Genomic DNA, 144,179 nt, shown 5'->3' on the forward strand with positions numbered 1-144,179 from the left:
GAGAACCTTGGAGAAACATACCAGTTTGTACAGCAATGTTTGATAAGAACAACCAAGTCAAATGTTCCGTTAAGATAGCAATACGCGCGACCGTTTGAACTGTTCAACTGGAAAGGGAATCCGTCATTACTTCCGGGCAACCTAATATGTTCAATCGAAAGATCAGCTACACAAAAGAAACCGATTAGGATATCGTTATGCATTCACCAACAATGAAATTTTCACTTATATATTATCTTACACATTGTACATCGCAACGCTAGATCTCAGTCGTATTGTCCCATATTATTACAACGAATAATCTAAATGCGATCGGGACACGAAGATCATGGTAACGCGATTACATCGGGCAAGCGTTATGGATAATACTTCGAAGCATGATTAACGATGATTTCTACCAAATCTTACGCCGTTTTGTTAGCGCGGTAGGCTGCGTTCGTAACTTATCACGAAGGATGTTAGTAAAAATTAGGCGGAGATGAATGGTATACGCGAGTTCGAATTAGAAGACGCTCGTCTACCGTAAATAGGGCACGTGTGTCTTCACGACGCATAGTCCACGATCGAAAAGATATCCGAGGTTTGGGCTTGAAAACGAAATCTTCGAGATTGCATTGGAAAGGAAATATTTAACAAACTAATTTGAAAGTTTGTAGAAAAAACTGTACATAACTTATCATATAAAATAGAGAAATACAATACCTTTCCCCATTACGCTAAAATATTGTTCCTACTTTCAAGTTGTTCATCTTCTTCAAATCTTCATTGAGTGTTACGGTTCTTATAAAAAGACTACTCCCACATAGCACATGACGCCCAATGACCCTTTGAAGACAGCTTAAAGGCGTCGTAGACCTAAAATAGCCGTAAAATGGGCGTTTTCAAGGCGTCATGTATTATCTGGGCTATATCTGAAAAATATCGGTTTTCCAATCAAGTCAGTTTTCAGACCATTAAATGTAAAAAATTCCATAATACGTCTACGAGGATGTCTAATTCCAAGTCCGAGGACAGAGATCTTTTCAAACTTTTGGACCGCGTCAGGATTATTAATTATTTACATCGATAGTAATGTCACCCGTTACAAAACAGTAACTTCAGTAACTCGTTCCTCAGGCTTACAAAATGGGGCCACTGTCCCGCGATCAACTGTTCGTTGAAAATCCACCATTTCTCCTCCACCCTTAGGCCTGTACCAGGGCGCGACCGCCGTTCCCGGTCTCCTAATACAGATTCTTTCCCCCCTGCCCCTGTGAGTCCCAGTTTCACACGCCAGGGGAAATCGTCATCCCCGTGACGAAACAAGGAACCCGCGATACGGTGTGATCGAAGCTCGTTAAAATAAATATATATATATCTCGTCGCTTAATCTCTACTAGCGGATCAGAGGGGCTGACCTCTAAAGTCGTGAACGGTAAGTCAGCCACCGATCGAACGTGTCCCTGTCTCTCTGATGTTCGATCGAATTCAAACCAGCGGTTCCTCCCCCCGTTTCCTTGCATATCTCTCTCTCTTTCTCTCTTAAAATTCTGTTCTATTGTACAACGATTCCCTGGGGGATACTTCGCAGCAATTCACGCGCAGGCCGATTCAAACGAACGAAGCGTGTGGTTTCACCCCCATGTAACACCGCCACGGCCGCCGTTGGCCGAGAACGCGCACAATTCTGGTCCTATTTCTCGGCGTACACGCCGCCGTGGGCTCGTTTCCATGTGTGTGACCCCAAATCATCGGCTGAGGGGGGCCACGGGACGAACAAAACCCTCCCCCACGGTCCACTTCCCCCCCAACTGCCTCGTCGGAAACATTCCTGCCGGGTCGATCGTTCACGATCCATCCGTGGCACCAGAACGCCTTTACTCGAGGGTCGCCGCGAAGGACACGTTCCCGCCGGAAGCTGCGGCCGCCGCGGCCAACAGCAACGTCGCCGGCAACGGCGGAAGCGGCGACGTCTGTTCCGCCGGCGTCGAGGCGGTCGTCGGACAATCGTTCGCGACACCGTAGACCTTCGCATGATTCACCTCGAGAGCCACGGTCAGGTCGGCCAGTCCGGGATCGCACAGCACCGGATTATCTGGAAGTATATCACATCGATACATGTTTCGACCTCGCATTGAACGTGTTAAGAAGGTTAGAATCGATAAAAGTTGCTTGGGAACAACAGTGGTGGCATTAGATTTATCTCTGAAGAATGAACGAAAGCACAGAACATTACGAATGTTTTCTTTTTCTTATTTTCATTTAGACTTTTAGAATGTTTGTTTTCGAGGAGTTGATATGAGAGAAAGGAATTCATTTTTTTTTAAAGAATCTAGTAATATTTTTCGGTATTTTTACGTGATTCAATCACACATACTCTTGCATCCCATTCAAAAGATGGGGAACACGCGGTACCATTCTTTTCTCCATCTTTTCTGCTATCGTTAACGTGACAGGGAGCTATCACCCATCTGGGTCGTGTGATTCATCCTGTGTACAAGTAACTGCAAGCAATTACTGGCACTTATCGGCGTTGTGTATATCGTAATTTGCAATGTATTTAGTCAGCAAAACGACTGTCGAGCGCGGAGAGACACGCCGATGCTCCCGTATAAAGATCATTCAGTCTTAGCGGAGTTTTATTACTCGCAAGTAGATTCGTTCCCCTTACTAGCGGGTAACATTTCCCGATTTTTAATTCTTCGTTCGTGACGGCAACACGTAATAACAACCTACATTTACTAAAAATACAAGCTTTCATACAACAGACATATGTATACAGCTGCAGAAATTATCCACGTGGTACCGGTAATAACCGCGAGGGAATAATTAAATTCCAAATTAACCAATTGAATATATATATATAACAAAATAACCCGATTTACAAGCCAGCATTTATTCACGTGATACGCACGCAAGTACACGTGCCGATGCTGTACCCCTTTTTAACTTTTTATTTATAAAACTCACCAGACATCTAATATGGCCGTCTGGCAGAACTGAGAACCAATCCGTGATCACGTGTCTATCATATTTATTCTTCGTGATTTGCAATGTATAAATAAATGTCCTGAAACAATATCGTCTTCTTTCCGACTTGTTCCCTTCGTCATTCAGCTCTCCGAAAAGAAACTCGATTAACGGCGGACAGAGATTACGGAACGGGGTGATCGTGTCTATGGCCGAGGGACCGTTATGTCGCCGGTTGTTTGCGATCGCGTCGCTAATGCGTCGTAAACACATTGATCGTACGGATGCAATAACAACATCGCGGAGCCAGGGACGATCGTCTGCAAATCAACAAGATTCGGGAACACGAGGACCCCTGGTATGATGCCAGGTGAACCAAGAGGTGCGCCGTAGGAGGAACAACGAAGTCGGCCCAGCCTGATAACTAAAAGACGGGGTGGGGGGGGGGAGGCTTTCGACGCGATAAACGACGCCACGAAAAACCATTGCATTAACAATAACAACACCCGGGGGACCGGTCGATGTGGTCGTCCATGCGATATATATATTATATAGAATAAATAATGCGAGATGGCGCCAGGACCGGGGTTATCGCGTGAATTGTAACTCCCCGTGACAAAATAATGCACGGCCCCGGAGGCGAACGGGGAGCCAGGCCGTGATTATCAGCCAGTAATTTATTTTCCGCCGCCGCCACCGCTGACCACTCTCTCATATCCCGTTCTCCGTTTTCCCATCTCGTTCCATCGCGTTGGAGCCGTCCAAGCCTGTCGTCGTTCCTCCTCGCGACACTTAACGACGTGTTTATTAATTACGAGCTGGCGCCCATTCAACGCGTCTCCGTCGGCCGGGCGTCGTTATCCTTGCGAGGGTGGAAAGCGAAATAGCGCGGCACACAGGGCCCCGTGGTATCGCTACACGACCGATTCCGCGAGTTTACGACCGACCCAGACCACACGATCACGCGGTTTCGTGCGTGATTTCCTTTCCCCTTCCACCCCTTCGTCATCGTTCGAGGACAGCGCGGGAATCTCTGTCGCGATCTTGAGGGGATTTTACGCGGACGGGTACCGGAAGTCATGTCTAGCATGGATTTGTCGATCAGTGAAGAATGGTAATTATAGGGTGAACGAACCAATGAATGGACAGTTCAGGGATTTTGTAACTATTAAAGTCGAATTTTAACACTAGTCGATTTTTGTACTGCGTGAACCTTTCCGATTCGCACGAAACATTGTTCCTCGTAATGCTCTCCAAACAATCGGAAGTAAAAACATTGGAAACAATCGGGTCGTTTCGCGTTAATCTTTCTTTACCCGAGGTATTATCACGCGGAATGATTCAATTCCCCTCCGTGTAAGCGTAAAACACGGGGAAATCAAGCGTGACCGTGATCGAATCATCGACATTTCATTCTGCCAGTCAAACCACACACCTGTGTTTGGCCGGTATTGTTTTTTCATTTGCGCAACGCCAAAGACACGCCTGGTCGTTATCGGGACGTCTGTTTGTCTTTCATTAGAAACTGTTGCCAGCGTTCCCTCGGAATTGCCCCACTCCCCTTTCCTCGTGCAAAAGACCCTTATCGAATCGCAAACACCATCCGCCGCGCACAGAAACGGGAACGATCACGAAGGTTGCTCGTTATCGACGATGGATCAGGCTTACCTTGAAGATATATGCGCAGTACGTCCTGGACTCCGTGAACGGTGCAACGAGTGTTCATCACCAGTTCCGGCATTAGAGTGCGTATCCGATTCGCGCTCACGTCCGCCCAGCAGAGAACCGGAAACCCACGGAAGTCCCTCTCGGACAGCGTCACCAGCCGATTGTGCGAGGCATTCAGCTCCTCCAGGGACGGTAACCACGTCTATGATAGAGTACGATCATCGTGTCACAATGGTTGTTTCGTTGATTTAAAATCGAGTCGTTCCAAGAAACGAACAGAGTCTTACGACTATGATTCACGGTCACTTTAGTCTTGTAAATCAGTTGCCATATTTTGCTATTGGGTAAATGTCCTAATTACTGCCAGTGTCCCTAATACGTTTACTTTATTTGTTTTACTTAATAAAAACGTAAGGTATAAAGAATTGTGGACTGTAATTTATATAAAAATTACGAAATACGTGTACCTGTATGTACCTGGTGTTTAATAATTAATGTTGGAAAATGAAAGTGCAATTTGAGCGTCAGAAACATGATTACGCACGTAGGAAATGATAACGAAATCATATTCAAGAAAGAGTCATAATTTTATATACTTTATATTGTACAAAATGAGCTGTTATAATATATCAGAATTACCTTAATTTTTGAGATGACAGCTACAGGGACACTGGAATTATTCGCAGATTTTAATTATGTATCAATTAACTCTTCATATTTAATGTATTAAATGAAGTTAAGCTACTATCTTAAAGTGGAAGTAATTGAGACATCTACACCAATTTGTGAAATTACATTTAATATTTCAATGCTACAACCAACAAGGTTTTAGAACCAATTAGTTCGTTGTAGCATACCCCACTGTATTCTATATTAGCGAATTGTTATTAGTATTCCAGAAGGATGCAGGGTAGAATTACAGTAGTCGATAAACCAACGGTAAGTGTAGCCGTGGTCCACTTGGTATGCAATTAATTGAATTAGTCTCGTAAGTATGTACCTCTGACGTGTCCTCAAGAGTGGTGAGCTCGTTGTGAGAAAGATCGAGGACCTTGAGGCCGTCAAGACCCCGTAAATCGCGGGGCCCGATCGTCGGTCCCAGCGCGTTGTGGCTGAGATTCAACCTCTGCAGTTCCTTCATTCCCAAGAACAACGAGCCGTCCAAGCTACGTAACTCATTGTGCTGAAGACGCATGTCCTGTATATTGCCGCCCGCCGTTTCCTCCCCTTCTTCTTCCACTAAATTCTGAACATACGAATGAAACGGATAGAGCACATCTAGTCTCTAAATGGGATCTTAAATCCGAGAAATAATCAAGATAAAGCCTGGTAACTTAATATTGAGTTTGGTAAAGAGGTGAATTACACATTGGCGCGTCCAATAATTCACCCATTGCGTAATACGACATTTGTAAGACCCTGTTCCAGTTTTGTCTGATAATGTACCATCAACAAAAATTCCATTGATTATAATTGTTTTTTTTTTTTATTTTACAGGATTATTTTGGGTGAGTACCTCAGACGGTGTCCGTCCCCGATGAAGTTGCGCGATTCTGTTGTTCGATAGATCGAGCAATCTTAGCTCCCGCAGACCACGAAGCGACGCGAAGGAGAATTCGCGAAGCTCGTTGTGCGTCAAGTTTAAGCTCTTCAGCGACCTGAGAGGGTAAAGGACACTGTTGCCCCCGTTTCCGTCCCCGTTTCCGCCGACCGTGCCGCCCAACGATTTCAGAGAGTTGTGACCAAGTTCGAGGTCTTCCAGCATCTCCGCCTCTATGAAATCCTCCTCTGTCAACTGACGGAATATATTTCTTTTGCACTCTCATTTGATGAATGGACAAACGATATATATATATATATATATTCTCGAGAAGTTACTATTCTCAACATGAAACTTCATTCTAGAACATAAGTTCCCAAAGTGGACGCTGAGGAGATCTGAGGGGTCGTTTTAGTTATTTTATTTTCTTATTTTTAATTTAATTTTTTAAAATTAAAAAATTACACGTACGAGTGAGCCAGAAAAGATTGGGAAACTATGTTCTAGAAGTACATACCATTTGAACGTTGTCTCAGATATTACTACAACTAGATCCGTGATATTGTATAACGTTCTTCTTTCTTATTTCGCGGGAATCGATAGATTTCCTGGAAACTAGAACACTTGTCTCGATAACTCCGTAGAGAGAATGTTAATTGAAGTTTTCTAGAATTCAGTAGCTTTCTTTTCTCGCTCAGAGGAATTACGCTCTTGGCGGTGTGATGCGCTAACGAAGAAACCTTTGAAACCGATCGTTCCAGAGAAGTCAGCCCGAACGGATTACGGGCAAAGCACCGGCGCATACCCGTCCGTTTCAATAAAAATTTAATCCGCAGGACGGAAGCGCACGACATAATAATTACATTAGGATGTAGTAATTGACTTAATGCACGGAACACTGAACGAACGCCTCCGCGCGTTATCATGCACCGCGATCGTGCGCTTGCACTTTACGCGTGTGTACGGCATCTTTTATGAGGTTATTAGTATCGAATGTCAGATTGCTGATAATCGACGGTAAATTGAAAATTGTTTTGCTGATCGACGCGCAACGAATGATTCCAAAAATGCACCGTTGTGCGCCTGCATCCAGTAAACTCAAAAAACCGAAGTTATTCTCATAATTTTATCTATTTCGTTGTTACATGGAGACTTTATTCGTTTCTTATTTATTAAATAATTAGATAACCACCATAAAATTTTCAATCGTTATGTATCGTGGTAAAAATAAAAACGAACCACTTTTTTGGGGGGAAATATAATCTATCCTTTTCTGGAGAAACATTATTTCTCAACACAATTTCAGACATGGCATATACTTGGTTCGTTTTTATTTTTACCAGAATACATAAGATTGAAAATTTTAGGGCTGTTTTGTAGTTATGCCACGCAGTATATCATCGATACGTAATAATATGCAATAATAATTATTAACACATATATGTGAAAGAAGACGAACATCATCAGAACCATGCATATAAAAAATCAAGTCATGCATGCCCGATCACATTGTTGCAAAAACGACTGTATACCTCTTGCAAGTCGTTGTACGAAAGCTCGAGGAATTTCAGTCGTCGGGCCTTCTGCAACGTGCCGTCCAAGCTCCGGATCTTATTGTGCTGGAGGAACAATGTCTCCAAACGATGCAGGTAACGAAATTCCGCGGGCAAATGTGTCAGTTGATTGTCGACCGCGTAGAGCATCTTCAAGTTGTGACCGGAGGATGGTAGTTCACCGTCCAAGGATGTCAGCTCGTTCGCGTTAATTAACAGCCACTCCAGCTGATTCAAATCTCTGGAACAAAGTTGCGACACGTGGATCTGCGGGCCCTTCATTTTTGAGGGAAGTCCAACCGGTAGTCCGATTAAAGATATATTGTAACCGATCCTTGACCAACCCTTAATCCGTAATCATTCGATGAAAAATAAAATATTGGCAATACAGTTTTAAATTCAATATACCTTCCCGCCTTTTAACTCGATCAAGATAGGGTACGATTGTTGGAGAACAGCGAGAAACATTATTACGGACCATCTGTTCCTGATTTTCTTGCGAATGAATATTGACTTCGATAGCAAATGCTTGTAGAAAAACAAGACGAATTTTTATCGACTAGTAATAAACAATAAATATATGATGGCCAATAGGTTAAGACAAACAAATATTAAATTATCCGTCGTAAATGCTTCTTTCGAGCGGCTCGAACGCATAACTTTCAGCATCGGACACGTGACCAGATCGTTTAATTGTTCTATCCTCCGGATATAATCTGCGTGCGCGCCCTCCCTCGCTTACGATCACTCGGTCATCTTAAGAACGGCCGGTTGCATCAACGGTGAATAGAGCCAATTAAATAAGAGCCACCGACAGAACGATAAACAGGCATGGGCGTAGCCAGGTTATCGGTCGGGGGGAGGGGGAATTTATCATAAGGTAAATTTCATAATATAAAATTCATAAAGGGGTGACACAATTCTTTCTTCTCTAGGATAAGAAAAGGCACCTTTTTTCCTTCCAGGCGGGGGGAATAAGTGCTCCCCCTGCCCTCTCTGGCTACGCCCATGTAAATAGGATGTTCGATTCGGTTTCGGATAGATCACGTACCGAACACGAACTGTCAGTAATCGAGAAACCGTCGTACCTTAGAGTCCGATTCAGACTTTGCAGGTGGTTCCGACCGACATGGAGGTGTTTCACCAATGGCGGCAACGAGCCCGGTACCATTTCCGAAATCGCGTTCCCGGCCATAGACAGGTGCTGCAGCGTCGGATTGTACTGCAAATCGAACATCAAATTTTCACATTTATCATTAATTATTCAAGATACATAGTTCACTTTTGGAGAAATACACTGCTCAAGGTAGGTGTAACACTCTGGACACATCTGTGATACTCTTTCAAGATGGCGGAGAGGACGACGATCGAAACCTTTGGATTCACAAACCATCAATGTTCGCAAAGTTGTGGTCGTAAAACGTGTTTTATTTTTTAAATTCAAGTTCCTTTGACCATTTTACTTATCCTAAACTTTGAAACGAGGTTGACAGACATTCTGATAGAATTTTGAACATCGAAAACGCTTCGACCGCTCGGCTGTCCGCCATCTTGGAACAGCTATTATTTCGTACGATCAATATTCAATCTCCCTTCAACGGGTGAATTCGCTGTTTGGTTGTTAAAAGATAATTGATAAGTAATAAACAATTACGTATACCGTGGTTTTAAAAACCTTTGGATGTTTTCAGCAAACAAAATTTATGGTTATTATGTACATAATATGTCGAGAAGAAATATAAAGACGATAGCGGATTCGTGAAGATCGTGTTTAGCAGCGTCGACAGACGCGATTAATACCGAGGCCGCGCGCAACATTTAATCGGGAATAGTGGCAGCACGACATGCAAGTGTGAATATCGAAGCGGCGAGTGTGTGTTTCAAGTGCATAGAAGAGATTCGAGCCGCCGCTGCTGCATACGCCACCCGACAGAAACCGATCGACCGATTCGAATCAACAGTTCTCGAGCTGTTTACTGTCGCGTGATGAACAGCCGTCTTTTTTCGCGATAGTTCGCCGATGCAGGCATCATTATTACATCACTGTTATCGGCACGTTTCTTTTTACCGTATACAAATACGCGTAATTTCCTGCGAAATCCATGAACAAGTGATTCGCAAATTATGTATTAGCTCCCACAATTTTATGCCACATACAAGTACAAAACTAACGTATAATGTATGTAATAATGATGTTATGGTTGATAAATAGTGACCATTAATTATCTACATGAATTTAATCCAATAAATGTGGCTAAATATCATACGCTATTTTATACTGCCCATAAAGATAGTTCATTCTTGTACACGAATAGTGTTACAAAGATTACATGTAAAATTAATTTGATTGATTTCTGTTTGTCTAAAAATTTCATAATCATAAGAAGAATTTTGATTATTATTCTTACTAGCCAAAATTTTACATATAATAAACGATCTGCGGCCACCCAGGTATGAGGGCTCCTTTTGCACCTCCGGCAGGAACGGCCCTGATTGGGTCCTTAACCAGAGAACATGAGTTAATTTATCATTTGCACTGGACTATACCTACCAGTGATTTACCATTTTTCTAATTAGTTCCCTTAAAGATTCTCATGTTCAATCCCATCGTAACACCTGTGTACTCATCTCTTGCATTGCGATCGAGAAACAACGCCGGCGAGGAGGAATCGGATATTACATGAATTACGTCGATTACGAGAAACACGGATAAAAGACATTTTTCTTTTGCGTTCCTACGGTCTCTTTATGTCTCGTTGTGGCTAAAACGTGCGATAAACAGCACGAGGCATCCGTGGATAAAAAATCACACAAGTGGCACGTATCGTCTGGAAAACGATTGGCGGACTATTCTCTGCACGTGGCCGGTCACGTGCGCGCCAAGCGCCAGGGAAACCCCACCAGGCCTTCTAGTTGCTGTGCTCCTCTCCTCGAGATGAATTGTTCGTTCATACTCCAGCCATAAATATGTATGTAACCACTACAAAGTCACGCGTAACGCGCGAAATGTGCTCCGCGGGAAAACATCTCGTTTTTTAACCCTTTTTTTTCTCTTTCCTTATACAAGGCGTTCGAAGTCGCTACTACGATTTGTATTTACATTATTCTTAGTAGGGAAAAAGGGGTCAAGGGAAGAATTGATTCCTTTGAGACTGTCATCAAATGACAGAAATATGTTAAAATATGAAAAAATACGTCTGCGTAATTAAAATTCGTCACTTGTGAACTAGCTTTCAGAATTGCATTCCAAGATTCCAATGTACGAAGACATTCGTTACAGGGAATAGAGACATTACGAGCAAGGGGGACATTTCATGCATTCCAGGAGTTAGCCCGAATGAGATTAGATTCAATCAGTTCGATAAATGCATAATTCGAAAGGCGACAGCGCTACTACGGTCAGCAAAGGTTACATCGAACGTTTGTAATTGGTATTCATTAATGTCGAGTAGATATTCTTCCTGTCAATAAGGTGCTCCCCATCTACATATGTCACGATTACCAGTTACTGTTATTATTGCTCCAGATGCATTTTTTTCCTACGTTAAAACACGTTAAGCCTTACCTATGTAAAAAAAAAAGTAAGGTCATAATTTCTCGATTACACTCAATCTCCAAAATATGTACTTGCTGGTGATTGGGACCGATTTCAATTAAACGTAAGAACAGAAATGGAGCATAGAGCTTGTTGACGGGCTTACGGGCAGCTTTAAATTTCTAAATGAAATTTAAACGACGCCTAAAGCTTTCAAACGTCAGCATAACATTTACCCAAGGAGATGCCAGCAGTGTTGACCAGTGTTTTCTTTTTCTCTAAATCATAGGTGTTACATTTAATACCTTGAAGTCATCGGGGTCTATGCGGCTTATCCGATTTCTGCTGAGATCTAGGGTCCTCAGCAGAGATAGATGCGTCAGAATGTGCCTCGGTATAGACGGCACTTCGTTATCCGCAAGACTAAGGTACTGTGTTCTTCCCAAACCCGCGAAAACGCCGCCGTCCACGTACCTACAAAACAATAACTCGCTCTTTATTTTCTGTTATTCAGCATGTGTAACGTGCAAAAGTTGACGAGAAGTCACCTTTGAATTATAAACGTTAAGCAATATAAAATCAATTTTATACAATCGATCGGTATTGTACGAAGTATGACGAACGCAACGTTCGCTATCTTTAAGAGAAACTACTTTTATTTCTCCCAGCACCGTGGATAGTAATTTCTGGGAAAGTAATTTCCTGGAAACCTTTGCACGCCTCTATATAACTAAATGTAATTGAATACAGTATCATTATTATTAGTCACAGTACTCCTTTGTAATTAAAAGACCACATGACTTTCATCCTTAATAACGTATTTAGGATTATTAAGCTTCCAATCAGTAGAATAACGTAACTGTTTCGAGGACCATTGATCGTCGATCGATCATTTTATCGTGTCGTGCATACGTTATTTATTCAGTTCTCGTCTATGAAAAACACTTTTCCCCGGGAACGATAAAGATCACGGTGGATGACTGTACCGATCATCGCGAGATAATTCCAAAAGTACGAGAAGCACGAAGCATCTCATGTCGAAAAATTTCGAATGGCATCTCTCGATAACGGCGTTATCGTTGACCGCGCGGAGCGATCACACACCGAACAACGTGTGACCGTTGTAAACACATGGCCGGCGAGGCGATACGCAATCAATTCCGAATTTATCAGCGGCGAAACGAAGTTATCGCTCATTGTCCTAGTCACGGACCAAAGGAGGAAACACAAATTCCTTTCTGTTCGTCCACAAAGTCGGAAAGGATTGAACCGTATCTACAGACGACGTTGAGTTCTTAAAAAATTTACCGAATAAAATATATCATTTTCCAGAAAATGACAAGAAAAAAAAATCACCCGAATGAATGCACCAGTGAATTAATTGACCGATAAACACATATATATCGTGCGTTAATTCTTGCAAATTCTTCAGTTACATTTATGAGCGATAGCGACTATAAGATCGTTGGCAATTATCAACATTTAATTTTATTTGTGAAATTGCAACGTATATCTCGATGGGGCCAAATCTTTATCAAGATATCAGGAGAGGAACAATGGTAACGTGTCCAAAATCGCGGCCGGCCACGGTCATTATCGTTCGATTATTCACATAATGTTGGCTCACAGCATTTCGTTATTTAATTATTCCGAAACGATAAGCGCGCAGGGCCCGTCGATAACACGCTCGAAGAGGTCAGGCACGATTAAGATTTCATTCTCGCGACTTCTTTTCCCCCGTCCTTTTCTGCCGTACGCGGCAAAGACGCTGTTTCCGTTCCGTCGTTCCGCTCCCTCAAGGACTTTCGTTTTCTCTCATCTGCCGGCGAGGTGCGTGGCCTATCAGGATAATCAAGGAAGACCAGTGTGCCGCGTGTCCTTTGCGCCCGTTCACGGCGAAACGTACGATAATTTTATCTAGAAAACGAGGAAATCTCTCTCTCTCTCTCTCTCTCTCTCTCTCTCTCTCTCTCCCATGAATTAACTTCGACAATAATTGAGGATTTCATTGTCGGTATCCCTTTTCTTTTCATCGAGATCAATTACATTTATATGGACAGGGAAATTATTTCTAACTGCAGGCACAGACTTTAGAATGAATTCGCGTCTAACAGTGCCCGCCTGTTAGAATTCTACAAGGACATTTATTTTATTAAATCGACGAAACGTAACAATCTTTCAGATTCGCAAAATTTGGAACACTCGCCTCATTATCTTCGTATTATTTAATACATTATCATTAGCCGTATAAAAATATAAAGAAATAAAAAGTGTCTTGCGATGATAAACGAGGACGAAGATTATAGTAATTGCTTCAGATAGTAGTTCGTACAATTTTGTGCTAGATCGAGGATATTGCAAATTACCCGCGGTTTTCGAAAATCGTTTGCGCGCGCGCGTTTCGTTCGAAATGATTTCCGACCGTGTCGTGCCGATTCGCGAAATAATTACGCTAATTGGTGCCGAGGCTTTGTTATATAGAAAACATCTTTGCTCAATGCTTGCAACATCAGACGATGACCTTTCGCGAAGATATTGTCACTGTTATCAATGCATAATATGTGTGAAGCTTACTCGCGTGCTTTTCTATGAGTCTTCGTTATGAAGCGTTTCCTCGGAAATACCTGGCATAATTGTTTTTTAAAAAAAAAGAAGGGAAAGAAACACTACGTTGCCTTATTTAATCTTCGACATTTTGTCAAATTCAACTCTCATTTCTGAAGAAATCGAAAGCCCTTCGACAATGTATTTGACCGACGAGCAGATGTCTGGAATTTAAACCATGGTACCGGTTTGGTAAAGAAAAGGACATAACGGATTATTTATCGGTACCCTTAATATTTTTCAATTCCTAAAAACTGCGCGCACTAGATTCCCAAGTGATTAAGGAATTTTATAGTCGTATCAACGAAATGTGCGATCAACACGGTAATTCGAGTAGCAAAAAGTCCTCGGAAATGATATCCCCGTATCTGCATGTATTCCGATAGGTTAACACCGATTAGGTCGTGCGGATTTTATGCGCTTTTAGCGGAAGCTGAATCGCCGAAGGCGACAAAACAATCGTCCTGATAAAAAAAAATACAACAGACTTACGATTTCGTTTCTCGAATTTTTCCATTTGTTTCTAGCGTAATGTACGAAGTACGGTACATATACAAGGACAGAGAAAAGAGAAGCTGGAATTTGCGTGGAGATCGGTCTTCTAGGTTACGACGCTCGAAGGAATGTTCACGTGACACCGGGGAACCTCCACCGCGCACCAGAGAGATAAGTGTGGTAAAACGAAAAAAGAAGAGAGAAAGAGAGAGGGAGAGAGAAAAAAAAGAAAAGGAAACAAAAAAAGTGGAGCGAAGAAAGAGTTTACCAGCTTCTAGAAACGGCGATACCCTGTTTCGTCGGCTGAATGGTGCGCGCGTGGTTCGAGGCAAAGCGTGTGGCCTGATATCACTTATCCACGCACTTCGCTATCGTGGTCTACACGATTTTCTTCGACGGCCCGAAGAATTTCCTCGGCCCTGGCCCCCTCGGCCCTGCCCACCCGCGGCCGAGTCTTCCACGAAATGATCGAGGAAGATTCCTTGAAGCCCGCGAGGTCGGTCTCTGTCGCGAGGCGAAAGTATTCATTCCGCAACATCGGCTTGACCGCTTTGTCTCGAGGCGGACCGCGCGGGCCCGTACCTTCCCCCCTCCCCCCTCCCTCCATCATGCCCCGATAACAAACCTTTGTGTTCCCAGTCAGAAGATATTGGAATAAAGAAAAACGAGAGAGAGAAAAAGAGAGTTGGGAGACAGAGAGAGAGAGAGAGAGAGAGAGAGAGAGAGAGAGAGAGATACATTCCAACGACTTTCAAATTACCGCGGGCGACGTAAGTAAGTACAAGAACCAGATGGGACAGGGGCGAAGAAGAAAAAAGAAGAAATAAAAAAGGCTTGTGCCGCACACGGTGGCTTGGGCGTAGCGTGTTTAACAAACAGAAAAAAGAATCGGCGATACACAGAGACATCACACAACAAGTTCGGGCAGATATATCTATGTACGTATATACATGCGCATGTGGTGTATGTATACCGTTTTGTCGCGAGAAAACAGAAACTAATCTGAACGCTCCCGGAGCTGAAAACTCTGAACGGGCGTGTACAGAGTCCGACGCTATAGGGATAGGATACTTGTAAACGAATGTATGTTGTTGTGAATTGAAATGTCTTTCGGTCGTTGAGATGGTCGAGAGGAAGAATTTTACGAAGAAGGGGTTGAAATTTACGTTGGGAGGTCGTCGAAATAGTCACGTTTTGAATTACTGTTTGGGAAATAGAATAGCTGGTAGTTTAGTTGATTGGAGACATCTTGTACAACATATGTATGAGTTCATAGATCACCTCTTGATCGTCATCCGAAGTCTCTGTTTATCGTCATTTCGTTTTATGGACGACTTCGTATTGCTATATCCTATGCTTGAATGTGATTAAAATTTTATTCGATTAATGGATAATAAATAGAAACACTCTATAGTGGTTTCAGTTCAATCTGATATGCTGTTCGATTTTTTGGTAAAACAATGTTTTATTTAAAAGAAACGAACACATATGTAAATAAATATTTAATCCCACAAATATCTGAATGTAAGCCTCTGCAGGTTCGTTCTATCCCACGTCTGTTATTCAAATAAAAGTATGCCCACCTTTGAGTGACATGAAATTTGGCATTCAATGCTATTGCCTTATTGGTAAAATGATCTTTAAAGATACGGAAAATGATTTAGTCGTCAAGCGATAGTCATTCAATTAGCAATATTCATACAACGTAATCTAATGTTTTATTTCTACGAATAAATAATTTATACACTGCTTCTATTCACCATCCATCAGAATGTCCCTGGAAATATTACGTATCTCTGCTCATCTGCCATTCCCACTCCTTTTACAAATCGGAGAAACAGAATTGTCGACAAAACGATGACAGGTGGATCATGAATCAAAATACATTTCGACGATTACTTCTTTCCTAACCGCCAAATCCATAAATTCCCCCGACAATCCTTAAATATCAATAAACTCGCGTCGATGCAGATACTATATTGCGAAGAAAACAGAGGATTTATCTTCGCCACGAGCGAACACTGTTTACAAGCAGAAGGGTTAACAGACTAAAGTATCCGTATACGCAATATTCTCCGGAAGATTCGAATAATATATAAGATAAACGCACCAATAAACAAACATTAAGAGGTTTTCTAACTATTAAAGTCGAATTTTAAATGGTAATAATATTAATAAATATTTGGCACATGAAAATTAGATTCTTTAATATCTACACACTTTCATAATTTATAGATTTTAATATTCCAAAGATTGGAGAAATGTAATTGATTAAATGAAAAAGAAAAAGTGTTCATCAGTGAATGAACAACATTAACCCCTTGCCTTACAACATCAAGTCAGACACGTGATAACGCTTTTGAACTGAATTTAGTAAACATGTATATTATCAGTTTTCTTTGAGTCGACGTGAAATACCGTTTAGCTGGTATTAGCATTCAAGGTTTCGAATAAATCTAACACTTGCCATAAGAATAGAATTCCTTTAGTGCCTCGGTAATTCTTAAGAGTGAAGCCGTAAAAGAAATCGTACGACAAGGGGTTAAGTATATGAACATTTCGAATACCAATGTCACGAATATTGTTTGAGTATGAAACAAGGAATTGAAGAAAAAAAATCAATATTCAATCATTTGCCTATGTTAATAACTTAATTTACTCGTTTTTATATACAATGTTCATTCACTGGTACGGTGTTCATTTACCCGGTGCATCTACCCTACACGTTTCTCTGGGTCTCGCCGAAGCGGTTCACTCACCCCAGATGATCGTGGTTCAGCTCGAGCCTCGTGATGGACATACGCAGCTCTTTGAAATCATGCCGCGATATGTCCCTGAGATTCGAATGCGACACCCTCAGCGTGATCTGTTGCTCCGCGGTGAATTTACCCCTTAACGCGCCCGCAACCTGCTCGAATGAGTCCATGCGCTCGCACACCACCTCGATCCGTTCCCCGTGTCCGTGATGGCCGGCATTGTTCGCGGTATTGGCCGCAGCGGCGGCGGCGGCCGCCGCGGCCGGGTTGATAACGGGACTGGAGAACTCCTCCTGTCGGCAGGTGCACGGGCTTATCTCGCGTCTAACGGCGCAATGGAGGCTCGTGCTGGCCGCGAGCCCCAGAAGTGTGTAAAGCAGCCCGGACATGGTCGCGTTCGGTAACGTCAAAACGGAACCACCACCACTACCGCCGCGACGGCGATCAGCATCCAAAATCCAACGGCAACAGTAGCAGCAGAACAAGAAGGTACACACGGCGCCTTGGTCAACTGGCCGGATCCTCGCTACAGGTCACACGGACCATGCGCACCCCCTCGATTCCCAACCGTCTCTTCAGGTGATCGCGGATGGCTCTTCTGATATCACTGACACTTCGCCACCTTTCGTGTGATTTCTCTGTCGCGTGACCACACGATACCTTTTCGAGGCGTTTTAAAACTCACTCCGATAATCCGGAACCGTTCTGTCCTTTTATCCTTGTTGTATCTTTTGGTTTTCCGCGAGCACTGGTAACAAACAATTATCCCGTTAATTTGTTGTGTACGGAGAAAAAGAATATAGAATCGATTCCTCTAGTGAACTCCACCGGTTACGAATGTCAACTGCGTGTCGGAATATTTACAGAATACATCTGGTAATATCGTAAACGGAAGGGACAAGGGAGCGTGTATATCAGTGAGACGGGTAGATAAGGGGGTTGAAACTCCGATCGGTGAATAGACACACTACTCCGACTATACTGTTCACCGCCACTAAACTCGAGACTGACACTGGGGCCGGACACGGCTGACAGCTACGTATTATCTACACTGTCGCGATCCACACCCCGCACGGGGTATACGTCTCTGTATATATATATGTATATGAAATATATGTACATATATATACATATGTGTTCACTGCTGAAACGCGGGTGAAAGCTGGCCTGCTGGCGTGTCTATCTCCGTTTTTCTCTCTTTCGTTTACTCGTTCCTGTGCCGGACACGAAGGAGGCTTATCGTCGCCAATGGGGCCCTCCTCTTGGCGCCACGAACGCGGCAACGGCATTAAACCGCGGCGCGCCGCGCGAGACTTACTTATAGTCGCAACGTCGTCGGGTGCCGTGGCGCGCGACGCGGCGCCGTGCCTCCGGGAGGGACTCTCCAGCTCCTCCTCAGGACACCACCGTACATTATGTGCTTACCGAGGGTCTCTCCCTCTCTCTCTCTCTCTCTTTCACACTCTTATTACGGCTCTTTTCTTTTATTCATCAAGTGATCTGTTTATCTCATCGTCGGATACAGCCCGAGCCGGAAGCACTAGCACGCGAAACGAACACTTGGCGCCGCCCTCGGGGAAAGATTTCGATGTGTTGGATCCTTACCGGGTGGTAGCTACGAGATGGATCCTGACAGCTTGCGAAAACCAGCGGGCCCGTTGACACCGGAGGCGACACCGGGATATCCCATCCGGGAACATCCACGTAGAATTGACGAGAGAAGAGGAACGGAGACGATTTCCGCGGCGCAGCAGTTCGCAGAGTTTTTCCGTTGGTTAATCGGACAGGCAGCGCGGACCCGAGTTTTCACGCAAGACGACGACCAGCCGGAACGAGTCCGTGAATCCGCTCGTTCCCAGCGCACTGCATACGCAAAGGCGGTGTTTGCACCGATAACGAGAGCATTGCTCAACTTTTGACCTTTGCTTAGCAGCTCCGCGGGTCCGGCGGGGCTGAAAAGAAAATACCAGATAATTCGCTCGTTCGGCCGTTCTCTCTCTCTCTCCCTCTTCTTTTCTCACTTTTTCTCTGACTCCTTCTCCCATCAGGCCTCGCCGACAGTCGTTCATCTCTGTCCAACTACGAGCGTCCCGTCTTTCTTCCTCCGGCGCGGCGGTAGCTATTAGACGCGCGTTTTACGGAACGACGAGAACTCCGGGGACCTCGTGAAACGGCAGATACCTTGAAAGCAAAAATGCATCGCCATGTATCTCGATGATTATTTAACAATCGAAGGTGGGAAATATGTATATACATCGTTCACTTTGTTTGGTATACATATACGCAGAATTTTTCTCGTTAATCCCCGATTACACTCGACTCGCATGCGACCGATGTTATATCCAGGGCACTTACGGATGTTAATGCAACTTCTCTCGCATCGTAGCGTGTGTTTATTAATATTTATATATTGTATGCACGTTCAGCATGTTTTAATTGCGACGCAATTAACGTGACGATTTAACGTGATTACACGTCACTCTTTTATTACCCGTCGGACGTCACTCCTCGTCTTGCCCTTCGTGCCCATACGGCGGAGATCGTCGTCACCTTCCACCATCGGATGCCACTTTAGGGCGAGGCAGTGTCACATAAGTATGTATCCGGAAGGGGGGGGGGGGAGAGACGATGGACTTCGAGGTGGACGAACCATCAGGAACGCTCTTGGAATCCCGATGATACATCTTCCTTCTCGTTAATAATAACATTGTCATTGCCGTCATTGCCGTCATTGCTGTCCACTTATGCTTAATTATCGTCCTCGTCGCCGCTGAATAAACTGAAACTCAATAGTGTTGTTCAGTGAAGTTGTTAAAACTACTTTATGCCAGATTCTGTTAGCTCATTCTTACGACTGATATCAGTTCTGTTGCACAAAATGGCAAGTTCCGGTAGCATTAGTAAATATTTCCTTTTTCCCTTATCGTTGCTGATCGCTGGAATTCTTATGGCCACCGCTGACATTTTTATTATTGTTCTTGTTGTCGCCGTCAGCGTCGTTACCATTCTTATTGCCATCGTTGCCACTGCAAGGCTACCGGTCTTTACAGATATTGAACATGCAACCGGGGAACGGATGCGACCATTAAGAGCTGGAGATTTAGGTAGGTGTTAAAGCTGGCGCGTACTCGACACACGACTTTTACAGGATGTTTGACACGAGACGCGAGAGACCCTGAAACAATCCAATTATATCAGGTTGTTGAACGTGGAACGTTGGTTTTTGCGAAGTTTGCTGTTCGACGTCGTGAAAACGCGAGTCGAATAACATTCGTATGTAAACTTCTTTCGATAAATTTAAGTTTATCATTTAACTATTACACCCACGTTTGAACTTTCAATTCACATTTCCAGAATTTATCAAACATTGGCGAAGACACTGTAAAAAATGGCGTCGAAAGAACTTCTGGTTTTAAAGGTTTACAAATCTATATCTGAATTCGTCGTAAAAAATAACAATGTTCATATGAAATCCTAAAAAATCAAATCGAAACTTTCATATTCAGACTCGTTAACTTCGTAGTCGATATTAATTAGGGGATCATCGTGATCGTGAGTGCCCTCTCAACGCTCCCTTTCGCTCATCGTCATACAGATACCGTTTAATTGCCGACCTCGCCAGCGCGGACATTCGTTTCTTGGTTCATTGAAGCGAAAGCAAATAATTCACGATCGCGCGCGTCGCATTTTCGCTCGTCCGTCGCGGTTGGCCCCTATGAATTCCAAGCGGCGTGTATCGTGTATCATCCCGCGTCCCAGCCAGCGACAGACGGAGACGAGAACTCGAGAGAGTACTTTATGCTCGGCTCATATCATTAATGTTCCGCGGATGCCGTGGCCAAGCGTCGTCTCCCGTTCTATCAGCCGAAGACATTAAATGGATCTCGCCTTGACCACAAAGACGAACGCGAACGCTTCGAGGAGTCGTGTACAATGGAGGACGAAACGATGTAGAACAAAAAAATAGGGTGGGGGGAACGGGCAAGAAGGAGACCAAGTCAATTCATAATTGATAATTAATATCTCTAACGCGTTTCGTGTGAAATTTCACGTTACCAATGGTATTTCAAGAACTGCTCAGAAGATTCCATGGCATTGATATTAAATCCTAAATGTATATTAATAAGAAGTTACTTTCGCGACATTGTTTTTACAGTCCCTGATACGCCTGGATCAAACTACGTTTGCATCGAGCTTGTAAGTCATGAATAACTTCGATCCGTGTATGACCGTTGAAAATCCCATTGTAGCTTCGTGGTACCCGACACTTTTCTATATTAATTAACAAATGCAGAGATCAATTTCATACAAACCTAACCTCTCGACATAATCTACATACATGTATGTACATATCCTTCATTTTCAGCGACCAGTCTTTCTCGAGGCTTCCAATATTTTCCAGAATTGCATTTCCCTCCGGAATAAACTGTAGAAGCGATTCCGAGAGGTTTTTGGCCAATGGCTCACGTGTCAAACCGTCCTTTAGGGGTTCCATCTTCATCACGAGCATCGAACAGGTTCGCAACGTATAGTCGCAGCGGCCATTATCGGACTCGGTGAACGGAAATTGTATCATCGTCGATAACGAAGACAATGCGTATCGATTCGGGGTACGATCAGCGGTACGATACCTAAACTCTTCACGAGAACCGCTTTGCCCCGAAAGACGATTGGCGACCGATGCGCACCGGTGGAAACCGGTCATCTTAAACGCGTACCGGTGTGCCGTGTAAACGGGACGAGGACAAATCGATGTCCGCGCCCTCTCCACGGATGGCAAATTTGGGATCCGTGACCGCTCTTAATATCGCGGGGTGGTACGATGGTGGCTCTATAGGGGGCAGGGGAGCGGCGTCAGCCAGGGGAAGGAGGTACGAGCTGCGGTGAGGGAGCACTAACTCGATGTGTTAGTTAACGAATGCGAGAATGCGGCCTGGCGCCAACGCACACGCACGCGGGTTCGACGTGTCACGCAGTCTTCCTCGCTACCGGCCTCGGTATATTGGTTTATCCCTTCTCCCCAGCTTCCCTGGATCTCCCTGTTGCATAGCTTCAAGGCACGCACGCGAACTCCTCGTTTTCTTGTCGAGAAAAAGGGACGACCAGCCAGGAAGAAAGAGGACGGGAAAGATGGCAGAGCAGCCAGTAGCAGTTTAGAGTATGCAGAGGCATTAAGGTGGCCGATAGGGATAGTCAAAGAGCTCCCGTTTGTCGTTTCGAATTCTTCCATAGGCACTCGGCTCCAGTCCCTGTATTATAACTATTATCGTTCGTCCTCATTAAGCAGTTTATCGATAAACGTGGAATAAAATACAATTTTATGAATGAAAATATCCTCTACCTTTCATGTGTAGTCGAAGATTGGAGAATTTACTTTTTTCTTGGTTTTATTTATAAAAATTGCTGTGCTGAAACGTAACAGATTAATCAGACTGATTGTTCGAGATTGTTCATCTCGAATTTTATCGAAGTGATCCGCTGACCGGAGCAGCTCTCGACTAGCGAGGTGTAGGAGAGGTAAATCGAGTGGCGATTACTTCGAGTGTCGATCGTAACACGTGTTCCCATTCCGAGTATTAGTCACGATAAACTCGTCGATACATTCACGAGAATGAATTACGTTTTCTGTCCTTCGTTTTCTCTACCTTTTTCACGCGGCGTTCAACGTTCGTTTCATTCCATTTTTCGACAGTTTGTCGTTATTGTTGAGCAACGACTGCAGGACTGGGCGAGCAATGCTATGCGACGACTGGCGAAACACGGGGTACTAAAATAATTTAAGTATCTACTAACTGACAAGACTTCAAGGCATGCTAAATCGAGATAGCTACATCATTACGAAGCTGCAACTCTGACTGGCGCCTCTCTATTTCTTGTCCCAATGGGACCGAAGGATTTAAATCGATGGGGGGACGCGCAGGCCAAGCAATTGATCCTCCTCCGGCAATCCATTAATTAGGGTAATTAATATTAAGTTATCTATACTCTCGTTCTCAGCCGACTCTATTCGGACCAACAACGTCTTAGACGATTAACATATCCTTGTAGATGATGTGCTTATTCCACCTGTGATCACCGATATCCAACGTGACGTCGTAATGCATTGTTGATATTCCTATCATACATGTTCATTACAAAATTTCTAACTCCACATTATTATTCGGTCCTCTGTGTTACTAAAAATTGAAAGAATATTCAGAACTATGGCAATACGTATCCGGTCATTGGTAACTACCACCACTGAAGATACTAACAATAAAAGAATCATGGCGGTCAACGTGTCAAGATGAGAATCACAAAAAACATGATCACTCCATAGACAATTAATGATTCCCACAGTATTTGTATGTATTCACTTTTAACAATACTTATTCCTGCCAACTAACAGAAGGGATCGCGAGACAAGCTAACAAAATACCAGCGTGGATTCTATATTTTTCAAGGAATGTTGAGAGCCCCTGGCTCTGTGTGTTTATGATGGGATTTAAAGAAGCATCTCTCTTATCTTCCTCCGACACGGCCACGGGTGAATCTCTTGGTTTTTCAGTTCTATCGGTCTTATTGGGGCCTTTTTCTGCTCGGACGCCGGGGCGCCGGGGCCCGCTACGGTATGAGACGGGAACGCGCCGTCACTTCCTGCATACAAAACTGAAGCACCATTAACATTCTTCGACGGTGCACGATCGGCCGTATTATCTTCTACCGATATAAGTATATGTACGCGTGCATACGCATACAAAGGAACGCGTGTACTCCTCGGCATACCCGCGTGGTTCAGTCGATGCCCTAATCTGAATAATGCGATCGGCCTGCCATGGAATCTTCTCCGCTTCTCTTTTTCATCTTCGCGTGGATCACGCGATGCCCAGTGGCAGCCCTCGATCCCCTGGATTGCGATCCGTTCGACGGTAGCGCTTTCGAATTCATCCGCGCTTCGTCCTCCACCCGAAAATCCCTGTTCCTTCACGATCGCGCGATCGACGAGTGCATCGTCGTCTCTCGACACCGTCCCTCTGGTGAAAAAATGAGATCACGAGAATTTGGCGAAACGACGCATGATTCCATTTTTATTTTTTATTTTTTTCGCCCACTTTAACGTTTATACATACAGGTACCTTTCGAAACAACGACTAACAAGGAAATTACCCCAACTGTACCACTTCGATTTTACCATCCTTTTGTAGGATGATAAAATATATACTTCTAATGATATGTATGAAATATTAGCTGTAGTTACTTGATAGTTTTGAAGGTATTGTTGATTAAAGTTTCATACCTAGTTGTATATGTACTATGAATATAGGTGTCTGTGAAATCTGCGATGGGGAAATGACGACTTAATATTTGGACACGTAGGGAAATCTGATTAAAAGCTTTTTAGTGTCATAATTACGAACGTAGAACCGAATGTTTCATTTACTTAAAGAAAATCGGCAATATCGATCGATTTAGTCACAAATTAGCAAAGAAAATCTGTTTTCGTTTGATTTAAAAATTGCGCGCGATTTCTAAAATTCACGTTATCGATTCACCGACTCGACGGGTTTGTTTTAGTACCGCCATCTAAACTACATCGAAATAACTTGAACACTGTCGATACGACAGAATTACGACGATTCTAATCAATTCTGAAGCACGTTTGCATCTAGGGAATAATTTCGCTGGTGTATTGGCGACAACCGTAGTGTCGCTGATAAAGCGAATTCTGGGTAAAATAACGTCTGTCGTGTCGACTGTCGCTGTAAAATTTCATCGGTGGGTTCATTAAAAAAACGATAAAAATCGACGCGATAGAGTTTTATTACGTAATTTCTTCGTCACGTCGGATCGATTCGAATAAAAAAAAATTTTCCCCGTAGTTCGAGCATTGTATATTTCGTCTTATTAGCTTGTTAAGTTACTGAGTGTCGTTTTGCAGACCCCCATACTTGCGTGTGCTTTGCGTGAGTGTAACAAGAGAATTCTGTCCTACACATTGCCATCGTCCTAATAATGTTGTTCATCTTCTGAAATTTTAGCTTTGCCGTGTGAATTAAGGCCGATCTACGATGATTGACCTTACGGTGAAGACTTTAGATTCACAAAATCATGCTTTCTCGTTGGAAGACGACGTAAGTACATTTTTTTCTCTGCACATCTTGAGGCAACCAATTCTTTTGCCCTGCATATTTATGATTTAATGATGTTATACACTATAAATGTCCTCAGTAATTAACATTACTAGTTTTAAGTATATCAGTCACAAATTTAGAAGGTGTTACCATGCAGATAAATGACGTTTGCTTGTTATGTACATGTTTCGTAGTATTGAATAATTTGTTGTCCTGTAACGTAAACGTTAGCTTCAACAACTAACCTTTTGTATTTTATTTATATCTAGTTGTTTTTTAAGCATTCCATTCGGCATTTAATAATATTCATGTAATTATTATATTATACAGCAATAGAAAGCTTTTTGGGTCCCATATCATTTTTACTTTGTATATCGGATACAAATGACTGATATGTTAGTACATGATGTAATAATGTAATAAATGTATATAGCGCAATGTAAAACATAGTCTTGTCAATTTGACATAACTGCAGAATAAAAAGTATACAATTTATGTTTGTTATTTATTAATGATCTTGTTGCTATTTGCATCTATTGAGCTGGAGTTTAATTTCTGACAAAATATTCAGGTATTCAAAGCATCCGACATGATTGGATGTATATGTCTATTATTTGCATATTATATTGAAATCTGCTGAAGTAAAAAATTTAATTATTAACATGTAACCAATGTGATATAGAACAGTATATCTAGTTATAAATAAATTTATAAATCTATAACACATGAGGAAACATTTGTATTGATTTCTTTTAAAGCAAATAACGGTACGAGGCTTCAAAGAATACATTGCAGAAGCAGTGTCAGTACCAGCAGACTCACAAAGACTTATTTATTGTGGTAGAGTGCTTCAAGATGACAAAAAGTTAAATGATTATGGTAAGGAATTTTGCATTGCATTATAGACATCAAAATACATATAATTAAAAGCTACATAGTCCATATTCATTCAAATATTCGTAATACAGATATTAATGGAAAAGTCATTCATTTGGTGCAACGCGCACCACCTCAACCTGGTCAGAGAGGAAATGACAGTGGCCAAAGTCAGGGTCAAAATCATGGAGGACAAGGCTGGCAAAATCCACAAAGAACACATTATAGACTTACTCGAGCCCAAATGCATGGGAATACTATGTTTTTGGGTGCAATGTCTGTACCGGCAGAAATTGTTGAAGAACATGGTATTGCAATAGTTTTCTTACATAGCAGAATCTGTAGTTTGACAGTATTGTCTCTCTATATAGTACTTATTCCATTCAATAGTATTACCAGTACCTCAGTTGAGCAACAGTTTATCTAACAGCCGTTTACTCTTGGCAAGACGAATGCTTCAACGTGCAAATGAACTGGTAGAAAGGCTGGCAGATCCAAATTATCCTCTTAACCCTCCTTCATCTGAAAGTAACCAACCACCTCTGACTCAGGTAGTGCAAGTACACAGTCAGCAATTAGAAACAGAGCATTAGTGAGTATAAAGAGGATCTTACTAGTTATGGTAAACCGTAGTGAAATAAATTAATAAACAACTTCAGTATTTTTAGCAATAATGAAGGCAGATCGAATGGTGGTACCAGACTAACAGAAGCTGCTGCAGCTGCATTTGCGGCTGCCTTCTCTGCAGCTGGAGCAAATGTCAGATTATATAGAGGTATGTACAAACAAAAACTGTATATAATAATGTAAATAATGATACGATATATGAAAGCAGGAAATAGCGAAGACAGTGTTGAGACAGCATCACCGAATGATACTAACGAGGAAAATCAGTCAGATGCACAACAGTCGCAACAATCGCAACAATCGCAACCATCGCCACCATCGCAACCATCGCAACCATCGCAATCTGAACAGCAAGGATCTACGTCGACTAGTGAAGGACAATCAAATAGGCGACCTACAACACAGTAACGATCTCTTATTATATATCTTATAGTTTGTAAGGTGATATACAGTATAATGCATCTAATATTTTTAGGTTTCCACGACCTCCACAGATGGCAGAATTGTTGGAACAGTTAATGAATACTCAAGACAGTTTACGACCCTTCCTTGAGCGTTATCGTGCTCTCATGCTTGCTGACCGAGCATTACCCCAAGGAGTAAGTAGATTGCGTTCTTCAGTATGTCATGCAAATATTACTTCGTCTTTAGACACTATTTCGAATGAAAAGTCGTGAATATTTGTAGAGCGGGCCTGGAAGCGTTGAAGAAAGTCAGAGAATAGTAGACGGTGTCAGTGAAAGCTTACACTATCTGTCTCATGCTTGTCACGCTTTAAGTGATATTATTGTTGACATGGGTCAACAACCACCCAGAAATTTGAGGTGCAGACCCATTATTATTCAACAATCGGCTATTATGCACTCCGACGGTCCAATTCGGGTAGAGGTGAGGATAATTGATACAAGTACTTAAATTGCGTTCTATTTGTAATGAAATTATTCTCTAATGAATTTCTGGCAGGCACATATTAGTGTACATGGTCGGAATGGAAATAACAACAACGCCAGTGAAGAAAACAGTGACACTGCCAGCACGGCTGCGCAATCAGAATCAAATGATGCTAATACAGAAGAAAGTAATCAACAACCAGAACCTGAAACTGGACCTGCTCAACAGCAAGCAGAGCAACAGCAAGATCAAGAACCGACACAATCACCGTTTGGTATGTGTTGTGATTTTGTGATAGATATAACTATAGAGCATTTTGAGAAGCAAGTGAAAATTATTTTCCAGGTACAGTCTTTAATTTGCCAAACAATGTGGAAGTATTAATGGAAGTTAGTCCTGAAGGTAATATCGATACTGCATCGGGAAGTGAACAGTCTCAGTCTGGTGAAAATAACAACAATAATAATAACAATAATGGTGGTAAGTTCTAAACAAAAGGAAAATATTCTCCTATGATTTTAACTGATTCATCATATATAGCGGTTTCGTTTATTTAATATTATTATACCGTCTTTATAGGAAGAATAGGTGGCGTTGCTGGCGCATTCCCCTGGGGTTCAGCTCCTCCATCTGATTTTATACGAAATATAATGCAGGCTGTAGCGGGTCATATGGTGCAAGGTGGTATTACTACCACCACAATTACATCCCAAAATCCGCCAGCAGCTGGACAACAAACAGTTTCATCGCTCGATGGAAATACAAATGCTGGACAAAGTACCCAAGCACGGTACGTTTATCATATTATATGTATATTTAAATAGCATAATTGTTACAGATTTTGTCAGTCTTTGATATTTATACCTGCCATTACGCATTTACTTTACATTCTATTATTATTAATTACAGAAGTAACGTAGGTACTCACCCTACTACAGCAACACATACTAGAAGCACATCGCGCCCACACGTATTTCATCAACAGGCACATCCTCTGGGTGTTGGAATGAGTATAGGTCAAGGACTTGATTTCGATCCTTTACTTCCTTGTCATTCGCATCACGTTCAACGTCGAATGGCAAATACAGCTTCCAGGACTGTTACTTCAACATCACAGGGAACTCGGACGAATCAGGCATCCACAACAGAAACTCAGACTCCGGCACAAACAGGTATATAACTCAAGTGAATGTGAAATAACAATTGTCGTACAATGTAAATTAAACTATTATATTCTCAGCAACAACTTCATCAACCACGACCAGTAACACGAGCTCCACAAACACCACTGGCAACATTAACATCAACAGTAACAGTAAGTAATTATAAAATACGTTAGCTTTTGACTTCACAACTTATACCTATTTGTTGTATTACAGGTCCTGATTTAGCCGAAACACTCGACCTTGCAATGCGGTTGCTTTTAGTTAGTAATCCGAATTTAAACATAGGGATGGTAGTAGATAGGTTTGTTTATTACTTACATGATACACGATTTTTATTTATTACGTAGAATGTGGCACTATTAACATTATTTCGTATATTAGGAGCCTGGGTTTCAGTCAAGCCCGGCCTAATGGTCCAACTGTGGCAGACGCTTTGCATCCCTTCACGTCGCTTTTCGATTTACAAAATCCCGGGAATGAAGGAAATTTCCTTGTGAACTTAACTGTATTAGTGGTAATGACAACAAATATTTGTTAAGAAATGTTTATACTTTGACATAGTATAATAACACAGAATCATTTTTGTATTAAAAACAAAAATAGTTACAAAATATGACACTAGAAGATATGATGAGATTCCGGAGCGGCCAGTGGGAACCAATGTCTCGCCAAAGGAGACCATTGCAAGAATTTTTCCAAAACAACTTTCCAAATACTACACCGGAAGAAATGCAAGAACAGGCTGCGCAACAGCTTTTATCACAATTGAGACCACATCTGCAAAGTCTGTTAGCGACGGAAGAGGATTCCAGTGGTAGAAGTGGTTCGCGTGTTATAGATATTTGTGCAACTGTAGAAGCTTTACTTCAGCGTCATATCACAAATATTCTACAATTACTGTTCAATAGTGGTTCGTATTTGTAGATCGTAATTTATTGTAACGTATTCTGTTTTCAATACCATAACTCAATTCTTCTTCAAGATATTAGCGACAGTACGTTCGGGCAAGAAATTTTCACTACTCTATGTCATTTGGAAAGACAATTATGTGCAGTATTGCGATATTCCATTCGTGGTGGTCAAGCAGGTTTGGAAGCTATTGTGACGCGTTTTATGGTGAGCTACATAGTCAACATAGTTACTGAATTCCTAATTCACATACATTAATAATTGAGTCATACTTTAAATAGACTGAAAGGTTCGAAGACAGTCACCCCTGTTTACGGTTGTTTGTGGAGGACGTTTTCATACCCCCTTACCGTAACGTGACGCAACCTCCTGATTCAGAAATTCTTCCACTTTTAATATACAAGAATGTACCCTCCTCTCAACCGTCTGTTGTGCCTTCGGATTCGGCACATCAACCTTCACAAGCACAAACCGAGGCGGAGGTAAGTTATACGTCAAGATGTTATAAAATAAAAATAGCATTGATACAAATCTAATAAATCATTGCCATTATAGCCTGTAGAGGCTGAAGTTGTAGAAGAAATAACACCTGTAGAAGTAACTCCAGCAGATGATGGTGAGGAAGTTCCAGAGACTTTCCCAGGTCATGAAGCATTACCTTCAGTAAGTCCATATCTACAGGCTTGTAGAAACTTAAAATATAAATAGTGATGATATAGAAGAAATTGTGCATTGTAGGACTGGGTACCAATAATTGCTCGAGACGGCGTAAGGCAACGTCGTCAACTACAAACACAAGGAATGACAAATGGTGGTGTAGCAACATTCAGCGATGCCTACTTAGGCACATTGCCCACTAAACGTCGTAAATTAATTGAACAACAGAAACCACGATTATTAGTCAGTCCTACACCAAATCACTCAGCAATAACAGCGTCCATGGAACGCTTAGTTAGAGAAGGTGTGAATCGAGCGGGTGTAGAGGAAGTTGATGGCGCTGCCGTCGCTGTCGCTGTAGATCCTGGTGTCAGACGTGCATTCGGTCAAGCAATCAGAGACTGCTTGAATCCACGCAGATACGGAACACCAGATTTTCCAGATCCCTTACGTTTCCCTAACGCCACTAAATATTTTTCGGATCAAGATAGACCACCCAAATAATAATTCTAATCAGGAAGCAATTTATAATGGCTTAGAGTAATCATAAAGGAGACACCAGGTAGCTTTAAAAAAAAAATTGAAAAATTGCAGTGACCAAGGAAAATATATAATATATTCATAACTTGTAACCACGAATATTATTAGTAATTGTAACTGTATACGCGAGTTTAATGGAACACCTCTAATGATTTTGATAAATCTAGGATATATTCTAACGATATCACACAGTGGAATATTACATAAATAATTAATTTTGTGTAATTGGTGTAGTTTATAATCTTGTGAGATACATTTGATTTTTAAATATATAAATATGTTACATAATTAATATTGTACTCGTACACTATTAGAAATTCCAATATGATTGGCTACCTTTGCTCTCCATTGTACTCTAAGCATAAATTGACCTTAATACAAAACTATATTAACACTTATTTCGTATTAAAGCGCGATTTCTGTAGAATTATTATTCAACAAATGAAGTGTGTTATTCTTAATCAAACGACACCTGTGTAGGTATTATGCAGATGATAATACGTATTAGTAATTAACATGTAACTTATGCGTATTGTATGCTATTTAAGTGTCGTCGATATTAATAAGATCTTTTTAATATTGATTCTATTCGTTTAATACCGATGACACTGATGAATGTCAACTGTAATGACATGTAGTCCAATATCCAATTTAAAAGATGCAGAAGAAATATGCGAATTCATCAGCGGTATTTAAAAGTTATTAGTTGCGATTTAATACGTCCCATTGTAATCACTAATTATCTAAGACGATAGTTTGTACTACATAAGCTTTGTTGTATAATGCGTTATAAACTGTACCCAAATGACACGTCCTTGTAATTTATGTAGATAATTTTTTTGAATTACGTAGCGTCACAAGATCATTTTGACACGGACTTTTTATACAAAACAAAACACTGGTATCAATATAGTTTTATGGAAAATCTTAATAGAGTGTACCAAAAATAAGTTTAACCGTCTTAAAACTTTCAAATGGCAGTCATCTAATTTTAATATGAAAAACGATCGAATAGCCTAATACGATGTAGACGATATCAAATCGTATTCGTATCAATATCAACACCGAGTATAAATATCATTTGATAGACCGTATGTAATGTTAATAAAGTATCTGAGACAAATTACAGGGGAATAATTTTATAAAGTACCACACAGTTACATACTGTGTTTGTGTAGGTAACCCACTTGTGAAATTATTGGTGGTTAAGATATAATCTCGTACTTATCAACAATAAGTCATACTTTAGTTAATGATTTCTACTACAGATGACGTAACTGAGACATCTTGTAAAGCGATTTACACTTATATAATTTATACCACCTCAAGTACTCTTTTTAAAGATCAAATGGTGATCTATAGCTTTCTGTTTACATCTTACGTTAATTTTTTACTTCACTACAACTTCTTCCCAGTTGGATAATTTCGTTTCATCAGTTACATAAAACTTCCATTTGGTTAGAAAAGAGTTCAACATAGTTTTGGATGATTTTTTTTTATTTTTGAAGTTCTCGACACAAAATGTTTCAGCGATCTGAATGGTCACCTGACAGATGATGAATTGGGCAATACCTGTTAAAATGTAGATGCTGCAAACTATTCCAGTCGATGCAGTGTAATGTCTTCAACAAGATATGACAGAATATTACGGTGTCACGAAAATGCACTGACTGCTCGCTCTTATTTTTCCGTTGGTATTTGTCGCAGTAACAAAAACTCGGCAAGTGACATGTATTGATTTTTAATAAATTTATTTCCATTTTATTGAAGTTTCAACGGAGACTTCAACCCCCCTTGACATCCTAAAATAGCATCCATAAAATTCCTAGTTTTCTAGGTTTCTTTCTCTTTTTCAATTTGAATTTCGTCAGGTCCCATAAAACTGGTTGACTATTTCTCTCCTTTTGTAGCTGTCGCCATCTATAGATTTCGTTGTCATTCTTTCTCGCCGTTTTGAAATGCCCGCTTTATATCCTCGTTTACCGGACATATGTTTCCACGCTACTTTCGCGCGTTCACGTTTCGTTGAATATTTACGGCACGATTCGTCAGTGACTTAATAATTTACAAGGTATGTAGCTATGAACGTTCAAGCTTTCGTTTCATGCAACCTGAACCGTCGATGTACTTTTCTGTTTAGCGCAAAAGGAACGTGAAAAAGCTGGGTACATTATACAGTGATTGAAATGTTCGCGATGGTCGGTGGAAAAATACCCTTCGGAAATGAAGAAAACATTAAACGGACGATTACAGATTTATGAGACACTTAATATTCCAAGTACGTAATTTTCCCATATTATCCTTCTATTGGTACATACATAACCATCTTGCAAACGTACATCAAAATCAACAGCAAAGAGGTTAAGGACTTTTCTTCTATGTGTTACTGTCTATAACATCCGGTACAATTTTAGTCGGTTCAAGACGCGCGATAACGTTAACATTGTGCTCCAATGATTCTCACTTCTTGTAGCTCGGTGGCGTACAGTTGAAACGGTAAGAATCGTTGGAGCACTGTGTGTACATATTGTGTACACGCCAAACATTCGACGACAGTGCCGCGTTATTGCCGGAGTGCGTGGAGTATTTGCGTAGAATTTATGTAAAACTCCGCGGAGAGCATCTTTCAAATAAACGTTCCCAAAACACGACGCCGCGAATCTCTGTAGGTGTCGCCGGTTAAGTTGCGAGGGGCGTATAAAAATTCGAAATTCATCGAGCCAGCCCAGGGACACATTCCGTGCCCGTTCAGGTGCTATTTTCGACTCCATCGAGGATTAAGCAGCTTTATCGTCGTAACAACACACTCGATTGTTTGCCAATGCCAATCCTTTGTCCGTGATATCGGTGTGTAGACATTCGACGCGAAGATCCGATAAATCAGTTATCATGCTATTATCGGAATAAATGTAGATAAACAAGTTGACGCTTCCACGGCGTGTTACGAAATCGAGCCGGCCATCTGGAATCACACACGAACGACTGACACATTTTCTTTTTTTTTTTTTTAAATGAGCCTCATAGGATGCTAAATCGCGGTATATACCAGGTGTATTGTTGCACGTCGAAGACACGAGCTCCCTCTCCCTCTTTTTCTCGGCGGCGATAACAACGACGCGTTGCGTTTGGAATGTTTGTTCAGGCACGTAGTGATCGCGTTCTGTTTGATATTTGGTGTTCAAAACAGAATAACGGATATACAGTAAATCATCGATGAGTGTTCGAATGTTCCTCGCCACTGTGTGTTCAGACGTCATCCCCACCACTGCGGAGGGTGGAGGGTTTCGGTGGAGCCAGTCAAGCGTCCAGTAGTGGGGATGACGCCTGAACACACAGTGCGGAGGAACCTTCGAACACACATTGACGATGTATTGTATATCCTTCTTCAACCCCATGCCCTTTTTTTCTCATTTTTTTACATGTTTTAAATTGCGTTAAATTACTCTCAGCTGCCACGAGCGAATGTTTTTCCTAACGCTTGGTATTTTCGTTCCAATTACACGGTATCTCCGGAAACAAGCGTAGCTGTTGTTTAATTAAACATCGCCGATGCGACTGTAAAGTGCAATATTCATGTGCCATTGCATTTTATATGTATATCTACTTATTGTTAGTAAACTCGAACGGCAAGATATTGAACGCTTCCGAATACGTAGGGGGAGGTCCTTCTATCACTTAATCTCGGAAGTTACCGAAATTTATGTCAAATTAACTAGCGGAAGCCGAGTTTGCACGTCAGTGTGCATTCTTATCCAGAAAAGTGTGCATCAAATCTCGTCGATTGATAACTACTAAAGGAAAAAAAAAATCGGTTTCAAATGTTCAACCCAAGGGTCATCCACGTCCACGGAAACTGCTCCATACAACCATCGACGCGACCGTAGTTCGTTCGTCGCGCGATAACATTCGAACTCGCGCGCACGCACCGCGTAGGAACGAATTAAAAACGGTCTCGTAAAAAGGAGAGAAGAAAAGTGGGGTGGATGATTTAATGGCAGAGTGGGCGGGAGATTCGCGCCAACCCTTCTTGTATTTAGAAAAAAAAAAAAAAAAAAAAAAAGAACGAACCGAACGAAAGAAAGCAAAACGGATTTCCCTTCCTCTGCCAGTTGCCACTCGCTAATAGGCGCTCGTTAATATTGCGAGTGCCACTCTTGAATATCGAGGAGAGGTTTCCTACCTTTCCACCCCCATTTTTTTTTCCAGCGTATTCGCCATTCTCCTCCCACCGTTGCTCGCCCCGTCACGCTTCCTCCGCCTGGGGTCGCCCGCGGCCTGTATCTCGTTTTCTCGCTCGCGTCGCGCGGGTCGTTGTGCGTTCTCTCTTTTTCGTCCCCGTCGCCGCCGCAACGCGAGCGTTCGTCGGATTAAGGCATAATGAAATTACGAGGGTCGCGTCATTTTATAAAACGATCGTTAAGCGTTAAGAGTGTTCGCTTGCCGTGGGCTCTCGTCGAAATGACACCGCATTGAAAACGATCGATCGAAAAATCTCTGGCCAAAGAGCCCCAGCGCGTTGTGTCGCGCGTCGACGAAGGGGACCGAATTTCCGTATAGGGCCGAAGGGGCGGGTGGGGGGAGGTGGAAAAGTACGACGGCCAGAGGGGAGGAGCGAATCGAGTGAACTCGTGAAAAAGAGAGACGGTGAAGTAGAATTTTATGTACAACACCGGGACGCTAATAAATCGGCGCACCCCTACCCTTCGGCTCGTCGGTTGTAAAATCGATTATTAATTTAATCCGGACGTTTTGACGGAATATATATTGGAATTCCCGAAAATCTCCGCACGAAAATGATGCGCATTGACATAGGTTGTTATGAACGCTGCCACCCCATCCCTCTCCCCCAATCCCCTACTCCTTGCCGTTATACACGCGCGCGCGCAAGGAATTTTATGAACACCCGTGCACCTCTGTTAACATTCCATGTGCCGAAATTCATTATAATTTATTGATACGTCAAATATATATCCGGTCGTTGGTATTTATTTCAAAACGGTATACCTATGTAATATGTACCAACGTTACCGCGCGCGCAAAACCGGCTCACGGGGGTGCAATGTTGTCTAAAACGGTGGTCAGAATCTCGATTATTGATTCTGTGCATGTATACGTGTATTGTCGGAAACTTTTAATATTGGAATTTTTGTTAAACGGATGAATATATAACACAGGGTTCGCACGAGGGTAGTTTTTTCGTTCGTTGCCTTTCGATGGTCAGAAGTTCATCCCTAATGATGCAAAATTTCAACTTTGGTTCTTCTAACCGTTTCTTGTATCAGTGACATATACACTTCTCCGTACAACTTGTACACTATTTGCATACCGCAACATGTTCTAATAACGAAGGAATATACACATAATATCATCGTACATTAAGTTTCGGTCCCATGATTTATGCTTGTCTGTGTCGAGACGTCAGTTTCGTGCCTTACATTTGAACAGCATTTATATTAAATAACACACTAAGACACAGCAGACGCATAGGCAAGCAGAATCAGATACCATTGCTTTGTGTACATTTTACATGGCCTTGCGTTTCTTGACTTTAGGGATCATTCTTGGATCAGCTTGGGTAGTCGAAGTGTTGAAGTCTTAAAGAATAACCTTTTTAGCGACTAACTGGACTCTGCAGGCCGTAGCTCAAACCCTAGACGTCCCTATACAGTAAATTCTCGATGAGTGTTCGAAAGTATCTCGACACTGAACATGAAATATTTCATAAACTAGTGGCCATAGGCGACTGAAACAAATATTATTGGCTTCCAAATTCCAAGCTCCATCACTGTGTTAAACCTCATTAAAAAGTCAACGTTACACCTGGGTGTCTTTCCTTGTCAATGCCGAAGTGTCTTCGAACACTCATCGAGGATTTACTATACATGGTATACCGCACCCTCAATTTTTCACGATTTCGTCAATGAAACCAGGCTCGCGCAGAATTGGGTCGCCCGCATTCGTAAATAGACTCGCAACGATATAATTGGTCGCGTCGGCGTATATTCGTTAGACCCGGCGCCGACGTGTCGCAATTGTCCCCGAGCCTTATTAATGTTGTTCCCTTTTTTTCTCTTCGACGCGATTAAAAAAACGAAAGCGTGGATGTGGAATCGTCCGAGTGGTTGCGGAACGCAAGCCGATCGCTACGAATCATGTCTGTAATCGGACCGATAGCCGGGATCGATTTGAATAGCTTAACGGAATTGAGCACGAGTAATTTCATTTGCAAGTACATAACTGGATTCTCCCTTCTCCTCATCTCTCTGTCTCTTGTCTTCCCCTTTACACTCAACTCGGAGCCTAGACCACTTCTATTGAAGCTCTTTCCACTTGAGAAAAATGACAGGTGTGTAACGTCTCTTTGCGATGGAATAAGGACACATCGACAACGGGGGGATGCTACTCCACCTGCGGGCGAGAACAAACTACACGGTGTTTCTAGTGTTGTTCGATTCCGATTCGATTCTTCAGAGGAACGATTCGTTTGGTTTAAAGATCGACCTTCGGTTAAAAACTATCGCGCGAATGTTGTAAACGTTTGCTGGATCCACATCCATCAGACAGTAGATTGAATAGGGCGCTCCAATTTGGATGTCACCAAAATAGACAGAAAGGAATATAATTAATCTTGATCTTCGGTTATTACCTTTACGACTGGTTACCAGTGTACATCAATAAATAATAACCATTTGCCGAGTCGAGTCATCGTTCTTTCGTTATATCACAGTCACGGAACTTATCAGACGTATTGTGTGCAGAGCGTGTAGAAAGGAACGAACGGTCCTCCCTCTCTATCTGGATCTCGCTGTACATTGTACGTACACAGAGTCCGCGGCAACCCGGTCCGATTCGACGAAACTTTTTCACGGTGAGAGGATAACACCTTCGTTGCACTTGTCAACGAAACGGTTGGGCTACCAGGAACGATATCGTCGAATGGACCCCGCGGCTGCTCGTTGTCGCGGCTAGGAACAAGAGGATTTTTCGGAGCCTGGGAACGAAAGGCGTTGGTATTAATTGGCTGGACCAGTCCGTGTGGAGTGGCCTGGAGAACGCGAACGCCACCACTTACACAGCATTCGGTATACACACATACACATCTATCCACCGTTGCTGCCGCCGTCACTACTACCAGAAACGTTATTCTCCAGTTCGAACGTTTTTCGTGGTCCGTGCTACGGAAATGTTCGTTCATTTGGTGACCGTGCTGCCTCCTCTTTCTTCTTTCTTCCGCGACCCCCGGGGTCGTACCCTCTTCCTTCTGCGAGCCCCTCCCGCTGCACGGCTTGAAACTCGATGGGAGAGAGAGAGAGAGAGCAAGACTCAGCAGGAGTATAGGCCGCGCGCATAGTTGTGTGTAGCCGTGTCTCTATACACACATATACCGGGTGTGCACGTAGAAAGGCATAATAAAGGTCGGCGGAGAGCAGTCCGCGCGGACTGAACGACCGGCTGTCAGCTGCCGTCTAGCCGCGTGGAAGCCAGTTGGTCGGTGTGACTGCGGTCTTACAGCAGGATTGGCCTTTTTCGTTCGCGATTACGCCTCTTTATTCGCCCACTGGGCGTCGCCCAGGATTTTTCCGTGCGCAGGTTGGCTGCCGTCGCGATTCCCGCTCGTTTATAGGCCCGTGTACAGTCGGTTTTTCCCCGATACTGGGGGGAACACCATCGGGCGCCACGAAATCCGCGCGGACTAGCCGCGGACGAGGCCGAGGTTAAGACGCCTTGGCAATCAAGTAGAACCTCGGGCAAGCAGGGGCGGTTATGGGTGGTTATCGGAACCAGGGGTGCACCGCTCGGTGGATGTATGTGCTCCTCGGTGTAGAGGAAGAAGAGGATGTACGAAGGCGGCCATATTTAGAGAAGGAAATCAGTGAAGAGCATTTCGCGCCGTGTACCGTGTTCTCGCAGACCCGTCTATCCTCGTCTTGCACTCGATACCGACTCGATCCCCCCTACTCCTCCCTCTTTCCACGTCGCGTCCTTGTCCTACTATCGGGTTGGGGACGCCTCTTGTTCCACCTCTACTGCTGGAGCGTGTATACACGACCGACCCGTTCTGTGTCTCTACACTGCCGGTTGAATTTTGACGGATGAAAAGTAACCGAGGTCGTCAGAAGCGAGGGCCCGTGGTTTCTGCTCGCCCCGATGGGGAATTATGGTTTTGCGGCGGGGCGAACGCGTATCGACGATCATCGGGGGGCCACGGCTAAAAGACGAATCGAAACGTTGTCCCCTCACTCCAACGTCGGAACTCAACTTTCTATCCGCCGTCGTCGTCGTCTCTCTTTTCCCCGTCCTTTCAACACGCGCGTTTATCCGTGGTACTTTACGCACTCCAAAGAACTCGTCGTTTCGCGTCTCTACCCTACGTCTCGACGATCTGTTTTTATGGGAGGGGAAGGGGGTTGGAGGATGAATTCGCGGTGTTTGTCATTAACCGTGTATAGGGGAGAAGACCAACGGAGCGCAGCAGCCGGAACTTTACGGCTTAGTCGTAAATAGATACGGCAGCATCGGGAAACTATTGTCGGTCTGTTTGATTCGTTTCACGATGAGACAGAAGCGTGCTTCATGATTTTCCATTGGGCCGCACACGCGGGTGGTTTTCTGTAACGTTCGTCGCGTGTTCACAAGCCTTCCAGTGGAACCACCCCCTTTGCTGGCCAGTCTCCGTGGGCGCGTATGTAGGTGTGTCATATATATACACAGGATCGTGTGTGTGTGTATAGTGTATGTATAGTCGTTGCGAATATCCAATGGCGCAGAAAAGTTTGGGATAGGCGTTTCGTGGAATTTAAATCATGGAATCGTTTAATCCTGCTCTACCCAGACTGAACCCTTTAAGTGTTTTATTTCCATTTCGAAAACGTGCATTGTGTCCATCATTATTTTTAATCCATTACGAGTATACTCGACAAAAGTATGTAAATGCATTTGCTGTAAAACTGAGATAAATTCACTTGCAATTTGAGCACCAACTATTGTCAAAAAAGTCACTGAAAGGTTAATAATCCTTGGCAGAAAATCGACCAACTTGGAATAGTAAATAAATTCACAACGTTTAATACTAATTTAATACGATGCGTCAAAACCGTCATTCTTGTTATCGAAAGAAGGAGGCTAAAATCACTGGAAACATCGTTGCGTCTCTTCAGACCGCCGCCATTTTGCTCAGCACAGTGATCCTGTTCGGATGGTTCGCCAATAACTCGAACAGAAAATTACAATGAGAATATTATCCGTAACAAATATTTCACGTGGTTCTTGTCGAGGATCGAACATCCGACTGTTTCCAGATCATCGAATTAAACAACCAACTTCGACGCCGTTGTTTCGCGTCTCCCTCGAGGCTGTAGGATGGGGAGTGGAAGCACTTCTGAGCGCGTAAACGTTCCCGCACACGTCAATGGGTACGCGTATAATCGGCGCACCTCGAATCCAGCGCGGCGATCATTCGAGGCTAGGTAGCGGCGGGAGCTTTTCAAGCGGTTTTTTGCAGTCGTCGTCGTTGGCTGTCGTCAACGGGCGCGAAGCGTTGCTCGAAGCTTTTTCTGCATCGCGCCTTCACGGTATGTAATGTCATTTCTCCTCGCCTCGGTGCTGTGACGAAAACACTCCTCCCGATTTCTCCTATCGTCGTTCCTTTCCCCTACCTCCTTTTTTTTTTTTATTATCGTGCTCGTATACGGTACCAACCCCTCTCACGTTCTGTCTTCTTCTCCACACCTCTCTATCTCTCTCCATCTATCCGACTTTCTTTTTTATTTTGCACTTACCGCAATGTCAGAGTGCTCCGTTAAAGGGTTACCCCCTACGGAAGAACGTAGTTTTTCTGATCACACCGGTACACGCGGGTATACGTATACGTACATCTGGCCGCGTGTGAGCCGCGGGCAGATCGCATTTATCGTTGGGTACCCCCGTCGTTGACGTGGCCTGACAAAGGGAAACGATTCGAGCGCAATAAAAAGCGACAATATATATTAAAAAGTAATAGTCTGCTTCTTCTTCTGGAAGCTAGCGTGCTTTTTCTCTCTTTGCTTCTCCGCCGAATGGTCCTCCCACCGTTTGTCTCGTTGTTCGCGACGAGAACGCAGGTGGAGCGTGCACGATAAAAAGCATTTTCTACCCAACCAAAGGAGTATTCTTTCTCTCTCTTTCTCTCGTTCGTTGTTGTTTTTTTTTCTCTCTCTTGTTTTTAACTCTGTTCCCCTCCGTTGTCGGTGCCGCGCGTTATCGACGCGAACCAGAATTATTTTTTGCCCGGTTTTATCGGTACGGTTCTCGCGTTGCTGCACCGGGAACGACCGTCGGGGCCCCGCTTTGTTCCGCAGGAACGACTTCAGATAGGATTCTAATGACTTTTCATGCATCGAATCCCAGCCAGAGGTCCAAAGATCTCCCTTCCCCAACCCTCTCGCCGTTAGGAGTCGTGAAACTTTTCCGTTCGAGCCCGACAGCGATGCTCGTCTAACCGCGGCGGTGGGTTCGCGGACCGCCCGATAAAACTTTCCGCTTGATCTATTGCCGCTTCGGCAATTAATTCTCGCGCTGCCCCGGTTGATATCGAGTCCGTAGGTGTTTTCGCGGAAAATCATTTTTTGATCGTTTTACCAAACTGAAACCACCCGCGAACACCAACGCGCGCGCGGCCGCTCGCACATTTCACAGTGACCCGCGGGGCTTAATATTTTGATCCGAAATTGGATCACGTGATTCCGACCGACTCGATTCCGCGCGATCGAACCGCATCGATGATAAATAGGAAAGATTATCTATGCTTTTTTTTGCTATACTGTTTCGAATTCACTCTGATCCTTGACCACGTGGTTAATGGACATAATTATTCAAGACTTTGAACTGTCTCGGAAGTATAGAAATTAATTTCATTGTGTGATACCTCAAGTGTGATCTGGCCACCGTTTCCTCGTACTGGTGGAATTGGATAATTTAGATAAAGAATTCTGAATAACGAATAAAAAATGAAAGAAGTATTTCGTTATTTTTAATTGATTTAAACGTGGAAATTCCGATATTTATAGTAAATTCTTAAAGAGCAGACACTTGGTAAACAATTATTTCATTTCATTAACTGTTTAAAGCTTGGGATATACGATCTTAGATACTGCTGCTTTTCACTATGTATTATTCGAATAAAATTATGCCCATCTCTGCTTAGCGAACCCAAGTGGGTATGCTATAAAGAGAACAGACGATAACTTTTCTTTCCACGTTGGTTTTAACTTCCTAATGATAACGGAACGAGTGTCTCTTCTTCGATTCGGCTGGGCGGATGCTCTTTATTTGTTCCCGAAACAAGGACGGCGACACGCGACGGGCTGCCCTCCTTCGAGCTCCACGGCGCGTTGGCCGCTAATCAAATTTACCTATCCATCGAAATTACACGTCCGATCGGTCCCCGTCGTCAATTAGTTAAATTGCTCGAATAAATATCACTTCGATTAACCGTGCCGGGTGCGCCAAAATTGGTCCGTTTCATAAACCAACGTTTGACAACGATCGGTTTATGTATTCGTCGGGTCTAACAATTATCTGTGCACGACAAGAACCGATCGAGATCGGTCGCAAGATGGTAAAAAAGAAAAAAAGGGAGACAGTCGAGGGTGAAGATCCTCTAGGGCCCGGTGGACCGAAATGTGTGGCTCGATCGACTGGCGCGAAATGCTTTCGCCAGATATCGAACGAACGGGGACATGTAGCAACCGCGTGGCGATTGATGGCCGAGCCAATTGGCAACGGCCGGGGGGCACTTGGCAAGAATGATGCAATTAACCAATAAACACGTTTTCCAACGAGACGATTTGCCACGTATATATGTACACGAAAGGAACGAACCATACGACCGTTGAAGGAGCACACGCATCGCCACACGCGAGAAGTCACGTTCCACGATATACGGTCCGGCATCCCACGATCGTTCCTCGACTTCCACGATCGCGTTCCCCGATTAGTCCATGGATCTTGTAACGGCGATCATTCGGAGTACGTACTTTTTCCAGAGTCGCGCGTTCCCTACATCGCGAATAGCTTCGGTAAACCCCCGTTGTTTTACGTTGCCTCTGTACATACTCCTCTCGATTATTGTCCCGAATTTGGGTCCGCGTTGGGACAATAATCTTGTAGGGAGAAATGCTTCAGACTCGCGTAAATTCGTTTTTTGCCCGAAGCTCGAGCTTCTTGATCTGTCAAATTTATATTATTACTGTAATGTGTGTAAAGATACTAATTCCTATGGTTTAATGACTTTTTTTTTTATTATTGTGTTCTTTTTTTATTTATAATGAATCAGAAATTCTTATGTTTACTTTCTGACAGAGTAATTTGAATAGAATTTATTGATTATATATTGTTTTTGTGTTTCATTTAAGTATACAGGGCCATCAACTTTTCCCCTACTAAGGGAACGTATAACTGACATGTTCAATGTAAATTGTTCGATTAAAAATCATGAATTGAAATTACATACACACCGGTTCGATTCGTAAACTGTTCAGCTACTACAAAATTTGTTGGAGCCTTTGTGCCACTTTGTTCTCACAGACCTGAATTGGAGTGGCGTTGTAATATTGCAATTTTGTACAAAATTGGAAACGAAAAAGAGGTTACTGCGTTCGACAGTCTTTTACAGGTTTATTTCCTGTATCATAATTATAACTATACTAAGAAAGATGAAAAGTTTAATAGTTAGTTTTTGATTAATGGTAAACTCTTGTATTTATACCAACATTGGTCATTTCTTCACGTTCACTTTATCACCTCAAATCTTTATTTACCAATAATTCTCTAAGTTATTTGTTTTTTTTTTTTCTTTTCTCTTCAACGGAAAACAGTTTCAGTTCTTGGTAACCCGAAAGGAAATAAAATACGATTGTTATCTCAGCAGTACGTCTGTTTACGTACCCTTCGGTCTATATCTTGTTGCAGCGTACGTGTCGCAATTAATAAACATGTCTCGTTCGAACGCTCCGATGATCGCGGACGTGAGTCAGAAATAAAGAGCGTTCGTTCCTTCGCGGGTATACGAACCTGCGAAACGGCTGTTACACGTTAACATTTCTTTCGGGTAAATCGATAGAGTTGCATGCCGCCTCTCCCCTCGGTTCATGCAATACGTCGTGTGGTAATCTTATATCTGTCGATCGACGCCAGAATTATTACATGCCACTGATGGGAATCGTTTCGATATTCACCGATCAATTTCTGCCCCCGACAAACCGACCGAACAATAGAGCGGTGTGTGTAAATAAATAGAGGCCGGTCAGGAATTCGCGTCGGCATTAATAAACCATCCGTTGACAAACACCACGCGCTAAAACAAACTATAAACATCGATGATCCCGAAATGTATTCGTCATCGTCATTGATAAACGGGAATCGTCGGTCGCGACTGTTCAAACAGAGACACGCCAATAGACTTGAGCACCTCGATCGTTTCATCGTTCTGGCATTTTTGTAAAAAAAAAAAAAGAGAAAAATAACATGGAAAATCGATTACTGTCAATGTACATATGGAGTCGTCAAGTCCATCGGTACGGCTTTTAACCCTAGCGTTCTTAATCGGGTACTCGGATGCCCACTTGTGACTTTGGGCCCGAAATTTTGTATGATCCCGACAAAATATCGTTAAATCCTTTCAGAATTTCGTTATTTAACTCATTTCTGATCGACTTATTTATTTATAGTTCCAAATTCTTTTGTTTATCGTTTACATTCTTTTTTAAATTCTTTTGTTTTTTTACGTTTTCGTGTCCGTTTGTACATGTTATTCGGCCGCACGCTGTACGTGGTGTATTTTATAATTACATAACCTCGAAAATTTTGCTCAATAATAAACTTATTTCAATATTTATCAATGTGAAAGACTAGAAAATACAGGAAACAAAACAGCAGACAAGAGAAATAATGATATTCAGCTTCGAAAGACTCTAGCAAGTCTGCTCTGCTCGAAGTTTCGTACATAACTGAACGCTTTCGGCATTTATGTTGCTTTTTTATGTTCGAAGAATACAACATGCAGTTGTCTCAAATAAAACGGGAAAGTTAAAATCGGTTGAAAAGGGTTTTATATAACGGTCACTGGTGGGCGGATACCTAGATACCCCGGTCATGGAAACATTGTGGAATTTTTAGGTTATGAACACTAGGGTTAAAGAAATTGTAGTTGCCTAAAAACAATACACGAGTCGCGAAAACTTTATGCAAATAAAATACGCGGGCGAGGAAAGGGGTAGGTTGGGGGTGGGAGATGTTTGAGAAACGGTCGACCGTTCGTCAAAGTCGACGTTGTAAAATGCAGCGTTAACTACACGTTTTGTTTGCGTGTCCGATGGCAACCGGTTTTTACGCGGGGATCCGTGTCTCGCTTAGTGCACGGTTCCCGTTCCGACGTGCAAAAGAAAAATGAATTAACCTGTCGTTTAACGCGACTCAGGCGTAGTATTCGGCCAGTCGTCCTATTTTTGCGAGCGCGCGCGCGCGCGTGCGCTCTCGGCTTATCCGGTTAAACGCGTCGTCGATATGTCGGGAGATAGCGAGCAAGGAATTCGTATCGAGCTGTTCCAGTTCGATGACAAGCGATGACGTGTTCCTTTTTCAGCTTTCGCGAGCACGAATTTATGCGGCACGGATTTGTGTAGATCGTTCGTGTATTAGCGGGACGGAATCATTCGTTTCGTGCTTCACACGTTTCCCAGGGCGGCAAGGGAGGAAGGGGGAGCGCAAAACGTGCCTGCCACTCTTAAACATTAGCCCCGAAACGGTAATTCATTTTGTAAGCAGCAATTATACGGCTGTCGGCGTAGACGTTTCCGCGATTTTTTGTTATGAAACACGACGAATTAATACGAAAAGAATTCTTGGAAAATTGTGTTGTTAACTTTTTCGTTTTTTAGTAACCGAATTGCAGTTTGTTTGCGACTAGGCCGTTGTTCGTTGAACGAAAGAGAAACCGTATGACATAGGAATTGGTTAAGATACGTACTTTTTTTAAATTTCATCGACTCTCATTAATAGACTGCGGAAGTTAGTGCAATACAACAATTTTAGATACTGTTGTCTGAAAATTATTTTATTTACGTTTCTAGTTACTACAATTTTCAGACCCCAGTGTTTCGTTTTAAACAGTCGCCGTAAGAGTTGGCTCCGTGTGAAAATATCAACGAAAAATGATTTCCCTTGATCGCCGCGTAACGATTAACTTGATTCATGATCGCTTGGCCACGGATGCCAGCATCGGGTCTCCGTAATTTCGTCTTCCATTTGGCTGGGCAGTCGGGACAAGCCGCGAAATTTCGTGACGGGTATAGTTTGCGTGTCACCGTTCATTATAAGACCGCTCCTCCCCCCTCCCCTTCCAGTCCCGAACCGTCATCGTCGTCACGGAATCCCTCGAAGCCGCCCAGCCGCGTCGTCTCTTCACCCCACCCTTCTTCTACCCGTCTCTTCGCTAAATAACGCCCAAGATTAAGTGTCACCGAGTGCAGGCGAGGGTAAAGCGATAATAATTGTTTGTAGGGAGTTGAGGTGGAAAGGTCGTCGATGGCTACCACCCCACCCGATTCCAGCCAGGGGATTGTGTATACGTACACATTGGTGACCGGTACACACGTAGAATATAGACAGGGCCTGTGTGGATCACCAGTTAGCGGAACGAAAAGAGGTTTCGGGGATGGGCTGGAGAGAAGGACATCCAATATGTTGTCGAGGGGCGAAAAGGTGAGGGAGAGGGTATATATGTACACGAGGAGGGGAGGGAGAAAGCACGAGGTCGAGGATGAAACGAACAGTCGGAAGAGATAGGGAACACGAAAATGAGAGAAACTAAACAGGCGTGACAAGGATGACAGATGACCCGGGTAGACTGAAACTCCAATCCGAAAGATTCCTGGCGGGCGAACGGAACGAAAGTAAACCGACCAAAAAGTGCCAGGGGTTCGGCGAGCACCCGATGGTCGAAGGGATCGTAACGGAAGGACCTACGAACCGGGCGGCGCTGGGGAGGACTAGAAATAACAAGGAAATGGTATAGGAAATGAATGTGTTTATTGTAGCATTATATAATCCCAGAAGCTGGAACCGCGGTAACTTCGAAAAACGTTTACCCGTGTTTGTTACAATGATCGTGGAATTTTTGTACTTTAACGGGTGACGGAATGACAAAAAATCACATTCCTGACATGTGATGAGAAAATCAAATGGATTCAGGAAAGTAATATCAGCAAAATGGTCGGAATTCTTGATTCAAAAGTGATTCTTCATCGTGACAACGCTAAACTAAGATATGATTACGAGTCACATATTTGGAACACTTAACGTAGGTTTACGATGCCATATACCTTTTAGTTCCTTGCATTAAAAAGAAATTTTAAACATCATTACTACCAGAATATTTGAATGAAAGGTCAAAGAAGAAAATAGAGTAATACTGCGGGACAATATGATCAATTACATTTCTTCTTATACAGATGTTTACTGAATATTGATGTACATATTAGCAGAAAAATCGGTATGTAGATATTGTCCGGACGGTCTAATATTTACAAATGCCTCGTTTACAATATGGCCGTCGCGTTAATGACGTTATGTACTCTCAATTCCGAACGCCATTATCGGTACGCGAACTTCGCGTAATCGTCCGAACGAAAGATAATTATTTTGAATCGTTCGAGCCCATTCGCGGCGCGATTCGATTTAATAACAGGCTCGAAGGAGAGTGGTAGCGCCATTCGTTATGAAGCGATCAAATTCGCGTGTAATAAAGAGGAAGGTGGAACACGGGTTTCCCAGCGCGCGTTAGCGATGTTCAACCGTGTCCCGAAGTAATAATTTAATACGCGGACGGTAATGCAGCTACAAACTCACCGCAAGATCTACCGCGCAAATCTCGTTTTTTGCGTAAGTTAAAAATGCAAAGTGGATCGCGCGACGAGGAACGGATTCCCGTCTCGCTCAAAACGTAAGGTACATACATACCGAGAGCGCACATACACACACGCGACGAAAAAGAGACGAGCGAGCTAAGGCTAATTTCACACACGTCGGTTTCCGATTCTTTCCGTGAATTTCTTCTTTTCGTCGTTGGGGGTGACACATATATGTAGTACTTTAATCTAAAGCTAAAAATGAATGTATACAGTGTTCCGTCGATTATTGTCAAGAACTCGGGTCCGCGTCGCGACAAGCATCGAACAGGAGAAATGCTTCGGTCGAAGTGTAAATAACGTTTTTTAAGGTGGATGTTTTGGAAATCGATGTAGAACTGTTATATGCGCATAATACAAAAAATCCACAAAAATGACACGAAACAATAGTGAAAAAGAAATATATGTTGCATGATACATCATACGATCCATTTGTTGATTAATATTTAAATAGTCCCGTAAAATGGTTTAACTTTTCAATTTTACTCACTGTGTGAATCATTTCACTACCGTCGTCTTTGTCGTTTTCAATGTAACGGTGTTGTGTAGTGTCGAAATATGCGCGTACGATTCACAGTAACGGAAAACACTGATTAGCGAATCGTCGGGTAACAACGAAGGTATGTATTAAGTGTGCGCGGGAAAGGCGAAACAGTCGATGTTTTACCGTCCGGGTGAAATCGTCGTGTGTGAAACGAGCCTTAAGAACCCGATTGTCGGAGGTGTGTGCTATAGTCGGGAAAGGGCGACGGAAAGGAGAAGGGGTGGGGATAGAAGAACGGAGGAACGGGAAACGAGCGACACCCTGAGCGTGACGGAGACGGAACGAACGAGTGAGGGAAGACCACGTGGTGTCGCGGTAAGCAGTGGGAGGGCGCAACGGGCAATGGTGCGGGCGAAGGAGAGGGAAGAGTTTCCCCTCGGCTCTGCGGTTGATTAGTTGATACCCGTCCGTCGTCGAGGGTGGATCGTTCAAATAGCCTCTTGTCTTATGTGTCGCGTAGCGTATTCGTATCGCGTAACTCTGGTGCGCTTTAACGCAGCAGCCCATCGCCTCCGGTGTATCGTGCCTCGATTTTCCTCTCGGTGTGTATCACTGTGAAACGGGCACGAGACGAGTGTGTTGGCCGGACGACTCGACGACGAAAGTGACCAGTGGCAAAGTGTGTGCGCGTCGATTATTGGCAGCCGGTTCCCTTGTGCTCTTGAGTTTCTTTACCACCACGCATCTACGTGTTCACGCCCCGTCGTTGTTCCCCCGTTTCGTTTTTCCCTGAGAGCAGTGAATAACAGTGCGTACAGGCTATGACCTGGGATACCGTTGGATATACCTGAGGATAACGGAGACGTATCCATTACTCCTGACAGGACTTCGTCGCGACAGGAGGGAGCAACATAACCTCTTCGAGGGCCTCCGACGATAAGATGTACCCTAGTGCCGGTATGAACGCGGCGGCAGCTGTGGCTGTGGCAGCTGCGGCACGGCACCCGGTAAGTGGTTTTATTTCTTTTTCTCTCTTTTTTTTTTTCTTGTTGTTTTCTTCCTCTTGCTCGAACTTTTTCCCTCTCCTCCGTCTTCGTGACTCTTTCCTTGCGTGCACTCTTGACAGGAATGACTGGGCACGGCTTCTCGATAGAAATAAAAGTATAGAGAAAAGATTGAAGGTATTGAGACATCTCCGTGGTGGAGGGTTTTTAGTTTACCCGTTTAATCGCGCCGAGCCGTGTAATTCTGTTTGACATGGCCGGGTACGGGGCACGTTAACGTGCTCTTGCAAAATCGTGGGTTCTAACGTGACGAATTAGATTCGAACGATCGAGGAATACAACGGGTCTGTTTGTCCCCGTTGTGTTTGTCGTGGGATGTGTACGGGTGTTCTAGAGCCTTAAATCTATACACGCGGACGGAGTGTGACGATTTCGTAACGTTTGGTTATAACGTATACATATAATACAGAATATGGTATTCGTCAGCTAAAGTGGGTTTATCGATATCTCCAATGTAAAGTTAAAATCAAAGGAGTGTTTAGTGTGTTAAAAGTGTTAAACGATATAACCAATGATATTCGTGATAGTATTCCAGTAACGCACACCTATACCTGCATCTTTCACATCGCCCTCTAAAATTTGCTATTCAGAAATAATAAAAAATATATATTTATGACTATCGTGTAGTAACCGATAAACACATAATATTCTAGTATTTACATGTACTAAACATAAATGTGTATACAGCACCGATATTTTTTATTTCGCAGCAAGTCCCCCGGGTAGATTTTTATCTTCGTAATCGTTTTTCCGTGAATCGAAAACTGATCCCCCCGACCCTTCGATTAAAACCTCTTATCAAGCACGTTTCGACTTATCGGGAAATTATACACGTCAGTACGAGACCGCTTAACGTGCACGTTTGACCTCGCCACATCCCGCTGTCAATAGCCGACGATTACCGGTATAAAGCAACCGTGAAAATATTCAGATCGGCAGGGAGATACGATTAAACGTTCTTCGCGCGTTGTTTCCCTGGCGTTGGCCCCGTTGCTCGGTTGCGGTCTCGCCGCTCTTGTCGCTCCGGCACGACACACAAACCGCGCGCGCGAAATTAAATTCAGCCTTTCCGCCCGTCGGTCTTCCAATTTAAAACGCCTGCCGTACCGTAAGAAATAAGGTTGCGAAAATTGCACCTAGTAACCCAACCTTGCGTGATTCTTTCTTCTTTTTTTTTTTTCGTCTTCCATTTCTCTCTCGCTCTCTCTGTACCTCTATTTCTTTATTCCCTCGATTCCCCTTGCAGTTCATCGCCTCCGGCATCGAATACGCTTAGCGCGCGCGCGTACCATCGCGCTCGAATATCCTTTCAATTGCGAGCGTACTTTCGATAAGTATCGTTCGTTGCACTACCGGTCGAGTCTCTCTCTATCCATGCTAATTCGAGTTACCGATATCGACCCGGGAGGGTAGCTACCGGGAACTATAGAGTATCCCCTCCCGTCGGATAGATTCGTAGCTCCATGGCTGTGTGCGTGTTCTTTTTTTTTTTTATCATTGGCGCGTCACTCGAACGGAATAAAAAAGCAGACCTGAAAAGTACTGTCGGGTTGTGTGTTTTTTTTTATCACGAGCCACGTTGGAACGGCAACGACGGGGACCTCGCGCGTATACATACCCGGCTGCCAGACGTGTACTCTCTTTCAGATCGTTAGTCGAATGAATCCCGGCCCCGTATTTATTTTCTCTCGATAGTTTACCCACGTTCCGCGCCAACCCTCCACGCCCCACGTTCCCCCATTCGACCATCAGGGACCCTCCCGAATATATACACCCGACCCTCTTGCTCTCTCCTCCCTTCTTTGCCCGCACGCACGCGGGCTGATACTTCATCGCACGCGAGAGCGTTTGCACTAGGGCACGATCATCCTTATTCGACAGCCGTCCATGGGCCTTTTCAGACCCACATTCCGGGTACTAATGTTCGTGATACATAAAATGCTTATTCGTTTGAACCGTTCACGCTCGATAAAACCTTTTCTGCGGGTGTACCGGCCAAGTACCGGGCAATTGACTGACGAAAACAAAATGGCGTCTTATGTTAGCGGGGCTGTTGAGTTTTGTCTGAAATTTTCGTACGTTGCGGTAAAAGTAATTACGAAAATCTGGAATCGCGCAAGAATACGAGAAACTTATCGCCAGTACCGTTGTAATCTTAAGTTCTAGTGTTCAGTAAATACTATGAGCAGCATAATAGGATTAACCTTAACATCCAAAAATTTCGAGTAAACAGTTCGAATTATCTAACATGCCTTCTTATGGTATGGAATTAGACTGCTATCGCTGTATCGGTCGTGAAAGTTAAAGAAGATTGACGATCCTCTGAAACGTGGGGATAAAAATTTTAGTCTACGTTTGAATCTACAATCTTATGGTTGAATACGACGGTGCTACGCAACGAAATCCGCCGCGCTGGTATGCAGACGGTGGCGCGGCGACGGCCGTGAAAGGAACGAAAAACGGTCAGAAGGGAAAAAGAATTCGTGAACGTGGGGGGCTCCTCGTCAACGAAATAATATTTGGCCCGGCGAGCAGAGATTTTCATTTGGTCGTAAACAGGCTGCTAGCTGACGCGCGCGGGAAAGCTCGCTCTTGGGACGACGAAAATAAATCCGTCTATGTATGTATACCCATGACCGTCGCCAGCCAATATCAACGATTACATTACGTCCGTACGTGGCATCCTGTATAGATGATGTTCGGTATCGACGATTACCGGCCAACGGGAAAAACGAAGGAAAATGAGGGATGGTAAAGGAGGGGAGGGGGCAAATCCCGGTTGGAGGAAGGGGAGGCGTTTCTATCGTTCAGAATTACCTGGAACCGCTGGAACACTTCCAATAGTGTACTGAAAGTGGAACAGATTTCCTCACTTCGAAAGCCCTCGGTTTAGGTGATCCATTTTTATTCGATCCGCTGTCACACGAACGTTCCTTTATTTCATTCCTGCGCCCTCCCTTCCAACGTGTGCACATTTATATGCACATTTATAGGCGAGTACCGGTTCGACGGAGGATAATTCCTGTATATCGGTCCACCGGAAGTGAATTAATTTTACGTTCCATGGTGGTTTGAAAATTTCGAATGTTATTCTGGTATTGGTATACATGTATACAATATATGTATAACGAATACAGTGATAATCGGATTGGAGCGACACTTCGCTCCGGATTAGTGTGACATAAGTCTTCGGCAACTTATATACGTACATTCGTAAAGTAAGAATTCTTTTGTTGCTCCAATTTGAGCCACGTTCTATACTTTTAAGGACTCCATTAAATTCCAATCGTTTCAGATTTTAGTTAGGCTGAGAGCTGTCGAAAGGCTTATCGTTTGCATAGTCGAACGTTCGAGCCGTGTATCCGTTAAACACATAGACAGCATTATCTAGAAATCGACCATTTCGTTTGCTGCAACCGAAGATTTTTCCAGTACAACCGGGGTGTACAATTTCTTTCGAAACCGAACGATTACACGTACGGTGTCTACACTTCGTTATCCTATCGTGATGGGAGCCGTTTAAGCGGCCTTCCAAGATCGGTAAATCGGTGGAAGTTCACGCTTTCAATTTTATCGCAGTAATACGCGTCCCCGCGGAAGGCTTCCGTAATCGATAGGTTTAATATAAAAAAATTCACCTCGAGGACGACACGGTTGACGGGCGTCGCCCCGCCGCCCCCCCCCCTTCAGAGTGGTTGTTACCTCAACCATCCGTATCTTAACTTTCCACGGTTTAATCCCGGTAATCCTATTAACGTAGCTGGATCGTAAAATTCGAGCCTCGATTCCCTGCAGGCGAGGTTACAATTTACAAAGAGGGGACAGTTGATTGTTGACAAGTGTCTGCAGTGTAAACACAGGTGTATGGGGTCTTGGAAACGAACGGGAGAAAGAAAGGAACAGAAAAGGACAGAGATAGAGAGGGAGAAAAACAAAATGTTACCTGAGTTCTCGATCGGCACCGACATCGGTCATGTTTACCCGTCATTGTCGTCCTCGATTGTTTGTCCGGCTCGTTACCGGCAGATTCCTCGTACTTTTATCGATTTCCGAATAATATTTTTCGAGGCGAACCTCGGGACTCGTCTCAGATGCTTAGATACGTGTGCATTCTATCGAATAACATCGATATCCTCTGTAGCGAGGAAACTAGGATCCGAGTTATATTGGAGAAATTACGGATACACTAAGTATATATCAAGTCGTCATGAGAAAAGTAAATGAAGATTACCGAATGAAGCTGTGTTAGTGCTTAACGTCTCTGAACATTTATCTTTTCCCTTGTTGCTTGAGCACGATGTGTTTGCGTTTCGATATCGGTTTTTATTGCCCCTCTAATCCGTGTTTAAATTGAAACCGAAATTCATATTTGACCGTGCTACATTTAGGAATTTAGTTGGTCGAAGGCTTTCAAAGAACACGATTTTTGAATTTGTTACAGTCTAGTCGTTCTTAATTTCAGTGTTTCTACATTATCAGAACATTGATTACCTTGACCAGCGATGCGTGTTGGCTTAGCATAGTGATCAGTAAGACAGAGAGAGAGAGAGAGTTAACAAGATAGAAACATGCGTTAATGCACTGAAACGATCGCAGAAGTCTCGACTGCTCTCTATAATCACGTATGTGTTAAATGTACTCAATAACACATTCAGTAACATTACTCTCAAATAATAGCTAGTCATACATATTGAACGAAACTCAAGACGGAAATAAACGTGCATACTAGTCAACCAATTCTGCAATAAATGGTCGTACAAAAAAAAAAAATCGAAATTCTGTCAGAAGAAAAAAGAATAAATTATATTAGGGGTGGCTTTCTCGAAATCTCCAAACCGCTTGAAACCCAAGAAAGTTTCCAGAATTTGAAATTGCACTAATTTGTGATTCGAAACTCGAAATGCAGGTCAGAAAAAATATAAAATCGATGAATAAATTCGAATATTCGGTGCGAGATATTTCGTGAATGCTCGGTGATTGGTTTTTATTCTTAATTTTACGTACTAGGTATAATATTATTTAGTGGTAGTAAAATGTAAGAACTACAAAACTATCGATTGTTAGTCCCAGAAAAAGGATAAGTGGAAATATTAAAGAATTTAAAAATTAGCTTTTACCTCACCCCTAGATCACATGATCATGAAAACAAGTGTGTAAGTCTCGTTATTTTGCATAAGAACCAACATTCAGAACAATAATTCCTCCTGAAAGCTATCGAACAAATTTACCCCACCCCCCAAAAAAAAGAATATATGAATTTTCTATTTTTCACGGATCACCCAGTGCAATTCGAATCCCCGGGTACCTTTGTTTCGAATGAAAGAAAAAAAAATCGGAGTGAAATTAAAATACCGATAGAGCCAGGATTGGGGGTAGGGGTTCGGTGGTGGTTGGACCGGTTCGTCGAATTGGAATCCAGTAACGGTGATCGAACGAAGCCTTATCCCTAATTACAAAATCGCGATACGTACGAGGATAGGTGTGTGTGTGTGTGTGTGTGTGCAGCAACGACACGATTGCTCGTCATATAATTGTCGTCTGGTTGCACGGGAGACCAAGGCAAGAGGGGTAGAGACAGTAGGATTTGAACGTGTAAGAAGAGGACGGAGAGTGCGCTGGGTTTGGGAGTTGAGTCAGGCAGGGGGGATGGGGGATATATTCAGCTGGATCAGGGCGAAATTGAAATCGAGACGGGGCAGCACGACGATTGGGGTGGGCCGGTCGCCAGGGGGTTTGGGGGAACGAATGAAGGGGCGGTTCGAAGTACGCGATTGCACGAAATTCGCGGTCCGCACGCTTGCGAGCTTCCGCAGAGACCGCAATATGCATTGGTAATTACACGGGGATGAATTACACCGCCGAATGAGCGAAGCATGTTACCTGTAATTGACGCGCATTATAAATCTCGCGACGTGCAAATAGCTACCCCTCCGGATCGACTCGAACGACCCCGCGATGTCCAAGCGCTCGGGGGCCATTCTTTTTCGGAGCGAATCGTGGCCCAGCCCCCTTTGTTTTCGCTTTATCGAAATTACCCTTTCCAGGGTTAGAATTGGGGCTGGGGTGACGTGGGCGTGTTGAGTCATTATCTGTTATGCAACGTTTCTGCCAATGTGAGAAAGTTAAATTTCTTTCTAATTTCTTTTTCGGTGAAAGGTAGCCTGTGAGATCCATTTATCATGAACGATATCTCAGTTTAGAAGGAGACTGCTTTCAATCATTGTTGATAAAAACCGTGAATATCATACGAAAGATTTCAATCTAGAAACTTTTGGGAGAAACCGTGCATATCTCTCTCAAACAAGAAAAGTTGTCTGATTTATAGATTATAACATACATATAAAAATTGAAAACGTTTCTATTGCGTTTCTGTTTATCTCCAAAAACGTCCAATCTAGTAATATTCTTTTTATCGTTTTCGATTTTCCGAAACTTTTTCACGAAATTCTTCTCGAAGCTTCGATAATTTACACGGCGCTCGAACTGATCCGACCGGATTCGCTCGGTCGGTCGGTTGCGGATGATCCTGAAAGCAGAAGAGCCGTCTGCCGTCTCTCCTCGCCTCGGATCCGAAGAGTTACACCTTTCTTCTCGCTCGTAGTCGTGACTCATTTAAACGGTTCGTTGCTTGACCGAGTTGACACAGGCGGTGTTATTGGCACTCTGGAGGGCCGCCAGGGTTGTTTACCTACAAGCTGTACAAATATTATTTCCGGGCAAACTGGCTCGCCGATCATTACGAAACTCCGGGGCGGAAAGTTTTAACAGGGAGACCCCCCCCCTCACCTCCGCCCACTTCCGTTCTCGACCCTCCAGACGATACTTTAAACTTCCCGGTAGAACCGATTGTTGTACAGAATCGACGGTGTTTCCGGGGCCGAACCACTGCGCCGCGGCCAGACGATTTTGAACCGCGACGAATCAACGTTCTCCTTCGGTTGACCGAGTACCTATGTACTAGAAACTCGCTGGAGCCGCGAAAAAGTCTGTAAAACTCCGATTATGTTGAACGGAGTCCCGGACGTCTGCTTATTGGATCGATAATTTGAGCAGTTGGAATTAGTTTTACAGAGTCGTATCGGTTCCATAATGCTGTCGTCACGGTAGGTCAGACTGAACAGGTTTTAAATACTCTTGAAATGATTATTGGTTCTTGATTTTATGAAAATAAATTTTTCTACACCACACCAAAAAGATATAGCGAGATTAATGATAGATGCTTGTCCCGTATCGCAGCGAGGGCCCTGAAAACTACACTCGAAATTATTTCCATTTCAATTTCCTCGGAAAACATCTGCTGTTCTCGTCGAACACATCTGTTGCCACATGCATCGGTCGAATATTTACCGAGGTAAAGATTTCACGTGAAAAAAAAAAAGTAATCTACGCCTATCGGGGCGAGTAGAACGATATAATTTCCGTGCACATGTGTGCGCGCGCGGTATCGTTCGATACCGGTGTCGGGTGATCGCGAATCAATTTCGCGGCGAGTCACGAAAAGTGCCACTCGAGATATACAAACTCCTGGATGCGTCAACGACGAGGCAGGCACACACGCACGCGTCGCCTTTATTTATAAGAGCGGCGAGTCCCTGTCCAGATATCGCGGCGATAAGCGTGTGCAGTTGCCTCGGTCCGATTTTATCGTCGTGGCCACTCAATGCCGCTCGGTTGTACATGATATTCGAGAGATTCCAAGGAAATGTGCACCTTGAACGTGTATATACCCTATCCTTGAGTCTGGAATTTTTGGGTGCCGATTACATCGTTCATGTTTTTCGAGCTAGATCTTAACGGGGCATGTATTGTTTAGAATGTAATTTAGATAATCATTTCTGTCAATGGCACAGCTCCCGTTGATATAATCACTCGAGAAGATGATCGTGACTAATAGTGAAAGAGTATTCGACAGAAGAGACTTCTGTGGGATTTTGATTTTTCTGTTCTTTTTTTGTCCTACGACTTGTCTTTGACGTAAGGAATACTTTGTTAAAATTGTGTAAGTGAAATGGAATGAAACGTAGCATCGGCTTTTGAATTCGAAAGCTACGTACACACCGTGTTACGATAACTTACAATTCCAAAAGAGTCTGATTAGAGTTGTAAGGAAAAAGAACTTTGGAAGTTGGCTCCAAAAATTCACCGTAACTGGTAAATACTGTCACGGGGCAATTTCAGACGTAATTTTAATGCGGTTAACCGCGGAAAAATTCGTTGTTAATCGGTGGTTGCGGTCCACGTCGGGGACAGTTCCATCGAGAAACCTGGTGAACGAATCCTGTCGACCGCAACCGATGCAAAATGCAACGAATTGTTCCGAAAAGCGACGTTATCAAACCTGCTCCGAAATGTAGTCTGTCTTTTGTGTCTTTAAATTTCCACTTTTCATCTCGTGAATCCTAACATCTAAAAACATACTTTCCATGTCTAAAAGCATACTTCTGATTGTGCAAACTGTCTTAAAGCTGATAAGAGTTTTATTTCTTCAAAGTAGTAAAATTAAAAACATTCTGACACAACTTGTCGCAGCGCCTTTGAAATTCCGTTTAATTTGAAATTGAATTGAAATGAAACTGTTATTGTTGTAATTCACGTATGAAATTGTACAACAGCTTGTCCGCGGTAATTCACGCGTGAAATTCCTCGCTAAGAAGGTGCATCCACCTAATCATCCCATCACAGCGGCATATACTAAATATGTGTAAGCGTCCCATGCGAGCCGCTTTCTAAAAGACTCGTCGGGGTCGGAAAATACCGTAACCGAGTCGAGGCAAATTACGCCGTTTGCGCTGCAATCCACAGGACCAGCCATTAGTTTATTGCAGCATATCTCCTCCGCCGCCGTCTAAGGTTCCCAAGCCCCGAGACTTTGTATCGGCGTGATTAAACCGATTCCTCTTTGACCCCGCGGTTCACCTCAGGAATCGCCTCGGGAGCAAAGTTATCGCGAGCGTCTGATGCAACGCCTACCAATCTTCGTGGAATAATTTTTTTTTTTTAACGTGTTTCGAACTAGCAACCACGTCACTGTCGCGCAACAATTGTAGGTTTCTGTTGATGTCGCGATGATCGATGACCGGTAACCGATGCTACCAAATTGTATACACATCGAAATACGATTTACTGAGTCCATCTTGGCGCAGTTTTCCACTAAAATTTCTTCCATACTTTGGGTACTCATCGGGACAGGGGAAACGGTTGAATCGCTAGGCTCGGTCTGCAAAATGTTTCGGCACTATTGAACACGTAGCTTTCTGGAGGGAACTAGAAAACGGAGACTCGGTTGTATTGTTGCCACGATAATACCGACTAATTTGTAAAGGGCGTCGTGTTCTGGAAATCAGGAACACCATTGTGTCGTCACGTAGCGCTTCGCGGAACATGTCCGACTAAGCTCTCCCTACCCATCGGATAGGGCCGTTACTGGGTTGTTGGCTGCCCTTATTTACTTAATATTGTTTAATTAAGAATTTCATACGCAGTGTTTACTTTCATTTCTATACATATATACGTGTGTGTATGTGTACATAGCTTTTAACACTTATCTTTAAAAAGTAATATTTTCTAATATTTATTTTCATAAAATGAAAGAAAGATTCTTAAAATATAAATGGTTTTATTTAATGCGAATATTTTATTATAAGACGGGAACTATGCAAGTCATAATTTACAAATTGTAAAAAATCATTTTAGATAGCGAATAATATTGTGCAAACACTATTTGCGATCGCTATGGCACATAAGACGCTCGTTAAGCGTGATTCACCGTTCGGGGGCTCTCCGAAGCCCTCGGTTGTATAATTAAGGAAGAAGGTATATGGAAGAAGTTTTAAGCAGGCCGGTGGGTAGGTGAGAACAACAGGGTTCCTCCGTGAATAGCCGCCCTTTCCCTCCCCTTTCCCTCTCCTTCCCCTAGGCGAAATTTCCTACCAGGCCGGCCGGTGTGGATTATTGCGAGGGGACGGAATCGACTACGAAATTGAAGGGCTCCGGGCAATTTGGGACGGTCCGCCCTAAAACTCCCGTCAATTTCCGTGTTAATGACCGAATTCGGGAAATGGTACTTGGACCCTCGTCACCATTAAAATGCTTTCGTACGAGTCTCATGCCTCGTCGAAGAGCCGGGAAAGTAGCCGACTCGATTTTGTAAAGATTTAGGGGTGGGAGGGGGAGGGGGAACTCTGTCGGCTTCTCTTAACGTGTATCGATTGCTTATTTTGTAAGGCGAGTCCTGATTACAAATTAAAATCGTGCCTAGCATCCACGGGGCAAAAAACCAAGGAGTGTTAAGCGTTGCCTTTCCTCGCCACGACCGTAAACGTGCTTTAGGTTTTAAGATTGATTTTTCCAGGTGCGCTGATAGCATCGTTTATGGATGTGGTAGTAGTGTGTTGTGGTGATTCATAGAAACTAAGAGGAAATTTAAGCTTCTGGTAATGACAATGTTGCTGGAACTGATTGTATCTATACTTTATCATTTTCTAGGGTGAGACTGATGATTAGGAAGATTGTACTTGTCAGGTTTTGACAGCATTTATTTACATTCCTGTAGATATTGATTGTTATCGAACGTTGAGTACACGGTATTGTTTTAGAGATTGTCGAGTAAGATATACAGTATACTCTTTTTGGAGTCACGCTGTTTGGGACTAGCGACCAGGGACTTAAACCGGTATGATTTTGATACCGGTATTATGCCATCAAAGCTATACCGAAACCGATCGGGGTTTCACTAGATTGTGGCAGTAGCATAAAAATTCATTTCTTAACAGCAATCAGGAACATCTAAAGACTTCTGAATCACAACTAAAGAGACATTACAGTCTATTTCTCCAATGAGTCCTCCAAATAATTCTAAAATTGAAAAAGAAACTCACTAAACGTGCCTATCAATAGGAAGCATCACCAAAAACCCTCTTTTTTTTCAATCTAATATCTCTTTAACCTACTGGATTTCACGCATTCAACTTCAAAAAACCTTACCTTCACGCTGAAAAACCGCTCAACATTTCTATAGTTCTCATTAAAAATGAAAAAAGATTCGTTCGCGGTCTCCGATGATGACACGCGCGCGCGACGTTCACGCGTTTCGTAGCACGTGTAACGTTCACACGCGCGGAACGCTGGGCGCGCTGGTGCGCGGAAAACGAACGAACACGCGCGCATTCACGCACGCACGCACTCACTCTGTCCGTCCGGTCTGTGTACATTGTTCGCAATAATGAGGAGTTTGCACAGACTGGGATCCCGACGTTCTTCAAACAAGGATAGCAAGGACAAACAGTTCCTATATGGACGGATGGACAAACACACTCAGCCACGAATCACACACCGCGCGCATCACCACCATCACCCCACCCTAGGCCCCCAGCATGCGTGTATATAGCAGCCCCGTGCTCTATGGACGCGGCTTAAGCTTGCGAGGCCGCCGCCGTGGCGCGTACACGCGCGCACACGGCCACGGAACGAAGCCTCTTCACCGCTTCCACCACACGGAAACTATCGACCATCACCCTCGCTCGACAAGCACCATAAGCGATATGGTGGCTAATATTTGCCGGGCTAAGCACACAAATACAATACAGTACTGTTTACCCACCGCCAGTGGCGCTCAGTCCGGGTTTTGATCGACGACGAGCGAGATATACGGCCCGTTTGCAGTTGCGTTTCTCTCTATCTCTCCCCCAAGCCTCCTATTTCTGATCTCTATCCAGAATTGTGTTGCACCGCGCGTCGATTCGAAACGGAAATCGCGTGTTTCGTCGACCGATCGATCGTGGGATCGATCTTCCGTTTGGGGGTCCCTGCGGGTGCGAGGAAAGAGGTCGAATGGTTTTCTGGTGTCCAAAATGGAGCGTTTAGTTGGGGAGATGGATAGGTATATACAGTAATGTCTCGATGAGTGTGACGTACTCGGTTCGGAGCATTCGTGGGAAGGCGAAAAGGTTTTCAGCCCCTCATAAATTTGCTTTCTGCCCGAAGCCGAGTCTCTGCTTAGCTTTTATTTCCTCACCTAACACTCATTGAGGATTTACTGTATATGTATAACTGTTGTTAAATCGTGTTCCCTTTATCGACACGGCCGCCGAAAAGCACGTACACTCGAGATAACAGATGGGTGATCAAGATCGATTTTTTGGTGTTTGTAGAACAAGCCGTATCCACGATATCGGTGCTACGATAAAATGTTTTCCGGTTATGATTTTTGTCGGCTGCGCGGTATCGCGCCGATATTTTCGATGACTCGGTAAATTTAATATCCCGGCTAGTGGCGTCGATCAACAGAGACACAACGATAACGTTAATTTTATATTTAATTTCGAGTTAAGACTGGTGATTAGTGATTCCCGATAGCAATATATGAGAACACTTTCTGCTCGTGTGTTTTCCAGTCGATTTATCGATATCGGTATCTCGACTGGTTATTTCAACAATTTTTCTGTGTATCGATTTTGAGAAGTGTAAAGATAGACGTCGAAGGAAAACGTCACGAGCTTCTTAAGCAGAGCTTAAGTTATTTTGGCTGGGCTTAAGTTATTTTGGCAGGGTTTAAGTTATTTTGGCGGACATTGACGAACTGCCAGAAAGACATTAGCAAGGTATTACAAAGTGAGAATAATGTTACGTTATTTATTTTAACCGAGAGCAATAGAATTTCGGGTTCAGTCGCCGTATTTTCAAAGCAATCAAGTTTCGCTATATCCGTCTCGCGATTTCTATTTTCTGTTGCAGTTTAAAAAATAATTATAAAACACATACGTCTGTGGACGTTTCTTTACCGTTCAGTCTTTACTTTGACATCTATAGAAACGAATATTGAAGAAATGAATTTCTTTCTTTTCTCAAGTATCATATTCGGTTCCAAGTAGACCAAAAAACTTATTGGATCTGATGAAAGTTGTTTTGTCCTTTATTGTATTTCACAGAGCCCTATAAGTTATAAATGCATAAAATCCGCAGTCTACTTATTAGTAAATCCAATACATTTTCTATCAGACCAAAGAAATCGTAATCTATCAGTTCCATTTATCATATCAATTCCATTTCATTGGAACCTCCGCCACGGAGATGAAAGAAACTACCTTCCCAGAATCATTTTACAACCAATCCCGATCTCGATCGAAAGGCGCGTTCGCGAGAAACATCACCGCGAATCGGACGATTCCGCGCGAACACGTTCCCTCAGTAGTGTACATACATACCTATTTCTTGTCTCAGAAACCGCAAACGGCTCGCGTATCTGGGCCTCCGTGGCCGGCGGTGCTCCCCCCGCATTGAACGTTTCCTTTCGAACTGCGAAATTCACTCCCAGCGGCAGCGAGCCGAGGCGTCGCGTCGTCCCGCCTCGCTGCTGCAGCCTGGCGTGACGGTTAGGTCAGCTGGTCCGGTGGTTTGCGAACTATCTCAATTTGCCTAAGCCGCAACCGCGGCAACCACGGGAACCGCAGCTTCCCTCGTCCGTGGCCACCTTTGCCCCTCTTTCTCCGCAATTTCAACGGGTCTCCCGCTCGCCCTCCTCCCTTTCCCCTATCCTCGCGTCGTTCGTTCCCTATTTCTGCGTCGACCTTTTGCTCACCGTCTCTCGCGGAACGTTTCTCCTTCCTCGTTCTCTCTCTTCCTCCTTCCTGTCCTCCCTCGTCCTCCCTGTTCTCAGCGCTTCGCCTCAGCGACCTCTCTCTTCCACCTCTGGTGGCCAACGTACCCGAGAATTCAGAAACTACCGGGTCTCCGACGGCGGCGTAACCTCTGACCGCAGACCCTAGCGCGAGCCGAGTGGACGACACCGCGTCGCTGCTACTTTGTCCTCGTTCCCCGTAAGGTCAAGCGATTTTAATGGTACTACCAGGGGGGCGAGAGACGCGCCAGCGTTCCTGGAATTCCGCGAGGGGATTACCGGTGACCACACGCGCCTCGCCCGCGGCCAGGAAAATGTATATGATTCCGTCTGGATGTGGTGGAACAAAGGAATTGGATTCTTTGCGCGATCGTGTTATGCGAACGATGACCATACAGTAAATCCTCGATGAGTGTTCGAAGGTTCCTCGGTACTCAACATTGAATATTTCATGAACTAATGGCTGTATGAGGTTGAAACAAATATTATTGTAACTGAATATACGAAAGATTCGATATTAGCAACCTCATATCCTAAATATCCAATTCTAACAACTTAAATTTGAAAAAATCCTGGCACCAATAAGCTACGACTTACCTGACTCGACTTTCCAACATGTAAAAATCGGCGCTAGTTCATGGAATTATTGTCCCACAATTGGAGTATCCATTCCTTACCGTAGCGATTTGATTCGATACTTTTAACGATTTTTCATATGATTAAAATCGGCAAAGAAATCGCCGCAGTTACGTGTTTTGTTATTCACGTTTTGTCGCGTTCCGCCCGGCGCGATAAGTTTCCGGCTTCTTGCTTGCCGCCGTGCGTGAAATTTATTTCATTCGAATGTATGCGGATGTATACGACGTGAAAGTATCCTTAAATTCTTCGCTGACGTATACTTTGGTTGGGAGGGAAACGCTTTCGTCGGAGCCATCTTTTCCGCGGGTGTACACGAGATGAAAGTCCGAGGGGGCGGTAAATCGGATTTATACCCTGCCGGCGGAAAAGATAATCGAGCAGAAAATACTTCCATTCTGATAAAAAAAAAAAGGATCGACGACGAAACCCGAAGCCGGATATCGGCTTCATCGGGAACCCGCTACTTTTCGCCGTTTGGTTCCAAGGAAATAAAAACGGTATAGCAGAGAATGCAATTGCTGTACAGAAAGGTTCGTCGATATTTTATACGTGCTTTTTTTTTTACTATACAGTTTATTTTATTCACTGATTAAAATTTCCATACCAAAAGTTCTTTTGGATAAACCGAATTTATATCCTGATTAAAATTGATCCAGACTTATTTAAAATTCGACGATTCCGTTCCTGTCTCAGCACTTCGATTTTAGCATTAAAACCGCGTATATCACTGTTTAACGGTGTCATTTCATTTTGATTTGTGCATAAGAAGAAGAAACTTCGTTAAAAATTAGTGATTCGACACAAACCGAGGGAATCGCGATGATAAAAAAAAAAGGTGCAGCCAGTTATGTATCGGACGATTGCATCTTTATTGCTGTTGACAAACGAAAAGCGTATACAGCATCGGTTGTGTCGGTATTGTATTTATGTGAAAATATTTTATTTATTCAGTTCCGAGATCATTAATTACGATCCTATGAAAAATAATTTCAACAGATTAATCTCTACTGATCACGATTCCGTGGTTCACCCAGTATAGAAGCTACAGAATCAGTCCCCAAGAGGATGACTGAAACAATAACGCCGAAAATCGTCCTCGATCGGATCGATCGCAGGTGGCCGGCCTGTTTGTAAACTTATCGCGGTGTCCGATTGTCGGACGACAAATTTGCCGTGGTCGAATCGCGAAAATCCCCCGGTTGTCACTGTGTATGCGTCGGTGTGGGTGGCTATACGTTATTTCCACCGCAGCGAAGTGAATGCACCGGTGGTGGTGGTGGTGGTGGTGGTGCCGCGCCAGCCGGCTGGTTTGCATTGCGGTGCACGGCGTAACGAAGTGCATTTTAGCGCATTAGCCGAAACGCTCTAACAGCCGCAAAGTGCCGCTTGCGTTACGCGCGCGCGCGAGCACGCCACCCACTCTCTCTCTTTGCGCCCCGATTTTCGCCTTTCGGATGATGGTCCGCGGGCTTGCGTTCCTCTCATTCCGCGTTCGCACCGACGCCGCCTCGGCCGCAACGAAATTAGAAATTCCGCGAGCCTTCCCCTCGGTTCCTGCCCGAAATCTGTCGAGTAAATTAGACGTTACCTAGCGTCTGCTCGAGGACCCCGGGTTCGATTGAATTTATTCGCTGCTCGTTTCACGCGTCATCGTTTCCTTTGATTTCCTGTTCTGTTATCCCCCTGCGTCTTCCTTGAAGACTTACGAATGGACTGCGGATGTTTGTGCGACTTGGCACCTTCATGGGCTGAATTTACAAAGAGACAGGAATCGAAAAGATTTATTCTTGTCGTTAAGGGGATACTTCTTAAGGATTTTCCTTAAGGTAGCAGCACCATTTGAACACTCTACCTACGCCAAAAAATATTCTTTCTAACAAATCCAAACAAATCGTTTGGTATGTCCCCTGTTACCGTTTCTGTCACGCTGGGAGCGCCACGATCGACACTCTTGGATTCCACAATATTAGAACCATACGATCCAGCCTCTGACTGGGATAAAAAAAAAAACGCAAATCGGAAGGGAAACACTGAAAAGATCCACGTGAAGGGATTGGACGTAGAATCTGCGATCGATTCTCCGCCTGAAGAAGAAGGGACTCTCCTCGGTTCATTCGATTACAACGGCTCGATTGTGATCGAGGTCAGGAGGTAGCACGGTGGTGTACTGTTCACCCAACTTAACCCGAGATAACTCAGCGCTAGCCTTCTCCATTTTGTTTTTTTTTTGTTCCTTGTTCATCGATGACTCTCCTCACTCAGGGATACACACGATGCTCGAGCTCGAGGAACTCCGTCGTAGCGGCTGATTAATCAGCAAACCTTTTTGTGCTCCCCCCCCCAACCTTCCTCTCGCCCCTTCCTCTTTCTCGTCGGAGAGAAGTAATCAACCGAGTTTCGCAGATTATCGAGCCGACGCGCGCCGAGCCGATCTGCTCGGTTTCGAACGTTCCCGGTCCGAGAGATTTATGAGCCGGTGTCGAGGCTTCGCGGAATAATTGACGCGATTAAGCAAGCGCGCGCGCGCGCTCGTTTCCCCCTGGCTTCCCGCGAACGGAAGAGGTATCTGCTTGGAGAAATCTGATTTATGTTTGTTAAGCGGGGTCCGCGGGTAGGATCGAGAATTCTGATGCTTGCTAGACGGCTGGGAATCGGTCGCTGGAAAGTAGGGAGGGACTGGAAATGGTCCCCGTTTGGTCGAGTGGCGTTGGATTGCTGGTTTCGAAGGGGAATTTTAATTCGGATTTATTGGGTCGTGAGTCATCCAGCAGCTTGAAGATCATTACGTGGAAACGTATTCTGTGGCTTACAGACACAGGTGTTAACCAGAAAACTTGTTTCTTGTCTTTTGAGTTTTTTAGTGTAACCCGATGGGATCGGTTGTGCAACGCGTAGTAAATGCAATCGAGGCACGAATTACCTGTTTATAATACACATCTGTGTACTTAATGGTTTGTTATATGGTTTAATTCAACTGGAATCCGCTGTAATGCAGTGGGTTTTTCGAACCTCGTTTGTGTATAAAAGGGAATCGTGCATCTCAAATAAATTACTGGATCCTAAGAGGTTTCTTGAGTTACGTATCAGTAGCGGTAATAATTAAACTGCGGATTTAACGTATTTATCGTGAATGCGAGTGTGCCAAAAGACAGTAAGTAGTTTTCGTAATGCTTAGTATGAAGATTACTCTCTTCTGCACCCCAACAAGGTCATTAATTAAATAACCAAATCTCTGACATAAATTCATATTCCATAAACTGACACCTACTCTTTGGAAGCTATATGCGCTTGAACTGATGCCCCTCAACTTCAATACAGTGATTATTTTGTAAATATCTCGTTAAGTATTACGTTTAGAACGTATAAAGATCAACACATTTCCACTCAGAATTCGATACTCCATGGTACAAAAAGTAGGTCATTCCGTTAAAAAAAATCAAGGTGACCTTGAAATCTCAGAAAAACCTCCGCCCACAAAAAAGCACGTACCTTATAAATGTGCACCTTCATGCCATTTATGTTCCACGCCTAAAATTTTCATAAAGTGTACCATTATTTGAGATGATCAAGTCAGCTGAGACACCCTGTATACGTGCATCGCTCGTCGTTCGCGCGCGCGCACGTGCACACACGATTACACGGGGCGCGTCCCGTGTACAGTCAACACGATTCTCGACTGACTGGTGGAACGGCTTGGTAGAGAGAGAGCAAGTGTTAATTACATGTTTGCGGTGTCCGCGAGGATTACACGCTACAACCGAAACTATGAACTTGCGAGCGGGTGCGCGCACAGATACGTGTGTGCCAGTGCACGAGATCGCACGTGGGTTTTAGCTGTGTGTTGGTGTGCAGTGCTGTCGCGTCTGTGTTTGTGTGTGTGTGAGAACGACGGGAGGGCGAGGGTGGCACTGTTAACTACGTTCGCAGCCCTGCCTACGCAAGCCTCTCTCGTCCTTCGACCGACCTGTAGATCGTGTCGGATACGCTCCCTACACAACCGGGACCACGTTCACCCCGGGCTCTGTGTATCTCTGTCGAGATTGCTCCCGTGGAAATCGATCGACGTCAAAAAGACAGCCACGTGAAAATAAGGGCTTTGACACGGTCGAGCAGAAGACGCCCTCGAAGTCAAGGTTTTCGGCTGACTGGCTTGTGTCGATACTCGGAATGCTTTAAGCCCAATTAACCCTCCGACGATGGTCCACATTCGGAACTGGGGATTTTGGAAACTTCACGGAACATTCGAGCTCAGGGAATTAAATGTATATAGTTGTTTGTATATTAGTTAATTTATAAGAAGGCAAGCATATTCTGAAAAAATTCGTTTTAAGTGTAGGAGTGGTCGCCTGTCTGGGTGTTCCAAAGGCACCACATTTATCTTTTAACAGGAACGACATATTATCATAAGTAATGTCACCGTGAAAATGTATTCGTTACAAGAATCTCCAACAGATTTAAAATCTTCACATTTACATTAACTTCACCTCTAATTCCTTTCCCTATTGAATAGAGTTTAACGATTCATTTTTTACGATTTTCAGATCGATTCTTTGGTATCGATTTTTTCAGAGAATCTATCCTCACGATTAGATTCGACAGTGAATTCTTTCAAGCGAATCGAACATCCCTAAATCATTCGATCCCATGAAAGCCGCAGAATTTCCTCCGTTACCAGACGATTCGCTCGGAATCCTCGAGTCCCTGTCGGAGATAGAATCCAGCTGCCAGCAGCAATCTTGTTATCGCGTTATGTTCCCCGTTACATTGTATGCTCATCCACGCGTGCACGATTGCCGATGGCGGTTTAAATGTCCCCTTTCACTGTGTTTACCGGTTTGCTCGCGCGCTAGCTCGTGCAAACGCCTCCGTTGTGTTCCACCTCCACCTCCACCTCCTTCTCTCTCGTCGTCGAGTCGCGAATCGACTAACGCGCTACTTCCTGCATCCATTCCGCTTCTTCGCGGGTTGGAACAGCTGCGCGAGATTAATTATACGCCGCGGCGGAATTTGACACGTAGTCTCCTCTCGAGCTTGTTCGTTTCTTGTTTCCAACGAGCAGGCACGAGGAGGAATAAACTCGCTCGAGGCGTGGTCAGGCTGTTTCGAAACCGGAAGATCGTTTTATTCAGCTTGGCTGTAATTTGACGGTTGTTACTTCTTGATTGTTGAAAGGAGGATGGATGTTGGAAGCTGAAAAATGATCGATGCGCCTTGGAAATTTATTGTGTCTGGCTGTTGCGCGTGAGGTAAACGATTTCTTCGACAGGTATACTTGATTTTGGTTCTGCCAAGGAAAATTATGAACTTAAGGCAATGTTTTTATGATAGAATAAAGGTTTTACAATCTGTTTTCAAAATATTACCTGTATTGCCAAGGAAAAATTAAATTTTTCTTCCCTAAAAATGGGGGGTATAAATATGGATTAAAGCCCATGTTTCTTGAACATAAGTTCCGTAACATCGATTTTTACAGGTACTTGCCTCGTTAAGTATTGGAAACAATACTTTCGAGTACCGAGTAAAACGATAATGATGTATTATTTTCCGTTGGCGGTTTCCGTACTACGCCCCCCTTCCTCTGATAAATAGAACAACGTTTAGACTGCGAAGTTTGTCGGTGTTTTATACGCTCCTGCGTTACAACGTGATATTATGCGTTGCATAGTTAGTCTAAGTTGTTACACCCACTGACTTTCCGGAAGTAAGCTGTAATTTGGTTCGATGAATACTTGTTGTATACTATAAGAGAAGTATTGTATACTTCGCCAGTATAATGAAAGAATACTTAGAAATACAATGCATATTTGTCTATGAACTAGTCGACTGGGCACGTTTTTTGATCCTAAAACATAATTGTTTATTGTGTCAAAATCATATGAATATATTCTGAATATTTGTTGCAGGGTCCACCACAGCCCGGACAACAAATTAAATTCACTGTCGGGGAATCCTGTGACAGAATTAAGGAGGAATTCAACTTTCTACAGAACCAATGTCATGCGTAAGTATAGATCAGCTTGTATTTGAATCTACAAATTATAGAAAATTTATCGAGAAATTAAATATACCTGTAGAACCCCGTCGTTCGAATAGGTACATTACTGTTTTTCTTGTCAGTGGGGACTGCGAGGAAAATTCTGTTAAAGAAACGGAGTAGACATAATTTTCCAGATGAATGATGCAGAATATAACAATGTTGAATATTTCTCCGCAAGGTTAGGAAGATAATAAACAAAATATTTCGTATTGCATTTAATAAGATTGAACGATTGCATACTACTATAATAATTTAGAAGTAAATTTCAAATTTGAAATCCCATTTCGACGGGTTTGGTTGTTGCAGCATTAAATAAAATCGTGTTGCTGCAGGGGGTTAACTTCGTCCTCTCCGAAAGAAAAAGAAAAAAAGGCCGCGTCACCGTGAATCGCGACGATTGAGCGTGGCACCTGTCCGCGTTTCACCCCTTCCTTCGTCGTCCCTTCTTTTGTCTCGGGGTCGCATACGTAACCAGCGAGATGCACGTCGCGAATCGGAATAGCCTGGGAACGGTTGCAGCTGCTTTCTGGGTTGCACGCGCTCTACAAAAGCCATAAGTGATTTACGACAATCGTGGCTATTGGCAGACGCGTAATGACACCCCCGTGCAACCGTAGCCGACGCGAATACGAAATTAAGGAAGTACACCGACGGCTGCATTTTTCAACGTGTTCCGCGGATCGAAACTTTCATTGTTCGTACGCGCGGAGACTTAAACCCTACCGGAAGCTTCGAGCTTTTTCCTTTTACGTCCACCCACCCGCCGTCAACCATCTTCCGTTTTATCCCCCTTTGAAGTTCGTCAGACGCGGGAGCGTAGTACATGCACGGTTCTCCCTTGGTCGACGATTTAAAAGACCAGACGATAGAAACGCTCGGGCGACGCGTTTGAGTAGCGATGGGACCGATAGGGGGCTGGCCTGACATTTTTCATATTAATAGGCGCTGTTGCATACGAAATGTGCTGCCTTCTTTCGATCAATCCGCAAGGGTGCATAGTTTATCGGTGGTTTTCTATGCACAGTAGCTTCTGTACGATCTGTATGGTACTGTTTCGAATGTACTCTTGGATTTTTCGAAATGTTTGAGGTAAAGTGGACTTATAGAAATCGAAAAATTGCCGGTATTTATTTCGGTTTTCGGTAATATATCGATTTCGGTATAGCTTCGATGGCATAATACCGGTATCAAAATCATACCGGTTTAAGTCCCCGGTTTCAAATCGTCTACTGGGCAGGTATCGGGTGCGAAATATTCGCACGTGCGATGGAATCGTTCCCATCGCTACATATCAGACCCCCATCCGTCCAGTCCCACCGTGCCGACCGAATAAAGTGCATACAATTGAAACAGCTTGATTGCGGAGCGGTTAGAATACCGGTATAAATGGTATTGCGTGTACGCGTCCAGGTTATATATGCACAGCCGGGGCGATAATTAATATTAACATTATGCGAACGTGGTGAACGTAAAGGTCGACGTTAACGTATCTCGTATTTAACGCGTCGTCGAACTGTACCACCCCTGCGACCTAACGGCCCGCGACCGGTAAGAAAATAGGTGTATTACCTATAACGATCTATCCGTGTGTATCACACATACATACATACGTGTATACCTATCAAGCAGAAAATCATTTAATCCGTTCCAACGTTTTTCTTTTCTTTCATTCTGTTCGCAGCTTGAAACTCGAGTGCGAGAAACTGGCCACGGAGAAGATCGAGATTCAACGACATTACGTGATGGTAAGGAATCACCATTCCGTAACACTAATTCCGGTTAAGTCCCTGTCTACCTGTCTCTATCCACCGTGTAACCTTCTCTCTAACTGTCTTTCTCTTTCCCACGAGAACTCTGGGACCCTCGTTTTCCCTATCCAGGATAATCATGCTCGCTCGACCGCTAAACCACCTCGGCTTCTTAGCATTAATTGCATCCTCGCCGCACCGACTTTACATTGGCCTGTTACTCCGTGCACTCGCGCACCTATATTCGCCCTCACGTATATACACAGCCAGACCGCAACCGGTGCGCACGTGTATCCGTATATTTATCTTGCGCACCTACTGTGCATAGCTAATGGCTCTAAGAGCTCAGCGGTTCTCATCGATTCCACCCGCTTTGTGCGCCCGTTAGCCACAGGGATGTAACCCGAACCAGATTCGGTTCTTGGGAGTTGCGATCTCGGGGGGGGGGATCGAGGGAATTGGCCAGCCAGGATCGCTTGCCATTTATGCTCGAAAATGTGGACTGCTACCTTGGTAGCTATTTCAGAAACATCGGGCTGATACACTCTGATCCGAGGTGGTTACACGCGGTATTCAGGTCGATACCACGCCAACTGAGGGGCCAATATTCTGCTTGACGTAGACAACAAAGGCAGCGGTACTTGTTGTTCGTTACATAAATTAGGGAAAGGATTGTCTAGTTCCTGGGAATGTAGATATGACCGTTTCCTCTTCTTCCTCCATTGAGACCAGTTGTTTGAGTATAATCATTCTGGTGGCGGATCCAGGATACCAGAAGGGCATCATGAGTCCTTCTTATCAATCAAACAGGAAGACATAGGTATTGGATTTAAATTTGTGGTCATCTCACTAAAAAAAGAAAATAATACCGAATATATTATAGAAATCGAAAAAATACCGGTACGTATTTTTTCGATGTCTATAAGGGTAGGGCTTATATAGGTTTATATAGGACAAAGGTACAACCGAAAATACCGGTATTTTAAGTTTCGGTAGAAGTCCTTGCAGCCGATCGCTAGTTTCCATCGGAAACATTTCTGTGTAGATCACCGACGCAAAACCCGCCGAAGGGCATTTGGTTGGCCAGCAACCGGGTCGTTTTACCGGATACCCGAGAATTTAGCTTAACTCGGGTTCAGAACCAGGGTTAGACCAAACGATGGTTAGAATATCCCCGGTTACAATCCCGCACCGCGTCTTCGTACACCTGACGGCAAAGTATAAACACAGCCCGACGAGCAACGGCCGAAGGATAATGCAGAGGCAAGTTGCCCTCGTTGGCTTGTACGCCCGAATGCTCGTCGACGATCGACCGACCGACCGCCGTAAACCAGTCTAATTATACCGATCCGCGTGTCCCGCGAGGAAATCCGAGCCTCGTTGCTTCTCGCCGCACGCAAGACGGGATTTATCGCTCGGGTGTTTTCGTGGTAAATGCCCGGGCAGTTAACCCTCGCGAAATTGAACTGCGAGCGAAACAGGGTGAGACAAGGCAAGGGGGAGGGGAAGAGTTTATCGGGAACTCCCTGGCGACATAATTAATTGACTCTGATCGTCGGGCCAATCCGTTCGTTTACACGGGACAGTTGTGAGAACACGGTGTCACGGGATTGTTCGTTAAAGAGTCGAATAAAACGAGGTTCCAGTAATACGAAGTAAGAAAAGTATATAGGGCACTAAATGTTGACCCTAGGCTTAGACTTTGTACTACGGCTAAGGTGGCCAAATTGCTTGCGAACCGCACGTAACTCTTCTAGACCCTCCTTGGGGACACTGTATACTTATACATTATCTTTTTATAAACTTGACGTATAGTACAATATTCCTGTTTGCTGACTTTATTATGCAGTCTGATACACATCGAGATTGTGAGCGTGCAACACACTGTTTAATACCGTTTCAATAGAAGATGCGACTTTGGAGTAGTTTCTGATGGACAATAGACAGGGAATCCTTGATTAGTGTTCGAAGGATTCTCGATCCTGACAAGAAGAGGTCCCCAGGTGTAATATTGACTCTTTAACGAGGTTTCGCACAGTGATAGAGCTTGAAATTCGGAAGCGAATGATATTTGTTTCGGTCGCATACGACCATTAGTTTATGAAATATTTAATGTTCGGTCTCGAGAATCGGAGTAGTCTCGGTCTAGAGTCAAAGAGTCTATCCCAAAGAACAGAAATATCCAACAAGAGGAATTGACTTCTAGGATCCACGTTTAGCGCCCCTATACGATCATCCCTTACATTTCATGTAATGGCTACATTGATCTAATTACGAAACGAGGATTACATTCAAGATGTTTGACAACCCGTTCATAAATATTGTAAGAAGAGGTATAGAATTGTCCTATTGTAATTTTCACTTTCACCGAACAATCCATTTGCCTCGTGGATCGATCAGACCACGACACGCTGTATTAATAGCCGCGAACCAGCCAGAGAATGCGAAGCGTCTTGTTCGATGGCGTGTGCATCGTGCCCGATACTAATTTATTGTTGTCCCTCGTAGCGGCGGTTGGCAGCGAGCACGGCGTTTGGCTTGGTTTCGCCTTTGGGGATGGTTCCTTGTTTTTCCACGACCGGCTTCTCTCTGGCTTCGAAGGGAGTGTCTCTGCCCCTGGCCGTGTCCTTCTTGCTCTTCTTGCGCCCGAGCATTGTACGGTCTTAATTGGCGCGGATGCGACTAGTTTAAACACGATTAATCAAGCGAACGAGCCGACACGGTCGTGGCCGCCGCCGTCACGTCGTAGGAAGTTGCCGTGGAGAGACTCGGAGATTTATCGACACGAACCACGCGGGCTTGCGAGCCCCTCACGACACCGTCCTGTCTCATAATTCCTGTTACCGTGGAATGTAGATTTCGTTGCCCTACCCTCCATCCCAGGACGTTATTGTTGCGTGTAGCGTACGCTAAATGCATTGTTCCGCCCCGTTAAACGATACCTAGATTCTGCGAACGACCATGGAAATAGCATCATGCCACGTGTATCAATGTCGTGACTGTCACCTTTCGCCTACTCTATTTGATCGTATCCTTGTCTGAAATCTGTTTCTGTAGATTTGTTGTTTAAAAAAAAGTGTAGCTTTTTAGTTAAAAATTCAGAAAAGTTTCGTCTGGACAAACGAAGTCCTATTGCATCAGTCTTCGAGGATGAAGGCCTTGCGTGAAGATCTTATTTCTATAACTAAATGTATCTCTGTCACGTTTGAACTAACAGGCTATTGGTTAGCTGAGGCTCTTAACCGTCTTCAGTCACCTTCTATGAAACGTCTCGGTCATCCTTGACCTGTGTTCTTTCGTGGCCCTTGAAAACCACCGATAGCCATCTGTGGCCACTAGAACGTCTGGCCTCGAAGAACTTTAATTGTCTTCGAAACCTCGCTAGTTGAGGGGGCTTTAGGGATTGATGTTGGTTCTTTAGGGGTTGGAACCCAGCCGCTAGGGAGTTTTCGGTGGTCACTCCGGGACAATCGCCTGTTTTCAGAGGTCATTAGAAGTGCTTTGGTAGCCTGCCGGGGCCACTAGAGTGATCCTTTGTGACACTCAGTTCCCTCGGTCACTTCAGATTCGTCTTCCATTTAGAACCCTTCGATCTTGCTTTGAACTTCGTAAGACATCAGGACGTACCCTCGCGGGTGAACTCTGCTTCCGCTAGGGGAACAAGTGGCGTACAGGATAGATTTATGCCAAATTACCATTCGATTTAATATTTATTTTAGTACTTGAAATAAATTTACCAATCGGTAGGACCTTTTCCTTCGCCGTTTTTCCTCCTAACGGAAGCTGAATTTGCTCGTCAGTATACCTTCCACGAGAATAGCGCCGTATACAGGCCTATCGATTCCCGAGGGTGTTCGTTCGGCCAGTCAATAAAAATTTGTCGGACTGAATTACACCTCGGGCACGCCGTGGCCCGATCATTTAACCCTCCTGCCCCATAACAAGATCTCTCTCCCGGAGAGCTGTTCGAGCAATAGTACCGTCGGCAGTAAAAAAGGCCGGGTCCCTAACAAAAGGCCGCTTGTTAACTCGCTTAAACGACGTGTACAGAGTACATCTTGGTGGGGTGTCGGAGTCAAGGCGGAACGAAGAGGCCGAAGCAAGGGAAGGACCGAGGAGTAGAATGAGGAGGCGGAGGCGGTGGCGACGAATCGAGGGAGATCGCGTGCTTTTTCTCGTTCTCTTTGTCGAGTTCATTAACAAGCGCCACGTTAAGGACGCCGGTGCACAGGGGTCGAGACCCGCCACGTTAATTTGTTGTGCAAGCCATAATGAGTCGCAGAAGTTGGTCCAGAGTGCGCTACTGCTAAGGGCTGCTGCTGCTGTGCCACGGTGATCGTCGCTGCCGGTTCCTGCTGGTGCAGTTGATCTCAACAACCTCTGCTTCCTTCCCTCTTCGCCTCTCTGTTGCCCTCCGCCTCCTCACTCACCTCCAATCTCCTCCTCCTGCTCTTCACTCACCTCCTTCTCTCGTTCCCTTCCATTCCGTCGGTGGCTCGCTTCCACCCCCTTCTCCCTCGGGTGGAATAACTTACTTACGACGCAATTAATTCGCCCGTGTAATTACGGGGCTAATGGCCCGTAAAATTAAGAACCTGTACCTGGCTGTCGAGCGTGTTGCACGCGTTCTGCTACCCTACCCTGTACCACCTACCTCCCAACCCACGCCTCTCCTCTCCCACTTTCTCGACGATCGTCTGGTCTTGGTTCGTTCCCTCGCGTTTACGATTACCACACCAGCCTCTAGCTCGTCTAGCTGGTTCGCTCGGTCTCCTTGCGCCTCTCGAGTGTACTCGGCTAGACTCGATTAAGTTTATCGCGATTAACGATAATTAATAACGCGTTACCGCGGAAAGTGCAGTGTGTGCGCCACATGCCGGCTGGTGAGGGCAGATATAATTTCACGCTGGCGCGCGCGCGCACGCCGTCTCGTTCACGAGATTAATGGCACCCGGAATGTTAATGACGCAAAGGCAAGAGAAGACGGACGGAGAGAGAGAGGAGGCAGGGCCATGGGGGGTGGGCAAGGGGGCGGGAAGAAAAAAAAAACGTCGAAATAACGAACCAAGACACGGACAAATCTGGCAAATGATGGTAAATTGCCGGCGGTGAAGAGACGACGCCGAGCGGTACCGAGAACGCCGCGATGCTAAATGACCACCACCGGTGGAGGCCGGAGTTGACTGTTAAGTAATGACGCTACAAAACGGTCTCTTCGGTAAAATGGTCGTTTACCGCAATTATGACCGCCTCTTCGCGGTCCCGCTAACGACCGGTCGTTGATAGCCGATGAAAGACACTTCGCCATCGGGTAACTCTTCAGGTTTCCATCTCGTTGACGGCAACGACCGCCGCCGCTGCTGCGAAAAGCGGAATTGTTCTTTTGACCCAGGAATAGGCGGGGGATCGTTGTTTATTCCATTTGAACCGTTCCTTCGTCAAGTCCCTGTACCTTAGTTTCCTGGTAAATTAATTCCCGTCTGGACCCTTTCTCACGATGGTATCGGTGGTCGATACTAGATTTCGACGGGCTTTTGCCCATGCGCGTTTTCGTTCATTTTTCAGATTTTATTTAGGATAATGATTATATTTTAGGGGTTTCAATTTGTAACAACTTTTGTAATTACTATGGGTCCGTGACAGCATGGTTACTCTCACGCAGAGTTGGGCAGAATTTTATTCGAATAATATCTAATGAAAAGTAGCAGTACAGTAAATTCTCAATGAGTGTTCAAAGTCTTTCTAGGCACTGAACATTAAATATTTCATAACCTAATGTCTATATGCGGCTGAAAGGAATACCATTGGTTTCAGAATTCTAAGCTTTATCACTGTGACAGACATCATTAAAAAGTCAGCGTTACACCTGGGGATCTCTCCTTGTCAGTGCCGAGGAGCCTTCGAACACTCATCAAGGATATCTCGAAATAGTTAATAGGAATAAATAATTCTTTGCCAAGTATCTACCCAGTCAAGAAGAAGTATTATTTTACTACAAATACTGGAGTTTCCACGTTAATTCAATTATAAATAACGAAGTACTTTTTTTAAAACTTATATTCGTTATTCAAAACTTTTTATCTGGATAATGAATTTGCCCATGACGTTTTTTTTTTCTTCCCCCCCCCCCCTGCTCTCACGGTTCGCGAATTTTGCGCTAAAACTTGTACGTACAATTACTCTAACAAAGTTTACTTTCTCTGTTACAGTACTACGAGATGTCCTATGGCCTAAACGTGGAGATGCACAAACAGGTAAGTTTCAGACCCTCCTTCTCACCTAAAACCTGGCGCCGATGAACGCGTCGCAGCTGTCTCCACCCGAGAGGAGCAACATTGTTCTGCCAATTTCCGCGCACCGAAATTCTCGCAGGGACCGACATGATCCTCTCTTCTTCTCTGTCGATCTCTCCGTTCCACGCGTGCAAATCCCTATCGCCATTTCCTTTGCCTTCTCCTCATCCTCAGTCCTCCGTTCAACACTCTTTACGGCGCGAGACGCGCGTCGGTTAACATCGCGTGTTTGCCGAAGTCATTAAGCAGGATAAGTTTGTCCCGTGTACACGGACGAATAAACATTTGCCACGATGACTCGCCGACACGGAACGAGGCTCCGAGAAAATCCGCAGTCGTACGAGAGCCAGCCGGCAGTTTCGACGTTGCGCGGCTGGCGAGAAGCGCTGTTCCGGGAAGTCGTTCCGCCTGTTCGATAAACCGGTAGCCCGCCGTATGCATACCGACAAAACCTGGGAATGATTCCTGCTGGACGGGTAGCATACCTTTCCCCCACTCGGAGTTAGAACGGAGAAAAAGCGATGGGTTCGAAAGGGATTTAGATTTAAAATTAGAAAAAAATCGCGGAGATATCGGGTTAAGTCGGAATTATAAGAACCGTGTTAAATCAAGCCAGATATTAAAAGGGATCAACTTTAAGTGGTACGACTTAGAATAGAACAATTCGAGACCGTGATCTGGACTCATGGCCTGAGGATTCTGAACTGGAATATCTGAACCTAGTGCCTTCCGAACCTAGAAACACAAGACTAGAAGACCCGGAGACATAAATTCGAAGCCCTCCAACACAAGGATTCATGTCTTTTCAACCCAAGGACCGAAGCACTCAGTCTTCCAGATACAGAGTCCCAAGTCCGGATGTCTGTGGATCTAAGGATCAAGACCTAACTTAGAGATTTCCCTCAGATCCAGGTTTCTGGGTTTGGACGAGTTTAGATGAGTCTGTGGATTCGAGAAGTTTTGGGTTTTTGAGTTCGTTGATTTGGGAGTCTTGGTTACTGGTCTAGGGAGTCCTGAGCTTGAGTTCTTGGTTTTGTGAAGTCCCGGACTTCGGTTCTTGGGTCTGGGAAATCTTAGGCTTGGGTCCTTACGTTAAGAGACTCATATGCTTCGGTTCTTGAGTTCGAAGCCTCTCGTATTTGGACCTCTGGCTTTGGAGCACTTTGTATTCGGATTCTTCTGTTCGATTGGCTCCAGACTTGGAGTCTCTGCATTCGGAGAGACACTGAACTCGAGGGTCTCGAGTTCAGGTGTCTGCGTTTAGAGGACCTCAAGTCCCCGAGGTCTAGGACTAGCTTGGATCCTTCACCGTTGAATCAGTCCAATCCCTGCCCCTCCTACTTATCTTCATTCGACTTCGGTCTTTCCGTCCTGGAATGTCCTGAATCGAATCCCTTAGCCGCGTGAAGACCCGATTCGTGTGTATCTTGGTCCCGACTTAGAATTCGAAGCATTCCCCTTGGCAGGCCCTCAAACGTCTTTTGATATTGCTTTCGTTCCCGAACTATAATCATCCCGGCAAATAAACAAACGGTTACGTCCAATATATTTTCCTCTGCTTCGTATACAAGGGGTACAGCTGATTAAAATCAATATTTACTTTTTGGATGCCGTTGCTACTCGGCTAATGGACCGAGCAATAAGAATCACTAGCGCGTAGCGTATCCGCGCGTGCGTTCAAAGGAATCGTTCGCCGCGAAGAATCTCCCCGGCTCGTAAACATCTCTCCGAGGATATTCGCGCGCACACGGTCTGGGGCAACCTCGAAAATACATCGACTGCGAAAGTTGTTCGCCGCGCGTCGTTTCCGCGGTATCCCCCGGTTGGCGGGCGGACGGAAACCTTTCGGGATCGCTCGTTAAAACGGCGGAACGTAGCCGTGGCACCGCTTTATCCCTCCGTGTCTCGTTAATCATCCACCTTATGCCCGTTCGCCGCGTCACTTATTTCCCCGCGGCGCTCCGGGGATTCTTACGAGGTGCGACAAAAATAGAGACTCTCGCCGTGTCGACGGTGAAACCCGCGCTAGAAATACGGAGATTCATCGGTTCGCCACGCGGATCCAGGAGTTTGTGTATTTTCTTACGACGGGCGGGGACAGTATTTTTCAGGGGTGTGTTGGAACTTGATTTTTCAGTTCCCGAAACTCGAATCCGAAACTTTGTACGATTTCCGAAACGCTCGAAACATACTATAATCGAAATGTACAAATATAGTAATATAGAGATCGATTTTGGCAATTGGGGTCAGGTTCTGTTCCAAATGCAGTTAAAATTTTTTTATGTATGTAAGGAATCGATTGATGCAAAAAAATCGTAGCGTTCAATTTTCAAGGAGAAAGTGCAATTTCATTTTGCGACTGTACCGGTGCACTCGTGAAAAACATCATACAGTCCGAGTATAAAGCTGGTTAAATAGTGCAAATTTATCGTTCAATTCCCCTCGGAGAAGATCTATAGCCTGTTGCCAGAATCACGTGTATAGTATCCGCAGGATTTCTGCCTCAACAAGTTCTATGGTTCAGAGAACTAATCACTTAACCACGGATATCCATGCAGATTTATATTTGTATAAAATACTTCACGAGAATAGGAATTAAGTGGATGTTGTCATTGGTGGTCACCGTTAAGATAAACAGTGAAATAAATTGGGGTTAGGTGCTATTATAATTCTTTCTTTAGTAGTTCTGTGTATATTTATGTCAGCCACAAATACGTAAAATCCGCCTGTCTATTAGTTACAGGTCCCCTACCCGTATAGTGCTTCTTTCAAATTTGTCCATTAATACCGAGCGTATCAGTTACCGAACAATTACTCAACCTTACCGTTCCAACCACTAAACTTTCCCCCTGATAAATGGGAAATACGGTTCAGAAGTAATTTAAACCGACACCCCCCCCCGTGTACCGTTTCTTTCGCGCGCCTAATTTTAACCGGGTCGTCTGTTAAAAGTGTTCGCGCGCTTAAATATTTCGCTCGCGAGAAGGGGGCCGAAAATATTTTCGATCTCGGCCAGCTGGGAGGCATGTGCGCCCGGCGGTCACGAGAAAACGAAATAAAAGAGCCGCCTCTTCTTCGTGTTTTCTGTTGTGCACTTTGTTAACGAAAACGTTTTACTACGCAGCTCTCACGCGTCGACCGATCACCGACTGTGTGTGTGTGTGTATGTCGACCCTAGAAATGGCACTCGTGGGTGAAAATAGACGCGAGAAGCTTCGTTCGAATACAAAAAAAAGAAAAAAAAAAGAAAACAAGAAGAAAATAACTATCCAACGGAAGCGTTTATATATTCACTCGTGATATTCCGTTCGAGTCTTTTAACAATATTTGCTCCTCGCTACCCACGTCGAATTCTTTCTTCGAAACGAGTGCCCGCCATTTTGCAGTTTTGAAACTCGAATCGAACTGACGCATGACGGCCGAATTAAAGTTCCAGCAGACATTCCGTTTGTGGAAACTGTCACTTACATCACACCGGTTAATTTATTTTAATTGTTAACTGTATTCGTACTTCAATAGAATTAGCATATGCTGATAATTCTATTAATAATCGTTCGTTCTGGACGACTTCGCGAGACTGTGAAGTCACGCACCTGTATGTACATCTGTATTCGATAAAAGGAACAGTTGTGCATACAAGTCTTTTGTAGCTAATATATCGGGTAGAACGTGAAACATGTAACGATAAGAATTGTTGTAAATAAATATTGAAAGTTAACGCGTGACATTTAATGGTCACGAAAATAATCGTATCATCGTGGGCTTAAGTGTGACCACGATTATTCTTCTACGTAAACATGAACCTTCGACAAGAATATCTACTAAGAATGATTGTTTTTTTTTTGTTTAGGCTGAAATTTCCAAGAGACTGAACGCCATCATTGGCCAAATCCTGCCATTTCTATCTCAGGAACATCAACAGCAGGTCGCAACCGCTGTCGACAGAGCTAAGCAGGTTACGATGACGGAACTGAACTCTATAATAGGGGTAAGTGTACGCTTCGTTGAATTATTTAATATTTTCTAAACATACAATTTATAATTTTTGCAAACGATTGTGATGATTGCAACCCTTTTATTTTTATAAGAAGTAAGGTCCTATGAGATCTTCTGTAACAATTCATGCGACTTTGCGTAAAAATGTTCAAAACTTAATTTATATTATCTATTAGACTAATTTTCGAACTGATCCATGGACATTTACGTAACAAAATTAAGAGCTTCTATCGAGGAACATCTTTATCAGATCAGAATACCAGTCGCAGAACCCTGTCTCTTAACTGGCACTATCGAAGGCAGCACGTTGCTTTAAAAATATTCCATTATCTTTACAAATCTTCTTCAAGGGTACGCGATACTCGTTATTAAAATTATATCCAGTTAGACACGAATCCCCGTCCACGAAAGTGAAAAAAATTTTCTAACAAGTATGTTCAAATCTGCCTATGGCTATAGAATCAGGTTTCTCTAACAGTCTCCGTGACTCACGTCCACTTTAAATATCAATAGTCATACACTTCGGTCCCCCGCAATACGATACTTGATTCAATGTTCAAGGTGTATCGATCGTTCAAAAAGCTAAAAAGTGTTGTCGAGTCACGTTTAAACTACTAATTTCCAGACTATCACTCTTCACCACTTCTTCAAGTGGATATATACACTTGAAGTCGATACGCGTCGGAATCCACCGTGTATACATCTGTCTGTCGCGAAGAATCCAATCGCAATCATTAAAATTTCAACTCGAAGAATCGTTTTTCCGGCGTTACGATGGTCGGACACGGGCGAAGTGAAAATTTACATAAACACGGACTTCGAAAACGGATGTCGACCGTGGCCGTCACACGCATCCTTTCCATTCTTCGAACGGGGTGTCTACTGCGATGGACTTCCGTTGGAAAACGTTTTTCTCATACTTATAGGCGACCGTTGTTTTAGCCGCCGGGACTCTGGCTATGCGTCGTCGTGGATGAACATTGGCATTCGACGGCCGTGACGCGTATAATTGAGTTCCGAGTTGGTTCCTCGGTGTGCACGACTTGAATACAATTCCTCGGTCGTCGATGCCGTGGGTTAAACAAAGCCCACGCGGTGTGGTGTGCTTGTCGTCACTAGGTTAAAAGCGTGCTTGGATTATTCTAGCCCGTACGGTTACTCGCATTGACGTTCGGACGTGTCAACGATGGTGTTTAGCATTTTTTTTTTTCTTTTCATTGCTTTTTATTCGGGGTCGGTCGAAAAACGTAAGTATACAACTTATAGTAACAATATAGTAAGAATCTTAACAGAGATCAATGATTCAGTTAACCCTTCGTAGGCAGTGTGATTCTTTGCGACAGACCAAGCGAAATTTCAGTTTTGTCGGACGTACCTCCGATTTTTTATTTTTATCAATGAAAACTTTGAACAGTTGACTCAACGAACGATTGTGTAATGTAGCAGAGACATCGATAAGTAACCTGGGGGTTTTTCAGACCTAAAAAAATCGGTTTACTTTTACTAATCCAGGTTCTACTTGTATATAAAAATACAGGCGAAACGTGTGACCTAATATGGGCTGGACCCAACGGCCGGGGGTTAAAAAGAGAACAACAGAGAACCGTAGCAAACCGGTCACCCTTCGGTGATCGGTCTAGACAGAGAATCCCGTCGTCGCGTGTCCCCGATTTAACGAGCCACGACGGTCCTGACCGCTACAAATCGCGCGTCCGATCGAGGTCGTGACACACGTACACCGCAATCTGCAGTTGCGTAATACGCGTCATCGACATGCTGGGACATAATCAGTGCGTGCACACCGCACCGAATTGTAGTAGGGTTACAAGGTGAAGTCAGGGAACGCCAAAGGGGGAGGGGGGCAAGACACGTGCACATGCACTCCCTCGTACTCTCCACGACACATAGAAAGGGTCGTCGGATGGGATTTCCCGTTCTCGTAGGGTGGAAACACTAAATAGAGTAAGACAGGGTAGTGAACAAAGAGTCAGCCAGATGGATGAAGGGCGAGAAATAGACGAGGAACCATAGATCAAGCGTTAGGAGAGCAATAGATAGAGAGAGAGAGATAGTGAAACCGGTTAGAGGGGGCTAAAGGCTGAAGGGACGACGGAGGCAAATAGACATAAGCGCCAACCCCCATGAATATGTATTACTCGGTAAACAGGGGTTGAATCAATATTTCGTTTAATAACACTACGTGTATGTATGTTTGTGTGTGTATGCGTGTGTGGAACGGCGGAACGCAATTCTCCCTACCGTGTACGTCTGCCTGTCTCTCATCCCCCGTGTCTCTCCTATATCTGATTGGACCTCTCTGTTAGTCTCCACCACCCTCTGGTTCCCCCGACACACCACCCTTCTTCCTTCCCCCTCGTACGTGCACGCATCGTTGGGGTGCGTTTGTACAGCCGCGCGCACCACGTGGGGAAGGGGGGCGGGAGAGAAGGGTATATTCCCTGACACGTATTTAAACGCACAGGTATGGAGGACTCGCACCTCGGGGCAACGCCGATGCCCGCACGGACCAATCCACACCCCTTCGAACGGCACAATCGTATCCCTCCTCTGTCTCTCCCTCTCATTCTCCACCCTATATCCCCGCGTATTATTCACGGCGCGTTAAACCTCGTTTGGGACTATTACGTTTCGTTTGCCGCTGCACGAATGACGGTGGTGTCCCGCTCGTTGCTTCGAATACGAATTGAATACCATCGGGGGAGGGACGACCGTTGCCTGCCGTCGCGTCCGTTCATCAAGGGGCCAGAGCGACGATTTTCGCTGTGTATCTATTGTATTTATCGATGCCTTCTCGCCTGTGTACGCTGCCTGGCTTTTTTTTCAGCCGGATTCAAGCGAATTGGGTGGGGCCGAGAAGAGGGGTGGGGGTGTGTGGCGGGTTCGAGTAATTGTTCCCGGTGAAACGCGATTTCCGACGAAAATAACCGTGCTATGCATTTTCCCGCTCTCGCTATTCCCACGTTATACAATTATTGCTCGTTCGACACCCCGAACCGTGAGTGTCTCTATCTCTCTTTCTCTTTCGCTTTTTTTTTTCGAGAAGGATATTCCGTGCGCGTAACGGAAAATACGTATTCACGGCTCGTCGCTTGTTTGTCGAAGCTAGGAGGCGGGGGTGTGGGCTATCGTTGGAACCATGCTCCCCCCCTGCCCACTCGTGGACGAATTATAATCAGAATGGTTCTTTCTCTCTTTTTTTTGTCTACCCTGGATGGAGGCGGGACGGTATCGCGCGGAAACGATAACGTTGTATAATGCCAGGGAATAAAAACGGCCGCGTATCGCGCGAAAAACTGTGCGCCGCTGCTGGAATTCGACGGAGGAAATTGCATGGAGCCCCGGAGCCATTGTTCGACGGCCCCAGCGGTGAAACGAGGGGGGCCGCTGGGACGGTCTGTATAGCAAAGTGGACTCGTTGATGCGGAAAGGCTGCTCGATCGTGGTTAGGTTACGTGTCATAATTTTGGAGGAATTTTGACGAAATATTATTGAATATTATAAATTTGTTTGTCTAATCGCAATTTCTCAAGGATTCAAATGAATCACGCACACAGGTACCACATTTCCAAAATAAAATTCTACTTCTAAAGGGTTAATAACTGATATGCAATTTAATCATTCTTATTTCACATTGCTGTTCAATTATTATTTACTAATTTTCTAGAAGGTATTTACAACAGAACCCAACAGACAAACTAACTCCCCTTTGACAATATACCAAAACATTCAAGTTCCATTTTCCCCATTGCTCTACACTTTTCACTTATTCAGAGACGCGACATTTAATAATTTCTCAGTAGTATATTCAAATGTGTGACACGATCGAAATGTCACAGCGAGAAATACTTACACCAGCTATTAACCAAAATCTGTAGAAATCATCAACTTCGAGGCATCCAGCCAATTCGATTCTTAGAACCGGTAAATGGCAAACCAAAAAAAGAACCAAAAAAAAAAAAAAAAAGGATCGATACCTCGAACAAAAAAGTACATACCGTCCACGCCATATCGTCTCGAAGCCTTCCCACTTCGTCGAGGGGTATTTCTCTCTCCGTCGTGGAAAAAATTGTTGCGCGTCAAAAGCCCCTCGCCGGAAGTCGAGTGGCCGCAAGGCAAATTGCAAGCTACATCCGTGGAGTACGTACACGTGCGTAGGGCGCCCCGCAAATACGTCCCCAGGGGGTAAACTCTGCTGCGGGAAGACCAATACGAGGCGGGTGTATACACACGCTAAACCCAACTCCGCACACGCCCCCCCTTTTCTCTCTCCCTCTCTCTCTCTCTGTACGTTGCCCCATTCAACCCACGACAGTCCAGGAAAATAACTATCGTACACAATCGGCAGCGCGTAGCCCGAGAGGGGTTATTTCGCATAATCCACCCTCGGCGACTGAGACCACCGCCGACCCTTCTGGTTCGGTGCCGGTGTGTTACTTTTCGGCCCCCCTTCTCATCTCTCCACCCTAAATACCTAAGTGAAATCCACGATAAGCATGATTCGCGCACGTAACGAGTTTACCGGCCTCTGTTATCCCCTCTTGATCTTACATTCGATATTTCCCTTTCGATCCCCTTCCCCCTTCCTCCCAAACGCCCCCTTCTAGTACACACCAGACCGCCTCTTCTCCATCCCCCGCGGCTTTATCCGCCCCCCTATTACTCTCTCTCTCTCTCTCTCTCTCTCTCTCTCTTGTCGCTTCTTACGCGGCTTTTCGAGCTGGCTGGCTATCGCCTGGCGGCTAGACGGAGGGTCCTCGAACCAACCGACCCACAGCACCCCTCCTTTTCACCCTTGTTAAGGCACGAGGCTCTCTTGCAACCACCGATTGGATTTTCGTTTTGGAGGGGTTTCTGCTTTCCGATGATGCGATGGAAATGGAGGGGTGAGGTTGAAATTAGAGCTGTAACCGCTGTGATTGATATTGGTAGGCCGTATTGCCTTTCGTTGATTCGGGGGTCGCGACGATGGTTTTAGGAAGTGGCATAAGAGTCTCTCTGCGTGTTAAGGGTTTTACTAGAATAAGTGTTTTCTAGATTTAACCCTCCGTAGGCAATGTGGGTCGTTGGCGATCCAAAGGAATTTTCATTTTTTCCGGACTTTCCTCCGAATTTTTATTTTCATTGAGAAAATGTTTAAACATATTGTATAATGTAGTAGAGATTCTGATAAGTATCCAGTCCCTATCTAGTTACGCCAATGGTACCAAGTGATGTTTTAGACAAGAACATTGTTAAATGAAATTTAAAAATGGTTACTTGGTTACCCAGGTACCCGGTTGCTTACACAAGGGTTAAACGACCACTGCCATGGTTGAGAAACTTGACCAACCGTAAGTTCGAAATGATGCTGAAACTCGGTGGTTTTCTCTGTTTCCAGCAACAGAGACCCGACATATCGAGGTTGTTGCAGCAAATGCATGCCCAGCAACTGCCACCGGCCGCGGCGATAGGCGCTCATCCCGGTCTACCCGGACTTCCGGGACTAGGGCCAGCTGGTGGACTTCCGGTGCCGACTTCCGCCTCGACCGCTCTAGACTCCGGGAGCCGCGAGTGCGCCCGGCACAACGGCGGCGCATCCGCTTTCGATGCTCGGCAAACCGGAACTGCATCGGGGCCAGCCCGATGATTTGAAGAGCAACGGCGGTGAGTAATTTGTTCCTTTATTTATGTATATATTTAGTCCGTTGCACACAGGTGTATCGCGACGGTACGGAAATGTTGGAAGCTTCGTTCTGTTTGTCGGCGAAATGTTCGCGAGCTGAAACCGCGTATACGTTTTTATCGAAGATGGGAGAGAGAGGGAGAGTAATATAATAGACGTTGAAAATAACGATGTTTATTCTGTTGTTGAAACTACTTCATGATTAGTAGACTGCGGATTTTTATGCAGAATGACATAATATCCGCAGTCTAATAATAATAACATAGAGAACTCAATGCAAAAATCTCCGGGGATACTTACATTTCATTGTGTGCGTTCAAAATATGTATTTCCACGGCTGTATAGGAACTCCTTACAACAAAATTGCTACGCAATTCGTTACAATAAACAACCATCTCACCGCGAACCAGAAATCAGATCTCGAGTCCCGTTCAAACTCTCTCTCCCCTGCAAGCTCTGACTCGGCTTCAATTCAAATTACCGCCGGTTAATTTCCAGGCTTCCTTTGGTATCGCCGTTATCCCACCCCCTTCCTCTCTGGTCATTCGAAAAACCGCAGGAACGTTTCTGTTCCCTTCCCTTCACGATCGAATTCCTCCAGCAACAGAGAGATAGAGAGACAGAGAGGTAGATATACAGACAGAAAGAGACAGATAATTCCAGCATCCCCTGGTTCCACGAGAATCGTAAAACCCTACACCCTTCCCCTCGGCGTACTCGTTATACGCATATCTTTCGCCCTTTCACACGATTTTAATTGCCACCGCTGCGGCGAGCGCGCGGCCGGAAAAGAAATTAACGAAATTCCGGCCTTTGGTCACGTTCGAGTGAGCACACCCACCTCCCATCCACCCTCTGCACCCTCCCTTACCCGCTGCCATCGGTGGCGTGGCGGTCCGATATAACGAATCTCACCTGCGAACGCGGGAACGTCGACCATCGACCTGGATCCCCCCCTCTCTGTCTCTCTCTCCCTCTCACTCTATTTTTGTCACCGTTATCCGTTTGATCCTGCTTTTGTGATACCGGATGTTCGCGAGCCTCAACGAGAGAAAAAAGCTGCGCGACGCGACCGAGAGGGGGGTGTGTGAGTGTGTGGCGGCGCTCCACCGAAAATGCTTGGATATAGGGGGTGAGTGGGTTGGCTAGATTGTGGACCACTGTGAGGGGTGGGGGTACGAGGGGTTAAAAAAAATATGTAGCCGACGTGGCGTGAGAGCGTGCCGGGTTCGCTCGACTGGAAATTTTCCAAACGCTTTTCGGGTATCCGCTTTCGGCTGGAGGGGTTTGCGGGGCGTGTTTGCGTCACCCTGTTAGCGGACACCGGCGGTTTTGAGCGAAAAGCGCATAAATATGCATGAAGATCATTTATACGGGCGCCGGTCGCGCCCTTCCGCCGATCCCCAATCCTCCCACCCCATCCTTATCCGTGTACCGTCATCTACTCTTTTATAGGCACGTTATTAACATTTTATCGACGCGCTGCGGCCGGGATTTTGGCAATTTTCTTTTTTTCTTTGCCCTCCTTTCACCGCTCTAACCCCCCCTCCACCTCTATCTCGATGCACACACATCGAAAACTTCATGCATGAAACTCATTCCCCAACCCCCTCTGGGAGGATTGATGATTATGGGCTTTTGACTGACGATTGTTTGCATTTTGTCTTGTTACAGGTCTCAGCTCCACCGAGGAGAGACACGTGAGTAGAAATAGTTTGTTGGATTGTTTTTTTTTTTGTTAGTTTAATTTTTGCGCACTGTTTCCATGGTCACTTAGGCGGGGAGGTATGTGGGTGTTGTAAAAACGATTTCCCGGGGACTAGAACGATTCAGTGTTTCGGATCGCGCTTGCGTTAACCCTTTAACGCCCAAACCCTTAAATCGATATTTCAAAATTAAGGGGTTTGGAAGTTCTGTATAATTCTACGTTTGTTGTGTTCCTCTGGTTTTTGTTCGTCGGTGTTTTGCATGTTGCTCTTTCGCTTATCGCGAATAACGGAAGCAGTTCCCGAAAGCGCGCTCGGCGATCACGTCGTCGTCGGTTCGAATTAAATTATTAATCGTCGCATTCGAAGGGGAACAAGGGGGATGGGGGTAGATTCGTCGCGCGCACGGACACAGCCGAATTTGCTGTTATTTTTCGCGTGTTCGTAATTAAGGTTTACTACGCAAATGAAATTGTGTCAGTGCCCTCCCCCCCTCACTTAACCCACCCCTTCTCCACTGTTTTATCACGGATGAAACAATAATACGCGTCCACGATTTATGGCCCCACGGTATTTTGCGCGCCGGTAAATATTTCTCCGCCCGGGAAACGCAGACAAATCATTTATCGAAATGTCGAGTTAACAGTCGGATTATCCGTCGAACTTCTACGCGCAATCTATCGGCATAAATAAACAAATGAACCGCGTACCGTGGGCGGAGGGGGGCGTTTTTTCGCCGTTTATCCGTTTCGATTCGGCCCGTTTCCTCTCCATCCCCTTGGGGATTTCGAAGGATTTAATGACGCAGATAAATAATCCAATCGTATCGAATCGACGAGCAACAAAAACTGCTGCTGGCGCTCCCAACTACGGACGATTTAAATTATTTCGATGCGATATACGTCGACGGCGGTCGTTTCTTTTTTTTAATACGAAAACCGACGGTTTGCATTTATTAGGTACAGTTCACACGTTTCTAGTCAGTCTTCGAGTGAAAGTTCATAATTATAGGAAGGTCTTTCGATTATTTTTTACCTTGTGTATTAGGCTGTTTCGCAAATTCTGTCCGTCAGTGTTCTTTGTTAGAATTCATCTCATCCATCCTGTTGAGGAAGCATCAGAAAAATTGAATAATGATAAATGAAATTTATTTACCTCTGGGTACCTCTCCTTGTCAGTTCCGACAAACCTTCGAGCACTAATCGAGGATTAACCGTATTTCCTCAGTAGAATGGCACTGTATTTAAGAAATGGCATAGGACGTTAGAACCAAAGAGCAATCTTATCTAGCGAGCAAGTGATTTACCTTACATATATTAAACTTTCAGTAAAAACTAAAGAAAATAGTATGCACTGCTCAGTAAAACAATCAGTGAAAGGCACAAAAATTCAATAAACGCGGTTAATCACAAGATTCATAATTCACTTAACAAAAATGTTCGTTGGATCATTTCAATTTACAATCGCAGCCAGCTATCATATACAAATCCGTTCATTCCAGGACACCCGGTACACTCGGCCGGTTGTAAAATCCTGCTTGACTTTCCCCGCACAATTATTATTTCTTTCGCCTCTGTTCGCTCGAAATTATCCACTTCGTGAGGACCGTTTTCTAATCTCGGTACAATCGCGTGTACGCCAAGCTCTCCCGCGTGTACGCTTAACTTAAACGCACACGCGGTACAAGGTACTCCAGAGAGAGAGAGGGGGGGGGATACGAGTACTCGCGACGTGACCCCGTGTATTACAGGTACATTACACGCGTGTAACGTTTCCCGTGCGCGTGAAGGGTATACAACGAGTGCTCCAGCGTACTTCGCTCACGAGTGCCCACTGCACGCGCAATTATGTTTTCGACGAACGGCAGGAGAAGAGGTTATAAAGTGGCCGACGAGGAAAAAGAGGGCCTCCGGAGGGGGACCTAACCGTTCCTAAGAACGGCGTGTCGAGAGACTCGTCTTTCCCCTGGTTTTTTTTTTTATCGTTTTCCTCGTTCCACGCAGGAAAAAACACACGGTAGCTCTATCATTCTCCCGTTTCACGAGGAAGAAACAACGTTTCGAACGGTGAATACTTGCCTCTTAAGCAAATACGCGTGTCACGCACGAATCCGCAGGAAGTTAGAAAAACGGAGATGGGGTTGAAGGTATAGAGAGGTATTTTCTCTTCAGCGTCCCCTTCGAGTAAACTATTTCTGATTAAAATTTCCAACTGCAGTTTGCGCAGTCTTTGACTCTTAAAAAGATAGATTGAAACTAAAGAAAATAAAATAACTATTTAGAACGCCCCTGCAGATCTCTCTCAGCGTCCACTTTGGGAACCTGTGTATACCATTCTACAAACGATCCAACCGGTTGGTTCCGCGACTCAGAATCGAAGAACCGTTCCAGGTTCGCAGCTCTAAATTCGCCCAGCGACGGGAGCGATACCAACACAGGTCAGGCCTTGGATCGGGTGAACAATAAACTTACGAAAGTAATTACAGACGAACGCTAGGCCCGATCATATCAGGCTTTAAGGGGAGGGTATGAGGTCTGCTGTGTCTGGGGCGAGAAAGGGTCCACGGGATGATCCTCTCTCGGTCTAGAAAACTTTTCTTCTCCGGTGCTGCTCGTAGCCAAGGGGCCAGACACGGCTGTTCTCTCGCCCCGTAGAAAATGCAAGTAACGATCTTCTTGCGAGGGCTCGCAGCGAGAGGGATCGTCGTAGGCCGCCGCCGCCTCGGAACAGAGACGGGCATAGAGAGGATGAGGAGGATCGGTGGCGGTGGCGAGGAACGGGGGAGGCGGAAAAAAATAATGGAAAGAGCCGGGGAGAGCAGCCATAAAGAAGAGGATGGTACCGGCGGAGGGAGGGAGGGGGGGGGGGGATAGCAGCGCGTGTATTATAGGTTTGCCGAGCCTGTAATCATCGCGGGACCGCGAAACGCCCATCGACGCCCTCTCATTCTACCTCTCGCCATTCTCTATTTTCCTCCCTCCTTATTCGACCGGTCCTCGGGCAGTTTCCTCGGGTTTCTTTTCGCCTCCCGGGTCCGTTCTCTACCCGCACGTCTAAACACGTGTATACAGGGTGTCCCACCTAACGCGAGCATCTTGAAATATCTCATTTTTATCAAATAAAATTATTTTCACGAATACTGAAAGCGATGTCCATCAACTTCAAAACATTTTCACACTGATTTCTTTATCATAGTCTCAGTTTATTATTTAAATCCACTCTCTTACATGTCTGGAGTTTTCGTGCTCAAAGTCAAACGAAGGTCAAATTACTATAGATAATTGACTTGAATTACGCCACGATGACAAAAATATGTAGTCCCGTTAAAAAAAAAAACATTCAAAATATTTTTGTTTATCACAGTATTTGCCCCTTCTAACCTAATACCATTGCCCTTTCAAATTTTGTCTGTATGTTCAAAAATAAGGGAGATATTGAAGGTGCTCACATTCGGTGGGACACCCAGTATGTGTATGCGTGTGTGTCTCCTCGTTTTGTTCTCTCCCGCGCTCCGCCGAGTCTATAATCATTACCAACCTCTCTTCCCAAAGCATCCACCCTACCTTTCACCCGTCGTTCTCTTCTTCGTCCTTTTTTACCCCCTTTTGCCTTCCTCCTCCCACTCTTCGGTATCACGCTTCCTTTAATCCTCTTTCTACAATGCCTCGTGCGTGTGGTGTTCCGTAGACGCCTCGGGTCGTCCCCTTAATACTCTCTCCCTGTCTCTATCTCCCCTATCCATCGAATTCTCTCTGGCATTCGTGACAAGGTGCTGTCCACCCTGCTGATTACGCTACCCTCCCGCAGTCTGGGAATCGAACGGTGGCCCGTAAATGTCGCGTGCCGGTTGCAGGAAAATGTGGAAATTGGAGAATGATAGTGGTCAGACTGAAATTCCGTGGTCTGGTGCAAGAGACCAACGGAGGTTCTGATTTCGATTGGGAGAAAGGTTTTTCGGATTAGCTACAAGGTAGATGGGAGGTTTTAAGTATTGCGGTTTTGGGTCCGGTTACGATGGTAGCGATATGCCAGTCCTGGGTTGTAGACACTGTGATTTTCTGCACGACGGAGTATTGCGGTTGTGCGCTTCGTTAATTGTCACCTCTGGGGATAAACCGATACCGTCAAGGTATCGGTACTTTTACTCGTAAATTTTATGGAGAAAAAGTATATAGAGTCAACAGTATCGATACCTACGTGTCTCAAAGGAACATGAATACAAAGTCCTTTTTTTTTTTATTAATATAATGTATTTTAACCAGAGTTGAGCAGAATTTTATTCGAATAATACATTGTGACAAACTGCAGTACCTAAGGGTGTCATCTTGAGATTTAAATAGTTAATGAGATTGAATAATATGTTTGCCAAATGTCGACTCATTTAGGAAGAACTATTTATCTAGATATGATGTATATAAATTTATGTATATATATTTATCTAGATATGATGAGTAAAATGGCAATGAGTTCAGAGCCCCCTCGATACTAAAATTACTCGGTATTGAAACGAAAGTATCGATGATTTATTCGTGTGTATTTACTTGGATCGGTTCATCCCTAGTCACCACCGTCTCCGGGAGATCGAATCACGACGATTGTCGGCGTTGTTACGCGTTTCGGGGATTGATCGCTGTTGTTCTATGTGTGCACATTATACGCCATATTTTTTCATTGATTTTTGCCTGTAAGATAGGGAAGCACTGCAATTATTAGGGTATAAACGCGGGTGGTTACAGTTGGGATCGATCGCTGTTTTGAGATACTCTTTGTGAACTGTATGAATTCTAGTCGAGCGAGGGGAGTGGAGTAGTGCCTCGCTAACTGTCGCTGCCTCAGGACCGTATGGCGACAATTATCGAGGCAAGTCAGTGTTTCTATTAATCCTTTGAACCCCCCCGGGAAAGTACAGCTTATTACCGTCCCAGTGGCTTCCATGAAGAAACAAAATGTATGCTTTCGAAGTAATACAGAAGACGTTGCTGTTTTTTTTTTATCGCGATACACTACCAACCTGAAGTACGAGACCAGATCTTACATTAATATCATAAGAAACAACCAAATTATAGACGATTTCATGAAACTAATACAAGTTTGTGAACTATTCACGAATAATTTGCACATCTGCCAATTGTTTTTGTACCATCAACTAGATCTAACCTTATTTTCCCTGAAAATATTGTCAATTTATAGTATTATTATTCTTTTATTACTATTATTTATTAAGTATTGTGGCACGTACCCCTTCTAAGCCCCTCAATTGTAAAATTTAGCCCCATACTGTCGGCTGGTGGTGTACTCCCATGCACTTCGTAATCCACAGTTCGCTGAACGAACATTTCCATAAACCAATTATTACTCGAATCACATTCTACGATCAATGAATATTCGTTCGTACAATAAACAATAGACTTGCGTGTAATATCCCACGAATGTACAACAGAGAATCAGTGATATTCATGATACAGCTAGTCTCCAATAAAAAAAAAAAAACAAGATTCACATAAAAAAATCCACCCCACGCGTTGCCAACCTCCTTCCCCCTCCTGTCCCCAAGAAAATGTCTCGTCACGGTCGATTAAATCGTTCGGTCGTCGTTATTCTCCGCTTGAAAAACCATCAGGATCTCGATTGAACCCCGTCGATATTCAAGAAGGCTGGGGGCTAAGCTTCGTTCAACCGCTGAAACGGGCCAAGTCGGGATCGATTATCGCGAGCACGGGGCTCGCGTGACAATTGATAATAACCGACGACGCGGGTAATTACGGTTTTGTCGCGTCGATCGTGAGCCGCGGGAAACACCGTGGAGGGGCGGGTAGGGGGTGGTAATCCGTTGTTTCGGACCGCGCGCCCCCGGTTGTCTGTTATTTAACCGGAGGATTAACGACCCCAGGCGCGAGCAGTGTGACCACCACTAATTTTCGTATTAGACCTGGTACTTAAAAAAATTTTTTAATTTTCTGGTACGTTCACCAACCAATCTAGCATTTTCTTTTTTCTCTATAATAATAATAATAATAACAACATGAAAGTTGGACATATGAGTTTAATATTTCTCTCTTCTCTCACCTCCCTATATGTATGTATGATACATTCAGTGTAACAAACATGATTTCACTTTTTTACTTCCCCTCTAATTGTTCGCTAACCTTGTGTAACGGGCATTAGCCAATAAGCATGTACTCTTCGCTATTCAAACACTTCTCGCTCGTCATACGATCATTACAACAATGTAAACAACTGGAAGAATGAAATATTTGAATACGAATAACCACGGTTCATTCGTGCACAGCGTAATTAGGACCGTATTATGAAAAACATCACTTTACATTTCAAACTTGGCACCGAACAATGGAAATTGCCTGGACATTTAAACAGTCGGATGTTTAAACGATACAGTAGTAGTATCGTAAATTACTGTTTATAGAGTGTAAAACGTAAACGAATAAAACTTTAGTACCTTTTTCCTGCATAAGTTGGTGCGAAATATTTTTGCCGGGTGGTTACACTGGGCTGCGAGCTTTGCGCGACGGTTTGTTGGCGGAACAACAGGCCGCTGCCGTGATCTTCTTTGCAAACGGCTGTCGTTAAAACGCTCCTTCGCCACGGGCCTCGTTTAATCGTCCGTATAAATCAAAAACTCGTTTGAACGTCGGAGCATATTTTCCCCGGGGAATGATGAGGGGGGACCGATTCGATCGGGCCTTCGCGCCACTATCTACTGCGATCTATCACGATCAAACCCCCATGTCCCGGATCCTGGTGTGACGAGGGCATCGTCGCGACGCGTAATTTTCGTCACGTTACAGAGAAGCTCGATATCGCCCGGTGATAAATACAGTCGTCCCCGGACACCGCAGGAGACCCATCATTCCCATCATTCGCAGAATCACCACGATCATCCGATGCACATCAAGAAAATGAAAAAGGAGCAGGATAAAGACATCGGTCACGTGAGTACGCCCGTTTCCATATCTATGTCTTTTGTAGCTTGTGATGGAACTGCTAACTTCAGACTTACAAATGAATTTTAGACATCGATTAGTATTATTTCTTCGTAACAGAAATTTGTTAATAAAATTATGGCATTGCGATGAAAAACGGTTTTGTTTGCAAGCAATGATTGTATTTTACTCCACTGTTGCCTGTAAGAATAGACTGTGAAATTAACAATGAAGTTTAGCGTTATAAACAAAGAATCGTTACTATTTTGCTTTTGATAATCACATAGGGTAAAAATTCCGTCAAATATAGTAACAATTACGTGAACTGTATCGCGGTTATTTGTCTTCTAGTCGTTGATATTTTTAGACTGTCCACCTTTTTGCTGCCTCTGTTGATTAAAGATTTTTAAATCTACAACTTGCTTTGACAAACGTGTTCCACGAAACGACGATGATGCAATTATTATTACCGTAGCATAACACCGGCTTGAAGGAAGCGTTGAACTGTGCTCTCGAGACGTTAAATAAGATAACGCTGATTGGCCTTACCAATATGTAACTTTGATATGCAAACTCCGTTAAGTGTATTCGACAAACATTCTCCGAGAGCAACAAATCCTTCGCTCTGTCGAGTCTAAAGTAACTCATTCAGGCTTCACGAATCACAAAATATGATGCTGAAATTAGAAATTCCGAGGAAAACGCAGATCACTGGTAATTGCGTAGAGTACAACATACATTTTAGTTTCAATATGAAACTAAACATTCAGTTTCAGTATCTATTAATAAACTCGATTTAAAAAATTTTTTTAAGTTTCGTACCAAAGCACTTAATTCTTGCTTACCGCTCTACGTTTAAAATAGATAAATTTTGAATACAAATTTCGTAGAGTTAATCACTTCGGTAAACGGACTACTCATATTACGATCTGATTATTCTATATTAATTTGTCTTTCGTTTACTTAAAGTTACAGTGTACCCTAACCATATTGCCATTAAACATATTGCCACATGCCCCGACCATGAACAATATACTTAAAGTCCACTGTACCCCAATAATAAAAATTCTCCACATGCCTGGAAATAAACAAATTAACCCGTAAAAATTTCTTATAGTGATTGTATTTTTCATGGTGTTACAGAGCGACGGTGAGAAAAGCGATCAGGATCTGGTCGTGGACGATGCCAGCGAGGGACCAACCAGCCCGGTGGTGAACGGCACGACGTCGCCTCGTGAGAACGGCCTTGACAAAGTGGTGCCCGCGATGGGCGCCGGTGTGCAGACCAAAAAAGACGTGCCGCCCCATTCGCCTAGGAGCGGGACCAGCAGCAACGCTAGCACACCGTCCGCCAAGAAGATGGAGGAACGGGAGAAACCAACCACACCGATCTCAAAGCCATTGACGCCAACCTCCGGCTCTGGGATCGGCGGGGGCGGTTTGAAACCCTCCGGATCGGGGAAGCTACTTCAGGGACCACCGCCTCCCGGTGTACCGAGCGCCTATCTGCCGCACTATCCACCAGGGCCGCCTTCTCACCATCTGGCACCAGCTGGCCAGCATCCACACGTCGACATGATGGGCTATAACGGCTACGTGGCGCCTCGAGCACCACCGTCGCAACTATACGATCCCCACGTGGCCATGAGGAATCCCATGGGATCGGTTGGGGTACCCGGAGGCAAACCGTGAGTACACATCTATTTAAAACCGCTCCCTTTGAATCGTTCGTAACTTACAAGCAGAGGTCCCCAAGGTGTAACGCTGACTTTTTAATGAGGTTCAGCACAATGGTAGAGCGTGGAATTTTGAAGCCAGTGATATTTGTTTCAGCCGCGTGTGGCCATTATGAGATATTTAATGGTCAAGTTGTAGTCTGTATACAGGGTTTTCCTGAATTGATAGTACAACACGAAAGGATTTGATTCTACTTGTAAAACTAAGTTGCAAGTGTAGAATACAATTTTCTCGTATTATGCTTCGTTCTCAAGATGATCAATTTTTGAAATTCGTACAGTCCCTCGCCATATGAATCTGACCACTTGAAAATTTTATAGAAAAACAAAGTTTTTTGTTATTATGTAAAAATATATGTATCTATTACAATTAGTACAAAAGATTTTTTTTATTACATGCAAAAAACATTTCAAACCTGGTTAAAAAATCACCGTTACACCTAACCTCGCCTTATTCGATCGTAGTTTTCATTGGTGGTCCAGGAAATGGTAAACGTGTTTGGTCTGGATCGAACGTTTCGAGGAACGAATAAACCTGGTTGTGGTTTATTGCCAGCGTAAATAACAGAGAAACTCTGTTTCGTGAACTTTCTGAGAAACGGAATTTCATAGTTTATATGTTACCTTCGTGGGCCCACTGGGTAACATATGGTGGGTTCAGAAGACAATCAGTGTAAATCAGTCTTTCATTAGAAATGACTTATGTCGTGTAAATACACTTTCGTTGTTTATTCTATACGTAACCAGTTTCGTACGTATGTATTCTATAAATATAAATCACTTTTATAATAGTAGTTTTACTTTTTTACAATCCGTTTTCTAAACAGTTATTTCTGTTAACTTACTTTATGACTTACACTGATTGGCTTCTGTACCCTCCATATAACAGGATTGAGCTACGTTTCTCTGTCCAGAAACTTTACTTGTCATTGGGCTGTGAATTGTACACATCTATCGTATAAATGGAGTCCAAAATGCAGAGCAATAAGTGCTTCGGTAATTTTTAACACACTGTTCTTTACATTTATAATTTAGAGAGACATTCGATACTAAAGATTTGAAATCTGACGCTTGCTAAGTTATCCTTGGAAAATTTTCTTTCCTAGTTGTCGAGTCTCTCTCTCAAGTGTTTACCTTAAAACGAAGGCGATATCACTGAATCTATATCCACGTGTCATATAAGAAAATGATATGTACAGTAGATCCTCGCTAGCTGATTCCATATCCAGAATACAGGGTGTCCCACCAAACGTGAACACCTTGAGTATTTCACTTGCTATTGATTTGCAAGAAATTAATTTTAATAAATTCTCCAATTGATGTCCATTAACTTCGATGCATTTTTGCACTCATTCCTCTATCGTAGTTATGTTATTATTCAAATCTACTCTCATAAATTCGCGGATTTTTCGTACTCAAGGTCACATGAAGGTGACACTATCATAAGTCAATGGGTTAGTTTTAATCTCAATCATTACGCCACGCTGATAAAAATATGTAATCTCATTTAAAAAAAAAAAAACATACATCGATGATCTTGAAATTTCGAAAAATATGACCATGAGAAAAGTTTTTGCTTATCATCATAGTATTTGCTCCTTCTTACCAAATAACATATTCCCCTCGCATTTTTATTGTATCTTCAAAAACAAGCGAGATAATGAAGGTGCTTACGTTAAGTGGGACACTCTCCGTATAATACCAACTCGATGATAGAAGCTCGTACTTCTCTAAAAGTAGATCGTATCGGGTTGAACAGAAGTAACAAAATCATCGCCGTTCCGGCCCAGCCAAGGCATCATCGTCATCAATTTCCATTCCCGGCAGATGCTCCGACGAGAATGTAGATCATTTCGCGACTGTGCATACACACGAAGGTGTTCCGTTTACCTTGTCGTTCAATGCGCACGGACGATATCTCGCAGGTTTGGCAAGTGACGTGTGCGTCCCGGGGCTCGTAACCAGTTCTCCAAACAAATCTAAATTGAACGAAGGCTAAGTACATAACTACAAGCCTGTTTGCGTTCGTGTAGATCGAAAATGCGTCGGTGCCTTAAGATAAGACGATTCGTCTGCACGTTTCGTCGTTTAATATTGGGATCCAGGTATATATCGAATATATTTAGAGCGTTTATAGACGCACAAGAGAGACGAAATTCAACGAGTAAATCCCGTTTGAACATTTCTGCGCGGAGCACGAACGATTTCAGAATCGAGACGGTGCATGAAGTACGTGAATTTCGTATATTCGTGAGATTGTCGGATTTTAGACCGTAAAAAGATGTATGATTTCGTGTCTCTCGCACGAACAGAGCACACAGGTAGCGGCGTACCGGCTTTGCATTTCAGCAAAAGATCGGACGAACGATAGGAACCGGTATAATAAGCTTTTTGTTAACGTTGTTTGATGCTCGGTCAGCCGGATAGCCGTAGGCCTCGTTATCTACGATTTCTGTTTGCTATGAAAATTCACCGATCCTATTGTTTATTATATCCGTGAACGGTTAAAGTACGACCTGTTATCGATGGTTTCTTTTTTTTTTTATTTTAGAGCGAATGTTTCTGTGCGACGAGATTAACGGTTGAGATAAAGACCGGTAGGACATGAAATGTTGCACGTAGCAGATGTAAAAGCGTTTCTTTCTTCTCATTCTTTCTCTTCGTTCCTCTGTTTTTTGGCGTGCATTAATGCACGCGATAATATACGGCTTTGAAAACTGTGTAGTCGCGATAAGAGCATTTTCGGATGGATTTTCATTAGGGTATTGCTTCGCTCTTTCATTCTCGCGAGTGCCATATGGCTACATATTCTAATTTACGAAATAAAATATTAGTGTCATGTATTTTTTCATATCTGTGAATATACATATAATAGTTTCTTTTAGTCTTGTATAGATAGTATGGCACAAATTTTAATGTGTATTTGAAAGCTCATCGGTAAAATAAGACATTACTAGTCCTTTGTCATTTTTATTTAATGGAATTCAAGTGTTGAGCATTAGTACAAATACAACAGAAATTTACCAAAAATATCTCAAACGCGACACCGTGTGTACTCCGTTCTTGAAATCCTCTAACAGATAGGCGTAGAACAATGACAGGTGTATTTGCAAAAAAAATTGAAGGTGACCTTGAAAAATCATGAAAAAGAAGAGTTTACAAAAAATTTGCTACAATCACGTTGAAGCTCTCTTTTAATCTCTACTGATCACGATTCGTGGTTCGCCCTGTATAATACACCTTGTGCCCATCTCTGTCAAAAACGTCTGCCCTCGGCACGTTCAGAGATAAATACTGTTCCCACTTGTACGGAGTTAAGGAAATCCGCGATTAACTCCCCGGAATAAGCCACACCGACATTATCCGTACGCGCGCGCACGCTCTCGTCGCGCAGGGCAGATTAGCGATCTCTGCCTGTACAGGGAGGAGGAGTGCGCACACAGGCTATCGCCAGTAAACACGCCTGTTCGCCGCCGCACGAGTCTCATTTTTTTTTTTTTCTCCCTACGTGTGTTCCAGTGCGTACAGCTTCCACGTGTCGAGCGAGGGCCAGATGCAGCCGGTGCCCTTCCCACCGGATGCGCTGGTCGCACAAGGGATACCGCGTCATGCGAGGCAAATTAATACCCTCAGCCACGGAGAGGTCGTGTGCGCCGTCACGATCTCGAATCCGACCAAGTACGTGTACACCGGCGGCAAAGGATGCGTCAAGGTCTGGGACATCGGGCAGGGCGGTACAGGAAGCACCAAGTCGGTCTCCCAGCTCGACTGTCTGCAGCCTGACAACTACATCAGGTCAGTGATTCTTCTTGTTCGTCTACCTTCTCCCATCATCCACTCTGTCATTCTTTATTCGTCATATTATATGTATAGATTGAGGATTTGTTTTTTTATGAATGACTTCAAGTATTAATTAGACTGCTGATTTATATGCAAAATGACATAGTCTAAGGTAATTCATAAGGACAAGAGCAAAAATATCTTTTTTCCCTTAAATATCTTATTAGGCTAAGAATAAAATAGAAAAGTTGTTGGATGTGATGAAAGTTTTGTCTTTTATCGTATTTCACGGATATAGGCTATAAATGCATGAACTCAGCAGTCTAGTGTTAATACTTGTTACAAACCATCGAAATAAACAAGCATCTCTCTAAGTAACTATCGAATAAAAATGAAATATTCTAAAACTATTCCTGGGGTTCATCGGACCCCATCTCACCAGTTAAGGGTTAACGCGAATAAACACATCATCATCTATAGTTTCGATATTGTCAAATTATCAAGAAACATTGTCATTGTACCACCCGATACATAGAAAGTTACCAGTGTAACAGTTACAAGAATGGTGTATCGTAAATGTCATATGATTTCAAGCGGCGCAAACAACCCCCAACCCCCTCCACGCTTGCGCCTCCTGTCTAAATATTGTATAGAGGTAATGAATTACAGATCGAGTTTCGTACTCACACATACATACACGACGGATTACACGATATTTGGATTCTACAAATATTCACAGCATTTTTGCCAATTCTTCTTTTATGTTCGCCAGAGGGGTGGGGGGTAGGGGTGGGAAACTGTCGGCGAGCAGAAAGCGTGCGGCGACGCGTGAAACATCGGCGATCGCTTGTCGAAAAATTCGGTATTCCGGGTGGCTGCGACGCCCGCGTACCCGCTGAAAAATCACGTGGAAGTGTCGGTGATAGAATAAACGCGGTGTTCGGCATTTTTACGACGCATTTGCGAGCGTTGCACGTTTCACCGTCGAATCGCGCCTGAATAATATCGTCCCCGTATGACTGTTAATGCCCGCGGCGATACGGCCGGTAATTGAACCACCGTCCCCTGCAGGGGTTGGCTTTTTTTTTTTTGTTCATCGCTGGTGTCCGGTCCACCGGTAAATTCAATACATTTTCCCCGGTAATGCATCCATCCGTCGGTCACAGTTGCTAATCACGGGCCGGGCGTGGCGGTGGCCATCGCCCGATCTCGCCACGCATCGACGCCCAAAAATAATTATCATTTTTATACCAGGCGTGATCGAGCGGATCGCTCGAATTCCCATGTCAACGAGGATCGTACAATTTTCAATCAATTTCACGCTCGAAACGTTGACTACTTTGTCGGCTGGGTTGAATTTTTTCTGGGAATATACAATTAAGTAAATTGGAAATCAGTTGGAAAGAATTGTTTTCATACAAAGGGGCGGTACTGGTGCTTCCGTGGAACACGTTTTTTTTTCTGGGAACATAGAATTAACGCTTTGCGTTCGAGGCGTTTGACGATCGCACTTCTACACTGTACAATGGATTTCACAAAAATTCTACAAGAAAAAAAAAAGGTCTATCGAAACTTATCGAAGTAACGGCCTTAAATATACATTCAGCTTTCGGTAAAATAAAAGAAGACATTGTGTTGACAATACAGCGGGTAGTTGGAGTCGATTACCTTTACTTGCTGTGCCAGCCACACTGATAGTTGGAGTGGGGGTTAATGTATATAAAGCAAGGAAGGAGCAAATCCTCCAATAGAATTGTCCAATCTCCAGGTCGGTGAAGTTGCTACCGGACGGAAGGACCCTCATAGTCGGCGGTGAGGCGAGCCGGCTGAGCATCTGGGATCTGGCCAGTCCAACGCCGAGGATCAAGGCCGAATTAATCTCTTCCGCCCCCGCCTGCTACGCTCTGGCCATCTCGCCGGACTCGAAAGTCTGCTTCAGCTGCTGTAGCGACGGCAACATCGCTGTCTGGGATCTTCAGAATCAGACGCTGGTCAGACAATTCCAAGGTCACACGGACGGGGCGTCTTGCATAGACATTTCAGCGGACGGATCGAAACTGTGGACCGGAGGTCTCGACAACACCGTGCGTTCCTGGGACCTGAGGGAGGGCAGACAGCTCCAACAACACGATTTCACCTCGCAGATATTCTCCCTCGGTTACTGTCCCACCGGCGAATGGCTGGCGGTCGGCATGGAGAACTCGAACGTCGAGGTGCTGCACGCCACCAAACCGGACAAGTATCAGCTCCATTTGCACGAGTCCTGCGTGTTGTCGCTGAGATTCGCATCCTGCGGCAAATGGTTCGTCTCCACCGGCAAGGACAATCTGTTGAACGCGTGGCGCACGCCTTACGGTGCCTCGATATTCCAGGTGAGTGATTACACTTATGTATATACAGGGTGGGCCGGAAAATGGTAGTACAATCGGGCAGGGAGTGATTTTACGTTACAAAAGAAGAAAATATTTTGGTATAACAGTTTCTCATCCGGGGCTTCGTTTTCGAGATAATCGACTTTAAAGTTTGGTCAACTTGTAAACGATTTAGTACAATTTACTTGTGTATTCCAATACTGCGGTTGTCTCTGTCTGGAACAGTGTTTACAAACATTGATGATTGTGTGGATAAAACAATGCAAAGTGTTTCTACTGATTACTCATTTTTGATTCTTTTTTACTACTAATACATGACAAGCAAATTTTACTAAATCGTGTACTAAACATAGGCCGGAAAATTAATATTTTCAACATTATAAACAGTTTTGTCTATCGGTTAAAGTGACTGACTTTTTCAGTTCGGGAACTATCGTACCGTATGGAAACAATGGATTACTTTATCATTTCCTCTTTACCTGCTAGCAGAAAGTTTTCGAAGGTTTTTACTAGTTTTTTTTTCATCAAGTTTTCTTCATTGTTTCCATACGGCACGATAGCCCGCGAAGCGAGAAAGTCAGTCGCATTAAACGAAACGAAAAATTGTTTACAAATTTGTCAGACTTTTAAACCTTGTCTGTAAATGATTTTGAAAGAAATTCGCGATACTCCTCGCGTTCATTTGCGAATCGTTGTCGGGGCCGATCGTTCACAGAAACCGCGTGTCTTTTGGTGGTTTCAGTCGAAGGAATCGTCCTCGGTGCTTAGCTGCGACATATCCGCGGACGACAGGTACATCGTGACCGGTTCCGGGGACAAGAAAGCGACCGTCTATGAGGTGATATACTGAACGGGACCGCAACGGGGAACGCCGGACCGATACGCCTCGAGGGGGCTCGTCGTTATCTGGATGTACATAAGTTCTTATACAACACTATGAGAGAGAAAGAGACCGTTTGTTGCCGTTGTTCTTGTTATTGTTGTTGTTGTTACTCTTGGCGAGGAAGGCAATGGGTGGAAGGATCGGCGCGAGAACGAGCCGAGCGAACCGGTAGACCTCGTTTGAAATCGTTCGATCCGGAATGAATCGTGACCGAACGCGCTGTGTGTGCGCAGCCGGGGAGAAAGAGAGAGACACATATTGGGTGATCGTTCGATCGGTCGGTGTTGATTCGACGAAAATATATCTACGTATCCGATAATCGACGACGAAGGAATCGATGACCGTGTTCTTGGTTCCTGTCCGAAATTGTTTTAAAATAATACACAGGAGAAGACCGATGGACTTTCATCCAAGGTAAAATATTTTGTAATCGACTTGGTATCGGTTCGTTCCGCTACGTCGCGCATAGAATCGTCATTCGGCGGCGAGACCGCGCGTTAAATTAGTGTAAAAGAAAAAAAAAAGAAAAGAAAAAGGAACGCTGGCATTCGTAATCGCGTTTTCCTCTGTACATTTTGTATATACGTATACATATTATATATATACATATATATATTATATTTCAATCTTTAAGCATACCGTCAATATTTTTCTACGTCCCCTAAAAGTGAGACGAAAGGCGAATTAAATGAAAATGAAATGTTGTAAATATTGTCAGGCTTAGAAAACATAAGAGAAAACATCGAGGCGAGAGAGAAGATTAAATAAAAAAAGTGATACTCGAGATTAAGTTCCGCTGTTCAGTTCGTTTCGGTATCCAGTGTTCCACATCCTGAAGCATTTTCAGAAGTTTCTTCGCTGTGTATACATACATAGCCATTTACGTCGACCGCAGAAGCATCGAGGTAAGAAACGTTTCTCATTACTACATGATAATTGTGATAAATGTGTTCATTGCATTCTTGAGATATTTAGGAAACAACTCATATGTTTCGAGTGTCATGACTGTAAATGTCCCTTTTCGAAACAGTGCTGCGTACGATCTCAATAATTATATGACAATACTTTCGGTACGTCGTGTAAATATTAAATTCGAACCTTTAATTTGAATTTATGGATCTGAATATTTGAATTTGTATGTCTAGATTTGAACAACTGGATTTGAGTTTCCGAATTTAGATTTCTGAATGTAACCATCTGAACTTAAATTTTTGGATTTGAACGTCTCAATTGAAATTTCTGAATTTGAATTTCTGAACTTAAATTTTTGGATTTGAATTTCTCAATTTAAATATCTTAATTTGAATTTCGGAATTTTAATTCGAGTGTGAATTACCGAATTTTCGTTTGTTAATTAAAAATAAAAGAGTCAAGTTGAAAATAAAGTTAAACGGCGATCGCGAACGAATGGTCCCCTTCGGAAGAGAAAAACCCAGGGTCAAATATTATCCGGTCAGCGTTGTAACATAAAAACCGACGAGCGCGGTGACCATTTAGCGCCGCAAAATTCGAACGCGCCCGTCACCAGAACTATAAAACAAGGGCGTCACCCCATCCGCTGCCGCGTAGCTGCTCTGTGTCCCATAAACATGTCAGCATCCGCAACGACAGAGAATATCCCAGCGGGCCGATCAGAGGGAAAAAGACAGGGCGTCAACAATATTTAGTCGCCCAAGCGTCAGGGGCGACCGTGTCGCGCAAAATCACGACATCGTTCCGACGATAAAAAAAAAAAAAAAAAAAAAAAAAAAAAAAAAAAACAAAAAAAAAAAGCCGCCCGGTCTGTGCGTTGGACGCGCAACTACAAACTCGATTTCCACTGGAAACAAATTGCGGCGAATCGCGACAGGCGGTGTCGAGCAAAATGCCGTGGTATCAAAACAGATTACCAAAAGATTGTGAAACGGGACCGTGGCAAGATGCTTCGAGTCTAACAAAATTTGCTATAGAATAGACGTAATTGTTTACTCTTTCACTTTAGCCATCGAAACTTTTTACATTTCCCCACCCCTAAATCGGTCCCGTACGTTCAAACCCACGAGTGCCATTGGGACTAGGCTTCGTGCGAATCCCGCCATCCGGTACGTAATTAGCGATGCAATCCACGCTCGCGTAGCGCATATTCAATGGAAGGTTCATCGGCGTAATGTTATTATAATAGTGGCGCGTTTTGCATATGCAACTGAGGTAGCGCGGGCGCAAAGTAGAGGGGAAAGGGGGGGCGAATGTGGAAGGTGTGGGGGGGCTGCTAGTGGACGCAGCGTGGGTGGAGGCGGACAGGGGACACGCGCGAGCGCGGAGGGAAGACGGAACACCTGAGGAGGGGCAGGGGGGCGATTTTACACGGGCTTTGCCGCGCACGCCGGGTGTATTTGCATGGTAATGATATGCGACGCGGCAGAACCGTCTGAACACGACGGGGGGTGGTTGTGAAACGAACCGAGCATTGGAATTGTTAGGGGGGAGGTTAGCGGAACGGTGATGGTGTTTTGCGCTCAAGTTTTGAACGCGGCTAAACGCGTCGGTTATTACTGGTTAATTCAGATCGACGGAAAAACGATCGGCCGGGCGCGGATTTATTTATCTTGGCCGCACCTGGTCTCTGCTGGTTTTATTGGGACACGTTCTTGCAACACCTTCACCGGGAGAATTAAGAGAGTTTTGTAATGTTTCTTTGGTTCGTTTTTTTTGTTTTGGAATAGACATGCACGAGCGAAGATGGGGGCTAAAAGTATTTGTAATAAAACATACAATACATAAATCTTAAAAAATTGAAATTTATTCTAAATAACAATCATAAAGAACGTTTGCTCAGCAGGTACACTATTGGCAACTTTCATTTTAACAATGCTTCGTTATAGTTTAATGACCTTGGTCCGATTCATTTCTACATTTAATTCAAATTGTTTCAAAAGGCAAACAGAAAACAAAATTTCATTCAATTATTTTTTAACATAAATGGAAGTCTCAGAACGGTACCTTCTTGGAACGTGGGGCCCAGGGCTGCAACCCCCCCTTAACCCCCCTTGATCCGACGCTCTATTCGACGGCAACTTACGAGATAGGTAAACATAGCAGGTAACCTTTGAACGCACGGATGCATCCCGCGGAATCTCGAAAACATTCCGAAACCTTTTATGACACACGCGTGTCCATGTCTCGTTTACGCGGCTGTCCAGATAGCCTGTGTGTACGGTCATAGAAGCGGGTGTACGGAGCGACGTGGGACGCGTGGCCAACATAACGACACGGTACACACGGCCCGTAAAAGGTACATACGTACCGTACACAGGCTGGCCGGGGGGAATTGGACATCGGCCGGCCATAATCGACATAACAGTGCTCGCGGAACGGAAAGTTCAAGTTACCGTCCGCGTTAACGATTCCGAACGATAGCGCCGCTACGCTTCGCTTATTACGCCGTTACGTATTTTTGCGCGCGAAATGGAAATTACACGGTGTCGGGGCGCTGATCGCACACGATCGATCAGACCAGACCGCCGCCACAGCCGCGCGTGTCGGTTCGGCGACGTCCGCGAAACGGGGGCCCGATCACGGCCCACTTGACGAGGCTGTGCATATACAGGGTGTCCCACGCAATTGGAACAGGCTGTACCTCCGAAACGGTTTGGAATAGAAGATGTTATAAGTAAAAGTTAAATGGTATCAGACTGTGTAAAATTCTATGTACTTTTGTGCATCGGTGCATCAGAAAAATGCAACTGCACTTTTTTTTTTAAATGGAAACCTATATTTTTGGCTGCACCAATCGATGCAGTTTCTTGTGCTCTACATAAACGTACTAACATACTTATGCCCTGAACATATTCGTTAGGAAGTTACCGAAGCTAAAAGTTCTCTGAATTATTTCGATCTTTCGACAAGTGTTTCGGAGTAGATACTACGTTATGTTCTATTACAATGTTTGTAAACATGAAGCTTCTTCATCTTTGAGACGGGTAAGAACTAAATACAGTACTCCGTCGATCACTGTCTGACTGGTTCTACACGGTTTCTGTCAGGGCGTCATCCATTGGGAGAGGGGGCGTGGACCCTGTCAAGCGCATACTTTCTTGCCCCACTGCTTTTTTTGCCGAGGCTCGGACTTCGGGTAAAAAACAAATTTATGAGGGTCTGAATCATTTCCCCTGTTTGAAGCGTGTCGCAGCGCGGACCCGAGTTCTTGACAATAATCGACGAAACACTGTAACAGGATGCCCCGATATAATTTCGAGACTTCGATTATAAGAACCACCCTAATATACCTTAAAATACCGGTATTTTTTCGGTTTCTATAAGGGTAGGGCTTATACAGGGTTATATAGAGCGAACGTTCCACCGAAAATACCCATATAATACCGGTATTTTACGTTTCGGTAGAAGTCCCTGGTATCAACACCGTGCGGAAAATGTTTGGCTCCTAAATGAAACAAAACGTCGGACGAAGATCCGCTAGCGGCCAGCCGGGGTCCGATTAAGTCGTTACGCCCGCGTTCGGCCGATCGAACCAGCAGCGTGGCGGACAGACTCCACTGGCTCGTTAATCCTCTTACCGCAGAACAAACTCCATCGGTGTAAACGATTAAAGCGATGACGCAAAGCACCAGCTGACTGGGGCCGACGTTGATCCCCGTGCAAGGGCAAGCCTGTTACCGAAGGTGTGCACAGAGTGTCTCTGAAATAAGGAACTGGGAAAACTGTCGATAACTATGAAGGCTGCGCGAATCTCTTCTCCTTAACCTCGAGAATATCTCGCTGCACGTTTCTCTCGAGTTCTAGTGTCCGTAACAATGAGATGGGTCAGTGAAAATAACAAAAAAAATATTCATGTGCCTGGCCCAGCTACTGGTTGGCAATAGAATTAGGCAGAATTTTATTCGAACAATACACAGTGAAAAGAAGCAGTATCTGAGGATCTCGTTCTGCAAACGACTTAAATTTCCATCGTAGCAGCGAGAGATTCACCCTATACAGTAAATCATCGATGAGTGCGCGAAGGCTCCTCGGCACTGAGTGTTCAGACGTCATCCCTATCACTGGGGGAGTTCTCCATGGAAGTGTTGGGAATGACAGCTGGTCACTCACAAAAGAAGCAGTATCCGAGGATCTCGTTCTGCGCTTTAAATAGTTAAGTAGTTAGCGACTTTCAAACGACTTAAATTTCCATCGTAGCAGCGAGAGATTCACCCTGTACAGTAAATCATCGATGAGTGCGCGAAGGCTCCTCGGCACTGAGTGTTCAGAGACGTCATCCCTATCACTGGGGGAGTTCTCCATGGAAGTGTTGGGAATGACAGCTGGTCACTCGGAGTCGAGGGGCCTTCGAACATTCATTGATGATTTTCATCAAAACCTGTAAGCCCAACCAGTTTAAGTCCAACGCCTAAATTCACCGAACACTGTTTTTCCTGTGTTCTCGACAACGACAGCCTACCAAAGACGCTTATCACACCCATGATTTGCATCAGCATACTGTTACAACTACTGTCACCGTGTAGCCCGAAACTTTCTTCAATCGTTATCGCCGATAAAACTGTTTGCTGTTCGCAGTGTCGATCGGCTGTTAGATATCTGCCGGCCTGCTCACGGTCGAACAACATACGTTCGAATCTGCCACGGTGAAAGGGTTAACGATAGAAACGAAACCGTAAATTACTTAGCCAGAGTATCCAGGAGTGGTCCCCTGGTATCGCGAACTACTAATCCAGAAGGTGTGTATGTACCGTAATCACATTTTCCTCGCGACGTAGAAAACGACCCGTCGAATGTCGGTAGATTTTTATCGAAACAACCCCCGTGGTCGATCCTGTGGACCACCCAGGCGTTTATTACGCGGGACCGACACGCACGTACCGAGTGTACACGCGTTCCCACGTAGCGAGAGCATAGAGGCAGATAGAGCAGGCGGGTCGGCTGGCGGGTCGGCAGGCATAGGCGGTCAGGCACCCACACTCAAAGCGCTAATTTTCTCTCTGTCAGTCGGGCGACCCCCAGCTGTACGTGCCGCCGCCGCCGCGCGGTTCGGCGCGGAACGGTGCTCACACAAACGTGGCAAATTAACAGGCACGCAAATGAGCGAGTTCACGCGCTCGCTTTCGTGTTGCCCCGCGCCTCTCTCCTCGTCACAATTGGACACTAATAAACGCGCCAACGTGCCCAACCCCATCGAGCCCCATCCCCCACCGTCGCCGCATCCCTTATCCTGCTGTACGCTACTCGTCGACATCCAGTTCTCTATATCGTTCTCTGTCTTTCTCTGTCTGCCTCTAACAAACTGGACCTGGAATACCGGTACATTATCTTACCCGATCTGGAACGGTTCCAGGCCTGTCCCTATATCCCTTCAGACGCGTCTTTTGTCCTTGACATCCTCAGGCTTTTCACTTCGCACGGTTCTTCGCGGAGTCAACGATTGTATTTTGGTAAAAATTCAGGTTCTTTCGTAAAAATTCAGGTCCTTTATCCTATGATCTTCTAATTGTTTGGAGCAAGGTATTATCGGTGTGTGCCTTTCAAAAGCAGTTATTAAATATCAAGAGGTACGACCTATGTTTCGTAAATTCTAGCGGGTTTGAACGTAAATTGTATTGCACGGAAGAGTTTGAATACGGTTTTGTCTGTTTTGAAATTAAACAGACCGTACTCTCAGTAACCATGATATTGCCATGGAAACGGGACGCTTGGTCTGTTCGTTTCGGTTCACAGCGAATCGACAGACGAAGTCGTTCACGAAGAATTTCGTTGGTTTCGCAATAAACGAATGCGAATCGATTTGAAACGGTGAACGGTGTGCCCCCTCCGAAACGGTGATCACAGCGCGATAGAGGTTTTCGTTTGACTTCCATTTCTTTGCCTGTCCGATCGATCGATCGATCCTTGCGGTGGAAATCGTTTCTCGGAAATCACCGGGCAAAGGAGCAGTGACATGTAATCTTGCGCGCCGACGGAGAAAGCTCGATCGCGGGATCCACGGTGATTTGCATGCGTCGGACGAATGCGGAATTATCGGCCTGTTCCTCTCGGTGTCGTGTAACAGAAGAAAAAGCTGATTTCCATGATACGATCGCGACACGGCTTCCCCACTTAATATCTGAAACCCGTTTGAATCGAATAAACGGCTCGATTCGTCGGAAATTGCAGTTTTTTTACCGTCGAATTAAAACGACGATAACAGGTGAATTTTGCTCGAATGATATTTATGCGAGTCTTGTAAATATAGTGCACACTGTACAATAATTATGCAGATCTATTGTTATTATTTCGAATAGAATATTTTATTCGGTTCTTTTTCTTAATCAATTCAGCAATGATCGTTTTTTAATGTGCAAATAGCGTGATCCTTTAGATATTCAAGCACGGTCTTTGCAGTAGTAGAACACTTTTTTCTGTATTCGATCGACAATTGTTTTTCCTCGTGACGGAGTAATTAAAACTCTCGAGGAAGCGACGACAGAGGATAAAAAAGAAGTTGCACGTCCAGTTCTTTGATACAGGTATATCGAACGCGAGGTAAATTTTTATTGCAAAACTGTATAAAGTAAAGTAGCTGAAACATTTATGATTCAATGTAAAAATCTATACCAGTGGTGTCCAAACCTTGTCGGGATAAGAGCCATGTATTGTTTATCAGAATGACTCGAGAGCCGCATCCTCTATCTAGGTGTATATCACACTGCATAATAAAATTATAAAACATACAAAAATATCATATTACATACATGTATGCAGTGTGTATTAAATTAATAAAAATACATTGTAGAAGTATATTAATTTGATCACCGTGAGTCTATACAATTATTCAAAAAAAGCGTTTGCGTGATAGTACAATTTGACCCACTGCGATAAGTATATAAAGAATTGTCTAAAAATCGTATCCAACGAATCGAAAGATCATAACAATCCTAAGATCCTAAAAAGCAAAAGATTATAGAAAGAAATTTATTATATATTTCAATCATAATCTTATTACGATTCACGGTTAAATATCTATAAATCTAATAAAAAAACGGATGGAGTAACCATACGGAACAGCAATTTTCGAAGTGTCGAAAAAGCAACAAAACAGTCAATTAAATACGACCAACAAAATGGTCAACGCACGAACACGAACGGCAAATATTACGCGAATCGTTTTTCGGTTTCGTTGGTTCAAAAAATTTCGCAAGTAATTTCGCAATGTTAGGTTACTGGAGGGAGCCAAAACACGGGCATACAGGGTGGACCACAAAACGTGATCAGCTTAGATTATTCCAGATTTTTTTGGCTAATATAACATGATTCAAGAAGAGCTTTAAGTTGATTCTACCAAATTTTGTCGAGCCTTTTTTCTAGAATTTTCAAGGTCACCTACAGTTTTTTATAGATATACCCATAAGTTTTTTACGCCCATCTTTTACCAGACACTGAAACAAATTCGGCAAGCATTGTCAAATTAGCTGATTTAACATTTATTTCAGTACTTGAAATAAATTTACCAAGTGGTAGGAGGCCCTTCTCCTACGGCATTTTGTCTCCTAGCGGAACTCTAGTTTACAGTAAATCCTCCATGAGTGTTGGAAGGCTCCTCAGCATCGACAATTGAATCCAATGATATTTTCTTCAGCCGCATATGGCCATTAATTTATGAAATATTAATGTTCAGTGCTGACAAGCCTTCGAACACTCACCGAGGATTGACTGTACTCGTAAGGGTACAATAATCATATAAATAGTTATTTTACAAAAATAGTTCTATCTCTGACAATAGAATAATCTACCCTAATCATGTTTCCTGGTTCACCCTGTATATCAAGGGGCGAGTTTTCACGCGTCGCGAGAAATTGTTGGCGACGACGCGGCCGCCGAGGTCCATGAAAATGTAATGGCCCCCACGGGCTGTTGTGTTTTTTTTATTCCATCTCTTTCTCTCTGGCGTGTTAACGCAACGACAAAAATTACAACACGCGATGCGACGGGTTGCGTGCCACGGCACTTGCTCGCGCGTGTCGAAAAACCGCGCTCGTATCGCCACGGCTCCGATATTGCACACCTCGCGTGTCCATAACGCTGAAATTTTCGTTTCCCTTCGTGCCCCGGCAACAATGGATTCTCGGCTTCCGCTTTTTACGTTTTCAATACCCGACGAATCGTTTAACGACCGACCCGCCGCGCGAAACGGAACGCGATTTTTCCTCGTCCGCCCACCCCCCACCCTCTCACTCGCGTTCAGCGGTACCGTTTTGCAATCAAATCGAGGACAATGGTGTATGGTCTCGTTAAGAACAAATTCTTCCGTGAAATATTCTTTCCCGGACCATTTTATACGAGGTTTTCATTCTGTTTCTGTATAGTAATTCCTCGAGGAGTGTTCGAAGGCTCCTTGGTATTGACAAGGAGAGATCCCCGGGTGAAAATTTTAATTTCTTTCAAATAGTTGGGAAAATTGGTTTTTATTACGTGTAATAACATTATAATAGGAATTATTACATATAACTCTGATAAAATTAAAAAAGTTCTGAAATGTCAACGTACGAACAATGGTATTAGACAGTTTCAAAAAGTTAAAATGTTTGTGCGAATCATTTATATATCACGTAATATACACTGAAATGCAACAAAATTATTCCTTTGGTAATTTTTAAATAATTTTGGAACGAAAGGGTTAACGTACATAGTTAGTACATATCTAGATTCTTCCTATCTACTGAATTCCCCGTCTGCTATCATTTCTAATTTCGTTCGATCGCCTTCCCCACTCCCTTTTGACGCAATTCAACAAACAAGCTTAACCCGTACCTACATGTCGAGATATTTCCACCGTTGCTGGACCGCGTGTCAGAGTCTCTCTGGGGCACCGAAGAAGACGCGCCATAATTAACACGTCTCCCGTGTCCCCCATCCGTGTCGTCGTTCCTCCCCCTACGAAACAAGCCCCGTGAAACACGGCCCGTCGATGAGCCTGTCCCGCATCGGACTCTCGTAATCCGGTAAGACGTTTAGCTCGGGCATGTTCTCTCGTTTTAATCAGGATCATCCGGTATCGCGAACTTTTCGCTCGTTTCTTTTTTTTTTTTTTTTTCCTTTTCTTTATTCTTGTTTCGTCGCGGTCCGATTTAATCGAAAAAGGAGCGAACAAGAAAGGTGGGGAAGAAAAAACGGTTGAAACTTGATCGAACCTTCCCGTGGCAGGAGTAAGAAAGAACGGAAGACGAGAACCAGAGAGAGAGAGAGGTTGGACATTCTGGGTTCTAGGACACTTTGTGTGCCCTCGAGCCGTGGCCAGTGCAACGACATGCATCGGCCGCAGCAAGGGCGACATTATCGCCGGTTGCACACACCGCGCGCGCGGCTGCGGATGGTGCGGTATAGTGGTTAGGGGCGGTTAGGGCAGTGCACCACAAGGGTGGTCAAACCGCAAACGAGACCACCGTCCTGGCTATCTGCTATCTGGATAACCACCGCCGCCGCCGATGCCCTCCGCCTCCACGTTCGCCTGCCACCTCTGCACCTCCGCTTCTGAGAGAGAAAACGAGTCCTGTCGGTGAGTGTTCGTTGCACGTATAGATTCACGTGGACGGGCACCGACGATGCCCTCCCCGTTAACGTTTACAGCCGCTTATCTCGCTAATTTCGTTGCCGATCGATCATCGAAACACCATCCTCCTACGTAAGAACACGTTTAACGAGCTGTCTCACGAGGCTACTCCCCTTTATTCTCTTCTTTCCGTTGGACAGTAACCTTGTATGAACATTGTTGCATGGGGCAGGACAGTTTCTTGGATTTCACGAGAGATTCGTAATTTTCAAGCAATCACTGGTATCGGTTTGACAAAATGATTTTTGGATTCTGAACTGACGGGAATAGAGGACTCGAATTTTAGCGATGAATGAGCCTGTAGGTTGTCCAAACTTAGGTTTATTCTGACTTAATACTTAGTGTTCGAAGACTCCTCTGTACTGAGTATTCAGATGTTATCCCCACTACTGTAGGGGGAGGGGCGTAGACCCAGTCAAGCGTCCAGTAATGGGGATGACGTCTGAACACTCAATGCTGAGGAGTCTTCGAACACACATCGAGGATTCATTGCACTATCTACCCTAGGCAGTTATGAACCCTTTTTTTCATAACCCTGTATATTCCGTGTAATCTCCAACAACACCGAAGAGCTTCGGTAGAAAATTCCCCGAAGCGTTTCCGATCCGATGGGAACCGGCTTCGGGAAACCGTGAGGTTTCGTTCGGCAGGCCAAGCGTAGTTTTCAACCGAGAACCCGCAAAAAGCGCAACGACGGCCGTGCGCGCGCGCGCGTTCGCTTTCGTTTTTCAACTCGGCGCGGCGGCGTGCCGCGCGGCGATCGTAGACACGAACGAATAAATTGAATGGCCTGGGAGGGGAAGTTCTTTGTGGAAGGTGCGAGGATAAAAATCTCCGGTCGCTGTGTGCAATTACCTTGGCATGTAATTGCAGCGATTCACTCAGCTGCACCGGCCCCGGCTGCACGATAAATTCCTCCTTCTTCGCCTTCCAACCCCTTCCACACCATCCCCTACCCCCCTCCATCCCGCGCACCCTCCCCTCGCCACTAGTTTACGGCCAGCTACCGAGGAACTTAAGCGTACCACGGCTCATCGGCTAAAGGGGCGCCTGTATATTTATGCAGTGTATACCAGCCCGGCAGAGACGGTGGAGGGGGTGGAGGGGTGATGGTGCAGACTTTTATGTTCGTACACATGTTTAGCTGCATTTACGATTCAGCGGACCAGCTGCCGTCTTACGTGGTCTGTGCACGGTACCCGTCTTGCCGTATTTTCCGCGCGCGAGGCCGCTCGAATCGGCTACGTTTCATGCTGATTTTAATCACGATGCTCGGGCCCGGGTATCTGTAATTGCGAACAATAATCAGGGGAGGGAGGGGTAACCTCTCTCGTTGCTTGGAATTTTTTCCTCTCTTTTATGGAGGTGCTGTCCTCGGGATATGGTCACTCCGCTGTTTCTTTTTTTTTTTTTATATATATATATCACGCTTACACAACCGACAGAGTTAAGATTGATCTTTCGTGGACACGACGAGATTGTAGTATATATATATATATGCATCTTCCGTGTTGTCGCTGACTTGTTTATAATTGCACCAAGATACCTGCACCGTCTGGTGACGATAGCAGACAGCAGGTGGTTCTAACGTCAATATTGTCAAGCCCAATGGGTATATATTCATCGTGTGTCCCTCTGTTCCCAATATACCACTAGGTCCGAATGGGTGTTGCAATAGGAAGGTGAATAATACTGTATTAATAAAATCACAATCTAATGAGCAATACAGAATATGTATCTCGTGGCGAGGAACGCAATCAAGTGATTCAAGGTTGTGTACCAGTATTGAATGGAACACTCGGATAACGCAGAAACGTGGTCTAGGTATTCTCTACAGTCGCGTCGCCGGTCCTGTGGCAAATGTGTCTCCACAACCAAAGCGCGCACAGTTCGTGATGTCCTCGTTACAGCCGGATATCCGAGACCCACGAACACTCCCTTCCCTCCTCACTGCTATCCATATCGTTAATCCAACACGGCAGAGAGCACGGGCGAACAACCGTTGTTCCCGGCATCTGTAACCCTCGTCGATGTCTCCAGTCAGAAATTAACCCTGTCGCAGGTCCCACCGAGCCTCTTGGGCAGCGCCGTGAAAGGGGGACGGCGGACAACGGCGGTAGGAAACGTTTCCACGGGAGCGAATCATCGGTCGACAAGCGGACCGGCCACGAAGGGCGCGATATATACCCGACATCTCTGTCTCTCTCTCTCTATGTGTGTGTCTACGCGGCGAACTCGGTCGGGTACCGTCCCGCGTAGATGGAGAACGACGGAGGCATAGTGCAACCGCACGTGTGTACACTTTACATATGTATACCTTGCACACGACGTATGTACACTGCGTAACGCCTATACGACAGCGGGGCCGCGCCTAACGAACCGAAATGATACCTAGCCGGTAGCCTGTGCCGCCTGCCTCTCTCTGCGTGTATGTGTGCGTACGTATAGGCGCGCGGGTACACGGTGATCACGCGCGCAGGCACTCGTACCCTGCCCAACAGACAGCCGCGCGCCGAGGGAACACGTGTCGTCGCCGCTGCGCAGCGAGAAGAGAGCAACAGCAGGCTCGGTTAATGCTCGGGCATTAGCGCTAATTGATGGATTGTTTTTAATATTTAACGCTTCGTTTCTCCTCCTCCTACGGTCGCGTTACCCAGCCGTCTCGAGTAGTCCTCTTCCTTTCTTATCTCCCTCTTCGTTCAACGCTTGTGGATCCAGATTCTCTCTATCCTTCACCGGGTAGCAGCTCTTCTCAGCGACCAGCTGACCAGGTTGGTACCGGGAACGCACACTGAACCCGTTCGTCTTTATCACGTACACACACGTACGTACATAGATATATCGTTTGAAGAGGCACATCGAACCGCTCGTAGACGTCTATCGTACAAAGGCGGCGTGGCGAACGCTCGACGACGACGTTTGTATGTATGGAAGAGAAGTTGACGACGATGGCGGCGACGAAGAGAGGACCAGCAGCAGCAGCCGCCGAAGAAGACCCTAACACACCAAGAGACGAAGTCGAGAACGTCGACGACGTCGGGAACAACACACGATCATAACGCGTCTCCTCTCCGTATAACGGAGGAAGATGGTACGAGTCATCCCGAATAGGAGGGTAGAAGACAGAAGGGGAAAAGAGAGAGAGAGAAGCCTGCGAGATAGCCCCGTGCAGCCGACACATACGGTAGTCGCAGATCGCCGAGCCAGACAAGGGACTCGAGCAAGCAAAATGGAGGGCAGGCGAGCGTGGAATATAAAAGGAGGAACGTGAATTCATATCTCGTCCGGGGGATCTCGCTGCTTTGCTGCTGAGAGACTGTTTTCGAGGGGCGGAGCGGGGGGCAGAGACGGAACACCGAGCCCCGGCGGGATGATAGAAAAAGAAGGGAGCTCAGGGAAAAGGGTGAGAGAGAAGGGCGAAAGAGAAAGAAGGATTAGAGAGCCTGAGAGGCAAGGAAAGACTGCGTGAAGGAGGAATGAGGGACTCGAGAACAGCCGGTCGTGGTCGGGGTATCGTATTCGGTATCCCGCTTCGTGAGTGCAACGATGACGTTCGAATATCCCACGATCGGAGTAACAGAGACGGGAGAGGACCAGAGTTCCGTCGGTTCTCGTGGAAACGAGACGACGGATTCGTTTGACTCAGCCGGGAGAGAGACGGAGGGTACGGCGAGTCCGCGCGGAGTGCTCGTCGGGAAACGGTCGCACGGCGGTTCGACCAATCAGCGCTCGGCACCGACCAATCGCGCGCTCGAGCCACACGAATCCCACCCGCTCGGCTACTACCGTCGCCGGTCGTCTCATCTCTCACCCGGGCCAGTCGTACCCGAACCACGGCGCAAGGAGTTGGGCTCTTTTGTCTCGCGGAGCTGTGAATACACGATGCGTGTACACAATGTCCCCTGCTAAGGGGTACCGCCGTGTACTCTGCTCGTGTAGGCAGGTGAGAAAGTACCGAGGGAAAGACCCGGTATTACCCTCGGCCGCGGAACGTGTGGTTTTTCGGCTAGGTTTTCCAAGTGTGTGTGTGAGGGAGAGGGAGAGAGAAAGAAAAAGTGCTTTCCTCCCCCTACAGCCAGGCGATGATAAAACCGTGGCGCACGGATTAGTTCCGATTTCAACCTGCCGTCGCGCTTCTTTGTACCCGACGTCGGTTCAATTATTCGGTGACCTCTCTATCCGACCGATTCTATTTTTTCTCGTCGTTTTCGTCGATCTTTGGATGTCCGGGATAGGCTGGTTTCACCGTGCGAGCACACGGACAAGATCGGCTTTAACCGGCGGTTATTTATCCGATCGATCGGGTCCAGAGTCTTCCTGGAATACGATCGACCATGAAAACCGAGCTTATAATACTTCTCTCAGTGATACGATACCAAGCTGCTCGTAATTATGCGAACGATAGCGAACGTTATTTTTGCTCGTTCTCGCCCCGGTTTAATGACTTCATTTTCCAGACGGATAAATGCATTCCGTCTCATTCGGGACAGTAAAGATAGAATAATAACAGTTGGAATGTGTAGTTATGCGATGTCTTCTTTCAGATTCTTCTCAGGTTTATTTCGAATCGTATTTTTCCGTTAAGAAGTGTCTCTGTCGATATAGAAGAGAGTATACCCGATAAGTGTTCGTGTATGTACCTCCAATTGCTCGGCTATAACCAACCCTCTTATTCCAATAAGAATCTTGTTAGGGTTTAGATTGCTCTGTCGCGAGTATTGGGCATTTCACGTATACCCAATTATATTTATGAATCTGTTAAAATGGAGTAGGCTTCAAGAGGGCTTACTGTTACACTGCCAAAAATTTGTGATAGTGTTCTAATATACTGGATACTGATCTATGTGTACAAGTCCAGTATACCAAAAAGGTTCTGTCCACTTGTTTTGACGCGCCCTGTACAAAAACGAAACTACCAATTCGATCTGTGATCTCGTCAAAGCGAAGGACCTTCCTGTAATTAATATCAGACAACAGTATTAACCCGTTCGACTACAGAGTCGATATACGTTTCTCCATTTCCGCGGGGACCTTCGTTTCTCACCGTTCTATCCGAGCACATTCTTCGTAAAACGCCATCGGGCGCCCCAATCGCGGGGTTTACAAGACAGGCCCGTAACGAGCGTTTCTAAGAGCCCCCCTCTGGTCGCGTAGATGTTTTCTCAAGGTACGGAGAATTAGTGTACTTAAACCGTTTACAGGCAGATTACGGGACGACTACCGGTGCCTTCTAAGCACTTGTGCAGCTCCAAAGAGAAAGCGTAACAGCGTGCGCGATGCCGCGTTTTACGATCGTTAATCGCGCGTCAGCGGACCGTCGATCACCCGTGATCTCTCTTGATTCTTTCTTCCGCCTCGCTAACGAATCCACAGCGGGCTCGCGGTATTGAAAACGTATCGCGGCGTGGCAAAAACTTGTTCACCGTGTTACCATCCACGGGAATTACTGTTTTCGACGCCCAAGATCTCCGGGCGCAGATATTTCGCTCGTGAACTCGTATCCCATATTGATTGCTTCGAAAAGGATCAAAGAGATCGTGTCAGAGAACATTCTCCCATTCGATTTGTACGTTTTCTTTCAATGATAGTTCAGCTGTTCTAGTGGCTTTGTTGTATATTACCAAAATAACTTGGGGTAAATCTACCAAAATAACTTATATACAGGGTGTAACAAAAATGGATAACAGTTTTGTTAAAGAAAAAGTTGTTTCAAATCACCTCACGTATCTCCCATTTCCGGGACCAACAACACTTTCGTTACACTCTGTATACAACACCCTTTCCTATAGCCTAGTTTCTCAACACATCCCCGGCATATCTACTCCAAACGCTACACACCAAAAAGTGTTTCCTCGACGTTTGTCCGGTATATACCCTGTCTCAGACCGGACACCGGTCGTATCCCTCGGCAGCGCCGATTCCATCGTCCGCGGGTCCCAGTTTTATCAATCGTGCCGACTACCACGACGCGACACCGAACGATTCTGTTTATCGAACACGAAAACGCTCCGAACAGGCGTGCCTCGATACGTCGTTTATCTGCTTCGCCTCGCCGTATTTCTGTCCACGATGTGTGTGTGTGTGTGTGTGTGTGTATGTTCCCATCCTTCCTCTCTCGCTCCTGTCTCTTTATCTTTCCCATTCGTGTCGTTTCGGGTCCACGTTGGTATGTATATAATACCGTACGAACGGGTGTCGGGCAATTTTCGACGTTCTGGAGCGGTCGTGCCGTTCGCGGTGGACAAAACACGGTCGCAAAAGAAGAAGAAGACGACGAAGAAGAAGAGAGGCAAAATGGGGAAGGAGGTTTGGGTAAAAGGGAACTTTCGACGTGACACGAGCCTTCGCCGATATGTCCGGTCCCCGTCGTTGACTCCGGGGTCCCGGACAAATTATTAATCCCGAAGTCTTGACCCCTTTCGCCTCTTAATCCGGATAAAGAGAGATATCTCTCTCGTCTTTCGGGACAAAAGGAGAGAGGACCCGAAGTGGTCTCGATGACCCTATCCCTCGATCCCCTGTTCCCCTTTATCCCTCTTCTCGCTGCTTCCCTACCCAAAGAATCGCTTCTCTCTTCAACCTATCCCCCAACCCATCCCCCTTTTTTTTCTCCTCGTTCGTTCGTTCAGGCACGAAAGGTTTCTCGTCTTCTTTTTCTGATCGTCTTTTTTTTTTTTCTCCCTCTCGCTTTTTCTCGACCGTGGCGAGATGGCGCGTCGCGTTTATCTGCCTCGACTTATATTGGCTTTTCAGGTATCCGAGAGAGATCCCGGGCACACGGGGGAATTCCTGTTTCCATCGTTCGCAGATTTCCCGCTCGCTCGATCTTCTTCCCCTGCCACTCTTCCAGTCGTTGATTCGCCGCGAGATCGCGGCGGAAACCAGGCCGCGACGGGACGAAAATCTGAGAGGACACTTCCGGGACACGGGAGAGGCGGGAAATGGCGGGGTCGCGGTCTGGAAAATGGGGTGGAATAATCGTGAATCTTGGGAGAAGTATCGGGGGAACCGAGTGCCTCGGGGAATGCATTACGGATACACGGGGGATGGACGGTTGTATTTTTGTAGTATTGTACGTTGGATGCTTTTCGATCACCGGACTAGAATTTATTCTATTTTTGCGGTGGCTTGGGGTTCAAAGCAAATACGGCGCTGTGTGCGTAGGTTTTTGGTGTTTTCGTTGGTTTCGATTCAGGGAGGAATTTTAGGGAGATTTTCTGAGCAGTCGGAAACGAAATATTGGATGGAAAAATGTACCGTGCATGTATGAATTTAGGGGAAACATTCTTCGAATCTTCTCGAAACATCATAGATACGTACTATGCGATAGGGTATACATTCTAAGAATTTATGTTGTCTCGTAAATAGATCGTCGTGATCAAAATTTCTGTATATTCTATCACTTTAACGTGTCTAGAAATTAATTAACAGTTCATGGAACTTTCTGTTTCTACGGATTAAGTTTACAAGTTAATTATGTGCACGACACAGAAATCATTAATACGTTTAATAATTATTTTACATGTATTTTTTCATCTGCTACATTCAACATGTTTAGAACTCAATTCACAATTGCCAAATTCTGTGTATGTACATCATAGCATCCCAGCATGCCTATAAATCAATTTCCTTTTCGTGAAATACGTCACACATTCAATTATTCGACTGTATACAGACTCCGCTCGATTATTGTCTCGAACTCGCATCCATGCCAGGACAATAATCTAATAGGGAGAAATGCTTCAGACCCTCGTAAATTCGTTTTTTTCCCGAAGCCTGAGTCTTGGCAATAAAAGTGGAGGGGCAAGAAACACACTGGACAATAATCGTGTAGAACAAGCCAGACGATAATCGAGAGGAGTCTGTATACGTAAAGATCACTGCACAATTTAAAAATACTCATTACCATCGAGCTTCCTACCCACACCTAAAAATTACCTCCCACATTCTGAGACAGCCTGTAGAGTATGTACACGTCGTCGCTGCGAAACGCTTGAAAATTAATTTACATCGTGGCTCGCAGAATTTCCTCGGGAGAAGAAAAGAAGAGTTTCCGTTGTATCAACGTTAATTGCCTAGACAGCGCTAAAATTCGTCGAAACGATTAAGGGAAATCGACTTCTCCGGACCATTGATTTCATTAAAGCGAATATACACACACGATCGCCCGGGGCATCCAATCCCTCCCCAGCCGTCCGATCAAATCGTCCGAAACGTTGTCCCCTCTTTAACAAGAAAACTCCTCGAACGACGTTTAAAAAAAAAAGAAGACGATATAAGAAGAAAACCGTCCGTCTCGTAATTAAGCTCCCGTAACTTGTTGTTTCTTTCCCGTCGGGCGTTGGAGGAGGGTCGCAACAAGACCGTCGCGTTTATCCGGTACAAACTCTCTCTCTCTCTCTCGCCACCGTTGTTCCCCTGAATCTAATCGTCGGGATACATCGGGAAGCTATGTGTACTGGCTTGTTCACGGATTGTTTCGTTCCCTCGTCCCATCATCCGGGTTCCCCGTGGGAGATCGCCGGGAATCGAAAGAGAAACACCCGACGACCGTTCGGCGGGTAGCAGTTCGAAAGGAAACGAACCGAATAGGAGGGGGGAGAGTTTGCTCGGCGATGAGAAAACCAACCGGGGGAGGGGAAAGGAAGACGACGACGGGGGGTGGCATGTCCCTTGATTAGTGGGGAGGGAGGATCATCGGCCGATTAGAGTTCGCCGACAGAGGGGATCGAAAAAAAATTCGGTATTTAATTAAGTCCGTACCGACGCGACGACGGTTTTCTGGCGTCACGCGTGTCTCTGTGGGGAACCAGGTGCACAGGTGTGTCGGAACGGTGTGCACGGTGGACACACACACACACGTACACAGTTTATATCGGGGCTGGCGAGGCCTCCTTATTGCATCGAACGCCACACGCTATCGGGGCCGTGTTAATTGCTGAAACGCCAAACGATCGTTAATCGCTCCCTGGTATATATATCCCAACCCCCCTCCCCTCGTCCCTGGTCCCGGGATAATTGAACGTTTTGAGGAGGCGACGCGATCTTCGATCCGGCACGGCACAGTGGAAAGAGGGAACGACGGGCCGGATCCACGTCTGTCCGGGACGCGTCGGAGCGTCGCTTATTTAAATACGTTTCGCTGGGAACGAGTCAACCGTGAACGAACCAGGCGTAACAATAAAGCGACGAGGTAGCGGGCTGGGGAACCGACGAGATCGTCTTTTTACCTGCAAAGTGTCCGTCTATCTGTCTCGCTTTCGCGCGAAAGCTCGTCGCGAGAAGAATTAACGTGATTCCTTGGGGTGGATGCGAAACGGAGCGATTTAATTTAGTTGGAACTGGAGGAACATATTTTTTTTTCTTTTTTTTTTTTTATGGGATTGTCTTGACGGAATATATTTGTATTTAGATGTACCGATAAGTATGTTATTTCGCTGTAGTTGGAATATTGTGACGATGAATTCAGAATAACTTTCTGTTTAGTCGGAATGGCGGAGGATGATCTGCATGATGGGAACGTGTAACGAGTATTGATAAGATAGGATGGGATTTTGAATTATTTCGGAACGAAAACAAAGTGTCAGAAAATAGTGGATTACTTATTACAATATTTACCTAATATTATACTTTGTTATTACATTGTGTTTTGTGATCGGTAATGGGGAAATTGGTCGAGTAACTGGCGGATTTGTAATGTAATTTTAATTTTCACAATGTAAACATAATATTAGTAAATTTAGTTAGTCTCATTTAAGTGCGAGCCCCCAAATATCTTTTTCAATTGTGAAAACGCGAATAATATTTTATTTTAATTAAATGATCAGTATCGAAGTGTCGTACTGTCGATCGCCAAGAAATGTTCCAGATATTGTCACTAAAGTGATAAAGTAGACGTTTACTGAACTAGGCAAATTCAGTTAGCAAATTAAATTCTCTTAACTCTCGTACAACGCATGGTAGCCATTATCGACTCACAAAACGTCGCACTTTATTCATAAATCTGTCCAACGGCTAACGAACTATCATACGTCTCTCCTATTTCAACCTGAAATGCAATATCATAAATTAAACCGATACGATTCCTTTCCGATCAGCCCGAAAATCACTGCATTACGATTCATACGTTTTCAAACGAACCGACCCGATGATACACATAATTTCACGTTAACGCGAATTCCTCGAACGTTCGAGTTACATATACCTACGCTCCGCTTGGAATAAGGCTGAAAGGAGGGGGACCGCGGGATGTTAATACACGATCACGAGGATCATTACACGCGGAGAGGTCCGAGCGACAGCGAGTGGGACGACGAATGTGCGCCCGCGCCACTCCTCCGCACTTGACACACGGAACGACGTCATTACGGTAGCCGATTCCGCGGTAACTCGGTCCGTGCCTGCTAAAGAGAGCGTATATGGGATCGCGTAACACGGCGATCGTGGCAGTCAGATTCATAAATCGACGTAAATCCCGAACCACCGGCCTCTCTGTGCCGGTTTAACGATCCCACGCCGCCGCGTGGCTTCTTAACTCCTACCCCTTTGCTCTCGTTCTCCGTGCTCGTGCTTTTCCTTCCTCCCCAACCTCCGTCGCGGCATCCTTTGTTTCTTCCACCCCGTTATTGTGTTTCCTCTATGTCTGTGGTAATCGTCCTTTTTCTTTTTTCTTCCACTCCTCGGCTCACATCTGTTCCACCGCGCGCTCCGTGTTTTATTTCCACTTCCGCGCGCCGGAAAGTGGCCGACCGCGTGCTCCGCAACACGTTTCCAGTCGTACTTCCTCCGTTTGTACTGGGTGTCTCTGAAAACCAGAGGCTTATCTCAAGCAGAGTGAAATTTTTCCGAAAATTATATTGTATGTAGGAAGTCTGTTAAGCAGTCAAAAATAAAGGGTACGTATTTTTTTTTTATCGGCTGAGACGCGACTTTGAGGGGTGAAACCACCCCTCGAAGTTTCAACCCGAAAGTGCTATCCCACGTTTAAACTATTAAAAATGACGAAGTACTGTTTCTTATCTTTCATTCGTTATCCGAAACTTTTTATCTAGATGATAAATTTGCCCGTCTCTGCTTTCGTCCTTAACGATTTCCAATGAATCTTGGGGTAGTAATTCCTCAGGGTAAATATAACGTATGCACAAAGAGCAAAACAGAACAGATCTTACACTTTATTGTCTGGTATAGTGCCTCCCTGAGCTATAGTGACTTCAGGTTTCACTCTCTCAGTTGATCTGCTATGTGATAAAAAATAAGTTGCCCGTCCCTGAACGCTTGACTTACCACTGAAAAATTTAAAGGCGTGAAGGATCCGAAACTCCGCTGTTTTTACGAAGTCATTAATAGTTATCATCGTCAGCCTGCTATCCTGACGAACGGCAATGCAACCCGTTCCCAATTTCCCGATATCACCGCAGCTTCTTCAAACATTAAATTCCCCCTTCCTATTCCCAATCAAAGCCAACCGAAGCGACACTGTGTTGCCAGCCAGCTTCCCCGAGAGGCGATTTCAATATCGGCGCTAATAGCGTCCCGATACGATAATCTCAACCCAGTGGCCGTACTTAACGCCGACTTAACGCTAATCCCAGCCCCGGCGCTGATCCCACAAACGTACCAACCCCCGGCGTTACGTGTGTACACGCGTGTCTCACGGTCGATTGAACGGATACCAGACGGTTCTAGGACGGGGTAGCGAGGGAGACAGAAAGAGAGACAAGCACGGAATCAGGAACAACTGTTCAAAGGAACAGGTTGCGGGTATCGTGTAGTATGTCGGCGTAGGAACGAGCCCGTTTCGCTGTTTCCGAGTTTTGGTAACTGTTGCTGGTAGGGTAAGCGTGGGTTATTCCTGCGGATGCCCCGATTACTGGGGATATTTATAAAACGAATAATATTTAACGTTGACAAGTATATAAGCTCTTGAAGATTAATGATAAAATTATTTTAAACTTTATTACAAATAATTATTAGGAAATATGTAGAGTAAAATTGTTAATTAAGTTGTGGAATTAATGTCATCCAACTTTCTTAAAAACAACACTCCCGGAAACGCTATACCCTTGATACCATTGTGGTTAGATTTGGCGCTTTATCATAAACAGCACGATTTGTAGAGTTAATGTACGTTTAATTTTTTTGCACAAATCATAACCCGCAATTTGGGCGATCAGTAAAATAGAAATAGCTTCTTCACTTTTTTGTCTTTCTTCATTCGTTTTTCGTTTGTTCTATCCAACTGTTAAAAATCTTGCAAAAACCCCTGAAAGTAGAGATTTTACAATTTGAAATGATTCCTTAACGATATCGATGCGACCATTTCTGCCGGAGTTACGATAATTTGAACTTGGCCCAATTTTTGTTTGCGAAGTGTATGTGAACTTCTATCTGTCCCAGGGCCGTATAGGCTGGGTAGGTGTAAAGCCAGCCGGAAATGCGATTTCGAAGTCGATTTTCTCCTCGCGTGTATACGTTGCGGATTACGTGCCCGAATAGTGGAACGAATAGTTGAACAACGGAACGCTGTTTAATATTTTAAAGTTATTCATACTGTACACGATTCAGGGAAATTGAGGGTGTATGAGGATTAGTGTTTGTTGGAGATCCATGGGTAATTCAAACGTTGGAATGTTGTTCTATGGATATGGCGGTGGCCTGAACTTCTGGTTCTGGATCAATCGTATAAGCGTTTAGTTCTTTGTGGTTTAATTTTAGTTATTTAACTGTGTACACGATGGGAACATAGTGGAAGCAGTTCAAAAATAAATCCAGTATAACTCTGTTTATCGTTGCATTGTTCGGGACTGGAAATGTGACTATAAAGTACGCTGGATACCACTGGACTTGTTTCCCTATTCTAATATCGGCTACATAAAGTGCTCTCTAACTTCTATTTGCAAATAAATCGGGATTTACCTTCCCTTACTGTGCCCTCGTTGTCAAGGTGATCAGGATGGTCCGTACTGACTCCGTCCATAGCTATCTGCGTCGAACACAGGAATCATAGTCCCTCGTCTTTTACTATGGTTGTTCTTTGTTAGCAATGACGCCTGAACGGTGATCTAAAGGCGCGCGTCAGCGAGCCCCGTCACCGGACAGTACTGTTCGAAACCGAAGCAAGGCTTCTCTATTACCATTTAGATAATTCAACGATATGGATAATCTATACACACACTTGGCGCGTACACAGTGGACAAGAACCGATGACTCACAACTCCATTCGTATCCCTGATACGTTCTCCGAAACATAAAAGACACTCACACATTCTCGACTCGTCCAATGCATACCTACACGCATACCCTCGAAAAAAAACGCGTTCCGCCTGGTTGGAATTGCGTAGGAGTATCAAACAGAGGCGTTACAGTGAGATCGCGTAAGATTAGAATCCACGTGGATCGAGGAGGCTTAAGCGACACGGTAATCCTGATAAACGTGTCCACTTGTCACCCCCAACCATCCCCCCGTTCGGGTACTCTGTTCGATGCTTCGAATTCCTTCAGGAAATTTCTATTTTCTCGGGAATTCCCGGTCGACTTACACCCGAGTCTTTAAGACACCACCAACTACCCGCTCGGCTTTTTCCCAGGTCCGACAAATTACATCTTTCCACAGATTACATCGGAGGTGCCCGTTTAACGGCCACACTCGCGGAGATTTACGAGGCTGCTGCCCCGCGTCGTCTCGGGCCGGCGGTCGTCGGGGCAACGATCATGAAACTAAAATTAGTCGGGCCGGGAAGTGTTTGCGTTTCCCCGATGCGGGGGAGAGGAACGGAAAAAACGCCAAGGTCCTCAGGAAGGAACCGCCTGGGGCCTCTTCTCTATCTCCTGTTTTGGCCCGGCTACTTTCCGTATTCCATGATCCGTGGAACGAGACCGTGAGAGTTGGTCCTGGAAACGGTCCGTCGAGGTGAGTCCCTCGTAAATAACAAGGACGAAGGGCCGGGGGATAGGGGGCAGGTTCCGTTCCCTCCGGGGCTGCTCCTTTTCAGAGGACAGAACGGCCCTAAATCATCGCCGTGCCGCCAGGGGCGAGCCCGTCCCCTTCGATCGGGTCAGAAAAGAAATTAGCCGAACTTCGGCTCGCTCCGGTTTCAGACGACGACCTCGCGCATCCCCCCGTCCGTGCAATATCAATGTCACGCGTTAAGATCTTGACCGTAGCACGTTCCAGACCCGACGAACTTTTTCGTTTTGGAAATGATCGGGCGTTGTTCATTCATGGGACTGTGTACTGTGAATCGTCGATGGCTGGTGCAGGAATTGAACTGTATAGTATAGAGTATAGTGGAAGAGTTCGACTGCAAGTGGACTGAACCACGATACGTGGTCAGCATAGATTATTCTACTGCTATGTGAAAGGAATGTTTAGACACGGTTATACTAAAGAAAGAAATGTTTACAAATAATACTATTATTAGAAAGAAATGTTTACAAACAGTATTACTATGGAAATGTAATGTTTACAAACAGTTATGTGAAAGATCGATGACAGTAGTAAACTCTGGAAAAAAGGGTTGTCAAAAAATTTGGTACAATCTCTTTGAATCATTATAAGCAGCTAGCAGTAGAATAATTTGAGCTGATCACATGTTGTAGGCCACCCTGTATATTGGTTCTTTATCACGAGTAGAAAAATTATTATTTTAATTGGTTTTAACCCCATGTCATGGAAGTATTATACTCCGAAACATTCATTACTGAAGTTTTACCCGTCCTTCTTTTACTCCCACGTAAATATTCTTCAACTTTCGCAAAGACATTTGGACCCCATTGCAGAGATTTCTTTACACGCGCCTTTGAGGAAGGAATCGTACACAAAAGGTTTCTAGCTGAATGTGTACATTCAAGATCGAAAGGTTCCTTTCGCACAAGTAAGACGGAAATGAGTAGTTAGGGAAAAGTCCCGAGCAGTGTCACTGTACAGAGGTAATAATATACTAATATTTACTATGTTTCCCATTGACTTTTAAATCTTGCCAAGCTCTTTTTCGCTCTTCTCAGACAGGTGAAAAAATGTTATTATCCTGAACTAGTATTTTTATTCATTTATATAATAGGGAATAATAATAGATAATAAAAAATATTGCACCTAGAATAATAAAAAATAGACTGGGGACAGTAAAAGGGGAACTATAACTTGGGTCGAGCACGACCCGGATCTTACCATCAGAAGGTTAAACAATTACTCTTGAATAGTCCCGTTTCATTCACTCGGACGTTTTCGATTCATAACAAATATATCGCAAATGTGTTTGAAAAACCAATAAAAACAATGACTTATCCATTCGATTTCACGATCGAGCGTTGCATGTTCCCCCACTCGACACGAAAACGTGACGATCGGGTATACGGCCCTGGCTATAAGCCATTACCGCGAGGCACAGACAGCCACTGTCTCTCGCTCTTCCGTTCGTTCTCTTCTCCCTTTTGCGGCGTCGTCTTCGTTTCCCTGTCCTTTCCCGCCTACCCCTCTGTCTGTTTCGCGGTCCCTCGGTCTCGTCAGGCGGGGTGGCAGATAACATTGCTGCATGACACCACCGCTCTTGGTAGAACTACTCGAGCACCGAGAGGCGGCTGGATACCTACAGGCGCGCAACGACGGTCCTCGTCTCGTCTCGCTGCACCACCACACCACGGTCCTGTGCTTGCTCGCGCGCGCGGGCGCGTACACACGTCCATGTTTCCCTCCACCCGTACAGAGAACACCTCCACACAAGGGAGCCACTCTCTCTAGTACAGGCTCCAACGGAACGTCCATATAACTGCGACGTGGAGGAGCTCGCGCGACGGTGCAGTGCATTAGGACTGGGTTACGACAGTAAATTTTCACTACCGTGCCGGAGTTCTAATGGCCGGGAATGCAGCTGGTTTCAGTGGCCTCCCAGTTCCCGTCTTCGTCTTCTACCCGTCTTCGTACGCGCTTATACATACCCTCTATCCGTTCTGGCTACGCGCGCCATGTGCACGGGGTGTGTCCCGTGTGTAACTGTCGTCGCAGACGGGATATGAAGATGATTCCGTACGGTTAGTCCCCCTCCCCCACCCCCCGAAAGTCTTGCAAACGGGAATTAAAATAACAAGTTCTTGCTAGAGACATATTTCTGATGAATTGGTCAAAATTCACGTTTGTATTACGTCTGGAAAGATCTTTGATGTATGTACAGTAAAACTTTGATTAGTGCCCGAAAACGATCTACAGTAAATCCTCGATAAGTGTTCGAAGGCGCCTCGACATTGACAAGGAGAGGTCCCCAGGTGTAACGCTGATATCCGACATCAAAGTGTTAATGAGGTCTTTCCTAGGGAGCACACATGACTAATAACACAGGAAACAAATCGCCCATCAAACGTGATTGAGAAGCGTTCCCTCTGCTCTCTATAATCTTCCTATCAGTGCCGTGCGCTACGCCTATAAGGAGGGAATAACTGTAAACCCATCTGTCTACCGCGACAATGCGTAGAAGAGTGGAATTAAAGGCAAAGAAAAGAGGGGGCGAAGAGCGTGACAGGAAATGGTCGAGGGAGTGAGTTGTTCGCGGTTCCTTCGCGCAGGAAACGCTCGAAACGGTCGAGGGAGAAAGAGAGAGAAAGAGGCCCCTTTTAATATCACGGAAGCAGCTCGCGACGGGTGCACACCCTACTTCATCGCGATCAGCAGGGCGAAGGGTGGCGAGCGAGCACACGCGTGCGTGCACGCGGCGAAAGGGACGAGCAATCAGACCGTCCGGTGATCCATCCTCCTTCCATACCTTCGTGTCTATCGTTCGTTCCCCCCTCCCTCTTTCTCTTCATGCAGGCGCGCAGTGGTTTCACTAAATCAAGTTTCAACGCTGGGACAAAAAGTGGTCCACCGTCTGTCCGTTCGGGCTTGGCCCCCGTTTCTGTCTCTCTATTTCTCCCTTTCTCTCTCTCTCTCTCTCTCTCTCTCTCTCTCTCTCTCTCTCTCTTTCACCCTCTCTCTGTCTCTCGTTGGATAATTAGTTTGCCTTGTTTTTGCCGGTTGGAGGAATCTCGGGGAATTTTCCGCGTGAGGAACCAGTTCGAAACCGCAGAAGCTACGAGCATCATCGGGTGCCGGGCGAAACGGTAGTTTTGTAGCTTGTTAATGTTAACAGGGTTAACGAGCGGTTCGCGTTAATGGCGTCGATTCGAAACCGGGCGTCTTGAGTGATAACCGTGACTGGGCACGGCCCCGGCTGCGGACCGGATCAATCAGTGGGGGGGGGGGGGGGGATGTATTATTATCGGTGGACTCGTCGGTTACTACGGTAAACTTTTGTTGCTCGTCCGTGTGAGTGATTGAATTACACCGGACGATGATTAGATTACGCTTGCCCGATCTTGATCGACGTTCCTTATCGATTTATCCGCGCCCGTATACGCGGGTTTCGGAGCAAGTGTGTGCTAAGCCTGCGCCGATTGTAGTTCCACGTTCGTTGCAGATGAACCCATTATGGGTCCGTTAAGTTTTACAGTTACGTCGAAACTTTTATCGTAGCCGTTTAATTGGGAATGAAAATATCGTATTGAAACCACGGATCTGTATCTTTTCTTGGCTTCACGATACCCTGACCCAGACATATTTCACCCGATTCGATCTTCTATCTCTATCATCGATTCACGCGTACGGTATCAAATAACCTTTTGCGAATCGAATTCCCCATCTAAGATCGTTGCGAAACCCATAGACGCAGCGATAAATAACTCAGCGCCACATTTTCAACGGCGATTACACAACCGTGGAAAGTCATAAAGGATCATTAAGTAATGACGATCGTCGAGGCCGATTAAATATTTAAGGAAGTTACCCGCCGCGACGAACCGTCCGTCGTCATTCAAGCATCCGTTACAACGTGGTAACGCGATGTTTTCTGTGTTCGCGCGCACGCGGTGACACACGCGACCGAGAACTCTGGCTTTCCGTGGCAATTTTCCGCTCAACGTGCAAACAAAAAAATGAGAGAATACAGAAAAAAAAGAAACAATGAGGAATAAATAGAAGAACGATGATTATCCGCGGTCGCTTAGCGCGAAAACACGACCGAGGCGGTTGTACCACCTACGATATCTCTCGTCGAGATCGATCACAATAATACTTACCACAGTCGACGCCTTAAGTGTTTCTTGTTAAGTAATTTCTCGTCGAGAAATTGAAATGCAGTCCTTGGGGGACGGTGCTCGCGCGCGCGCGGGCGACGGGAAACGATTTTCCCGAAACCGATCATTATCGGCGCAATATCCTCAGCGTTATCGCAGCTCTACTCGGTATTCTTGTCAACTGTGTGACTTTCCACAGTGAGCGTTACTTGGCGATTAAACAAGAAGCAAATAAACAAGGTGGAAAGTTCGAAAATAAAGGGGTGAAGGGACGAGGGAGGAATAACGGAAAAAAGGGGGGAAACAAGAATAATTACGGGTTAATGCACGTCGTCTCTCGGTGATTAATGACTTCATAAACCGTGAGCAGAAACCCCGAGGTTTCACGTACGAGGCGCGACGGTGTTTCCCGTAATTGCCGGATCGTTCGTTTCGTCGTCGACACGGGTCACCTCCGGTCGCACGATTAGACGTGCGAGAGGGGGGGGGGGTCGCAATCGACGCGGAGAAATCTGAAATTCGCGAGAATCAGGGTCGACGGTTCGGGATGGTGAGAGGGCGTCTTACGTTCGACCCGAGTCACCCTCGTGTCACGACCCAAATTCGTCGGTGCTCCCCGTGCACTGAGACCCCCCTCCCCCCAGCGGGCTCTGCCTCTTTTTCACTCCGCCTTTCTAACCCATACCCCTCCAAACCCCGCTGTCCCCCAACAAGTTTTGACAGCGTTCCTCTAATCGGTTCCGGGTTGTGTGCATGTGCGAGGGCAGGAGGGTGCAGCCCTCGTTAAAAAATGCCCGGGAAACAATGGAAAAGCACCTTATCCGCTCCCCTCCTCCTCATACGTCACGGCTGGCGCTGGCGACTTACGCCCGTATCACGGATGCACTCGATTCCGGCGCAGAAGAGGCCGATTGCGAGAGAATGGAGGGAAACGAAAGGAAGAAAGAGAGGTTGGCTGGCACGGCTAGGGGGGCAGGGAGGCGCTCTGGGTGGAGCGAAAGCCTGCTGGTTCGGCGGTATATTGACGTACGATCCGATATACGCGACACGACCGGACTTTGTTATGCCGTAATAGCGCACCCCTAGGGAGGACAGAAGTCTGGAAGGACTCTTCGTTTGTCCATCCTCCCCTGTCGAGCGAAAAAAGCTCAGCGAAGAGAGGCTGACGAGTGGGGACCCCTCTCTCGCCCGTCGCGTCGTTCTACCTCTCTCGGGGCCTTTCCTCTTCCATCTACATTGTCCCCCATCCCCCCTTCTGTCCCTAGAGCCCTGTTTTTCTCTCCCCCGTGGGCACCAGCGACAGGGGGTAAGAGAGTGCGAGAGAGAGAGAGAGAGAAAAAAAAGAGAGGGAGAGAGACGAACGAGCAAGGCACAGGCGTGGGTGGCCAATAGTTTTGCCCCCTACTCGACCGCCGCAGAGCGGCCTACCACCACCTTTTCACAGCGCTGCTGCCGCCGTTGCTGCCGCTACGACCAGTCCACGCGGACCGTACGAGCAGCTGTCACGTAACGCGGACTCGGTTACGGGCGAACCGCGTGTCGCTCCGTGCCCATCCCCGATTGGTCGAGGTCGTCGTTTCATTGGCTCTTTTTAAAAGCCGCCGCCGTGGTACACCGAAAGAGGGGTTCTTTGCTTAAGAACGACGCGCGTCGATTGGATAAGTCGGGATCAGACGGCTGGCAATTGGTCCGTGCCGGTCCGCGCGGAGTTCACAGTCGGGAGATTGCAAGGGGGACTTACACTCCAGGCCACCCCGATGGTAAGGTCGTCGGGGTGGAAAACGCTCAAATGGGGTGGTTTAACGCGAACCTCGGTGCCAGAAGGACCCGCCACCGTGAGGGCTCTACGCCCCCCCCTCTCCGGACCCGGGGGCTGGGGAGGGCTCCGGCTCGTCGAAACAACGTAACGACCAGCGAAATTAGGTAATTCGGCCTCGTAATAATGCGCCGTCACCCTCCTACCCCCGCGTCATCCTCCTTTCCACCTCACCCCTATCCATCCCCCCCCCCTATCCGACCGCCCATCGCCTCCTCCGCTACTCTTTCTCCACCTCGTCACCCTCCTCCCGCGCAGTCGGTAATGAATCGGGTACGATGGAAATTAGGGGCTCACTGGACGCCACCCGTTCCCCTTTTCTCATCTTCGACCAACACCGTGTTGTCTTCTATACATTGCTTACCGGTTCACGGGTGTGTTTGTTAAACGTATCGTCCGCCCGCCGCACGACCGTGAAATCACGCCGGATGGAATTTGGATTTAGGTTGGACGGTCTAGGTTTTCTTGTGTGTATGTATATCGCTGCATTGTACATACCTTTACACGTGGGAAAATCAGTCGATTGTTCACCGTATGCTTATGCCTGAGTTTTAAAATTTTAATTCATCTTTTTATATATTATATCGCTTCGAAGAGGGAATGAGTAAGATCATACGTTTTTAGACATTTTCTACGTGTAGCTGGACTTATTTTGGCGTAAGTATCAAGGTGAATACGATATTAATAAAAATTGCCCGTGACGGAATCATCCGGACTTTCCGTATCACCGGCGAACAAATTCTAATCACGACCGACATTCAGAACGCTCGCGGAATAAGCGTTCCCGCTTTGGGGCGAGCGCGGTGATTCGGAATGGGACACCGTTCGTTCGGTTGTGTCGGACACGAGCTGTTATCGAAGGCGAAATCTGGCGTTAGCGCCGGAAGGTCCCGTCGCGTCGCCGTCCACTGATCCGATGGGGCAGAAAAAAGAATGTGTGCCCACAGTGGTAAAGACGCTGGCTTTGGGTGAAATCCGATACTCGCGAGTTTCGTTGTCATGCATCTGGTCAGCGGCGTCGTTCCTTTGCCCCGTGGGCCCCTCGCCGCGGCCCAACCGCCTCACTCCACCGTAACTGCACGCTCCAGAAAACGTGTAATGAACCGAGGACAATAGACTCTCTTAAGCCCGGGGGCTAAGCGGCCACGACCGCCGCCGCAAAATTTTTTTTACACCATTTCTTTATCTCGATTCCCGGCACTTGCGCGCGCGCGCGCGCGCGCCCGCGTCTCATTTTTCACGCGCGCTGCGTCTTTTATCTCTTCTCGCTCGCTCGACCCTCCCGGCTTCGCCGCGAGGCGCTCCGTTTTTTCTCTTCTTCTCCTTTTTTTTTTCACTCCTTCCAGCGGCCCGGTCCCCTCGATGTGTTTTTTTCTCTGCTGTTGCTCTCGTTGCCTCGCCGCGCTCTGACTGAAAAAAAAACAACACATACATACAAAAAAAAAAACGTAAAAGACAACCGCCGTGCCCCGGGTAAGTTTTTTTACCAGCGCGGTTTTTTATTCCGTCGTCAAAGCTGTCCCCTGACACTTTTTTTTCGTCCACGGTCTGTCTCTGTCGCGGGCGGTCTTTTTTTCCTCGCCTCATTCACAGACGTTCCCTTGAATGATCGAATTACACGAATAGGGGCGGGGGGGGAATGCTAGGCTGTGCGTCGTCTCGCGAAGGGACTTTGCCGCGCGTCGCCGTCGACGTCTCGTCGCGGATAACGTCGAATTATATGCCCGCGGAGCAGAGGGCGGCTATCACGAGGAGCCGGCGCCACGAGACGGTCCCCCATTATTTACACGCCGCGGGACGATACTGTTTGCGCGCGGAATTCGATTCGGGGGTCCTGTTTTGTTAAGGTTGTTTTCCCCCCCACCCATCCTCCTCCCTCACGGGCTGAAGATTATCGATCAACGCGACTCTGTGCCCTGCTAAGAAACTGTTTGGACGTTCGATTTCGAGTGTTCGAACTCGAATGTTCAAATGTAGACTTTCTATTTTAAACGATCAGATTCGGTTATGTATTCGGCAAGAAAGATCGAAAGCGAAGCGTTTGACTACCGACGAGGTATAAGAATAGACCTTTCATCTAATGTATTTCTTCGGCCCACTTTCTTGGGGCATCGTGACCCCATTTCCGTTTTAATGTTACTACAGCACTGATTTAGGCAATAAGATTGTTGTGCCTTTTTTGAAGGGCGCATTCATGCTATTCCGTTGAGTACAATGACGCAAGCGGTATTGGTAACAATTTATTTGTAAACGATATAATTAGAGTGTACATAAATATATTTTCACGTAAAAAGAAACTGAGTATTTAAGAAGGCTCTTTAACTTTCATAAGGCATTTGAAGCTCTACTTCAGCATCTGAAGATCGCTCTTTATGATTTAAATGACGTTCCCTGGTTTGGCACAAGCACCAATGGATTCTATGCACTTTTGCTAACGAAACGCAAGTACAATTTCATATATTATCCTCATGAAAGTCCGAGCGTTTGATACACTGCACGTTATAATAACGAAACAAGACATAAAAATACATATACAATTAACGACGGGATCTGTTTCGCGAACAAATACGAAAGTGGAACAATAGGACAATCAGGTACATTGAAGTATTCAAATATTTGCAAAATCATGGTCCACCGTGCAGCGAGCAATCCCATTCAACAACACACGGTTATTTTCATTAATTCCCACAACTCTATCCACTCTTTCGAATTTTAAGAAGACAACCGTTCGCAAAAGCAATCCCGCCGACTGTTCCGCGCGTCCACGGGGTTCCTTTTTACGAACCCGCCGCCCCGTTCCCCTATAACAAGCGTCGTTAAAGCCCCGGCCATTGTGCAAAAACGTGTCTGGGGATAATTTAAATTAAATTAGCTCCGCAAACGCGCCCCCTTTCCGAGGATCAGATTTTACAGTTACCAGGTTACCGCGCCTCGTTAATATTCATTTCCGTTCAAGGAGCCCAGGGAACAATGCTGGCGTGAAAGAGAGGAGGAACAGTCTTAAAATAAAAAAAAGAAATAAAAAAAAAAAAAAATCAAACGAGCAGAAAAGCACCAGCGACGTAGAGGGAGAAAGAGAAAGGAAGAATATAAGAAAAGGAACGGACGAACGTATCGATAATTACCAGCGAGAGGGTGGGAGGTGAAGGGAGTTCTGTGGGTGGAGGGGTGGGTGGGTCTTATTAAAAGCACGATATTCCGCGGACAAGCGGAAAAGCTCCACACGCACGATTGAGCTCCACTGGAAAGCTCTCCGCGAAAGATTAATCGTTCGCCCTCCTTATCCTCTCTTTTTCTCTCCATTTCCACGCCCCCTTCCACCCCCGTCTGTCTGTTCCCCGGCGTGCTCAACGAAAACTCTTCGCGTCCACGAGTTCCAACGGGCGCAGCAGAATAGTACCGCGGCGGGTTGTACGGCCAGGCATCCTCCCCCTCCCACCCTCACTTCGACCCACCACCCCTTTTCCGAGGAGCGTGTCCAAACTTTTTCACCCCGGCGGCGGCGGCGGTGGCGGCTGGTCTGGCGCGGCGGACCACCCGAAAAAAGTTTATCGCAAAATGGCTGCCGGTATTTACGCGATTCGGGGGCGGAGGCTTTTTCCATCCCTCCTCCGCCGGTGCACTCGGCTCTATTCCGCAACCGCCGCCACCACCACCGCCTCCGACTCGATGCTGGTGCAACGGCGCGGAGCCAGAACGACCCAACTGCCGAGAAAGCTTTTGCATAATAAAACAGCCTGTATTTCCTCCTCCCCTGCCCTCCGCGAACCCCTGCAAACTCTCACTTGCTCCAACCCCACACCCCCTTTGAACGTCCCATCCCGCACGACGCAGCCATAGCTACCGGGGCTTTCTCTGTCGTTTCGTCTCTTTACCATCTCTCTCTTTTTCACACCCCCTACCCCCTTTCCTTTCGTTTTCTCTGTTCCCGTACTCTTTCACCATTCACGTCCTCCGTCGTTCGCGTCAGTCTCTCCCTCTCTTCGTTCACTACTTTTTTCATCCTCCACCCCACCCCGCACTTACTCACCGTTTTCCCCGAGCCAGCGTCGAATCCCTGGTAGGAAAAAGTATTGGTGCCGGTGTGTACACCTGTGTGCACCGGTGACGGGTATCGTGAAAAGGTAACGGGGTAGGGGGGAGAAACGTCGATCCCCGCGAATGACGGTGGAAGCCCGAGGGCGAGTCGAAAAAATGCCCGCCATCTTGGCCGCGCCGGGGAATGCATCCGCGTGCTCGCGCGCGCGCCCCTATACAATAAAGAAGTCGACGGGGGGAGAGAGAGGGAGCTTTTCCCTGTGACGGGACTTTTTTGTGCGCGGGATCGGGAAACGATTCCACGTTCCCGTAAACGGGGTTCGACCGAGTCGGACGTACTAGTCCGCGCCTCTGCTTCGCAGGGGTTCGTATTTGATGGGCGGATCGATTAGTTTTCGTGGCAGTTTTATTCAACACGACGACGGTATAGTACACGAACTGTTTTCGGTCTTTGCGGTGGTATAGTTGTGTGGGTCTTGCATTGGTTGGGTTACTCGAGATCGGGTCGTAGATCTCTTTTGTGCCTCTTAAGGATTGTCTTAACACCCTGCTGGAGGAAGGGATTTTATGTTTGGAAATATACAACTTCAGTTGTTCGAAAAATATTTAGATATTACTACGGAACTTTTGTTTATCTAACTTTACATGTAGGAAAAACATATTTCTTATTTTAGAAATACGTACTGCTACGTCCACTGCACTCAGCTTTTGTTTCTGAAAAGACGTACTACATACTAGATTATCCGGTATCAAATTATTAATAATGAGGGTTTGTTAAGATTTATAATTTAGTAAGGAAATCTTTTATATATACATATGCACGTGAAAATATTACATGGAAAAGATTTGATTACAAACTATGTGCGAAGCACATTGTTTTTTTATTAAACCCTTTTACCATGCCGATTTTTGAAAACTTGATTAGTGTAATATGTTATTAATATCGCCAGGATTGTAATTGGTTTGTGGAAATCGTTCGAAGGTGGATATTTTATGGAACCTATTGAATTTAATGAGTTCAATTAAAGTGTATTTTATATAACGAACGAATGCACATAATAATTCGAAGTGAAATACTTTTAATTAAATATCATTTAATTAACATGTTGATTTTCTATATTTCTCGTATACAATTTCATAATTACAAAAATTATTAAATGGTTTCTCGAAAAAGGGAACGCCAAGTACATACCGTATTTTGTAATATTTGTCTTGTATAAGACTGTGATTTTCAGACGTCTATGAGGAATACAATTCTGTACACCAGTGCAGAATAAAAACATTAATAAACTGTACCATAGACTTCCCTTCTATCTTTCTAAATTAACCATTAAAATATCAATTTCCACAAACTCCTGTAGTGTTTATAATGCACATATGTATCCACAACAAGAATAGTCTTAAATACATAAATAGAACTTTATTAGTCTTTCAAGCGTTCCGTCGAGCTTGCAATTAAACGAAAACCTCCCGAAACTGTATTAAACATTCCACTATACCGAGTTTCAATCACGTTATACTATTAATTGCGCAACAACTGCAGTCGAGACAATCCTTCATTTACTGTCTCCCGGTAATCCGACGAAACTTTCCCCATAGTCGACTGTTCAGCCGCGTTTTCGAACGTGAAATTGGGAAAAACAGCAATGTATACGGGGACGCAAAGTTCGGCCGTTAACGCGTGGAATCGTGGAAATTGAGGTCGCGCGTGATGTTCGGTCGTGTCACGTGATATCCGCGTGAGGTGGCGGCGTTTCGTGGCGCGAGGAAACTGGTCCACGGATCGAAATACGTGTCCCGTCTGACAAGGACAGTCCCAAGACATGAGAGCCGTCAACTTCGAGTCGCCGATTACGATGAAACATTTAGAACATGTAGATAGGCTTCTACCACTTTACAAATCATCCCCCTAAACAGAGACAGACACTCGAAAGTTTTTGAGTTATATGTAGACTGCGGATTTTATGCATTTATAGCCCATAGAGCTCTGTGAAATACAATAAAGGATAAAACTTTCATCTGATCCAATGTGTCTTTTATTTTAGTCTGAATCCAATGAGATACTTAAGTAGAAAAATAAATTTCTACATATGCTCCTGTTTTTATAAATTACTTTAGGATATATTATTTTGCATAAAAATCCGCAGTCTAAATATATGGTTTCAAAGTTTTCTGTATGACTTAAACACAAGTTGTGTTACTTGATTGTTTGCAGATGTTGTAAATATCGGGTGAACATCCACAGTTTCAACCGTGACGGAGAGTTCACATACTACGTCTCGAATACGTTCAAAAATCTTTGGAAGAGTTTATATTACAATTACGTCCATGCTAAAGATTTTAAATAAAGTCATACTAGATTAGATAATGTCACGTTACAAATCATGGACGTTGATATCACCTGCGAATAATGGGGACAAGATATACTTGTATTAACTGTGATCAAATTATTACAGCCAGCTGGATAAATCTGGGATTTTACGATTTTAACTGCATTTTCATACTTCCATAAATTAAGTTACCATTACCCAATTTAGAAAACTTTCATATTCTGATTCTATTTCTACACAAACACAGAATTCGTATTTTTCGTAACATTCTACTAATTTGACCTAGTCAGAGTTGGTCAAAATGTAATCTAATTATACAATCTAAATTGCAATTACATTGTAATTTTATTGTCAATTTACTATAATTAATTACAACTTAACTGTAACTGTAATTGTCTTGCAATTACATTGTAATTGTGATTTGGATTTTGTAATTACATTACATTTTGCTGTAACTCACGCAGGAAACGTCAAAGTCAAATAACTCACAAAACTTCCAAGTATTTGCCCCAATATGGGGGCCGATTTGTAAAGAGGTCAAAGTCCACTACATGTCCGAAAAGTTTCATTAAAATCGACGACTCGAATCCCCTCTGCTTGCGAGCGTATCGTTTACGGATGCGCGTAAATCTCGCGAACGATGTATCCAGGTGGGACCAATAGCTTGCGAGGAGCTCGTCGAATTATTCGCCGGTAACCGGCTGAAACGAGTCGATCGGCTCGTTTACATTTACGCCTCGTTTCGCGTGCGCCGGAAACTCTTCGCCGCCGTCGCTCGTCTATTCGTTTTCCGCAAAGTCGTTCGAGCGAACCCCCGGGTCAGCGGACCGGCGAACGGGCGTAAAACTTGGCGAAACTCGACTGGCGGCGAACTTTGGCCGCGGCCAATAAAAATCTCGGGATCGTATCCGACCGACTCCCTCGTCGTGGACGGAATAGTCTGCTTACGCGGAACGTGTCCGGAGATTTTGTTCGTTGTTCGCTCGTTAAAACACCGTGTCCCAGTTTCTTTGCTCGCCACGACTTCTTGGTTGATTTTACGGATTAACGTCGTTTTTTTTTTTTGTTTTTATATATTATTGGTTTCATTCACTTGTTGTATGCAGAGATGGGCAAACTCATTATCTAGATAAACAGTTTCGAATAACGAATAAAAGATAGAAAAAATATATTGTCAATTTTAATTGTTTAAACGAGGAAATTTCAATTTTTATAATAAAATAATACTAGAATAATTTATAAATTATTAGATGTTTTATAATCATGCACTTACGCGTCTCTCGTAGCCCGAGCAGATACGCTGTGTGGCATAATTACGAAATGAGCCACATAAAACAGGCCATCTGAATGTCTCAGCTCTTACTGGTGATAGAAAATAATGTGTCAGATCAAAGTATTGGGGAGCACATAATTTTATATGAATAGTTTACAATAACACATATTGAATAATTTTTTATTGGGGTCATACAAAGGTCAACGTTGTTTCTTTTTTAAATGGAAGGATACCTTGTTTTACGTACCCTGTAATAGAGCGTTTTGAGATGAGTACAATGACCTATTTATAAAGATACGTAAACATAAACGTAAGTCAAATGAAGGTCACACTACTATAGGTCATTGGATTGGTCTTGACGTCGATTATTATGCCACGATGATAAAAATATGTATTTCCGTTTAAAAAAACACCGATGACCTAGAAAATTCGAAAAATATGTATCTTCAAAAACAAGTGAAGTATTGAAGGTGCTCACGTTAGGTGGTACACCCTGCATATAAAAAGAGAGAGAAATAATGAAGTTTGGGCTACGATTTTTCGGTCCTGTGGTCGCAATAAAAAATTACGGACGATATAAACGAGACCGCGTGGAAAAATCTACGCCCCCTCGGCCCGACGAAAATTACTTCCCGATAATCCCTGAGTTTTTCATCCCGGTAAATATGGATTAACCCAATTCGATTATTCATTCGAGGCTCCCGTGCCCCCTTCCACACGGGAAACGGTAGAGGGGGCGGGTCCCGCGGAAATAGAGCAATAATCCCGATTAAAAGCGCGGCGATCGTCGCGCGTTTTTGTTGCGATAAAAGGCCGAAAACGTTGCCGGCGTTAATACGCGCGTCATTATATCGGGATTCAAAAGCTTTTTGTTACCTCCCGATAACATTATTATTAATTTCAAAGCGGCCGGCCCCGCCGCCGATCCTCCTCGTCTCGTTTCCGCTGGAAAAACCAGCTCCTCCTCCCCCCACGCGCACGCCCTGGCATTTCATTATTACAACACCGTCCTGGCTGAGTTATCGTACCGGCCCGCGTTCGACCGTGTTATTTACCTTTCTCATTTTCCCCCGGTATCGAAATTATCGGTCGCGCTTTATCGACCAATCGAAGTCATCCCCCTTCCCTCCCTCCTACGGGGTGAACTGCCTGTTCTCGCAACGAATCGCGAAAGAAAGTCATTTCGGCCCCGGGACCGATCGTTCATCGACCAGAAACCTGTGTTCTGGTCCTGGTCCCATGCGCGGAACGTC

The 144,179-nt window shown here is 44.8% G+C and overlaps 3 protein-coding genes across 4 annotated transcripts; 2 read left to right on the top strand and 1 right to left on the bottom strand.

The window, feature by feature from the left end:
• Positions 1-1,856: 1,856 nt before the first annotated feature.
• Positions 1,857-17,489, bottom strand: LOC107192052 (insulin-like growth factor-binding protein complex acid labile subunit). The gene is made up of 8 exons (XM_015581238.1): positions 17,104-17,489; positions 11,551-11,719; positions 8,799-8,932; positions 7,690-7,951; positions 6,134-6,412; positions 5,618-5,863; positions 4,618-4,819; positions 1,857-2,074 (listed from the first exon to the last, which is right to left on the bottom strand). Exons 1-8 carry the CDS (start codon positions 17,487-17,489, stop codon positions 1,857-1,859), a joined length of 1,896 nt encoding a protein of 631 aa, XP_015436724.1.
• A 7,313-nt stretch (positions 17,490-24,802) lies between these two features.
• LOC107192048 (large proline-rich protein BAG6) lies at positions 24,803-30,967 on the top strand. 2 transcript variants are annotated; one of them, XM_015581230.1, is made up of 21 exons: positions 24,803-24,855; positions 25,119-25,211; positions 25,970-26,090; positions 26,180-26,395; positions 26,478-26,679; positions 26,747-26,862; positions 26,923-27,118; positions 27,190-27,313; positions 27,402-27,602; positions 27,678-27,879; positions 27,951-28,085; positions 28,185-28,395; positions 28,515-28,777; positions 28,846-28,920; positions 28,985-29,072; positions 29,153-29,285; positions 29,375-29,681; positions 29,754-29,887; positions 29,962-30,162; positions 30,236-30,343; positions 30,419-30,967. In XM_015581230.1, exons 2-21 carry the CDS (start codon positions 25,149-25,151, stop codon positions 30,839-30,841), a joined length of 3,519 nt encoding a protein of 1,172 aa, XP_015436716.1. In that variant the 5' UTR covers positions 24,803-24,855; positions 25,119-25,148; the 3' UTR covers positions 30,842-30,967. The 2 variants fall into 2 exon arrangements, with proteins under 2 accessions (XP_015436716.1, XP_015436715.1); XM_015581229.1 differs by having other exon boundaries at positions 24,814-25,043.
• Positions 30,968-48,772: 17,805 nt separating this feature from the next.
• LOC107192059 (protein groucho-1-like) lies at positions 48,773-105,550 on the top strand. The gene is given in 13 exon segments (XM_015581245.1): positions 48,773-49,311; positions 69,526-69,623; positions 71,341-71,404; positions 77,617-77,661; positions 81,551-81,688; positions 87,095-87,249; positions 87,251-87,360; positions 89,054-89,079; positions 95,892-96,035; positions 97,170-97,714; positions 101,282-101,557; positions 103,311-103,914; positions 104,657-105,550. Coding segments are annotated over 13 exon segments (2,379 nt in total). The 5' UTR covers positions 48,773-49,245; the 3' UTR covers positions 104,765-105,550.
• The last annotated feature ends 38,629 nt before the right edge of the window (positions 105,551-144,179 follow it).

The sequence above is a fragment of the Dufourea novaeangliae genome, unplaced genomic scaffold, assembly GCF_001272555.1.
Source record: "Dufourea novaeangliae isolate 0120121106 unplaced genomic scaffold, ASM127255v1 scaffold296, whole genome shotgun sequence".
Lineage (NCBI taxonomy): Eukaryota > Metazoa > Arthropoda > Insecta > Hymenoptera > Halictidae > Dufourea > Dufourea novaeangliae.

What these genes read in the sequence shown, in the direction of transcription:
- LOC107192052 (XM_015581238.1), bottom strand. Translation starts at nt 17,489, where the DNA reads ATGTCCGGGCTGCTTTACACACTTCTGGGGCTCGCGGCCAGCACGAGC. An exon ending in AGTCTGAATCGGACTCTAAG is followed by an intron (nt 7,952 to 8,798) that starts GTACGACGGTTT and finishes ACTTTGTTCCAG; the next exon opens with AGATTTGAATCAGCTGGAGT. An exon ending in CTCTTGAGGACACGTCAGAG is followed by an intron (nt 4,820 to 5,617) that starts GTACATACTTAC and finishes ACTCTATCATAG; the next exon opens with ACGTGGTTACCGTCCCTGGA.
- LOC107192048 (XM_015581230.1), top strand. Translation starts at nt 25,149, where the DNA reads ATGATTGACCTTACGGTGAAGACTTTAGATTCACAAAATCATGCTTTC. An exon ending in GGACAAAGTACCCAAGCACG is followed by an intron (nt 28,396 to 28,514) that starts GTACGTTTATCA and finishes TATTAATTACAG; the next exon opens with AAGTAACGTAGGTACTCACC. An exon ending in TCAGACTCCGGCACAAACAG is followed by an intron (nt 28,778 to 28,845) that starts GTATATAACTCA and finishes TTATATTCTCAG; the next exon opens with CAACAACTTCATCAACCACG.